We start from the raw sequence: 144,179 nt of genomic DNA, 5'->3' as shown, positions 1-144,179 counted from the left end.
TCATTTGGGGGCGTGGCTTGTGGGAGGGGCGTGGCCTAAATAGTACGCAAATCGTAGGGTATACACACAAATATATATAAATGTTATATATTTGTGTGCGTACCTTACTATGGTTTGTGTACTATGCAAGCCATCTTTTCTAAACATATAACATATTTCTACGTTTATAAAAGATGGCTTGCAAAGTACACAAACCATAGTAAGGTACACACACAAATATATAACATTAAAATATATTTGTGTGCATACCCTACGGTTTGCCTAGTTTTCAGGCCATCTTTTTTTTTAAAGATTTCGGGTTTATAAAAGATGGCTTTGAAAGTACACAATTCAAGCCATCTTTTATAAAGCTTTGACTACGGACAAAATTGTCCGTCGACAAAGCTTTATAAAAGATGGCTTGAAATGTGTACTTTCAAAGCCATCTTTTATAAACGTCGAGGAATCCCCAGGTTCGCCGAGGGTTAAAGACGCCTCTGTGACCTGGGGAAACAAAGGGACAGTAACTGCCTCTGGTGACCTCTCGCGCGAGGGGTCACCAAATGCAGTTACTATGACTGACAGAAGTGGCAGCCAGTCACAGCGTCGCTGTGGCTGGCTGCCACTTCTGTCGGCTCACCTGACTTCATGGCAGGCTCATCTCCCGTCGTGGCTGCGGCCGCGACGGGATAATGCATTCCGCCAATGTTGCGGTTGGACGGGGGCCCCGGCAGGGCCCCGGCTCAGTCCCACTTTTTGGAGACCGCCGGGGCTCGGCCCCGGCAGGCCCCGGCCCACTTTAAGCACTGGCGTTCCCTGCACTCCTTTCATCCGCGCTGCTTTTTGTGAATCTGGCCCAATGTTTCTGCATGATTAGATGCACCTGCAGCATTTTGCTAAAGATTCACTGCACAGAGTGGAAACCGCTGTGGGATATCCACACAGTGCGTTTTGCCGCACACCGCACATATTCCCGCTTTGTGCAGGACTCTAAATGCGTCTCTAGTTGCACCACTATTCTGAGACTGGCAGACTTTGGTGCAAAGGGATTCGATGTAAAGGAAGCTGCCATGTTTTTCCCAGCTAGGTTCGGGTTCCTGTGCCTAACACTTTACCAGGCAGTGAAATAACAGTTCTCTTCTCACCAGATTTTATGGCACTATTAAAATTAGGCTTTTAATAAGGATGTTGTTAGATTAGGCAGAGTACAGTCATTGGGCCCAATTCATGGAATATTTGCCCAGTTCAAAGTGAATTTGCACTGATGAAAGGTGACTTTGCACTGCCGACACAAACCCTGATTCATGGAATTGTGCAAAGTGTATTTTTGATGTGCAAAGTCCGCACAAAGTCATTCTGTACTGCAAAAATGACTATGCGCTGACTTTTCACGTACTTTGCACGGCAGAAATACACTTTGCATGGTTCCATGAATTCACTTTGTACCAGGCAAATATTTCATGAATTGGGCCCACTGACTGTACTCTGGCTAATACACAAAACCATTTGTTTTTTGCTCATGTAATACCTATGGCTCTGCCTTCATTGACTATTTTAGCACGATTTTTCTATTATGATTAAACTTTGTTTTATTTTGAACACACTTCTCTGTGATCTATTTGTTAGTATATGTTAACCTAGCCTCCTGTAGTCGGCCTGCACCTCCTGTGCGTCTATGAAAGGGGTAACCTTTAGACTCTGCACTTTGCTCTTCCACTATCTGTTCACCCTCTAGCGTCAGGCCCCCCTACAACAAAAGAGGGTCCATTGCCCCCTATACATTTCGGGGCCCTACACATGACAGGGGAGGCTGTAGAAGTGTCATTGCTGGCCCTGACTGAAGAAAGTCTATAATTAAGGAAGAATGCGATCCAGTCTAGCGCTGGTGCCTATGAAAGATGTTAGTCTCCAATGAACGGATGACATTGGCTGGGAAGTTGTTCAATGTTTCTAGGCGTTCCTTTTTGGTGAACAAAGTGCCATCGCAGTATCCCTGCAGAATTTGAAGCTCGGGTTATGCTCATGAAGAGAGTTTTTGCACTGAGTGTATTTCTGTAGCTGTGTGATGACTGTCTTTTCAATGATTTTGCCAATCATGGGATTTCTGGTGATAAGACAGAAGTTTGCCATGTCATTGGGATTAGCTGTAGGTTTCCTCAGAAATGGTGTCATGGTGGTTTGTTTTTGGCATTCTGGGATATTGCCCTGAGAGATGTAGCAGTCAATGAAGGTAGCCAAAGCTAGAGCGAGAGGGGAGTGTTACGTTTGATGCTAATAGCTGCGTAAGGGAATACTTGTTATGATAAATCATTCAACCCTGACACAGATTTCATGATCTCAGGTTACCCTTTGGGTCAAAATCAGGGAAAGGAAGCTTTGAGAGAGGGTGAAAGGAGGAGAGGAAACAGGTGAACTTTGATCCTGATGTTGGGCTGAATGTCAAGGATCTTATGGGAGAAAAACATGGAGAGGTCTTTGACAATCGTTGTCGAAGAAACAAACCCAACGGCACAATCTGGCACATTCTTGAATTCCTGTCAAATGTGCTTTAATTCAGCAGAGCTATTATGGGAATTGGAGATGCAGTCATGTAGGAAGGGATTTTTGTTATGGTGGTGGTGGCAGCAGAGCTTCTAAAGTGCCCTAGGCAAGATTTCTCATCAATGGAATTCTGTATCTTTCCTTTCAAGATTCCTCTTAGTACGTTTTATCACAGATAGATTCAGGTCGAACCATTTGTTAGATAACTTTTTGGCCTATTTCATTTTTGTCTTGATGAATGGTGCAAGGATATCCAAGGTTCTTATGAGTTCAGGCAGATATCGAGGAGCAGGGACCTAGGCGAGCCAGTGGAAGGAGAGAGAGGCGAAGGTCTCCTTGAAGTCAGAGGTGGTGACTCTCTTCATTGGCCCATGGGTAAAATTAATTCTTTAGAGGGGGGCCAAAGGCAGAGGTTTTCCAGATATGGCCAAGCGAGAGAGAATAAGGAAGTCATTAGTATAAGAAAGAGGCATTTTGGAAAGGTTGGAAAGGTGAAGTTTACAGGTCAGAGTGCAGTCATCGGAGTTCAAGCTCTCAACATACATCAGCATTTGCAAGGTAGAGTGATTGGTGGGTCACTCAAGCCAGATTTGTGACTTTGTGACTTTGGATGATGACGTTTGATCTTCTGAGGTAAGTCCAGCCCACTCCAGAAGCGACCCGAGATTTCTCCAGGTGGTCCATGCATGATGACGACCACGATTCAGAGGAGTGTTGAAGAGGATATTGAACCTAATAGACGTTTTTCAAGGTTGGGTGTTGTAGGTCAAGATAAGGATGTCTGTCACAGACTCTTTGGACGACCTACTAACATATTCATCTACAATTAGAGTGCCAAGTTAGTGGTACGTGTCTTTACTTTGTCCCTACTATTTTCATATGCCCAGGGGGTGGGCAAAGCAGAGATAATTCTCAAAGATGGGAAAGGTGGAGATATCCATGAGAGTAGCACTGGGTAAAGTAAGCCGGGCCGGAATCCTCTGGCACAACAGAGAATTTGGAGGGCACATATACATTGAGAAGAGAAGTGGCACAAGCAGGATAAGAATACTGTCGTCGGATTGACACAGCACACTAGAGCTAAGGCATAGCCATAGAGGAGGAGTAGGGTGAAAGGCTATCGATTAAGGATATTGCCATGGGCAGGAGAAAAGTGTAGAGTAGCGCATATTTTACTCAGGGGGAGAAGAGGTGGGCAGAAGGCTACACAATGGAGCATGTACCGGATGACCAGCTTAGATGTATGCCAAAGACAGGGAGGAGAAGCAGGAGGTGCATAAAGCAGGCATGCCACCCTTGAAAACACATGCAGCAAGAACAGCATAAGTACACAGTGCACAGCCTAAAACCCCAGCGCCAGATATAAGCACACTACCAGACTTTCATTGCCACTTTAAGATCCCACATCTCTTTCTCTTGCTTTCCCTTGATCTCGATGGGGCGAGTGGTGCGGTTCCCGATGGAAACAACGCAAGAGAAGACACTAAAGGAATTAACGGTTGAGTGGAGACTTCATAAAGAATATGGATTCTCAAATCAAACAATGTAATGTCATGTACGAAAATGCTGCACAACCACCCCCTATGCCCCAAACCTGCACATGGCTCTGTGTGTGGTATTTCTACATTTTGCAATTGTGTGCCTCACTTGGGTGGGGAGTTTGAGGTATGCATAGAACGAATGCTCTGTTTTTAAGTGTGAAATAACTATCAGGCAAGCACTGAGCAGGGCAGTTGCCTCAGTTGTCCCAGAGGTAAACGAGAAGTCATGAATACTGCAGAAATGTTTTTCACCCAGAAATTGGGATATGGCGTTCACTCTATCGGATCTTCTTCACATCAGTTATAATTAGTAAAGGTACATGAATGTGCTTTTGTGTCTTTGTGTGTGTGTGTATGCTTCCCAATATTTATAGGTAGTGTTTTAGAATTTTGTATGTCATAAGTTCGAATTTTTACCTATAACAAAGAAGCCACAATTGGCATTTTTCAATGACCGGCTTTGTCTTGAATTGCTTGTTTACGCTTTTATTTATTTATGTGAGTGGGTGTTCCTCATATCATGTCCCCTCCTCCTCTCGCTTTTCCCTTTTTTTTCCATTTCTCCCCACCAATCCCCCGTTTCAATGTTTCCTTTTGATTTCCTCACTTAACTGACCTTTCTTTCCCTGACCTCATTCTCGTAGGTAACGTCTCATGAGTACTTCGCCACCACCTGTGCAATGATGCACTACTTGATGTGTGTCTTCCCCATTCTATGTTTTCAGGTAGCCCAAAAGCAATTCAATTATAGCTGATGGAATGGTGCACTATGGTACATTAATTGAGAACACAACCGATTATCGTGAGATGGAATGGTGCACTATGGTACATTAATTGAAAACACAACCGATTATCGTGAGATGGAATGGTGCACTATGGTACATTAATTGAGAACACAACCGATTATCGTGAGATGGAATGGTGCACTATGGTACATTAATTGAGAACACAACCGATTATCGTGAGTTGGAATGGTGCACTATGGTACATTAATTGAAAACACAACCGATTATCGTGAGATGGAATGGTGCACTATGGTACATTAATTGAGAACACAACCGATTATCGTGAGATGGAATGGTGCACTATGGTACATTAATTGAAAACACAACCGATTATCGTGAGATGGAATGGTGCACTATGGTACATTAATTGAGAACACAACCGATTCTTCAAATGGTTGACGTAGTAGTGCACTTCCCCTTAAACAATGAAAGCGGTTCAGGGACACTGCTTTCACATGTGATGGCATACACCAGACAACACATGCCCTTTGGCCCCAGATAACATAACAGGAAGTGACATATCATGATGATTCAACCAGACTACTTCAGAAGAGGGCTGAGAACATAAACAGCACGAACAAAGTCATCCTCCTAGTGGCAGATGGTGCACATGACATCCTGGACAATGGAGGCCCCTGTCTCTTGGTACTCCTCTGGCTCTCAGCCGCATTCAACACAATAGAAGAAGTGCATCCACAACTGCATGGGAATCTGCAAGAGTGCCCTCTGCTGGTTCACCTTCTATCTAGAAGGACACCCTCAGTTTCCCAAGATGGATATCTGCAGCTCACCATCTGCACCCATCTTCTCTGGATTCCAACAGGATCTCTCCACTCACCTGTGATCTTTAACCTCTCCAAGGAGCCCCCAGGGACACTCACCATCAGACACAACATCCACATCCAGCAATATGCACACACAGACTATCCAATGCATTGAAGACATCCACTGTCTCAAGGCCTGCCTGCCCTCTTCTGGCTCCATATACGGAATCCCCCCCAAGTCACAATTCTGCCTTATCACCAGCAACAAAAGACCTGGCTTCCCACCATGAACTCACTTGTACAATCAAAAGATTGAGGGGAATTGTTTACCGGCCCCTATACTGGACCTTAGAGGACAACTGAAGAACACCACTGGGATCAAACCCACACAGGCATTAGCAAAAAATCACTGTCTCTTACAACCAATTACTTCTGTATTACAATTTTTTTTACTTTAATAAGACCATAAATGTTAAAAATGTATAAAATCATTTGCAATAAAACAACATACAAGCAGACTACTATTTGCCTGCCATTAACAATTCAATAAAACATACAAAGTGCAAAAAGTGCTTTCTTCCATACCACGCATCACGCATTCGCTACCTCACTCGTATTCCAATCACCATTCACTGGAATAAATAACCCTGTCGAATATAACCAAACAGAGTGCCCTCCACAGTTCGAGGTACTCTCTCACAACCCTAAGTGTCCTAGTTAGGCGAATCCTTCTCACTCAAGGTTCGTTTTAATTTATTAAACTACTCAACACGGTTGCCTAGATGAATGACAACAGTTTAGCCCTCCACCATGAACTGCAAGAGTTTCAAGGTGCAGCTGACACACTCCGCCAAGTCTCTGGGATTCCACTTAGACAGCCACCGATCCCTCAAAACACACATAGTGAAATATTCCCAAACAGCATGATACTGGCAGTCTCTCCTGTAAAAAATGAAGCACTTGCTTAGCAGGCTTCCTTGAGATGCAGATCCACTACACAAGTTCTAGTCGTATCTCACCTGGGCGAGGACACACTCTGCTTGTTGATCTCCCTACAACCACTCTAGCATCTTTATTTATTGATGTATTTATTTATTTTTGTATTTGTATAGCGCGCTAAGCTCAGTGGCATCAAGGTGCTGTACATGACCAACTCAAATGACAATATAAACATTTAGTTTTACATACAAAGTTGATCAGATATCAAAGTTTGTTTGAGTTAACATTGCACTTGGAAGATCGGTTTAAGTGAACATCCGTGTTTTTAGCGCTCTTCAGAAAATCCAATAGGAATGCTCGGCTCCCAAGGTAGATGGGAGAAGGTTCCAATGCTTGGCTGCAATGGCCGGGAAGCTGAAGCCTCCAGCTTTTGCCAGTTTAAATTTGGGCTGGATGATTCAGTGGGCAGTGGCTGCTCTGGTTTGGTAGGTTTTTGAGACAGGTAAGGAGGGGCATCCTTGTACAAACACCCATGGGTGATGGACAGTGTTTTGAAGAAAATCCGCTCACAAATAGGGAGCCAGCGGGACTTTTTTCGAGCTGCAGTGTTATGAGAAGTGTCCTCGACACCTCTGCAAGCCACAACAAAGGTATTCACAAATAAAACCACTTAACACCTTCACTCATCCATCTTCACTCACCGGCTGCATCACATAGAACACGTTCACTATGCATGCTCCCTTTGGTCTGACATGCAAAGGCATATCTCTGGCAGGTAGTGCATCCCCTGTAGTTAGTACCCAGCTAGACTATTGATATTTTATTTCTTTCACGCTCGTACACAAGTGTTTCAGGCAAGGGAGGGGAACAGAGGAGAACAAAACAGCGATCCTACTAGGCACAGTGACATTGAGAACGCGCAAGTGCATGGGAGAGGGGGAGGGGAAACGTGCATGGAAAGGGGGAGAAATGGAAAGTGTAGAGCAAAGGAGAAACAGATACATAATAACACATACATAATAAAGGCAACAAACAGTGGTAGTGCAGCCAAAAATTGTCAAGTGCTGGGTTTAAGGCAGCATACAGGTAGGTCTCATAAGTGGAGAAAGAAAAAGGGGGGGCTGTATGGGTACGGATACAGACCCCAGTGCAAGGGGTGGGCCGGAGGCAGTGCGGGAGTGTGGCAGGATGAGCAGGTACCTGGGCCCGGAGGACAGAGGGTGGCCAGGTGCACGGTGCCAAGAGAGAACAGATCAGCAGGGGAGAGGGGAAGCGAAGGCAGAAGAAAAGAGGTAGGTCTTGAGGTGCTTCCGGAACCGGAGATGGTTCTCCTCAAGTTTAGTCTAGAGCAAGAGAAATGCAAAAAAGAAAGGTCCAGGAACCAAGCATTCTCAGTCTACTCCCCAAAAACTGTGGAACTTCATACTCATCAACATCAGACTTGCCCCCACCCTGTAAATCAGAAAAAAAACAAGGTGCTCCTCCTCGTCAAGAAGCAGATTGTGTACACCCGTAAGATGCACCACCAATCTCACTCAGGCCAGAAACCCTCCTGATGCGCACCCTCTGCAGCCCAATACCCGCCTGCTTCCATGGCTGCTACCCGTTCACCATAAACTATAAATGTTACCTATACCCTGCAACACTACATGGCATGTTGTATACACTGGTGTATGCCTGCAACGCCAACTGATGTACAGCACTGCATTGCTTTCAAAGGCTTAGTTTGTGCTAATAAAATGCCCAATAGATGCGCAGTAACAGACCTGACCCTGATGAAATCAAATGGAATAGCTAAAAGTCTCACAATAAGTGTACAACTAAAATTATTAACAGAAGGGTATTGCAGGCAACACCATAAATGATACTCATAGCCTGCATCATGGATTTCTTTGCACGATCAAAGTGACTTTGCACTGCTGAAAAGTGACGTTGCACTGCCAACACAAACCCTGATTCATGGAACTGTGCAAAGTGTCTTTTTGCAGTCCAAAATTCGTACAATCATTTTGTACAGCAAACATGACTATGCGCTGACTTTGCACAGACTTTGCACTGCAAAAATACACTTTGCACAGTTGCATGAATCAGGGTTTGTGTCAGCAGTGCAAAGTCACTTTGGGCTGTGCAAAAAGTTCCATGAATCGGGCTTTTAGTGGTCTGTTACAGTGCAAGCAAATGCTTGACCATCTTTCCAAGCTGCTTCCTGCCACAGCACAGCAGAGTTGGCACGCAAAACCAGCTATACCAACTACCTAGACAGTTCTGTCAGGTAACCACTCGCCACAGACATATGTGTTCATCCGGCAAAGTTCAAATCACAGTACAACTTAATCAGCTTTTCACCTTTCTGAGGATGATCCATTGTGCACCATTTTTTTTTTTTCCGACCAGATCCGACGGCAATACTGAGCAATCACGCACGCCAAGAACCAGCAGCATGGAAGACTAGCTGCAAGCTTCATTAAAAAAGCTTGACACTAGAACCCACACAGCTGAATCTAACCAGTAGCTGACACTCCATAGAAAACGGCGATAGAGACTTGCAGGAAAACCTGATCAAGAAGGGACTTCTCCCTCACGCCCTGTCAGGGAATCAGCGCCCTACTTAAAAGCAGCGCCCCTTACACCTCTTATTTTAGCATAAGTTTGCAGTGTGGTTATAACTAAGTATTACAAGAAGAAAACCCTCGAGGGTTGCAATTCCTGGCCAAATCAAGTTTCTCTATAAGGAACCAACATTATACAACTGTATTTAATGTTATACTGTTCGTCTTTCTGAAGCAATACCCCTGAAGAATTTCCCTGCACAAGATCCACATATTTAGGGAAAGAAACATGTTGGGATGAAGATACTGTGTGATTAAGACACGGCTGTAATAGAGCATTAACAGTTTGTATTTATTCAAAATTTACTGAGCAATCCGAATTTACCTAAGGATAAAGTACTAGGCAGCTAAATGTTATATGTATATAGCTTTACTAGTAGCGTTGTTTGCTTTTTCTCAGAATTGTTTGTAGGTTCTTAATGTGATTTTATGTAAATGCACTTTTTTACCCATAGTGTATGTGTTGATGAATTGTGTTAGTGACAACATTTAGGTGGAGGTCGTTTGTGTTGAACCCAGTGTTACTAGTTAATTACTTAATTTGCCACTTGCTTTTCTCCTCTTTTTTCCTTTTTTCTGATCTGTGTCAAACTTGATGTGTTTTTTCACGTAGGTAATGCATGTTAGACAATATTTTTCTACAACATTTTTTTAAAAAAAGGTTTACATTGCAACCCCATTCAGGTTGTATATGTTTTTTTAAAAAAAAATAGACTGAAATATGGTATAAATAAAATAAATATACATATTCTTCTTAATTTACAATGGTCCAGAATTGTCTTTTGGTTTGAACTGTGGAGTTGCACACCCTCTAAGGGCTATTATGAGCATTTATCTCACTAGAAAAGGAGTATAAGTGAGGTGCAGGATCCCTTTAGTAAATATTTTTCTAGTGTGTTAGGGGCACGGTCCTGACCTCAATCCAAAAAAAAGGCCAGTCCTCATCTAGTTGTTAGGCCATTGTGCACCATAACATCGGGCAGTAATAGCACCTATTATTACGCCGCTTAGAAGTGTTAGCAATCTGGCATGACATGATGCATATTATTGTGGATGCAAGAGGCTTAGGAGATAATTGATTTGAAAGCTGTGGATCTCGGGAGAATTTCATTGCAAGGGAAACCAGGGGAGGGGTCCTTGGATGACGTCATCAATGCAGTCTTCTGTTGACTGAGGAGCTGAGCACAGTCAGGTTGTCTACTGTGGTCTCCCTTTTCCCCCATTGACTCTTTAATTCCAGGTGGCACTCTCCAGATTTGTGTACAAGTCGTGTCCCAGGATGGTGACCTGTTGAGGTTCCGACTCTCCATATTTGACCCAATTGCTAGTACACACCAGGGGTGGACTGGCCTACAGGGAACTTTTGGAGATTTGCTGGCAGGCCTCTGCACCCTGGGCCTCTTTTATGTAGTATTTGCAAATGTTCCCACAGGAATCAGGGTTTGGCTTGATGAAAATATGTAATATGGGGCCACAATTATTTCCAGGGCCTCTTTTGGTTTCCAGTCCACCCCTGGTACACACATATTGCAGATTGCATGTTGGGTGTTGCATTCTTGACAGACAGTGGGCTGACCCTCGTGTTGTGCAATGACCTTTCTCCTGTACATTTCAACAACAACTGAATTGTTACATCTTTTCAATGCACGCCAGCAGATCTCAACGTTCTGCATAATGGCAGAGGTTGCAATACAATGGCAAAGGGGGCAGCCAATCTTCTCTCTACTTATGTATGCGCTTGCTAAGCATGCATAATGGGAGCGTGCCACCTAAGGTCCACATCTCTGCACTGCAAGTCACTTTGCTCATAGTTGGTTGACAAACCCACCTCAGGACGGATGGAGGGTAAGGGTGATGTGACTCTGTCACCCACGCATTATTTCCCACTAGATTGGATCTAGTTTGGATTCCTCTGTGGCCAATGGAGCTGCACCTCGCCCTCCCAGAAGTTCTTCTTCTCAATAAGCAAAACCCTGGTCCCCCCAGGGTCCATCTTGCTCTGTAGTAATGTGTAGAAGTGAGAACTGCTTCTCGCACTCCATCTGTGTCCGGCGCTCAAGTCGCAATCAGGAGAAATACGGACCTGCCGAAGGCTTGTAAGCAGTAAACGCGAGCAATTAGCCTCAACCGTGATCCTACATGAGCCAAACAGCAGATGGCAGACCTATTAAAGCACCGCAAGCGCGGCGCCCATCAGGGACGGTCTTGGTTCGTATTCTCTGCACACTGCAGAACTTCAGGAGGTGTGCCTTGAAAACCAAACCCTGCCTAGGGATCAATATTGCACATTATTTTGGAGATTATCGACCTGTTTATTAGTCGCTGGTCCAAATCTATGATTTTCAAAGGTCCTATAATTCTGTAAGCTTCTTTCCTTGTATCCAATAACTGCAGACATGATTTAGGTTCATGTTATACAACCGCAAATGCAATAAATTGTGAGTTTAAAGATTTTTTAGAGAATCACTTTGACAACTGAGCCTGTTTATTTGCGTTTAGTTGTTTCTATGATGTTTTTCATTAATTTGTATATTTTTTTTATAATGCTGCACATGAATACAGGATACTTCAGAATGCATAGAAAAAGTGGGGGAGGAGGAGTATGAGGATGGCGGGGGTGGGAGGAGGATGGATATAGAGAAACAGGCCAAAGTGAACGAACGCATAGGTTTGAAAAAGAGTAACACGTCACAAGGTTCAAGGAAGTCAAAGTTTTGCATTTGCCGCTCATTCCCGTCTTGATCTTTACAACAGCATGTAAGAAACTTCAACAATGAATACCAAGGATAATCTAAGGTTTGGGGCATTAAAGGGAAGGCCAAAAGAAGTTCATCCTACTGTCCAGGCCTTGGCTAAAAGCTGGGTTTTAAGAGCTCTCATGACATGTTATCAATTGCATTCATTTTAGGAAAATTGGAGCTTGACAACATGCATGGGAGCACTTTTACAGAAAAGAGACAATGAGAGAAAGAGAGTATTGTTAAAAAACAGAGACATTAATGACGCTCAGGAGTGAAACATCAAAATAATAAATATTCACAGAATTGGAACCCGCTCTAGGGAAATAAATGTTAGCCAATTTATACTGTGCAACATTATTTTAGTAGGCCACAACTGGAGTGTGAGGCTCATCCCATGCTCACTTGCATGGAAAAGGTATTGGGGTGCATTACGGGGTTGTTACAGTACAATGTGTTGCTGAAGTGGCTCTAATTCCTTTTCCAGCACTTTTCTGCACCACCAATTGATGAGGCTTGGGTTAAAGTGCTAAAGTGCCCTGGAGGTAAGTCCTTCACTTTACCTACCGGCAGAAACAGGAGTAATTACTGTTGACGGGATTTTCACCAACTGCAATTCCTTCAAATCTTCCATTCAGTCCTTTGAAAAGCAGGAATGGGAGTTACCTCTGCAGCTACCCCTTTAGAAATTTGGTGGTAAATTTGCCAGACCGAGTGACGGTCATGGTAAAAGAGTTTGGCAGTATTTCTGTGGGAAATGCCTCCATGCTCGTAATGAGGCCCATTGTGTCTTGAATTGGCCTTGCATGAGTATTCCTGTATGATTGTGAAGCGGTCTGGAATGATGCGTGTTGATGATTCAAGGTGGACATGTTCTTGCCTCACTGCGAGGCCTGTGGTCAATGTTCATTCACAGCTGCTATGCAACAGGATGAAGACACTCTGCTTTTTGTGAAAGCATCAATTGTAAGCATTTCAGGATTGCCCTACATCCCTCCCAACTTGAGCAACAACAAAGAGCACTGTCGTCTCTCTGGTGTCCTGAAGAAACGCAAAATGAGTCGGTAGTGCCGTCACTTTGATTCCCTTCATGACAAATAAAGTCAGGCTCCTTGCAGGAAAAGGAAGTAGTGCGTGGTCCTCCTTGGGTATGGTATTCCTGCACTGTGAGCCACGAGCTTTACTCAAATCCTGCAACAATTCCCTGCCAATATAAAGCTAGTAATTCACAGTTTTCCTCCAAAGAATGGAATGAGGGTTGGCATTTGTAGAATTTTGATTAAAAGTTCCATGATGCAAACAGGATGCCTTTCCTCCCAAAATAACAATACAAAAACCAAAAACCCTGAAATCCTTTCATTTACAGTAAAAAGTCTGAAATGTCTCAAAATGTGAAATAAAAAAGAGGTTACAAATATGCTTTTACTGCACTGCTGAAATAGCAGTATAGTCGAAACACCGAAATTCAGGCCATTTTGCAAACCAATGGAAATTCTGGCGCACTCCCAACCAAAAGCTGTTGGTTTTCTCAAAGCATGCTATTTATTTTACTTATCTGACTGACATTTGCCAATCTTGCACCATCTCCCTCTCGCCTTTCCTCTGTCTTTTTCTCTCCCACTTTGCACTCTCTCTCTCACTGCGTGCTCTCTCTGTCCGTCTCTTTACGTCTCTCGTTTTCTTACTCTATGTCCCTGTCTCTCTGTTTGTGAGGAAGAGTAGCATTGGCAGGTGCGCATTTGGTAGCGCCACCGAGGTTGCTGCTGAGAGGAGTACCACCAAAGGTAAAGCATATATATAAGGGTTGGAAGGAGTGTTTGCATTTCGTTATGGTTGAAAGTAGAACGAGAGCAGCAGCGACAGAGGCATCCCTTAAGGTAGGGACCAGCCTAGTTTGGGAAGATCGTCTGCATCCTGCAGCAATTAAATCATCAGTCTGCTGGGGGCTCTTTGTCTGCAGGAGGAAGTCTTGGGGGATGCAGATGGACTATGCGGGAGGTGCTGGACTTCTGAAATACCTCATAAGTGATCAAAGGAGTACAACTGCATTTTCTTCTTATTTTTTGTCAATTATTATTGTTTGTGCAATCAGTGAGCAGCACACACATTTAAACATTGACTTAGTGCTCACAAAAGAAACATCATTGGTTTTAATTTGAATGTGAACCTATCCAAGAAAGAAGGACATTTTGAGAGACAAAAAAGTGAGCATTTTCCGCAAAACAAGCTATTATAAAAGGCAAATTATTCAGTTCAACTGACAATGTAAATTGGCTTTTTTAAGTTTGGCAATGTTAATTTCTAATGATCAGTTCCATTATATACTATAGTTGTAATAAGAACATTCCAATTAGCATACTGATCGCAGCACATTATCAAGACCTAGAATAACCATATAGATAATGGAGGATAGCATTCCAAAACCCTTGAAATTCACTGAAAAAGCTTTAGTAAAGGGAAAGTTAAGGTGCTGACTTGTTCAGTGAAATGGGAGTCGAAATTTCGCAAGCAGCCGAATGCGCAGTAAATGCGCATTCAGCATTTTTTTTCAACATTTTTAGACGATACCAAGAAGGTGAGGATAGTCACAGAAGTGTAAAAATTAGTGACAAAGATGGAGATAGTTACTTAAGAACCCAAAGGTTAAAGAAGTGGGGAATGAAAGAAAAAGAGGAGTATACTGATCACAGGTGGCTACAGAAGGAGAGAGTCCTGAAAAGAAAAGATAGGACAAAATATTTATAAAGAGAGTAAAAAATGTCACAGTAGAAAAGGAGAGAGAAGAGGCAAGAGAGAGCAGAGAGGGGTTTGATGAATGCTTGGAGAGGAAAGGACTGACAAAAGCCGGCAAGACTGAAGATAAAGGCGGGCAACAGGATGGCTGAAGGAGAATGAGCAGAGTAATACAGAGGTTAGGCCACTGGGGGTAAAGCACAGCATTATGAACTACAGAGGGGACTACCCGTAGTTGACTGCCGCCTTTCCTAGACCGGCTTCCCTTATCCAAATCCAGGACTCTGGGAGTTGCCACGGGCTCAATCAAGGCTGAGCGTCCAGAGGCATGGAAACTGCTCTTCTAAACATTGGTGAAGAATTGCTCGCATCTCTTGACACTAACTCTCCCGCTGTCCTCATTCTACTTGATCTTTCGTCTGCATTTTATTAAAAAACGGCTTCATGATACCATTGGTATCATGGAACGGGCACTGGACCGGCTGACCTCCTTCCTCACTCACTGACCCTCCCAGGTCAACCTGGGCTCTTTCTCCTTTCCTACCTTTATCGCCACCGATGGCGTCCCCCAGGGCTCCAACCTTTCACCCTGGCTCATCAACCTCTAGCTCGCTCGGCTTGCACACCGTATCTCCACCTAATCCCCTCACTTCCAGTGTTATTCAGATGACACCCAACTCTTCTTTAAACTTCCCTCTGATGTTCTCACCACTTCCTCTACATTCCCAACTGCCTATCTGCAATCCAATCCTGGTGTGCCTCCAATGATCTCTGTCTCAATCCCCGCAAGACAGAGATCCTTCCTATTGGGATACCCTCACCCTCTTTCCTCGCTTCACTCTGGCCACCCTCTATGGGATGTCCCCCTTCTCCTGCATCTGAAGCCAGAAACCTTGGAGTCATCTTCGACTCCTCTCTTTCCTCCCTCACTTCTTGGACCTTGCGAAGAAGGCCCACTTTCAACTCAACCTCCTCAGAGGTATCCTTCCTGTCCTCACCTTCCCTCAGAAGCTCAATGCTCTAGAGCTCTGGTACTCTCTATGATGGACTATTGTAACTCTACCCTCTCCCTCTCCTCGCCCCCTCCAGCTTGTCCAGAAAAGGGATGCAAGACTTATCCTTGGCCTCAAACCCAGGAACTGCATCTCTCCAGCCCTAAAATCCCTCCACTGGCTCCTGGTTGATGCCATGATCAAATTCAAATCCCTCTGCATCATCCATAAGGGTATCTGGGGCCAAGGACCAATCTAGCTACAACTTGCTCTCACCAAATACTTTCCCTCCAGACCTTTATGCTCCTCAGGCTTAAACTCTCTGCGTCTCAGGTGCTTTTCTAATCAGGGATCTGGTGGCAGATCTCTCCCCTCAGCTGGCTCCCTCCTATGGATCAGCCTCCCTCTTCCTCTCCTTCTTGAGCTGGTTCTCCTCAAATTCTGGAAGCTCCTCAAGACTTTCCTCTTCACCTTCTCCTTCCCCCTCTCACTCCCATGCTAATACCCCACAGTCAATGTGATTGTTTGCCTTGGACCTTATGTGACCTTCTGGGGCCAGGCCTTCCTCCCAATCGGCCTCAGCCTTCCACCCAACCCAGCACTTGCTTTCAGTCACCCACTGCCCTGTGTTCACACGGGCATGCACTTATTATTGGCAGGTGATCACGCTGAACCAAGTGATCTCTGCCAGGCACTTAGTACTGCACTCAACTGACCCCCTGGGCACTTCCATCTGTGGAACTCCTAGCACTTCCCCCTTCCCTGTCCCTGGTCTCTCTCCATGCAGAAATTCCCACACAAGAGCAAAGCGAGGGACACCTGCCCAGTTCCACGTCATAACAACACATTTTAGGTCCTTTTTGTAGCAGGACTTGGAAAACAGACATTGGGGCTCATGTTCAATACAGCATAGTGTGAAATCTGAAATGCATTTGTAAAATCTTATTGAACGCATTTCATGCCACCCTATATTTTCTTTCATTTGTATAGTGGAGCATGGGCACAGATCATGATTCACAATTCTGCCTGCCATTATTCTCTTTGTCATACAAATGCAACAGCATTTGGCCTTTTCATGTTGATGTAAATGCTGTGGATTCCTAGGGAATCTGTTTTTTTTTACACCAGCAAAAACTATGCGGTTTCCATAGGAATCCATTTTAAATGCTGCTTGTCAATGTATAAATAGCAGGCAGCGTTTTCTGGAATTTGAAGCGCAGAGTGCAAAATGCTGGCGTAAAAATGCTTCTGCCACCATTTTACACTCCTCTTTTGCACACTGACATGCAAATGTTGAAATTAAGCAGAGAGCGCCCGTTTGCACCTAAGTGCAAACGTAACATGTCCCTTCCACGTAATTTACAGGGAATTTCAAAATGAGCCCCATAGTATTTGCAGGGAGGTCTAAATGGAAAACATCTCAGCAAATGTCTCCTATCCTGCTGAGCTGTCTTTGCAGCATTCTGTATTAGGACACCCTACTCCCCCCGCGCCCACCAAGCAGCTTTGTCAAGTCCCCCTCATCAATACCCCCCGCTACCGACCTCCCCCCCCCGCAATTAAGGCTCAGGTGATCTATTGATGAGGTGGATTTCCCACTTTAAAGTGAGCAGCACTTCATCATTTTGCAAGATGAAGGCTAACACTTCACATAGCCTGTTGCCCAGCAGGAGAAGAGCCATCAGCTGTGCCATGCCCAGTAATTTAGAATGGCACATATACCAGATTTGTTTGTTTTGTGTTTTTGGCTGCAGAATCTCCAGAGGGCAAACAATTACACTCCTGAAGTTCAAGGAGAATGGGGCAACTGACCCCACTGCCCCAATGTACTCGGCGTCTATGGCTTCAGTAATTAATGGGATGCCAGTGCCATGTACTGGAGGTAAAGTAAAAGTATGTAATGACGATTGCAGGAGCAGTCTGTATCGTGTATTTATTGAATCCCAGTTGGTTTTCCAGGGTTAGGGAGACTAGAGAGCAGATGCTGGTTGGTGCAGGAAAAGAGCTACAGGGCAAATGGAAGACTTAATGCCCAACACATAAGATGAAGGAGAAAAAACTAAAGTGACCAAACGTGAGCGTGCTGTGCGCTTGCTAGTCACAGAGCAACAAGATAACCAGCCACCATTTTCAGCTAACATGTCAGGTCTTACACATTCTCCACACCCATGCTCTGAGCCCCGAAGAAGCACCTTGGGTGTGAAACACGTGTCGGCTGATTGAAAACTCACCAAAAAGAACAATATCAATAAAAAATCACGTTGAAAACGTTACCATCTTCCATGTCTTAATTACACCTGGATCACAGAAGCTGGAATCTTCTTGAAATACCAATAAAGTAGTTGGAATGATGTAAGTGTGTGAGTGAGATTCGTAGACCATTCTGGAAATTAGGTGGCTGACAGTGGTGGGCCAGAAGAGTCCCTCCCATGAAGTGGGCAGAGCCCGTGGAGCTGGAGAAAGAGGAAGCGCCTAAAGGTTGCTCTTGTATAGTGTCATGTTGGTTATTTGTACAGTGCCTATGCCACCCAAAGGCAGCCCAAACATGACCAGAAGTATCTCACAAACTGACTGAGAGCCCTCCACCAGCAGCCTGCCCAGAGAGACACTTTCAAGACTGTGGCTTGCCTCCAAAGGTCTCCAAGGCGCAGAATCAAGATGCTTACAGGCAGAATAGAATATATCTCTCGCCACAACATATATGATCAGTCTATGCTTGCAAGCTGCTCACTGTGCCCATGTAAACCTGAATCTAATTTGAGTGTTCCCAAGTAATGGGTAGTTCTTGCATGGCTCAGTGCTGGGGTATACTATGGCAGGGTGCCGAGTACGGGGGAGCTACAGGGCCCGAGCCCCCCCGCCCCCGGCCGGAGAGAAGTGATGCAGCATCGATGGCCCTTTCCATCGATACTGCATCACTTCTGTCCGGCCGGGTAAAAGTGAGAACATGTCCGATTAAGCCCTCCCCTCTAGGTCTCATATTGGTGTATGGTCCTGGATGGGAGGGCTTAGGGCAGCGGTATTCAAACTGTGGGGCGCGCCCCTCTGGTGGGCCGCAGCCTCATGCCCAGGGGGGGCGCGCATCCACAGTTTGAAAAAAAAAAAAAAAAAGAGGGTAAATTACCAAAGGATCGGGCTGTTGCTTCATCAACAAGCCCGATCCACGGCCCCTGCCACACATGCATAGTGCGACAGGGCCGGGCCTTTGTGAGGCCTCAGGCTCCATTAACAGCCTATTTATGAAGACAAAAGAAGGTGTGTGCTTTTTATTTTCTTCATGAATAGGCTCCTAATGGAGCCTGAGGCCCCACAAAGGCCTGGCCTCTGTCGCACTATGGGTGGTGGTAGCAGGGTAGTTTCTAGCCCATTTGGTGCCCAGGGTGAAACACTAGAAATGCGCCCCCCCAACTCGCGCCCCACTCCCACCGCACCCCACTCCCACCGCACCCCTCATGCCACTCCCAAATTCAATATAACACTGCACAACATCGGGACACGGGGACCAGTGGGGGCACACATTGGGAAACAGGGACCAGTGGGGGTACAACAGAGGAACACAGGGACCAGTGGGGGCACAACAGTGGGACACAGGGACCAGTGGGGGCACACATTGGGACACGGGACCAGTGGGGGCAGGGGACCAGTGGGGGCACACATTGAGACATGGGGGCACAACATTGGGACACAGGGAATAGTGGGGGCACAACATTGGGACACAGGGACCAGTGGGGGCACAACAGGGGGACAGAGGTACCAGTGGGGGCACAACAGTGGGACACGGGGACCAGTGGGGGCACAACATTGAGACACGGGGACCAGTGGGGACACACATAGACACGGGGACCAGTGGGGGCACACATTGGGACACGGGGACCAGTGGAGGCACACATTGGGACACAGTGGGACATGGGGACCAGTGGGGGCACACATTGTGGCATGGGGACCAGTGGGGGCACACATTGTGACACAAGGACCAGTGGGGGCACACATTGAGACACAGGGACCAGTGGGGGCACACACTATGAAAAGGGGACCAGTGGGGGCACACACTGGGACACGGGGACCAGTGGGGGCACACATTGGGACACAGTGAGGGCACACATTGGGACACGGGACCAATGGGGGCACAACAGGGGGACAGAGGTACCAGTGGGGGCACAACAGTGGGACATAGGGACCAGTGGGGGCACAACATTGGGACACGGGGACCAGCGGGGGCACACATTGAGACACGGGGACCAGTGGGGGCACACATTGGGAGACGGGGACCAGTGGAGGCACATATTGGGACATAGTGGGACACAGGGACCAGTGGGGGCACACATTGTGACACAGGGACCAGTGGGGCCACACATTGAGACACAGGGACCAGTGGGGGCACACAGTGTGAAAAGGGGACCAGTGGGGCAGGGGTCCAGTGGGGGCACACACTGGGACACGGGGACAAGTGGGGGCACACATTGGGACACAGTGAGGGCACACATTGGGACACGGGGACCAGTGGGGGCACACATTGGGACATAGTGGGACACGGGGACCAGTGGGGGCACACATTGTTACACAGGGACCAGTGGGGCCACACATTGAGACACAAGGACCAGTGGGGGCACACAGTGTGAAAAGGGGACCAGTGGGGCAGGGGACCAGTGGGGGCACTCACATCTTCAAACATGGTGCATTCGGATTGTGGAAGTGCACAGACAGTTCCAGGGGGGGTCCAAGTGCACCCAGTCGGTGGATACTAGGGTAAGTGCCGAGAGAGCCACTCTCTTGGGTCCTTTCTCAAGTACATTGAGGGTGGGGTGAGTGCTGGGCGCTGAGGCAAGTGCAAGAGAGGACTGGTGGTGTGCCAGGGACCTGTGAGACTTTGAGGTACACCAGGCGGCCAATCAGCAAGCTGTAGAGAAAAGGAGGGAAAGAGAGAGAGAGAAGGAAGAGGAGAAAAGGAAGGTCTTAAGGTGTTTCCGGAACTTAAGGAGATCAGGCTCAAGACAGAGGGTGGCAGGGGGGCTATTCCAGAGGGAGGCCCCTACTGAGGATAAGTATCTCCATCCAAATTTCTGCTTGGAGAACAGGCTCATTCACAGAAGGTTGGAGGTAGATGAGTGGAGGGCTCTGGAGGGACAGTATTTAGGTAGGCAATGTTTCAGATAGGTAGGTTCAAGGCTCCAGAAAGCCTTGTGGACAATGCAGAGGGTCTTCGACTTGATCCTTGCAGCCACAGGGAGCCAGTGAAGGGATTTCAGTGCCGGAGAGATGCAGCCGCTGGTCTTGAGGCCAAGGATAAGTCTTGCGCTTCTGTTCTGGATGAGTTGCAGAGGGCGCAGGGCAGAAGCAGGGAGGTTGAGGAAGAGGATGTTGCAGTAGTCCAACCTAGAGAGAACCAGGGCTCTGGAGACAGAGAGCCACTGGGGGAAAGTGAGAAAAGGTAGAGTACCTCTGAGGAGGTCTAGTTGATAGTTAGACTGTTTAGCGATGTCAGAAATGTGAGAGGAGATGGACAGAGTGGAGTTGAAGATCACTCCAAGGTTTTTAGCCTTGCAGGTGGGTGCAGGCGCAGGGCCAAGGGAGGCCGGGCAGAGTGAAAGTAGGAAGGTGGGAGCAGGGGTGACTGAGTAGCGGACAGACAGTCGAATATGAGCGAGGAGGAGGCGACTGAGGGTAGCCTGAAAGATAGTTGTGTGTCACACGCGTAGCACTGGAAGTTAGAGGTGAAAGTGGCAATCACACGTGCCAAGGCAGCCATATCGACGTTGAAGAACCAGGGGGATAAGTTAGATCCCTGGGGTATGCCACAGGTTGAGAGAGCGATAGTTGAGAGAAAGGCTCCGAGTTCCACCTGAGATGGGCGTCGGAGAGAAAGGAGGTTAACCACACCAGAGCCTGAACTGTGATTCCCAGGGTGTCACAGAGCCGTGCAATCAGGATGTTGTGGTTAACTGTGTCAAAGGCAGAGGAGAGGTCAAGGAAAATGAGGACAGAGGGAGTGTTAGTGTCAAGTTTGAGAGGAGTTCTTCACAGGTGTTCAAAGGAGCAGTTTCCGTGCCTCTGGATACTCTAAAACAGACTGATGGTCGTGGAAGCACCCAAAAGATTCAGTGTGGAGGGTAAGCTGAGAGATAGCCAACTTCTCCAGGAGTTTGCGCAGGAAAGGAGTGATAGAGATCGGGCGGTAGTTTTCCAGAATGGACGGGTTGACAGAGGGTTTCCTGAGCAGAGGGTGCACAAGGGAGTGCTTAAGAGCCGTTGGGAAATCTCCAGTGGAAAAGGAGAGATTGCAGAGATCAGCCAAGGCTTGGGCAAGGGAGTCAATGTTGTCTTTAATGGTTTTGGAGGGCCAGAGGTCCACCTATTTGGATGAGGCCTTCATGGACCGGACTTTTCTGGCGACCTCAGCGGGTGAGACAGGTGAGAGGGAAGAGAGGGAAAGTGGTGGGGGGGCGGCAAAAGAGGCTCCAGTGTAGGCGTATGTTGTGGTGTGGAAGGGAGGGAGGAAAGGCATGTGTTCGGTTTTTGTGATGAAGTGTGCAGCCAGGGCCGAGCAACGGTCCTGGGTGGGTGTGACAGAAGAAGAGGCTGCTTCAGAATTGGTCAGTTCCTTACAGACTGAAAAGGTTGGCGGTGTTGCTTGATTCCACGGAGATGCAGGCTTGAATAAAGGCTCTTTTCTTGGTGCGGATGCAGAGTTGATATCACCTTTGAAGGAAGCGGCAGGCCAGTTTGTCAGCGGGTTCGCCCGACAAATTCCATTTGCGCTCAGCTGCCCTACACTTGCGTTTTAGGGCTGCCAGATCGGAGTCGTACCAAGAGTTGCAAATTTTGGGAGACTTCAGACGGACCCTCATGACATGACATGACATTTTGTAAAGCTCAGGCAATATTATGTTACCACAGGATGACAGAGCCTTTGAGCCACATATGGAAGTACTGTGGTTTAGGCAGACCTGGAGCGCTCGCTCCTGGGAAGCAAGCGGTAGAGCCACCCACACTGAGTGAGGACTGCAGTCTGCAGGGGGGGGCATAGGCTCCATGCTGGCCACTGCCCCACACAGTAGTTCCGCTCTCAGCCCCTGACGCCCTGCGCCCCCAGCCATGGAGCCCCGGGGACGGGTGAGGGTGCTGAGCCTGGCACTGGGCCTCGTCTCGCTGCCGGCGGCGCTGCTCGTCACCTTCACACTGCCATCTTCAGCAACCACACCCCAGTCCCCCACCCCCAATCTTGCTGAGATATCTCGCAGGCACTGACTCTGGCTTTGTTGATTTGAGTCTGCTTGGGGCTTGATGTGGAACCCATATTTGAGCCGCCACATAGCCCTTCAATGTAGTTTTTCAGCTTGTGTGTTCTGCAGGTAAGTAAGCACGTTTAACGTGGGTTTGCGCACTTGTAAATCTACTTACATGGTTGGCAGTGTAGTCGGCACGGCACCTTGGTCCAGGGGTCCTCCTCACCTGCCCTGACTCCTGCGTCGTGGTTGTCGCTCTGCACTGCAGCATTCATACCATTGAGTTGACAATCGGATCGGTCAAGGGGGCACTTGTGGTGCTTGGTGGCGTGCTAATGCACATTGCACAGGTGCCAGCGCTGCCACCACGCCCATTCACCCATCGTAACCCTGACCTGGCCCCAAGTCCCAACCTTCAATGTGCCACCTGGTCTGCTGCTGCAGCCAGCCTTACTGCAGACAGTAACTAACAACAGGAACGGTGCTATCACCAGGCAAGGCAGTAGTGTGGGGGTGTTAAAAAAACATTTTGCAGCTCTAACATTTCCAACATATAGGCAAGCGCCTAACCTTGCCTAGTGATAGCACCGGCCCTGCCAGGGCCTCTAAAAGCAGTCCCTGACAAATGAGGTGTATGCTTGTTTCTTGGAAGGTAAGACGTTATTAAGCATAAGTGAGGTGTACTTTTTTTACTGACTCCTTCATTTTTTGAATAAGGAGTGTTTCAAATGAATGTTGAAAACCAGGAAAGTGGGAGTTTTTAAAACATGGAGACAACCATGGCTACAACATTTAGACACAAGTGCTTCCATCAGTCCCAAACATCACTTGGATGCAGGGTGAGCCTGGCTAACTGCTTTTTAACATTGTACACTACTTTAGCAGAATTTCTGCTAAACTACAATGTTAAAAGCAGTTGACACTCTTCCCCCCAAGTCTGAAACCACACTTAATTGCATTATACTTCAGCAGAACATCTGATGTGTCCACTGAAAGGTTTAAGATTAAGCTACATCCCTAACTCTATCTGGTTAGCCAGAGGTAACATTTTAGCAAATGTCACTTGTGGCTGGCCAATCTACAGCAGCACTGTAGTAAGTTTGAATTGTTGATGTTTTACTGAACTATGGCACCACACACGTCTTGCCTGGTAGTTTTTAATCGGGAAAACTTCTTTACTTCTAGTTTCCCTTGAATTGGGAACTTTCTTTTGGTGGTGGTGGTACTCCACCTTGCAGCTGTACCTTCTGTTTAGCAAGCATTTCATTCTCCCATCCTAGTTGTGTTGCTCTGCCTTTTGAGGGAGGGCTACTACAACCTGGACGATTATAGAACGGTGGAGTAGGGGCAGTGATGTCTTGCTGGAATGCAACTCGATGGCTTAAATCTCCTTCTTACTTGACTTTAGTATATGCAGTGCATGCTAGCCAATGTTTCCACTGTTCTGCGCTGCATTGCGCGCCCCCCGTCCCCCGCGCCGTTGCACCAGGTGGGCGACTACATGCAAATGTGGGGTCATATAACTGCCAGTGATGTCACTTCCTGTATTTGGGCCCCCCCCCCGGGAAATTCATAAGTCGGCTCCCCTGTACTATGGGCCAGGTCCCCTAGATTAGGCATTTCCATGGTGTGAGTGTCCTTTCGTGTGGTTTCTCCCTTTCACGCATATGGGCCCTTTCATTTATATTTATATATATAAAGTCTTGCATGTTTGTTTTGGCGGGATTTGTCACGTTTTGTTGTGCTTCAAGTGCGATGGGTTGCACTAGGGAGACATGGTACGCTCTGCCAGCAGGGGGAGCAGGCTTGTCTGTGAGGTGTTTCCACCTCAAGACTGACGAGACCTCCCCTGCCGTTTAATGCAGGTGGAGGTTCCCGTAGGGGATACAACCGCCATGGGAATCTTTGTGAAGAGGGAGCCTGGGAAGAAGAGAGGGAACGTGGAAGGCGGTCATCGCCGTGAGGGAAGTCCCCTGAGGCTGCTCGGTTTCCGGGCCCATGAGAAGAAAGTTGGCGAGGGCTTGTGTCATGTTCCGGAGAAGCTCTGTGAGGGGCAGCTCGTAGCCACTTTCATCAAGTGTCATATAGCTGCTGTAAGGTGGTGGTGGGAAAAAGCAGAGGTTGCTGAAATTTGAGAGCATATTGTGTTTCACAGACAGGCTTGAAGGTGGAAAACACCTCACAAACACTGGGAGTGAGCAGATCCTGTCAGAGGGCACACAGAGCAGCCCTACTGCACTGTACACCTCATAGATTGGGTTGCTGTGGTATTTCACCTCAGGCAAGCATCATATGCCCCTCTGGGATTTTTTTCTTTCCTCCATTTTTCTGTTGTTTTGTTGTGGGGTTGTCACTTTCCCCTTCTTTGCCCCTCAGGGGTAGTTTTGGCGGTTAGCGCGCCTGGAGGGATGTGCAGAGAGAGGAAAGCTGACAGCTGGGCCACTGTGATCACTGTGTAGTTTTTTCCCTTGTTTTTTTTTCTTTCTCACCCTGGGTGGTAAAGTGCGCACCATCCCTAGGGTGGATCACCAAGAGGTTGGAGGGAAGCAACACCTGAGGGAAGAGCACTGCCTGGCCCGAGGCAGCCTGGATTCAGGATTACAGAGAACCCTGCGGGAACATATCGGGCGGCGTCAGGCAGGGTTTTATTTTTTGCTTACCATTATGTCTTGCTCAGGGATAGAGATGGAGCTGCTAGGGCATGTGAGACTCCCGCTAGGTTACCTTCCGTCCCCCCATTAGGAGTAGGGGTGGTCAATTTACCTTTGAGGTTGTCTGTGTTTGTGGGTCTTTTTCCTACGTGTTGTATGTCTTGTGGTAGGCTGCAGCTACCTTTCATTCAGGGCTCCTGGTGTTGCCTCCTGTGGTTACCAGGGGAAGGGAGCCCAGTGCTCCTAAAGTGGCAATATTGACCCTACAAAATATATGGTGATAATAAAGGCTAACTAGGAGGCCCGCTATTTAATTATTTATTATCAGATGTCAATGAACTCAGGTTATGTATGAAATCAACCCATTCAAACACCTCTCTGTCCAGGTTACTAAATTGATGCTATTTAATTATTTATTATCAGATGTCAATGAACTCAGGCTACATAGCTACTGATTTTATGTATGAAATCTACCCATTTAAACACCCCTCTGCCCAGGTTACTAAATTGATGCTATTTAACTATTCATTATCAAATGTCAATGAGCTCATGCTACAGAGTAACTTATGTTATGTATGAAAACTACCCATTCAAACACCCCTCTGCCCAGGTTACTAAATTGATGATATATAATTATTTATTATCATATTGTCAATGAACTCATGCTACATAGCTACTTATTTTATATATGAAATCTACCCATTCATACACCCCTCTGCCCAGGTTACCAAAATGCATGCTATTTAATTATTTGTTAGCTAAATTAATGGAATAATGTCATTTAAGCATTATTTATTCCATATATTAACTGAAAGTGCCCCACTCTAGGGGCACAGATGTGTAAAGTTACTCATGTGATAAAAAGAATCCGTTATAGAGATTCTGTTAAATTAAAAAGGCTGTTCAGCTGTGCAAATGAAATTAGGCTATGTTTGTTTATTTAACCAGGTACTAAGGCACAATCAAGAGGAGAAACACCTAACACGCAGAACAAGAGAAAAGAAAAACACGCCTAGATCAGAATGGAAGCAAAGTTATTGCTGGTGAGGAATTGACATATCTACGCTTCAATAGGCGTAAGCCTGAACTTTAGGCAGAGGTCGAAGTGGGTGGGAGCGGTCGGGAGCGGTGTTCCCATACTTTTTATTTTTAAGTTTCACTGTTCCTATACTTTTGTATTAAAAAGAAATCGTTCTGGAATGGTTTAGTTTTAAAATAAAAGTGTAGGAAGAAGTTGAAGATTGCACTTCAGTGCAGTGCACTGCACATTCTCATAAATAGAAGGTGTGTTTGTTTGGGGGTTTGGATTGTGTGTGGAAGCGGGCCAGGGATGAGGTTTGTGGGGAAAGGGGCAGAACAGCAAGGAACATAGTTTCACTACTTCTTTTCGTACACTTCGACCACTGACTTTAGGGTAAAGGGTGTATAACACATTGTTTTCCATGCCTCTGGACTGTGCAATCATACTCTGCTGTCTGGCATACTGGACGCTGCATTTGCCTGCCGTGCTTATTGTTGTAAATGCATTATTACCATTCAATGCATTTGTGTTTTTCAATAACCATCTCTTAAAACAAACAAAAATAAAGGAACAGTAGAGGTTTGGCACTCACCCCCAGTCAATAGAATCCACAGCCTCAGGGGTTGCAGCACATTAAAGGTCCTCCAGTTATTCAGGAAGAGGCTGAAGACATTCCTGGTCTTGTCCCGACCCCAGCAACGCTGCCCCAAATATTAGGCTATAGCTCTGTACCCATTGGAGTGCAACTAAGGCTATGCGGACACCAACAACATGTGCCCTCAGTAGTAGTATACCTCCTACTCTGGCTCCCAGAAAATGGGCCTCATTACGAGTTTGGTGGTAATTCGGCAATAAAGTAATCGAATTGCCGCTATTTTTACCCGCACCGCTGTACTTGTAATAAGGCCCAAAATAATGTAAGCAGCAGTGCATCTCCTTGTCAACCTTTCGACGCACCCCAGCATTTAGAAATGTGCAAGTCGGTCCGCGTAGAGATGCATAATTCTAGTTGTAATTTATGCCAGGGTTGGGGCACTGATGTCAGCTCAGCTGCGTGACCTGTTTTATGTGTGCCCTGTGTTGGTTGAAGCGCCAGCTTGTTTGTTTGCTGCTAGTTTTTTTCTTAGAATTGTTCAGGGAGTGCTACCCCTAAATACTTATGCTCAGGGGAGTTGCTAGGTCTGGAAAAGACCCGGGGCTAAGCTGTTGTTGGAACTGTTGGGACTGGTGGCTAGCTAGACTTTTGGCTGTAGCTCCTGAGATTCTATCCGGGGCTACAACCAAAAGATCAGGGGCTATAGCCCGCTTAGCTCCCCCCAGCCACTTCACCTCATTTCCCAACAACACCCACCCCAACCGAATCCACCCACCACCTCTCTGTACCTGTGACAAAACATAATGTTTCTCACGGCATGCCACTTGCATCTTTACTCCTTGCTGCTGGTGAATTGGTTTCATGGCATGTTCTCGTGCCGGCGTGCTTCTGCCGGCACGTTCCTACTACGGCATATTTGAATGAGCGTATTCATTCTGTATGGATTAAGTGTGTGCTACGATCAATATAAATCATCAAAGTTAAACATAATAAAGTCCACCCGAAAGTGCTCAGTACTGGTTGTAAAGGTATTGCAGCAATTGTGTTTTGTGGGGATTTTTATTAATATCTCTGGCACTGAGATGCATTCAGTTTTTTGTGCGTGTCAGAGAAATAAGTCTGGGCAAGAGAGGGTATGGGGCAGCCTATTTAGGAGACCATTTTAGACGGGTGATTTCCAACGTCGGATTGGTCCGTCGGCCATTTAGTCCATGGCCGGGCCGAAATCACGATGAGGCGGGCAAGGCCCTGGGGGTTGGTTCCTGAAGAACACTCCGGGGCCGGACTGTGGCCCATGAATGGGCTTCAGGAACAGGCCCCTAGGGCTTTGCCAGGCGCGTAAGTTACATGTAACTTACAGATCCTTTGCAGCTCCGCCGGCCTGCCGTGGATGCAGAGAAAGGTAACACCGAAGTATTACCTTTCTTTGAATGTGGCGGGCCGGTGGCCAATTGCCGCAACACATATGGCACCAGAAGCAGTCAGTGATACAAAACACTGGGAGCGGCAGGGCTGGGCGGGGCTGGGACTGCGTCAGCCTGGCCTGCTCCCTCCCACTGATTTGTATTGGATCATGGAGACAGATTCACTCTAAGTATGCTCTCCACTGCACGCCGCCACATCTGAGTCTACAAACGATGCCACAACCCGAGGTAAGCATGCATCGGAACAATCTGTCCATGCCGCTAGATCAATGCCTGTTACTGTCCTTGATACTGTATCCTGTCAGTGTTGCCATGTCCGCTTATTATTTATAAGCGACTTTGGGCTTATTATTTTTGCCCAAAGTCGCTTATAATATTTTCAGGTCGCTTGTTGAGGTTTTCATCTGCGTTTTCCCTTAATTGTGTGCTTACTGATCCGTTTGTTTTCCAGTTTCTGTCCGACTCGGCCCCATTTACAAAAAAAAAAGAAAAATACGTATAAAAGGCGATCGTACGGTCCTCCCATATCCAGTTGCCATTGAAGCCACACCCAGCCTCCTGGACGGGGCTGTCTGCAGCCCCTTAACGACCTGCAAGTACTCCTTTCTTTAATTAACAGCACTCCCATTGTAGGTTGTGTGGAGACATTTTGCATTGATGGGCTCTTTCAATATGAGAGACCCTTTGAAGATGCATTACCTAGCAAAGAGGTATGTACAGTAACACTTAGTTTAGTCATGATAACAGCCATTGGCAATGCCAATAGTTTGGCTTTTGTTTAGGCATGGGAAAGGCCCTTGGCACTGCTGTCTGTAGTGGTATGAACGGTAGCAGGTTGCAACATGGTGCAAGTACCTGGGCATCTAATAACAGTGTCTGGCAAAAGCCAAAAACTGTTAACAGGACCTCACTGAAAGACACACACAGTGCTTATAACTTGATTGGCTGAAGGCAGACCAGGTTAAGACATTGTTATTACACCAGTAGCATTTACAGCTCATATTAAGTCATTAACTCTCAGAAGAATGCTTTGAAAAAACAAAGACACACATGTTAAGTGCAAAGTTTGATGTTAAGGCTTGATTAAAGAGAGCTCAAACAGTTCCCATGAGAAGGTGTTTTGGGCAGGGAGGAGCAAGAACAGGGTTGGGGATTAGCATGGCAATGGGCAGTCATTCGCCTGCTGTCCTCTGCTCTCCCATCCACCACCCAAAGGACTCAGAATGTGCTTGTAGCACATACTGCTGCCATCGGACTCACCCACACTCCGAATGCCGCTGGACCCACCTCCGCCAAGCCCCCCAGCCACCCGTACATGCAGTCAACCACTCACCATCTTATCCCAAAATATCACTCGCCATCACATCACACGTGCAGGCTACTCCCCACATGCAACCAGAAGCTGTGCAGCAGCATGGCACACAGCACGAGACCAGGGCCCCCCATCTTGACCCCTAACTGTAAAGTTGTGAATTGATGCGATTCTGGGATGATGGCTTGAGGGCGAGGGGTGGGCCACTTGTTTTTGGGTGTGCGGGCCTATTTCTTTTCCCAGTCCGACCCCAGTGATTTCCTGTGTCTCGTCCATCCTCCTCATTGTACACCTGCATTTGTTTTTGAAGCAGGTGTAAAATTAATGGATGCCTATGGAATCTGCCACGGTTTTGCACCTGGTCAAGATCAGGAGAATTCCAAAGGAATCCATCAGTAAACACCTGCAAAGCTTATTTGTCGGTGGCGTTCACTTTCCCACGTTTTTATTCTTTCCTTGTCCACTCCAACTCGTGGACCACTGAATTGTACGGTGGTCACCCCACATCATGTAAGTGCTAACGTTGATGGTCCCCTGCATGCAATTTACGGTCTATGTGAAATTAACCTGTTTGTGTTCACTGGCATTTCAGGGACATTTTGCTCCAGAGGAGATTAATTACACCAGATAAATATTGCACAGTGTGGTGGTCATTGCACTGATTAAGAGCATCAATAAGATAGAGCTTGTGTGCCAGGTTACAGCAATAACAGTTGCTGCGTTACAAACGTTTGTAGCAATAAAACCTTTAATTTAATGCTACCAAAACAATGGTTAAAAACGTAATAAATCAGTAAACACGTGAATAGAAACATAAGTCCTAATCTTGATAAAAAAACAGATCTAAAGGAATGCATAACAAAACCCATAAATGATTGCTATTCAATAATCTTTTCAAACATGCAACTGGAATATCAATGCATTCAATAGTTCATAGATTGGTCAGTGCTAATAGTTTTTAACTCTGTTAAATTACAGAGAACAAAATCTCAACATGTTTCTGCTCATAGTGTTTTGAGTACAGAACATTCTTCTGGAGAATCATTTCAGATCAGATTCCTATTCAGCAAGATCAGCTGGGGTTCGTAGCAACTGTTATTACTGTAACCTGTCACACAAGCTCTATCTTATTCAGACTCTTAATCTATCCTACCCCGGAACTAGATAGAGTTTACACTTCAAACGCGTGTTTTGATTAGTGTTCACCGGGATTCCTCATACTGTTCTAGGCCATTGCACTGAGGAACATGTTGCATGTGCCCTTCTTTGTTTTTTAAATTTGTATACAATGTAAAGGTAACCCTATATTGTCTTTTTATGTGAAAGAATGACTGCACCTGCTTCTATACACAGGAGCATTGTTACAGGATTTGCCCTCCCAGGTTCTCTGAACAGCCTAATAAATCACTGTCTAAGACAGACCTGGCTGTTGTCGGGGGTATGACATCATGCCCTGATCTTCCTCCTTGAACAGAATATCCATTTCTGGTGTTATGATGTCATACCATGATCTTCCATGTGGAACAGACCAGGATGTAGCCTAGGTTATGACATCACACCTGGATCAGGGCTTTAAGAGGCACAGGGCTAGCCACGGCTCAGCCCCGGCAGCCTCCAGCTATTACCCTCAAGCCAGGGCTCATCCAGTGCTTTCTGAACTGACCACCCTTAACAAATGTCTATAAAATATTAATAAATACAAATACAACAGTTAAAGAAATTATGTATGTTTCAAACAGGAAAGAGAAATTATAAGCGAATACATTGTTTGATTTTTGCCACACATTCTATTAAAGTATCATCATTAGAATGTCTCTAATTGGTATGTACGAATAATGAATTTCTTTCAGAAGAACAGTGGGATTGCATGGTGTACATGTTCTGTTTCATATTTGAATATATTTATTTTGCTCACAAAGTATGCACATTAACCATATTTAAAAACATCTTTTAAACCATATGTGTTTGCCCTTCCATTGCACATATGTAAACTCGATTGGCTCTGTTAGGTCACTCCTTTAATTACACAGGCCACTCCTCTTATAAAGCTTTATTACCTACTTGGAATTTGAATCTGTGCAAGAACCTTTTTAGGCCCGCCCCTAAATATTGCATCACGGTGCATTGGAGCGCCCCCTCAATTTCTTATCCCACTTAAAGCACTGGCTCTGATCTTCCATCTATGACAGACCAGGCTGTTGCCGGGGATAGGACATTGTGCCCTGATCTTCCATCTAGAACAGACCAGGCTGTTGCCGGGGATATAACATCATGCCATGGTATTCCATCTAGAACATGCCAGGCTGTTGTCAGGTGGGCGTGGGGGGGGGGGTTTAGAGGGGGTGATGTTCTCATTCCCTGATCTTCCATATAGAACAGACCAAGCTGTTGCCGGGGATATGACATCATCCTCTGATCTTCCATCTAGAACAGACCAGGCTGTTGCCGGGGACATGACATCATGCCATGGTCTTCCATCTAGAACATGCCAGGCTGTTGCCGGGGATATTATATCATGCCATGGTCTTCCATCTAGAACATGCCAGGCTGTTGTCAGGTGGGCGTGGGGGGGGTTAGAGGAGGTGATGTTGTCATGCCCTGATCTTCCATATAGAACAGACCAAGCTGTTGCCGGGGATATGACATCATCCTCTAATCTTCCATCTAGAACAGACCAGGTTGTTGCGGGGGTATGACATCATCCTCTGATCTTCCATCTAGAACAGACCAGGCTGTTGCCGGGGATAGGAAATTGTGCCCTGATCTTCCATCTAGAACAGACCAGGCTGTTGCCGGGGATATAACATCATGCCATGGTATTCCCTCTAGAACATGCCAAGCTGTTGTCAGCTGGGCGTGGGGGGGGTTAGAGGGGGTGATGTTCTCATGCCCTGATCTTCCATATAGAACAGACCAAGCTGTTGCCGGGGATATGACATCATCCTCTGATCTTCCATCTAGAACAGATCAGGCTGTTGCTGGGGTATGACATCATCCTCTGATCTTCCATCTAGAACAGACCAGGCTGTTGCCTGGGATGGTCTTCGATCTATAACATGCCAGGCTTTTGCCGGGGATATTATATCATGCCATGGTCTTCCATCTAGAACATGCCAGGCTGTTGCAGGGGGGCAGAGCAAAGCGGGGAGGGAGCAAAGGGGGCGGGGGGGTGATGATCTCATGCCCTGATCTTCCATCTAGAACAGACCAGGCTGTTGCTGGGGTATGACATCATCCTCTGATCTTCCATCTAGAACAGACCAGGCTGTTGCTGGGGATATGACATCATCCTCTGATCTTCCATCTAGAACAGACCAGGCTGTTGCCGGGGATATGACATCATCCTCTGATCTTCCATCTAGAACAGACCAGGCTGTTGCCGGGGATAGGACATTGTGCCCTGATCTTCCATCTAGAACAGACCAGGCTGTTGCCGGGGATATAACATCATGCCATGGTATTCCATCTAAAACATGCCAGGCTGTTGTCAGGTGGGCGTGGGGGGGGTAGAGGGGGTGATGTTCTCATGCCCTGATCTTCCATATAGAACAGACCAAGCTGTTGCCGGGGATATGACATCATCCTCTGATCTTCCATCTAGAACAGACCAGGCTGTTGCTGGGGTATGACATCATCCTCTGATCTTCCATCTAGAACAGACCAGGCTGTTGCCTGGGATGGTCTTCGATCTATAACATGCCAGGCTTTTGCCGGGGATATTATATCATGCCATGGTCTTCCATCTAGAACATGCCAGGCTGTTGCAGGGGGCAGAGCAAAGTGGGGAGGGAGCAAAGGGGGTGGGAGGTGATGATCACATGCCCTGATCTTCCATCTAGAACAGACCAGGCTGTTGCTGGGGTATGACATCAACCTCTGATCTTCCATCTAGAACAGACCAGGCTGTTGCCGGGGATATTATATCATGCCATGGTCTTCAATCTAGAACATGCCAGGCTTTTGCCGGGGATATTATATCATGCCATGGTCTTCCATCTAGAACATGCCAACTGTTGCAGGGGGCAGAGCAAAGTGGGGAGGGAGCAAAGGGGGTGGGGGGAGATGATCACATGCCCTGATCTTCCATCTAGAACAGACCAGGCTGTTGCTGGGGTATGACATCATCCTCTGATCTTCCATCTAGAACAGACCAGGCTGTTGCCGGGGATATGACATCATCCTCTGATCTTCCATCGAGAACAGACTAGGCTGTTGCCAGGGACATGAGATCATCCTATGATCTTCCATCTAGAACAGATCAGGCTGTAGCCAGGGGGGTCGAGTGGAGTACCACATCATGTCCCGATATTCCATCTAAAAAAGACCAGTCTGTTGCCAGGGGTGTGATATCAGGTCCTGATTGTCTACAAAACCCAAATGGACTCGCTGGAACCCTCAGAGTTGTAAGCAGGGTCCTGCTGCAAGCAGTCCGAATGCAGACATAGCTGTGTCACATTAACTCCTTTAATAACTCACAAGGGGGTGGGGTTCACATGAGCACACCTCAACTTTGCATTACGAACAGTGGCATGTCACTATTACTGCCACCATGTGCAATATTCCCCTATCCAATGTCCCACCACGGAGGTACAATTAATGCTATTTAACACAGCAATAAGGGCTGTCTTTCCGAACAATTCCTGGGTTTCTAATGTCCAATTCCTGCTAGTTGGAAGCTGTCAGGTGGAAAGAGCCTGGCTGCAGCGGATGGCCTCTACCGGCAGGTGCGGCGCGCCGCTCCCCGCGGCAATGAGATGCGCAGGCATGCGCGCGCCAAGATGTCGGGTTAAAGATTTGCTCGAGGCCAGTCAATAGCACGCGCTGAGTATCTGCCTGAGAAATGTGCCTGCCTTCTCCGGCGCGCAAGTAGTGGCACTCGAGTCCCAGGCCCTACTTGAATCACTGCACTATCGCCACTTCATCACAACCCGGAGAGTTGAGTCTTTGATTATTGTTGTGACTCACGGTGTCACCGAACTACTTACCCTGTGATTTCGGCTCTAATCACTGATCCGCTATCTGCAGGGCTGGCGGAGGAGACGTTCAGATTGTAATTATAGGAAGCTCGCCGGCCGCCGACCACAAAGCAGGCTTTGCCATATGCCTTTAAAGGTGAAATAATAATGTCATGATTTAATAACTGTGTTTTCGGCAGATGGAGGCTTCTGGCCGAGGCTTTAAATGGCGGAGGAAAAAAGCTGGGGTAACTTTCACATCTTGCAAGCCAGGCTGTGCCCCCACATGTCATGTTAGCCTGACAATTTACACCCCCGCCCTTTAAGATTAACAGGCGTTCCTCTGTTCACAGGCTGCTCTGGAGGCTTTCGAGGCCAGAGATGGCGTCCCTGTATAATCCACCCCAGTTTCTGTGTATACAGTTACAGGCTGATTTGATTTGACCATTTATATGCCGTAGCCCACGAAATGATTGGTCTCTTGCCACTTTTAGCAATAAGCATTATTATGTCCCTGCTCACTGGCTGCCATTTTGTCAACATGAAAAGATAACATTTTGGGGCAGCCGTGCTGGTGTTTCGGCTAAGTGGCCTCTGCGGCGAGTGACAAAACCACTGATGGAGCAGAAATAATGGAGATTTGCTTGTATAGTGATAATCATCATGATAATTGAAGACTTACAGAACCAGGGAGGGGTCATTATTGGAGGATCACGTCTGCACTAAAGTTATTGTTCGAGGCAAAGCCGAGGGTAATATTTTGGGGAAAAACATTATAATCACCCCACAAGAGGAGTGTAAAGCTACTAGCACGTTGCAGTAAAATACAATAAAATAGTATACGCAATACCCGCTGTTAGGCTGCTCTAAAAGCCAGAACGTTTGGAACGAGGTCAATAACAGAGAATATTGCCTACTTTCCAAGCACTGTGATTGGTTTGCTGGAGGTCAATAATGACTTCATGAAGCATATCGCTCATCCGATTCCTCTACTCTGCAAGGCCAATCAGAATGAAAATAATCAATAAAACGTCAAGTATACCACAAAAATAATGAAACATGTTTATTTAGGAAACAATACGGTTTAAGTTCCTTGATAAACACTGTTAGTGAGGAGGGCAACCTTAAAGACAAAGGCAGATAATTCCAGAAGCGGGGAGATGCACTTGAAAAGACATGATGAGTGTGAGACATTTTTGTCCTTAAAATTCACAATGTTACCTAACCCAATCTCCGGGCGAGTACAAATGTCACCCAGAAGCTGTCCTTCGGAGCCAGTCATTCGGCTGGCATTGAATCCACAGCTTTGTCAGCACGCATCTCAATCTGAATACATTCTCATATCTCAAGTCAACCAATAGGGGAGTAGCCAGGAAAGGAGTAATATTTAGAGGTTTCCAAAACTAGACAAGTAGCTGATTGAAAGACCTATTTCAAAGGTTGAAGAGAACTTTTAGATAGTCCGACAAAAAGGGCCCTGCCTGCATCAATAGGTGACAGGACAATAATCTGTACTACGCATTGAAAAGGACCTCACAGCATTATACGATTTTAACCTTACAGCACCATCACACGTGATGTTGGTCCAGTTAGTCATTCTTGGAAACATGAACCTTCAGGAACGCTGGTTGCATTGCAGAGCTGGCCAGAGTGGGACTAGTGCCCTTTGTGGCAATAGTCAGAGCCAGGTTTAAGCCACAGACGGTTTGACCAGGTCCAAACAACAGAAACACTGTTTTTAGTGTATACGTTTTTCAAACTGGCCTGGGCCATCCAAGCCATCCAAGCACCTCTCCAGACAGGGACTGCGTCCTCAGATGATACAGATGACACAAGTAAATAAAACTGTATGCCATCGGCATAATGGTGGATGGAGAGAAAGCACTGTGCAAATAGATCCCACACTTGTTTATTTATTTATTTTATTTGTAGCACGCTTGGACATGGCCCTCGGACATACAGACAGGACATACAACAAATAACACAGAAAGGAATTGTCATCAGGAATTAATCTTCATAGGAGAGAATTATGGAGGAAACAGTTCATTCGAACAGAAGGGTCTTGAGTCTATGTTTGAAAGAAACTACTGAGGGGCAAGAACTTAGTTCTGGTGGTAATGCATTCCAAAGCAAGGGGCTGTCATTGGGAGGCAGCCTTCCAGTACAAATGAGAGTTTAGTCTTTGGAACCAGCAGGAGGCCAGAATTGTTGGTCATTAAAGTACGTCTCAACCTAGCAGAGAGGAGAGCTAAACAGGGCTCTTCCCAAACAGACAGTTGTGCGCGATACAAAGGGTACGAAACATGGTTTGTTTCCAACTGGGGAACCAATGCAGAGATTTCCTAGCCATGGATACGTGGTCAGATTTGTGCAGTCCACAAACCACACTGACTACGTTGTTTTGGACTTCCTGATGGTGATTAAGTTTTCCCTGCCCCAAGCCTTGCAATAGGTTTGAGCAGTAATCTAGACATGATCCGATAATGGCTCGAGCCACCCTGGCACAACTGATTGGGTTAAGAAACAGCCGAATTAGAGCTAGGAGTTTCACACAATATGAGGAGCATACACGAGCTTTCATGCTCAGCTCTTGATCTAAGATGACACCCAAGGTCTTAACTTTAGGTAGGGTTTTGAGTAAGCACTCAGCCTCTTTGAAAGATTGATATGCTGGGTATAAATTACAGTCATTGTGTTGTGCCCACTATCATGATTTCAGTTTTTAAGTTAGTAAGCGCTAGCCCATTTAGCAGCATCAATCTGTGTATATGGTTATACGTGGTGTTGTTGATTGTCCTATAATTGTTTGCATAGTTACCCGTAAGGGGGATAAGACACTGGGTGTCATCTGCATAGTTTGCGCAAATTACTCCTTTTGAGCCCAGCCTTTCAAACAGAGGCAAGGTGAATTTGTTGGACAGTGCAGGCGACTGTGGTATTCCACGGGGAAGCACAAAGTTTTCTGCAGTCGCCTCCTCACTGTAAACTATGACCGTTCGGTCAGACAGGAAGTAAGTAACCCAGCTCGAGGCTTTATGGCAGAAAGCGGCAGATTCTTGCAGCCTGGTGACTAGTGTGGCATGATCAACCAGATCAAATGCCGCTGTTAGGTCCAAAAGCATCAGAAGGGTGGTCTGACCTTCATCAAGATGTTGCAAGATGTTTGCTTTCAGGTCCAACAAGGTGGATTCCGTGCTGTGATGGCTTCTGAACTCTGACTGTTTAGGGCCCAAGATGTTACAGTGGCCCAAAAAATATTGGATTTGTTGGTGAGCAATTTTATCCAGGATTTTCAGAAGGAACGGCATGTTGGTTTTGGGGCGATAATTGGCAGCCGCTGTTGGATCCAAGGAGGGTTTTTTCAGCAAAGGGGATTTCCAGGCCTGTTAAATTAACGTAGGGACATAGCTTTCCTTGAAGGATAGATTGTCACATTTAGTGATCATGGGAGCAAGAAGACAAGCGCAGATTTGATAGTCTCCACAGGGCAAATGTCACCCTTGCAATTGGTCAGCTTCAGTTTTTCTAATATTTCTAATACAACAGCATCAGTCACTTCAGGAAAAGCAAGTAGAGGCGGATACACAGTTTGTTTTTCAGGTCTACATGCATGAGTATTATCCGGCAGGGAAATCCATTTTGATATTCTCGACCTTGAGAACCATGGAGTTTTGTATGCTCAGACACCACTGTGCTTCTTTCTTGAGCAAAGGGTAAGGTGGGCATGGGTCCTTTACATCTCTTAAGATCTTAAACAGCTCCTAAGAGTTGTAAGAGGCCCCCTTAATCCTTTTCTCATAGAACAGCTTCTTTGCTTCTTAAATAGCATTTTTATGAGTTCTAACTGATGCCGTATAACTATCCTTATATTCTAAAGTGAGATGTTTTTTCTATCTCTTAAACGCTGTATCTTTCTCAGCTTTTAGTTTACGGATGTCTGCAGAATACCATGGTTTAGACAGCTGAGTTTTTACCTGCCTTTGTTTCACTGCTGCTAAGCTGTTAACTGCCATTGATATCATATGTTCATAGGCTGTCGCAAGTTTATTCGCAGAGTCCAGACAGGAATGATTGCCAATTACAGGGGAGAAGAAAGGGTGCAATGTGCCTCGGGTCAGTTGGCACACATTGGGGCACTGAGTCTTCACCGGTGCACCTCTCTTTTTTTCAGAAGGCATTACCTTGGGCAGCTGAAAAAGAATGAAGGAGTTGTCAGACCATGGACAGGGATTAACTGCAATGTTGTCCACTATGAAACCATGGGATGCCACCCAGTCTAGGATTCTACCAACTATGTGTGATGGTTGCAGGATGCGTTGCAGGAAGTTCAAACCTTCCAGGGGTGCTTTTGCAGATCTTGCTGAGGGGTCATCAGGCTAATTAAACCCCATATTCAGGTCTTCAAGTACAATTACCTTTGATTGAGGTTTCAGCAATGCTGAAATTCAATCACTGTATTGGATAAAATAAATCCGGCATGCTGTGGGGGTCAGTTTATCAAGAAGATATTAAACGTAGTATTAGGATCAATCAGCATTTTTGCATGCAAGGTTTCGCAGTCTACAATACCCAAGGTGTTACTAAGGCGGATGTTAAGATACTTGTGGAAGATGAGCGTCATGCCTCCTCCCTTACCAGAGAGTTTTGTTTGCTCTTAAGATTGTATAGTCCTGGAGAAGGGCCAGTGTCAAGGCAGGGACTGCAGTATCATGTAACCACACAGTTATGGCACAGATGCCAACAGTGTACTCAATCAAGAAGTCAGCAAATTTAGTCTAGTGTTTTAGTAGTGATCTATGGTTTAGTAATAGGTATTAGAGCACTTTCGCATGTTTTCCTAACTCCTGATTTTCCACACCCCTCACTGTGGATGTGCCTGACTGACCAGGGACAGAGTGATCTAACACAAAAACTCAGGTGGGACTCTGCCCCGTCTTTTCCTTTTAGTAAGCAAGAGGATTATGGACCTATGTACTTAAAGTCAAAGTGTGTGGAGGCGCACAACACATAACAGCGCCTACTAGGGTTTAGAAATATATACAAAATTCTATTTTTTTAAAAAATAATATGATTCAAAATCCCATTCAATAAATACCTCTAGTGTGATCCCAATTCATTATGCACAATTCACAAAAACAACTCATTAATACACAGTATAAAACATCTTAAAAACATCCCAAAGTGACTTAATCTATTAGCTATCCACACTTGAAACTAGGTCACAAGATATGTTTAGGGGAAATATCAAATTAATAGGTTGTCCTCCCTCTCTTTATACTCAACATGTTTCAGTTCTTGAACCTTTGTGGTGAACTTTCTTCAGGAGCTCTTCATTCTGTCACTTCTAAACACACTATATTAACTTGCTGCGTTAATTTAAAGATCACTTCCTTCACAGTATCCTCCTCATTTACTACAAAAGAAAAAGTAAGTAAATTTGGGACATCCGGGTGTAGGTCAGATGCCACACACCTCCTTATTTGAGGTTGTGATCAAGAGTCTCTTGGTTGTTAATGAACAGATTGATCTAAAACTGCATTTCAAAAGATCTCGGTAGAATCATGCTTACTGAAGCCATTAACAATGGTACTAAAAGCTAGCTGGTCTGGGGAAGCCTTAAAGGGTAAACATACCGATTTTTCTTGCATATGGTTCCATGTACAGATTGAATGTTTCTGGTGAAAGGATATAACCTCTGGGGCCCTATGAAAGTACCTTTAAGGGTAGCCACTGTTTCAGTATGTTTGTCTACCCTATTCCGAAAAGCCATTGAATTCTCTAATTTTGACATGTTGGTGAAATATGGAATGTGGTTCCCAACAGGTTCTATGTTACATATGAGGCTTCTATGCCAGAGTGTGACCATTAGCTGAGATGTTGGAGATCATGCCGGTCCGGGGCTCTTAACTGTGCACTCAAACAAAATATGTTTTTGCATACCTTCCAGACGGTGTCCCTGTGTCCTAACACATTTGTGAAATGCACATTATATTTAGTACCATCCTAGAAAGCTGTCGGGGAATCAACCTCGACCTTCTACTTGACCTTCATGATAGCGGGGCACAGCACTTTAAACAACAATGATATCTTCAGGGATCATGTGGTGGTCTAACTACTCATGCTGGAGATCCCATGCTACCGGGTATGGAAAAGGTGTGCCCACCAAGGGACAGAGAAGAGAAGCCAGGAGACACCCTTGCTGCTACCGTTTGCCAGGCTTGTAACATTGTAAATAACAACTTATTTGCATCCCAACGTCATGGTCCTCAATCTAGCAACATCACAAGTATTACAATCACACCAAATGACCACCAATCAATGTGATTTCATTCTGTTTCCCAAGCATATAGCTGCATTTAAAAAGAAATTAATTATGCTGCAGGAAGAAAGGACCAAATAATTTAGATCGCTATACAAATGTGTCCTCTATATGAAAACTGTTTATGTTTACACAGATTTTTGTTTTGTAGGGCTTTAATAGGAAGCCATTAGCAATTGTTTCCTTTACTGAATGCTGCATCCTCCTATTCTGATGTAATGGTAAAGGATTATGGAATTCATAATCAACTGCGTGGCACCCGTCAGGCGTACACAGTATTTTCTCAGCAAGTACTTATTGTTTTTCATTTCCATTTTGGGATGTGGTTGGGTGACAGTGAATGGGAAGACATATTTCTGTGCAGAATAAAGTTCCCTTAAGCTTCAACTCTACATCTCCCACAGTGCTGATCCTTCAGGGACACACACAGGGTGAAAAATGGAGCAGGCAGGCCATAAAAACTACAACATATTAAATCGGTAGCTTTCAACTATGATGGGCATTTCACCTTGGGGTTCGATGTGGCATCCTAGACAACTCGAGCTGTGCTATTGTAGTCTATTAGATGGAACCCTTAATAAAGCAATAGAACTCAGGGAGGGGGGGCATTAACGGGCGAATAATGCCACCGGGGCGATAGTTACAAACTCAAGCAAAGCGAGGGCTTTAATGTAGCCCCAGGGAAAATACCCAACCATTAATGCCCCCTCTGAGGATTCTATTGCTATTAGTACCACGGCACATTGTTCCTGGGTACTAATGGTCTTTTTGGTCCAGTTGAGAAACAACATGTCAACCGTTTCTAATGGGGTCGCCAGAGGCCACGATTGCAGCCACAGCCACTGGCAACTCCTGTGCTACCACTTGGCTCTGCCTCTGTGACCCCTGGGGTTTTCAGAGGCAGAGAGAAACCAAAAGAAAAGAGAGCTCTCAGACAGAGCCATCTTTACATTCATTTATCTTTGAAGTCCTTCTGACTTCAAAAATAAATAACGGTTATAATTTATTTTTGAATTTAGACCGACTTCAAAAATAACCCTCTACCCCCTTCTTCCGACAGGACATGGAAGGCTTTGTCTCCCATGCTCTGCACATGGCAGGAACCAGAGTTGATTGCTTGCATGCGTGAAGCATGGGAGCTAGGCCTGCCTGCAGAGGAGTTCATCGAGCAGCAATAGATTTGCAAAAAGGTAACAAAATATTTTTTTGGGTAAATGTGTGTGTGTGTGTGTGTATGTGCATGCATGAAAGGGTGTGTGTATATGTATATGTATATTATATAATGTGTGAGTGGGTGCATGATGTATGTGTGGCTGGGAGTGTGAGTGAATGGTGGTTTGGTGCAGTATAAATGGGCATGTGAATGGTATACTTGTGTTCAATACCTAGATTACTTACCTGTACTCATCATTACTCGTAGACCTACTCTTCCTTGTCCCAGTACTTGCCTATGAAGCACCTTGCCTCATAGGTAAGTACTGGGATGAGGATGAGGGATGTGGAGGTAATGCTGCGGCAAGGGGCTGCCTTTGGGGTTGGAGGAGGAGGGTTGGAGGGATAGAGGATGTGTCAAGAGGGTGGGCCAGGTGGGGGTGGGCTATCGTAATGAGCATCTATGACAAAGCAGGCATGACACGTGTTATTAGTGTCTAGACTCGCATTTTAGTACAGCAAGTCTAGTTTTACTTAATGTGGCATGACATTTTTACAGGGTATCTATGAAAAAGTAAGCATGATAAGTGTTATTACCTGTCTAGTCTGGCATTTGGGTTCAGCCAGTATAGTCATTTCTTACTGTGTCATGGCATATTTTTCTGGGCATCTCTAATGAAGTAAGTAAGCATCATAAGTATTATTACATGTTTAGACTAGCATTTTCCTGCAGCTTGACTAGCCCCTTCCTACTGTGGCTTATCATTTTGTACTGGGCATCTCTGATAAAACAATCATAAGTATAATTACCCAGCTCAACTGGCATTTGGGTGCAGCAAGTCCTTACTTTGGCTTTTTCTGGGCAGCTATGATAAAGTAAGCCTGATAAGTGTTATTACGAAGTTAGATTGGCATTTTGACTCTGCCAGTCTAGGTATGTCTTACTGTGGCATGGAATGTTTTACTGTGCATCATCAAGGCTACAGCAAACATGATAAGTGTTGTTATATGTCTGGCCTACATTGTGCAGCCAGTTTTGACATGCTTTCTTATGGTGGAATTTCATTTTTACTGACAAAGCGGTAAGATAGCTCAGCGGGTTGAGCGCTCGCTGCTGTGATCTGTGTGTGATCTGAAGGCCGCAGGTTAAAATCCTGGGAAGGCCATCTCATCCTTTCATTCTTCCGAAATTGATAAATGAGTACCATCTTTGGTTGGGATGATTATTGTATGTAAATTTGAGCTACGTACAGCACTTTGGCAAAAGTGCTATATTAATAACAAATCATTATCATTAAAGCATTAAGGCTAGTGTGCACTGAAAGCAAATTGCATCTATTGCGGTTTTGGATAAACTCGCAGCGACAGGCAATGTAGGGGATCTACTTTTCATATAATAACAATACACACCATGCACCTGTAATTGTCATAATATGGAAGTAACTGGCCATCCAATGCTGAAGTGGCACATCTATGTCAGTGACTTGGCCTGTTAGTTTTTGTGTTTGTAGTTTATTAAGAACTTCACCACATTTATAATCATATACTTCACAACTCTTAGTTCATTAGAAATGGCAAAACATTACTTCATGCATAACATTCTAAAACAAACATTACCGACATTAATTCATTCAAAACAATACAATACAATATAATATTATGTTCTATATACATATGAGGGCCTCCCTTTCTAAGCCCAAGATTACATTTTCCACTTATCTGACAAATTACTCTCTTCCCTACTTCATTATGGTGGACTAATCGAGAAAAACATTTTCCCCCAACATTTTGTGTATCGCTATTAAAATATTCACTAAAGCAATGGTCATTGAGATAGAGTATCCATACAAGAGCCTAGCCCACATGACTTCACTGTTTAAATCCTCTAAACCCCTTATGAACCTTCCCAACCACATTTTCCTTGGCTCTAGTGTTGCGCTGCAGCCAATCAGCCAATGATTTAGTGTTTCTGCCTCTCACAGCTCTTTACAGAGCCGACAATTTCTTTCTTGCTAAGGTATCCCTCTTATGGGAACCCACCTTTGTAGTGAGTCTAGTAAGTTAAGACGAAAGAGCATAAAAAATGTATCAATATTTCACCCCTGTGAATCTCATCACAGAGGACTACATCTCCTTAAATGTCCCCATGTGTGGGGTTAGCTCGCTTTGTAGTTTATACAATGACATTCTCTGTATATTTTTCCCCATTTCACAATTTTCTTGTACATCATCACCAGGCTTTCCTTCAATGTAAGTTTGTCTGAGTCAATTTCAGCAATTCCCCATAATTGCTCAATACTTTGCCATAATTATTGCTTAAAGATACATACACATCTTCAAATAGCGAACCAATATTGCCTCAGCCTATGCTATACTATTGGGACTACTTTATTATTATCACAACAGACAGTTCTAGCACACTGAGAAATACAACCCACCCTGTAAAGGAATGCAGAGGACATGACATTTCAAAGAAGGAAAAGGAATGCCCTCTGGATACTGACAGGAAGTTGCTCGGTATAGTAAATAATCACAATAGTTCAAGGATACTTGGTTTCAACACAAAGGGAGCAATTGGTAGTACAATGTCACTAGGGGCCTTTGGAGAAGGACGAGGGGGACAGAACCACAATTTATCTTGTGCTGTAGGAGTTCTTAGTGCTCGACAGTGCATCAAGATGGTTTCAGGGTGCTTTGCAGCTTTTGCAGCAGAGTTCAAGTCGGACGACAGCTGTGGGTATCCGGCCGCGCGGCAGTTCGGCGAGCGAAGCTGAATAGATGGCTGCAGACTGGCCTACATAGCGGCTCACGGTGAGGAATCGTTGTCTCAGTGCTGGCCGGTGGTTCTGAAACACTGGTCAAGGCATCACGGATGGCTTTAGTGACTGCGGCGTAACCATGGTCACCGATGCAGTGGGTTGCAGCCCAAGGGTCTCGACTGGCTAGGCAATGTCCTTTAAGGCGGATATCAGTAGATGCTTGTCGATGCACTCCTGCTAGCTTCTTCATTGAGCTTGTGACATCCTTTAAGGCAGACAGCCCAAAGCTGGGGAGACTGTTTCCGGCAGCTGCATTGTCCTTGTTTTCGGGTTCAGAGACGTACCTAGGAACCTTGCTGCAGAGACTAGCAGGTCACGCTGTCTGCTGGCTGGGTACCTGTCCTGGAGGGGCTAGAGCGTCCTAGGTATTTGGTATCTCCCTCTGTCCCATGGGAAATGTTTAGGGGAGGGATCTTGCTTCCCTCTTTGGATGTCCTGGCCTTCCTTCACTGGCACAAGATGTAAGGCAGACTGTACCTTCAGCAAGGGTCCAATGATGAGTTCTTCCTTCTGCTTCTAGTGTAGCCTTCAGATGAGCTCCCAAAAGAGGGGCTCGGCCCTGTGTTAAAGCCAATTGGCCAGAGTGATTGGTGTATGCTAAGCCCACCTTAATAAACCAATCCAGGGTCCCCAACAACAATCTCATGTATGCATGAGGCCATAACCAGAATGCTTTGCAACACAAAAAGGTAAAGGGGTGAAAACATGTAATACTAAGACCCACCCATCTTCCTGTCTGTTGTGGATCAAAGAGTCCCTTTGATTAATCGAGCTCTCAGTGGTTCCTGATTAAAGTGCCAGGTCTCCCTTGAAGCTGCACTGAGAGCAGCCTTTCTGGCTCCACCAAACTACATACTTGTACCTTCTGAAAGGTGTCCCCCTCCAGGGATGACTACAGTAAACATGCAGTCCCAGACATGACATTTCACTGTCAATCGATACAGAGGGCGGGAGCTGGCATCAGGCTGACACAGTTGCATATGAAAGGGTGTGGGGTTTTCTGGTCTCCTTTGTTGGCCTCTGCAGCCAGGCCCAATGTGGGCCTGCTTGAATTAAACTCTGATTAGTACGTGAATGCTGCCATCAGCTACAGAGCTCAGCAAAAGGACAGGGAGGATCCATGGGCCCTTTGTTAGCTTATTAGGCTGACAATGGCATGGGGAGGCTTGGCCCTTCCCCTTCTGGAGATGCATTGTGTACTCCACCTGTCAGATTCCAACTAAATATGACAGGGTGGACTGCGCCTGTAGGCTGTGTCCACCCAATGTACACAGGTCTATGCGAATGTCGTGCAGTGGGCATAGGAAAATGTGTGCAGATTTGCCCCACACATTTTCCAGAGCTTGATCTACCATCATTCAATTTCATTTAAAATAAAAAAAAAACAGGAAAGCGCACACCCACCGTGCAGATTGCCGAATTCATCACACCTTCATGGACCTGAATCTGACAATTATTGGAGATGTGAAGCATCTGGAACACCCTATGCCACATGCTCCAGAGATATCCCTTCTGGCCACATCCTAGTAATATTTTGAAGCTGGATAATAACTACGATGGAAATAGACTTTGAAAAGAATACTAGGGCAGTTCTGTTTATTGTCATTAAAGAGTTTGCACCATCACTTCACCTCACCTTAGACAACATTGTTGATTAAGTGCTTGATGATGGCAGAAACAATTGCTCTAAGGAATGAGAAATCGGGACGCAAACCCAAAACAGAGGAATGGTTATAAAACACGATTTCCATACAAATGCTTGAAATAATATCCTGTAGTCTGAAAAAGAAGAGTGAGGGGTTCAAAGACATTTTGGGAAGCTTTCCTGAGCTCAGTGACTAAAATCAAAACTCACCTTTTTACCTTTAACTGCTGATAACTTGCCATAAGAGAGGACAATTTGATTTAATTGATTTAATTGTAGCATTGTTTAGGTTTTATCCGATCAACATTAAGACCATATATTGTATGGTATTGTCTAACATTGCATAAGGCACGGTAAGAAAGAAAGCAAGGAAACTAGTTCTATCTTACTTTGTTTGAATGACTGAAATGCTTTCAATAAAATGTAAGACATGAGAAAGAACAAAGTGATATCTTGATTTCAGAGTTGAGCTCATGCTCCTATAGTTTTCCTGAAAATATATGGATGCTTATTGCGATGAAGTCCCCTACCTGGATTTGGGGAATGACAGTGAGGTGGACTCAGAGGATGTATACAGGGATCCCAGAACATCCGAACTGAGTCTCCACACTCACAGGGTAATTCATAGAAAATCGCACAAAAGTGGCGCACGCGACTGGCGCACAGCATGCCCGTGCGAATGTCTGCGCCAGCCGCGTGCGCTAAAATCGATTTCCGCGCACAGCGTATTCATGGATTTTCGCATCCAAAACCAGCCGTGGCATAGCGTGGCGCAGCGACCCTGCAGCAGCGCCAGTTACGCCCCCAAGAACGCCCTCGCGCAAAGAAAAGCCCTCAAAATCCCCAAATAATCGCAAAGGGCTGCGCTAACCCTGGACCAGTTCACAGGGCTGGCAAACAGCAAACGCCAAGCGGGGACCGTGTATTTCAGGGGTGCGCGGGAAGTATCACACGCAAATTCAGCTGGGTACGTGTATTTCAGGGGTGCGCAGGAAGTTCCACACGCGATTGGCCCCGTGCGAGCAGGGTATGTGTATTCCAGGGGTGCGCGGGAAGTCCCACACGCGATTCCATCAGGGTACGTGTATTTCAGGGGTGCGCGGGAAGTTCCACACGCGATTGGCCCCGTGCGAGCAGGGTACGTGTATTCCAGGGGTGCGCGGGAAGTTCCACACGCGATTCCATCAGGGTACGTGTATTTCAGGGGTGCGCGGGAAGTTCCACACGCGATTGGCCCCGTGCGAGCAGGGTACGTGTATTCCAGGGGTGCGCGGGAAGTTCCACACGCGATTTCAACAGGGTACGTGTATTGCAGGGGTGCGCGGGAAGTTCCACACGCGATTTCAGCAGGGTACGTGTATTTCAGGGGTTCTGGGGAGTACTACATGTGAATTGGCCGTGTGGGTCCTCCCAGGTGTTCGCTCTACAACCTCCACGGCCCCTGCAGGCAGCCCACACCACGGGGGACTACCCTGCACCCCTGCCCATGTCCTGCAGGCAGCCCATCCACCATGGGCATGCCCCCCAGCCAACCCACATGTCACCTTGCACCACTGATCAACAATGCATATCTCCCACCACCCCACCCCCCAGCAGTGCATGAGCAGCCTCCACCAGGCCACCACTCATGTCTCCCACCACCCCCACCCCTCAGCCACCAGGGGCAGCCTCCACCAAGCCCCCACCCATGTCTACCACCACCCCCTACCCCCCAGCAGTCAGGGGCAGCCTCCACCAGGCCCCCACTCATGTCTCCCACCGCCCCAACCCCCCAGCCACCAGGGGCAGCCTCCACCAAGCCCCCACTCATGTCCCCTATTACCCCCACCCCCCGCAGTGCAGGGGCAGCCTCCACCAGGCCCCCACTCATGTCTCCCACCCCCCCCACCCCCCCCAGCAGTCAGGGGCACCCTCCACCAGGCCCCCACCCATGTCTACCACCACCCCCACCCCCCAGCCACCAGGGGCAGCCTCCACCAGGCCCCCACTCATGTCTCCCACCACCACCACCCCCCAGCAGTCAGGAGCACCCTCCACCAGGCCCCCACCCATGTCTCCCACCACCCGCACCCCCCAGCAGTCAGGGGCAGCCTCCACCAGGCCCCCACCCATGTCTCCCACCACCCCCACCCCCAGCAGTCAGGGGCAGCCTCCACCAGGCCCCCACTCATGTCCCCCTGCACCCCCACCCCCCCAGCAGTCAGGGGCACCCTCCACCAGGCCCCCACCCATGTCTCCCACCATCCCCACCCCCCAGCAGTCAGGTGCAGCCTCCACCAGGCCCCCACCCATGTCTACCACCACCCCCACCCCCACCCCCACCCCCCAGCCACCAGGGGCAGCCTCCACCAGGCCCCCACTCATGTCCCCTATTACCCCCACTCCCCCCGCAGGGCAGGGGCAGCCTCCACCAGGCCCCCACTCATGTCTCCCACCACCCCCACCCCCCAGCCAGCAGGGGCACCCACCACCAGGCCCCCACCCATGTCTCCCACCACCCCCTACCCCCCAGCAGTCAGGGGCAGCCTCCACCAGGCCCCCACTCATGTCTCCCACCACCCCCACCCCCCAGCCACCAGGGGCAGCCTCCACCAAGCCCCCACTCATGTCCCCTATTACCCCCACCCCCTGCAGTGCATGGGCAGCCTCCACCAGGCCCCCACTCATGTCCCCCTGCACCCCCACCCCCCAGCAGTGCAGGGGCACCCTCCACCAGGCCCTCACCCATGTCCCCATGCAGCCCCACCCCCAGCCACCAGGGGCAGCCTCCACCAGGCCCCCACTCATGTCTCCCACCACCCCCTACCCCCAAGCAGTCAGGGGCACCCTCCACCAGGCCCCCACCCATGTCCAACTCATGTACCCCTGCACCCCCACCCTCCAGCACTGTGGGGCATCTGCCAGCAGGCCCCCACTCATGTCCAACTCATGTACCCCTGCACCCCCACCCCCCAGCCACCAGGGGCAGCCTCCACCAAGCCCCCACTCATGTCCCCTATTACCCCCACCCCCCGCAGTGCAGGTGCAGCCTCCACCAGGCCCCCACTCATGTCTCCCACCACCCCCACCCCCCAGCAGTCAGGGGCACCCTCCACCAGGCCCCCACACATGTCTACCACCACCCCCACCCCCCAGCCACCAGGGGCAGCCTCCACCAGGCCCCCACTCATGTCTCCCACCACCCCCACCCCCCAGCAGTCAGGGGCAGCCTCCACCAGGCCCCCACTCATGTCTCCCACCACCCCCACCCCCCAGCCACCAGGGGCTGCCTCCACCAAGCCCCCACTCATGTCCCCTATTACCCCCACCCCCCGCAGTGCATGGGCAGCCTCCAACAGGCCCCCACTCATGTCTCCCACCACCCCCACCCCCCAGCCACCAGGGGCAGCCTCCACCAGGCCCCCACCCATGTCTCCCACCACCCCCTGCCCCCCAGCAGTCAGGGGCAGCCTCCACCAGGCCCCCAATCATGTCTCCCACCACCCCCACCCCCCAGCCACCAGGGGCAGCCTCCACCAAGCCCCACTCATGTCCCCTATTACCCCCACCCCCCGCAGTACAGGGGCAGCCTCCACCAGGCCCCCAGTCATGTCTCCCACCACCCCCACCCCCCAGCAGTCAGGGGCACCCTCCACCAGGCCCCCACCCATGTCTACCACCACCTCCACCCCCCAGCCACCAGGGGCAGCCTCCACCAGGCCCCCACTCATGTCTCCCACCACCCCCACCCCCCAGCAGTCAGGGGCACCCTCCACCAGGCCCCCACCCATGTCTCCCACCACCCCCACCCCCCAGCAGTCAGGGGCAGCCTCCACCAGGCCCCCACCCATGTCTCCCACCACCCCCACCCCCCAGCAGTCAGGGGCAGCCTCCACCAGGCCCCCACTCATGTCCCCCTGCACCCCACCCCCCAGCAGTGCAGGGGCACCCTCCACCAGGCCCCCACCCATGTCCCCCTGCACCCCCACCCCCCCAGCCACCAGGGGCAGCCTCCACCAGGCCCCCAATCATGTCTCCCACCACCCCCTACCCCCCAGCAGTCAGGGGCACCCTCCACCAGGCCCCCACCCATGTCTCCCACCACCCCCACCCCCCAGCAGTCAGGGGCAGCCTCCACCATGCCCCCACTCATGTCCCCCCTGCACCCCCACCCCCCAGCAGTGCAGGGGCAGCCTCCACCATGCCCCCACTCATGTCTCCCACCACCCCCATCCCACAGCCACCAGGGGCACCCTCCACCAGGCCCCCACTCATGTCTCCCACCACCCCCTACCCCCCAGCAGTCAGGGGCAGCCTCCACCAGGCCCCTACTCATGTCTCCCACCACCCACTACTCCCCAGCAGTCAGGGGCAGCCTCCACCAGGCCCCCACTCATGTCTCCCACCACCCCCACCCCCCAGCCACCAGGGGCAGCCTCCACCAAGCCCCCACTCATGTCCCCTATTACCCCCACCCCCAGCCACCAGGGGCAGCCTCCACCAGGCCCCCACCCATGTCTCCCACCACCCCCACCCCCCAGCAGTGCAGGGGCAGCCTCCACCAGGCCCCCACCCATGTCTACCACCACCCCCACCCCCCAGCCACCAGAGGCAGCCTCCACCAGGCCCCCACTCATGTCCCCTATTACCCCCCCCCCGCAGTGCAGGGGCAGCCTCCACCAGGCCCCCACTCATGTCTCCCACCACCCCCACCCCCCAGCCACCAGGGGCACCCTCCACCAGGCCCCCACCCATGTCTCCCACCACCCCCATCCCACAGCCACCAGGGGCAGCCTCCACCAGGCCCCCACTCATGTCTCCCACCACCCCCTACCCCCCAGCAGTCAGTGGCAGCCTCCACCAGGCCCCCACTCATGTCTCCCACCACCCCCACCCACCAGCCACCATGGGCAGCCTCCACCAAGCCCCCATTCATGTCCCCTATTACCCCCAGCCACCAGGGGCAGCCTCCAACAGGCCCCCACCCATGTCGTCCCACCACCTCCACCCACCAGCCACCAGGGGCAGCCTCCACCAAGCCCCCACTCATGTCCCCTATTACCCCCACCCCCCAGCCACCAGGGGCAGTCTCCACCAGGCCCCCACCCATGTCTCCCACCACCCCCACCCCCCAGCCACCAGGGGCACCCACCACCAGGCCCCCACCCATGTCTCCCACCACCCCCTACCCCCCAGCAGTCAGGGGCAGTCTCCACCAGGCCCCCACCCATGTCTACCACCACCCCCACCCCCCAGCCACCAGGGGCAGCCTCCACCAGGCCCCCACTCATGTCCCCTATTACCCCCACCCCCCGCAGTGCAGGGGCAGCCTCCACCAGGCCCCCACTCATGTCTACCACCACCCCCAGCCACCAGGGGCACCCTCCACCAGGCCCCCACCCATGTCTCCCAACACCCCCTACCCCCCAGCAGTCAGGGGCAGCCTCCACCAGGCCCCCACTCATGTCCCCCTGCACCCCCACCCCCCAGCAGTGCAGGAGCACCCTCCACCAGGCCCCCACCCATGTCCCCCTGCACCCCCACCCCCCAGCCACCAGGGGCAGCCTCCACCAGGCCCCCACTCATGTCTCCCACCACCCCCTACCCCCCAGCAGTCAGGGGCACCCTCCACCAGGCCCCCACCCATGTCCAACTCATGTACCCCTGCACCCCCACCCCCCAGCACTGTGGGGCACCTGCCAGCAGGCCCCCACTCATGTCCAACTCATGTACCCCTGCACCCCACCCCCCAGCACTGTGGGGCACCTGCTAGCAGCCCCCCACTCATGTCCAACTCATGTACCCCTGCACCCCCAACCCCCCAGCACTGTGGGGCACCTGCCAGCAGCCCCCCACTCATGTCCAACTCATGTACCGCTGCACCCCCACCCCCCAGCACTGTGGGGCACCTGCCAGCAGGCCCCCACTCATGTCCAACTCATGTACCCCTGCACCCCCACCCCCCAGCACTGTGGGGCACCTGCCAGCAGCCCCCACTCATGTCCAACTCATGTACCCCTGCACCCCCACCCCCCAGCACTGTGGGGCACCTGCCAGCAGGCCCCCACCCATGTCCAACTCATGTTCCCCAGCCAACATGTCATCACAATCTAGATCCCTGGTCCCTATGGTCAGCCTCCAAATGCAAAACACCCATCCGAGTATTGCACCCACCCACTCATAATTGGCAATTACATGACAGAACACCAATTGCAAGTTCCGAAACAAACACATTTCCCTCACATACACCCAATGGGTGTCAGTGAATCTCAAAAGCCATATCATGATATGCATTAAACCAATGAGATGATACTACACATTGAAGTGTGATAAAAAAATATGTATTGAAGGAAACATAAATAGAATCAAAAATAAAGAAACAGAAATGGGAATGTACAAAAATGAAAAGAAGCATGTCCGTGAAAAAAAGCAAAACCAAAAATAAAAATCCAAAGTAATGGTGTCCAAAGTCACTGTCCAGAAAACAAAATCCAATGGGAAATAAAATAGAAAGCCATTGCTCCATGGTGAAAATGCGAAAGAAAAATACAATCCAACAGTGAACTATGTACATACGAACAAGCCAGGGTCCATTATCCCAACAAAAGAAAGGAAACCTATCTAACTACACTGACTAATAAAATAAACTATATACAAAAATGTGGCCAATGTCCGAAAGGTCCAAAATAAATTTAAAAAAAATGAAACCTAACACTACCTACAGGGCAGCGGGCTAGTTTGACGGCTCACTTGTGGATGTCCCGGGCCATGGCATCATCGAACTCCTGCTCAATGTCCCGGAGGTGGTCCTCCTCCATGGCCCCGAGGGTCCGCAGGGCCGTCGACGTGTCCACCTCCAAACCCCTGCGGATTGCCTCGAGGCACTCGGCCCGTCTCAGGGCCCTCTGCATGGAGTTCTCCGCCCTGACCATTGTGAGCCGTGCCTCTTCCGCCCGCTGCCACTCCGCATCTATGGCGTGGCCCAACCGCTGCCACACGGAAGACACTCTCTGTCCTGGGTCCTCCTGCCCTCCGGCCGATGCCTGCCCCTCCGATGTTGAAGGCCCCGAGCCTTCATGGCTCCCACCACGTTGCTGCTGTGCCTCTGCCCGTGCACTGCCTCCTGCTGCCTGCACATCCTCCGCCGGCTGGGGTGCAGTCGTTGACGTGGCCACCCCTGCTGGACGTCCGACTCCCGACTGTGGCAGGGATGCCTCCTCCACCAGCCTGGCCGCATCGTCAGAGGCAGCTCCACAGGGCACCCAGGTGACTGATGGGTGGGAAGATGGCACGGAGGACGACTGGCGCGTAGGGGGTACAGTTGAGGAGGGGGTCGTAGCAAGCCCCATCATACGGAGGAATCCGGCCTGGGTGACCTGTCCCAGCAGGCTGACGTGGTCAACGAGCCATTCGAGATGACGTGCAGTCTCCTCATGAAAAGACTGCACGTCACCTCGCATGGCCCGTTGACGCAACGCCACACCACTCAGAACAGGCTCAACCCGGACCCGGATAGCCACGTCCGCAGGCAGAGGAAGGCCAGTTGTCGTGAGCTCATCCCCTGCCTGAAAACGGGTCTTGCTGGTGCAAGATGATGCAGGGGCAGGATCAGGGACCGGATTGCACACAGGCACCTCCGCGGCAGCCTGTGCTGCCTCCTGTCCCTGGTCCTGCACTGCACCACTAGCACCAGTGGGATCCCCACCTCCAGACCCCGTCTCTGTTGCTTGCACGGCCTCCTCCTCCACCAAACCCCCCACCAACCTGGATGACTCCGTGCCATCTTCCCCCGTTGGGCCCTGTGGGGTCCCAGCTGCCCCTTCTGCTGCCGAGGAGTCCAACTCCAACCTCCGCCTCTTGGACCTCCCCCCGGCAGCTGCGGCCTGGGACGCGGCACCGGACTCCTCACTCCCCGACGAGATGACAACATGGGAGGGGAGCTGGGCCTTGCGTCTCCGGCTGGCGGTGGGATCCCCGCCTCTGTGCTCCACAGCACCTTCTCCGCCCTCTTCATCAGTTGACGCTGCAGACAGGGAGAAATAAAACACAGGCATCAGGGCACTGTACAATGGACACATACACACATGACAGTTGTACATGAGTGGCATTGGCAAACCTCAGACATGTCATCACAATCCCCAACACACATGTCATTTCAACTCGCACACATGAGCCATACCACAGCCATATCGCAACTGCCAGCACCATCCATACACATACAACAGCATGAGCAGGCAAAGGTGAGCCAGACATCACATGCAACACAGGAAGTGCACCACACATGTACACACACCACCACACTTGCATGCATGTGTACACCTCTGCCAAGTGTCGCAGTGTTCAGATGGGCATCCATGTGACATCTGCCCATCAGGCTTCCACATACCGCTGTCACATGCATCCATGTTGCATCACTCTTGCACCCTTGTCAAATACACACACATGTACACAGTGCTGATACATGCAACTGAAAACAACAAACATGCGTGACATCACAGACATGTCTACTTACATACACATTCATCCAAACATGTGTGCCCACACAACTGCATTTGGCATGCAAGCCTACACACACAAGCACCATCCATGTCTCACACATTCCAGCCCTCGCATGTGTTAGCCCCACGGCCCTGTACACCCCCACCCATACTCGACCCCATACAAACAGATGTGCAACCTGCACACTACTGAAAAATCACCACATGCACAGCTCACAATCAGGATGCATGTACACTTACCGCTCGACTCCAGACGGGTCAGCCTCTCAAGTACCTGGACGTGGAGCGCTGGGGATAAGCGTTCCTCATCTGTTCTTCCGACAAGTGGCCCCGGCGCCCCTTGGCATCCGCTGCCTTCAAGAGGCGCCGGGCTTTGTTCAGGGTCCTGGACCTGAAGTCCTCCCAGCGCTTCTTGACATGTTGGAAGTTGCGGACTGCCACCCCCTCCGCGTTGATGGCAGTCACGATGTCAGTCCAGATCCGAGTCTGTCCTTCCTTGTCGGCGCGGGAACTTCCAAAGAGGGCATCACACTGCCCCAGGACTTGCTCCACCAGGACACCAACTTCGGTGGCACTGAAGCTGGTGCCCCTCTGCCTCTCTGGCCGGGGGTTGTCAGTGGTCTCAGATGGTGTTTGCCCCGACATGACAACCCCAGAGGCAGGAGTGGGTGGGCAACTGGGTCCTGGGGCTGGGCTGTGGAGCGATGGAATCCCAGTCGGGAGTCTTCGTTTCCAGCAGGGGTGGTCACAGCAACAGCACCCCTGGCTGATGTGCAGGCAGCAAATGGCAGGGCACGTGGGCAGCAGGCAGTCAGGCAGCAGCAGATGGCAGGTGGGAGCGTGCTTGGGGCTCTGGGGGGCAGTAGTTCGGCCTTCTGGGCAGGAGCGTGGTCTTCCGTGTGCTTACGCGTGGCCAGCTTGATACGGAGTGATTTGGCACGTGAAAATCCTGCACGTCTGAGTGTAAATCGAGGAAAGACCCTAAGCGCATATGCACGTCAGCACGCATATGCGATTTCATTGGACCAAAGACCCTTAGCGCGTGAGCGCGTCTGTGACGTGAGGCACGCAGGTGTTTCCCTCATTACACGTGATGACAGAGCACACGTGGATTTCCACCAATCGTGTGTGGAACTTCCTGCGCACCCCCAGTAATACACGTACCCAGGCCAATCGCGTCTATGCTCACTTCCCTCCGATTACACGCGATGACACTCGGACGTGCAGTTTTACCACGTGTGCTCGCATATGCGATTTCATTGGCCCAAAGGCCACCATGCGCAGCTGTGACGTCACGCGCATGGCCGTAGAGAATGGCGCGTGTAAAAATGAAGAGATACACGTCCGAGTGTCAAAGCGCGTAATTGGTGGAAATGGCCTCATTGCGTATGCGCGTCTGTGACGTGTGTATAAAAGGTGCGTATAGAACGCCATTTCCTTGTACGTGCTTTTCGTGGAGAGCGAGTGGGTGAAATCTGTACTTCTTGTCGGTTCACACGCCATTTACTTCACAGCGTTTCCAGTTCGTACTCCCTGTTTCCTCTGACAGTTTTTTCTCTTTTCCTCTTTTTCCTGGGCCTGTTTCCTCAGACAGCTTCCCTACTTCTGTTGTCCTGTCTCCTCAGACAGCGTACAATTCTTCTTTTGGCGGGGGTGTTGCCAACGCGCACACATGCATATTTTTCACGCTTTTGTTCCTGGCAGACAGTGAGTCGCGCACGTATCTAACATCTGTGCTTGCCCCGTGTGTCGCGTACCCCTTCAGAGGTCATTCTAGGCTGCGTGTGACACGCATACGTTCATTCTTGTGTTCCTGGGTGCCACAGCGTAGTGCAGGTTTATTTTTCCATGCATGTGGTCTAGGAGGGGTTGCGTGCACCTTACTTCCCTTTTTTGGGGTGCCTGTGCGTTGCGTGACCCGTCATCTTTCCCCAGGGGTGACATACAGCCTTGCTAGAGCACTAGGGTACGATTACCATCTGGTACCCAAGCCCTTTGACCCCCAATTGCCCAGGACAATAGTTCACATCAACTCCCATACGCACAATAACATCAGTGCCATGGCTGGGAGGCGAACAAGCCGTAAGGGTGGCAAAGGTGGCCGAGCCCCAAGTGGTGGCCGTGGTGGATCCAGTAGGGGACGTGGCCATGACTTGCAGGGTGCCCCTAGCCCCCCATGTGTGGAGGAGCAGTCAGGGACACCCATGCCCCCCCACCCTGGTTGAGGTTACCGTGGCTGACACCATCCATGCTCAGCCCTTGTTGGACCAGCCCACTGTGGAACCAGACCTGGCACCGGGTGACTCCATGGCTGACTTCCAGGTCAGCAGGTCTAGGCCACGTGCGCCGGTGAACGTTGGTGTCATCAGGCCACGTGGATCAGGGGCAGCTAGATCATCTGCTGCCCCGCGTAGGCAGGCTGGGGAGGCTGCAGGGGCAGCTGCGGCTCCATCCACCCCACCTCTCACACACCCAGCCAGGACAGTGTCGGTCCAAGTCCATCATGCTGACATTCCCCGACACCATCACACTTGAGATAATGCCTGCACCAACTCCCATGCTGAGTGTGCAATCCCACGCTCCTGCCCCTAGTGTCCAGAGCGGTGCAGGACACTCCGGATCCCCACCACCTTCCAAGCGGAAGAGGAAGAGTGCTCGTCCAGTAGAGGCTGATGCCCCAGACACGGCTACACAGTCCGGCCCGTCAAGGAAGCCCAGCTTCAATGAGGCCGAACTGAATGCACTTGTAGAGTATGTGTCCGCACATGACCGCGAAATGGTGATTGTTGCAGGATCCAAGACCACACCTGCACAATGTCAGGCACACTGGCAGACCATTGCGGACATCATAAGTGCCCTTGGAATCGTGAGGCGCACAACTACTGAATGCTACAAGCGCTTTAATGACCTGAAGCGCAGGGCAAAGAATAAGCTGGCCTCAAGTCATGCCGCAACTCTAGTGACTGGAGGTGGGTCTCCAGCAGATGACATAGAACTCACTCCACATGAGCAGGTTGCTGGGACCTACGTCACGGAGGAACAGATCCAAGGCGTGGGAGTAGTGGCAGATTACAAGGCATTGTCCGGTGAGTGCACATGCATGTGTGTGTCATCCATGTGCATGTTGTGTGTGGGAGGGCTTCTGTTTGGGTGCCAGGGGAGGGTGTGTGTGCCTGAGTGGTTCGGCTCACCCATGTGCCTCTTCCTAAACATTCTTGGCACCAGCATTTGGGTATAGCAGCATCCCTTCGGCCGACATTAGACATCCAGCCCAACACCACGCCAGTTGCCCTTGGAGTGTCATCTTGCCACTACACTGTTGCTTATTTACCTCTGTTTATTCAGGCAGATTGTTTGCATACCACCACATTTACTCTGGATTTCTCAGTCCTATTGTCACATGTCTGACATGGCTATGGTACAGTGGACTGGCTCAGTTTCGTGGACATGATTAGTTTGGACATGTCCCTGTGCTATAGGACCATTTTTGACTGGCAGCTGCATGTTAAACATTAGAACCATTACAATGAAAATAATCAATCATATGAACAAACTGGACTGAATGAACACTTGGTGACCTCCTCTCCCTCTTCACTTCATGGCTAGGGTACATGCCATCTGTGTGATGGCATGTGTATTTGACCTGCCAATCACTGGCCAATGTGTGATGGCACTGCTAGGCAGCATGCAGCAAATGTGTTCATCTTCCATCTTGGTGTCATCAATGTGTGGCATCTGCCTCCCCATCGCACGCAGTGACGGTGCATGCATGGGAGTGTTTTAGTCATGTGGGACATGTGTCAATCAAGTACTGTTTCTGTAGCCTCTCAGCCCTCATTGTGTGCCATAGTGCTAATGCCTGTTTCCATTTGTTTTCTTTTATGTCTTTGCAGGGGAAGACACACCTGATACTGCTGGGGTTGTGGAGATGGTGCAGACCCAGGAGGGGTCTGAGGGCCGACCGACCACCAGTGAGCGACGTGGTGTGGTGGTGGGTGAGAACCCACAACTGCTGCAGGTCGTGCTCTCAAGGGGTGTCTCTGGCTGCACCTCCCCCAAGCTGTACTCAGGTGTTGATTCAGATGATGAGACCTACGTGCCGTCGCAGGTGAGTGTTCCTGGGAGGGATTCTGTTCTGTCCGACCCAACTGCACCAGGGTTAGAACCCTCAATGGGGATGTCAGTGTTGGCAGGTACGCCTTTGGTGGTTACAGATGCAGGGTCACACTCTGCGACATCTGATCCTGTTCCTGGGCCAGCAGATCAGAGGGGGAATGCAGTCCTGCAGCCTCAGGCAGTGCCGGCACAGCAAGGCGCAGTTCGCCTTGCCCCAGACAGGTGTGGTGCCCGCCGACGAGGTGGCCGTACGCCACCTGGCAATACCGCATGGGAGCAATCCATTTACGGTATGGCAACCCAACAGGCAGCATCATCAGAGATGATGGCTCAGGCCATGGATAGGGTGGCCATTTCCATTGTCCCCCCCCAAAGGCTGATGGAGCGACTACAGCAGGCAACCGATTCCATCTGCCAGTCACACAGGGAGGACATGTTGGCGTCCGACAGGGACAGGCGGACGGCACTGACGACTCTGCAGGAAGCCATCTCCATAGAGTCCCAGGGCCACAGGGAAGCCCTGAGGCTGGAACTCCTTCACCTCAGGACGACTCTTGTTGAGCTTGAGGCTTCAACAAACCGAAGGACAGAACAGCAGCTGGAGTGTCTCACCCGTACGCTCTCAGCTGAGATGCAGGCAACTAGGGCAGAGGTCCGGCATCCCGTGAGTTGTTGCATGGGGACCTCCGCACACTCATCCTCCAGAACGAGACCTACCACACCCGCATGCTTGCAGCCATGGAGGAACAGACTAGGGCTTTGCGTTGGCTGCCTCCCATAGTGCCACCACCTCCGGATGCAGCTGCAGAGGGTGAGAATAGCGACAGCAGTGATACTCCCACAATAGGGTAGCCGTGTAGGCCATGAGCCCATGGAGGTGTTTTTTTTTCGTAAGATCCACACAGGTGGGTTTTGGTGTGCACCCTGTCCTTGGGCCTCCTGGGTGGCCTCCCCAACCCCCCCCGGGCCCATTAATGGCCATTTTTGATTTATTTATTTATTTTTTTTAAATATATTTTTTTTGGGACAGTGTGTTGCCTTGTGTGGCTCCCGTGGGCATACGCTGCATTGTGGCTGGGCACATGCAGGCTTGTCATGGGTTTGGTTCAGATGCTTGGGTTTTTGTCACACACACCCCTCCTGCTTCCCGTTTCTATGGGCTTGCAAAGGGTGTGCCCAAGTGACATTGACGTACATGGTGACATTGGACTCCCATGAGCTGTGTGGGCAGTCTGTAGTCAATACTGTGTATACATTCATAGTGCATATTGTTGTTGTATTGTACACTGCGTGGTGTATTGATATGTGCCTCTGCATCCATCTCATCCTCCATATTTGCAGGTCCATTCCTCATGTCTTCACAATGCGGTCCACCTTGGAACTGGAGTCCATGTTGTAAGCAGTACACCTACACTCTTGCGTGGCGCTAACACTGTATACTTGCAAGTGTTCGGAGGGCTGTCATCATCAGGTGGTGAGGCTAGCTAATTTTTAAGTCTGTAATGTCATGTTTAAGGTAGGTTGGAGGTTGTGTAGGTGATTGGTATTCTTGGTAAGTATTTGGTAATGTGGGCTTTAGGTCCTGCATTACTGTGAGCATTTCATGTGTGGACAGGTTTCCATTAGGGACACTGTAGCTGCTGACACTTGGGGCATGTTGTGGGGATTCATTTCTTTCCTCTCACATTGCATGACATGACATGGTGTGTTGTGTGGCCGTGCCGTGGAGGGGGTGGGTGACATGGCACTGTTTTCATGTAGTATTTTGCAAGTGGGTATTCATTTCTGCAGCATGGAAGTGTCTTTTCATGACACTGCATTGCTGGTGTTTGTGTAGGTAGGGATGCACACATTGTGACACTTCCACATGAACAATCTCAGGCTGCTATGGTGCTGACAGTTGACAGTCCTTTTGTTCGTCTTAATTGTCAGGTCGAGTCATCATTGCTTATCAGATGCTATGTGCCAGGCCTGTGTGCACTCCACTGGGGTGTGATTTCTATGTGAAGTAATTAGCCACCAGCTGCGTACGGGCTGCCTCACCCCGTGCCCTCTCCCCTCCCATGCGCAGCGGGCGTGCATGTGGTTGGAGATGTGGGGGCACCACCATGTCCACGGCCAGGCCCCGGCGTGTTGCAACATTGTGCAGGACACATGCTGTCACTATGATCCTGCACACTACTGGGGGCGCATATAACAGCTGCCCGCCAGACCGGTCAAGGGAGCGAAAGCGTGACTTGAGCACTCCGAATGTGCACTCCACTATGCCCCGGGTTGCAATATGGGCTGTGTTGTATCTTACCTCTGGAGGCGTGATGGGGTTCCGAATTGGCGTCATCATGTGGGTGCTCAGAGGGTAGGCACTGTCCCCTGATGAGGAGGTGATGGGTATCATTAGTGGGGTAGTGACATAACTCTGCATCTGACATGCATGCATGTGCAGTGGCATTCATACTCACCAAGCAGCCATGTATCACCATGCCAGCCAGCTTCTAGGTCCCGGTTTAGGGTAGACATTCGGTAAATGAAGCTGTCGTGGGTGGACCCTGGATAGTTGGCATATACTGAGGTGATGATTCCCTTAGCATTACATACTACCTGCACGTTGATGGAATGCCAGTGCTTGCGGTTCCTATAGATGTGCTCAGATGCCCTGGGGGGACGTGGTGCCACATGGGTGCAGTCAATGGCACCTAGCACTTTTGGAAATTGTGCCACACCGTAGAAATCGAGGGTGGCAGCCTGCCTTTCTGCAGGTGTCCTGGGCAGGTATATGTGCCTACGGACTGATGGGCGTGCAGTGATGATGTTCAAGACCTGGTGGCCTGTGACACCCCACCCACTATGGCACTTGTCCGCTGAAATGATCCTGTGGCCAAGAAGTGCAGTACATTGAGGACCTTCTCCAGGGGCCTGAGTGCTTGGGAGCACAGGGTGGGTGATGTGAGGTCATCCTCCCACTCACTGACCAGGTCCAGTATTATGTGTGGGGGAAACCTGTACCTCCCATACACCTGGTCATCAGGCATCCCAAAAAGGCTGGTTCTGGGAGTGAAAATTTGGGCCCTCACTATCCTCCTCCTCCTCCTTTGGTAACCCACGGCCACTGCTGCTAGGAATGGTATATTCATCCTGGCGTATGAGCTTGTTTGTTGTTTGCGCGCACTTTTATGCTGCACGGGTCGACGTACGCCTGCTTCATGCTGGCGTACGTGTGTCAGGATTGGACCCTTTTTCGGCACGTCGTAGGCGAACGTGTGAATCTTCCCGCCCACACCAGGAATACACGTAGCACGCTCTCACAGGCACAGTCGCAGGTAAATATTCCCGCCCACCCCTGGAATACATGTAACCCACTCTCACAGGCCCAATCGCGTGTGGAAGTTCACGCGCACCCCGAAGTACACGTACCCAGGCAAATCGCGTGTGGAAGTTCACGCGCATCCCGAAGTACACGTACAATCGCGTGTGGAACTTCACGCGCACCCCATAGTACACGTACCCAGGAAAATCGCGTGTGGAAATTCACGCGCACCCTGAAGTACACGTACAATCGCGTGTGTAACTTCACGCGCACCCCGTAGTACATGTACCCAGGCAAATCACGTGTGGAAGTTCACGCGCACCCCGAAGTACACGTACCCAGGCAAATAGCACGGCTGGGGGGTGGGGGTGGTGGGAGACATGAGTGGGGGCCTGGTGGAGGCTGCCCCTGCACTGTGGGGGGGTGGGGGTAATAGGGGACATGAGTGGGGGCCTGGTGGAGGCTGCCCCTGGTGGCTGGGGGGTGGGGATGGTGGTAGACATGGGTGGGGGCCTGGTGGAGGCTGCCCCTGCACTGCTGGGGGGTGGGGGTGGTGGGAGACATGAGTGGGGGCCTGGTGGAGGCTGCCCCTGGTGGCTGGGGGTGGTGGTAGACATGGGTGGGGGCCTGGTGGAGGCTGCCCCTGCACTGCTGGGGGGTGGGGGTGGTGGGTGACATGAGTGGGGGGCTGGCGGAGGCTGCCCCTGCACTGCTGGGGGGTGGGGTTGGTGGGTGACATGAGTGGGGGCCTGGTGGAGGCTGCCCCTGGTGGCTGGGGTGTGGGGGTGGTGGGAGACATGAGTGGGGGCCTGGTGGAGGCTACCCCTGGTGGCTGGGGGGTGGGGGTGGTGGTAGACATGGGTGGGGGCCTGGTGGAGGCTGTCCCTGCACTGCTGGGGGTGGTGGGAGACATGAGTGGGGGCCTGGTGGAGGCTGCCCCTGGTGGCTGGGGGCAGGGGGTGGTGGTAGACATGGGTGGGGGCCTGGTGGAGGCTGCCCCTGCACTGCTGGGGGGTGGGGGTGGTGGGTGCATGAGTGGGGGCCTGGTGGAGGATGCCCCTGGTGGCTGGGGGGTGGGGGTGGTGGGAGACATGAGTGGGGGCCTGGTGGAGGCTGCCCCTGGTGGGTGGGGGGCGGGGGTGGTGGTAGACATGGGTGGGGGCCTGGTGGAGGCTGTCCCTGCACTGCTGGGGGGTGGGGGTGGTGGGAGACATGAGTGAGGGCCTGGTGGAGGCTGCCCCTGGTGGCTGGGGGTGGGGGTGCAGGGGGACATGAGTTGGACATGAGTGGGGGCCTGCTGGCAGGTGCACCACAGTGCTGGGGGGTGGGGGTGGTGGGAGACATGAGTGGGGGCCTGGTGGAGGCTGCCCCTGGTGGCTGGGGGGTGGGGGTGGTGGTAGACATGGGTGGGGGCCTGGTGGAGGCTGCCCCTGGTGGCTGGGGGGTGGGGGTGGTGGGAGACAGGAGTGGGGGCCTGGTGGAGGCTGCCCCTGGTGGCTGAGGGGTGGGAGTTCAGGGGGACATGAGTTGGACATGAGTGGGGGCCTGCTGGCAGGTGCCCCACAGTGCTGGGGGGTGGTGGGAGACATGAGTGGGGGCCTGGTGGAGGCTGCGCCTGGTGGCTGGGGGTGGGGGTGGTGGGAGACATGAGTGGGGGCCTGGTGGAGGCTGCCCCTTGTGGCTGGGGGGTGGGGGTGGTGGTAGACATGGGTGGGGGCCTGGTAGAGGCTGTCCCTGCACTGCTGGGGGGTGGGGGTGGTGGGAGACATGAGTGGGGGCCTGGTGGAGGCTGCCCCTGGTGGCTGGGGGGTGGGGGTGGTGGTAGACATGGGTGGGGGCCTGGTGGAGGCTGCCTCTGGTGGCTGGGGGGTGGGGGTGGTGGGAGACATGAGTGGGGGCCTGGTGGAGGCTGCCCCTGGTGGCTGGGGGGTGGGGGTGGTGGGAGACATGAGTGGGGGCCTGGTGGAGGCTGCCCCTGGTGGCTGGGGGGTGGGGGTGGTGGTAGACATGGGTGGGGGCCTGGTGGAGGCTGCCCCTGGTGGCTGGGGGGTGGGGGTGGTGGGAGACATGAGTGGGGGCCTGGTGGAGGTTGCCCCTGGTGGCTGGGGGGTGGGGGTGCAGGGGGACATGAGTTGGACATGAGTGGGGGCCTGCTGGCAGGTGCCCCACAGTGCTGGGGGGTGGAGGTAATAGGGGACATGTGTGGGGGCCTGGTGGAGGCTGCCCCTGGTGGCTGGGGGGAGGGGGTGGTGGTAGACATGTGTGGGGGCCTGGTGGAGGCTGCCCCTGCACTGCGGGGGGGGGGTAATAGGGGACATGAGTGGGGGCCTGATGGAGGCTGCCCCTGCACTGCTGGGGGGTGGGGGTGGTGGGAGACATGAGTGGGGGCCTGGTGGAGGCTGCCCCTGGGGGGTGGGGGTGGTGGGAGACATGAGTGGAGGCCTGGTGGAGGCTGCCCCTGGTGGCTGGGGGGTGGGGTGGTGATAGACATGTGTGGGGGCCTGGTGGAGGCTGTCCCTGCCCTGCTGGGGGTGGGAGTGGTGGGAGACATGAGTGGGGGCCTGGTGGAGGCTGCCCCTGGTGGCTGGGGGGTGGGGTGGTGGTATACATGGGTGGGGGCCTGGTGGAGGCTGCCCCTGCACTGCTGGGGGGTGGGGGTGGTGGGAATCATGAGTGGGGGCCTGGTGGAGGCTGCCCCTGGTGGCTGGGGGGTGGGGGTGGTGGGAGACATGAGTGGGGGCCTGGTGGAGGCTGCCCCTGGTGGCTGGGGGTGGGGGTGCAGGGGGACATGAGTTGGACAGGAGTGGGGGCCTGCTGGCAGGTGCACCACAGTGCTGAGGGGTGGGGGTGGTGGCAGACATGAGTGGGGGCCTGGTGGAGGCTGCCCCTGGTGGCTGGTGGGTGGGGGTGGTGGTAGACATGGGTGGGGGCCTGGTGGAGGCTGCCCCTGGTGGCTGGGGGGTGGGGGTGGTGGGAGACATGAGTGGGGGCCTGGTGGAGGCTGCCCCTGCACTGCGGGGGGGTGGGGGTAATAGGGGACATAAGTGGGGGCCTGGTGGAGGCTGCCCCTGGTGGCTGGGGGGTGGGGGTGGTGGTAGACATGGGTGGGGGCCTGGTGGAAGCTGCCCCTGCACTGCTGGGGGGTGGGGGTGGTGGGAGACATGAGTGCGGGCCTGGAGGAGGTGGCCCCTGGTGGCTGGGGGGTGTGGGTGGTGGGAGACATGAGTGGGGGCCTGGTGGAGGCTGCCCCTGCACTGCTGGGGGGTGGGGGGGGGTGGGAGACATGTGTTGGTGATCAGTGGTGCAAGGTGACATGTGGGTTGGCTGGTGGGCATGGCCATGGTGGATGGGTTGCCTGTGGGACATAAGCAGGGGTGCAGGGTAGTACCCTGTGGTGTGGGTTGCCTGCAGGGGCCGTGGAGGTTGTAGAGGGAACACCTGGGGGGACCCACATGGCCAAATCATGTGTAGCATTCCCCCGCACCACCGAAATACACGTACCCTGCAGAAATCGCGTGTGAATCTTCCGCGCACATCGGAATACACGTACCCAGGCAAATCGCGTGTGGTACTTCCCGCGCACCCCCACCTAGCCAGGCCAATCGCGTGTGGAACTTCCCGCGCACCCCGTAGTACACATACCCAGGCCAATCGCGTGTGGAACTTGCCACGCACCCCTGAAATCCACGTACCCAGCCAAATCGCGTGTGAAACTTCCCGCGCACCCCTGAAATCCATGTACCCAGCCAAATCGCGTGTTGAACTTCCCGCGCACCCCTGAAATCCACGTACCTGGCCAAATCGCGTGTGGAACTTCCCGCGCACCCCTGAAATCCACGTACCCAGCCAAATCGCGTGTTGAACTTCCCGCGCACCCCTGAAATCCACTTACCCGGACAAATCGCGTGTGGAATTTCCCGCGCACCCCTGAAATCCACGTACCCAGCCAAATCGCGTGTGAAACTTCCCGCGCACCCCTGGAATCCACATACCCAGCCAATTTGCGTGTGAAACTTCCCGCGCACCCCGAAATACACGCACACGTTATTTTTCAGTCAGCGGGTGTCCGTGTTTGTGGGTACCCCATTGCACGTCATTTGTCTTGGAGGGCCACAGTATAGGACATTCATCATAGCTGTATATAGGTGCTATTTGTTGGCGCATCTTTTGGCGCACATTTTTTACAGGCGCAGGGACGCTACCGCCTGCTTTCTTGTGGCGGTCGTGTTTGTGCCTGTGCGCTGGTTTGACTGTGCGCTGTTTTGCCCTATTCAATTCCATGAATATGTGTTGTAGGCGAGCGTGTGGGCGTTCCGCGCACTTGCACCCTGTACTTCCCCCGTGACGCCCACATTTTGGCAAGTTGTTCCCCATTCCGAGTGTTACGCCCCATGTTCCGCCTACTTTTGTTGTGTGCGCCGCGCTATGTGCGATTTTCGCTGTGGCCTGTGCGATTTTCGCTGTGACCTGGCGCACGCCGTTAGATGGCCTGTGCGCCAACGTGCGCCGTGCACTTTTTTAGCGCACATCAGATGGTTTTTTTGCGCACGCCCTTCCATGAAACTTTTGGTGCGATTTTCGCACTTGCACTGCGATTTTCGCAATTCCACTGCGAATCGCACGTTTTTGCCCACTTGCGCTGCGCTAATTATTCCATGAATCGGCCTGTCAGGCAGAATGAACTTCTGTCACAGGAGTATCTTTACAGTCCATACAGACAGCCATAACTGCCTATGAGGTAGTCTTAGAAGGAATCAAAAGCCCACCACCCCTTGTAAGGAAGGCATGGTATCCAACAGTAAGACAGACACAAGTGATCACAGTTCAAGGGTGTTTATTGGACTTCAGTTGAGTTTGAAAAATGCCTATCTAATCCTAAATCTAAAGATGGGAGCAAGCTACAACCATCACATAATAATAATGCAGTCCTAGACGAGTCTGTCAAAATAAAAGGGCCTACACTAATAAACCTATTGCCAATCCTTGCTTCTCAATCAAATAGTGTGGGAAACAATGTTATGCAAAACATAGGTGTTCAAGAAATGATATGCCAGGATATTCCAGCCATTGGCTTCCCTTTTCCATGTTTTCAACACGGGACAAGTTGGCACACCTGAGTTTAGCACACTCTCTGGCTTCTCTAGCATGATGATGCAGTTCAAAACTTCAACATCAGGGACTTCTGTGCCAAAGTCTCTTTCCCATTCAAAGTCTCTTATTTCAGAGGGCCTGATGCTACATGACAAACTTTAAAGTTCCTTTCTTCATAGGATTTTACATACAACTTCTTGGGTGATTTATTGTTCACCCCGGGTACCCCTCTGCCGGGCTTAGAACCACTTTAACACAAGACCTCTAATTGGGCTCCCTCTGCTGTGCTTGGGCCACATTGTTCTACTTCATCAAAATCAAAGACTTTCGAGTGTGCACAGGATTTAGCTTGACCCGTCGCAGGACCACCTCGATTCACAATTACTCGTTCTCTACTTGATATAACCTTTTTTTTAAAACTTTCACTTTTGCCACTTCTCAGCTGGATACCTTACAGAGACCTTCAATTGAGCTCCCACGTGGTGCTGGACCACTCTGTAAAAAGTATTGTGTTTTTCTTTTTTCAAGTTCAGTCACTCATCAGCAGTTCCACTTTACTTCAGTCTCTTATCACACGCATTTTAACAATGTTTGTTCCAGCACTCGCCATACAGTGTTGCTGCTTGCAACCTTGGCTTCAACACAGACCGGTCTTGTATTCGTCTCCCCAAATCACTGGCTGTGTTGATTCACTGACGCTGCTTTGTTCTTGGAGCCAGGGACGGTACCACGACGGCTGGCGCTTCTCCCCATCTTGATTATTGACGTGGGAGGGCACTGGGTATCTCCAACACACATTGCAGGATTCTTCAGCCTGGTTTCCTCGTCTTACACTTTCTAGTCTCGAGGTCTCTCAAAAGTAACAGTTCCTTGTCAAAGAGGTCAAGGGTACTTCCCTCCTTGTGATCCCCTTCTGTTTTGCTGTCTTTCCTCTCTCATTCAGTTGCCATCTCGAAACTGCTGTTTCCTCGTGTGCTTTGCCTCGCTCTGAGTGTGCTCTCGTGCTCCACCTTTTATCCGCGTGGGGAAGTTTAATGGAAGTCAGGTGTGTGTGTGATGGTCAGTAATTGCCTGACCTCGCCTGACCATTGTAATGGGACACGTCAGGTATACTGCTCGGGTGTTAGTCTGTTTTCTCTCATAGCAGGCTGTCAGTGTGAAAGTGTTTGTGTTGTAAAAGGTGGGGGGAATAGAGTTCCTAAATGTCCTACCTGGTAGGATGGGGTAAAGGTGTTACAGGGAAGGGGATAGCGCGTCTCATCATCTGGTGTCCCACTGCCCAAAAGACCCCTCACCCAGGTGATTCTCCCGCACTTGTCCGCCCCCCGGAACTGGATCCAAAAGTGATGGCTGTGTACTGGCCACCTGGATGACAGATCCCCGGGGAATAGTGGGTGAGACACCTTCTCGTTTCTCAAACCCTACAGTTGCAAAGGAGGACTTAGGTGGTTGCCAGAGGGTCACTTACACCCAACCACCTGACCTGTACTAGTGACTGCCATAAGGAGAGGTGGATGCTCAAGCTGCTTAAAGGGACTCATTCTCATAAAGTTAACACTATCGGAGTGCTATACCAGCTCTTTAGCCAGACCCAAAATATTCCAATGTAGGAAATGAACAAACTCTATTTAAGGGATTAAGATTTCAACATGTCAAAGCTACTTATGGGGGTAGACAAAATGTCTTCCTTTGGCACCAATGCAGAAGGAAACATGTATTATTATGAATCATCCACGATCAACCCATGAAAGTGCCACTGATTCAAGATCATGCTTGAACAATAATGAATGGTCTCATGAAGGCTGTGCAAAGAAGAAAACAAACACGCAATATTCTCCCAGACTTCTTAGCATTGCAAGGTTTAACAAAGTTGTTAATTCCCCATGTTGAAAGCATTGTTAACGTAACAAAGAGCCTCCCATGCTTACCACGGATTTTCTGACTCCGGATTCACATGCTTATTGATCAGAGGTACCCAGACTAAGACAGACAATGCCATCAGGAGTTCAAGAGGGTTGAAAATCCCCAAACATATCAATCGCCTTCCTGAAAGCCAAGATGGTGGCAGGCCTTCATGTAATCATAGGGCAACCACCTTCCAAACCACATGACTACCAACACATGGCACAATCACATAGCACCCCAAATCCTTTGTGCACAGATGCCCCTGTCCTTAGCTACCACCCAAAACTTCTTGTAACAAGAATATAGTGCATCCCTGTCTTTAGGTGAATCAAAGTCTTCTTACATTTAATTGAATGTTTAATGTCTTTAACATTTCAAGAAACATCTGCCCAAGCAATTGCAGAGGTAGTTTTTAAACTGGGCACATTGGAATATGAAACATTGCACGTAGACCATCAACAATTGGCCCTTATCATTACAGCCAAGTGCAGTGGAATGATTGGCAGTATGAGTGAAGATCTAGAGATGTTTATGGGCAAAGGAAGGATTACTCAGCCCATTTCTGCCCTGCCATACTGACAGCCATGGCTTAGCTGCACGCCTCTGACCCATATGCCATCACATTGATGTTTCAGCCAGACACCTAGTATACATGAGAGAACAATACAGAGGCAAACAAATGGAGGATCAAAAACAATAACAGAAGCATAGTATGTTGAACACCAATTTGCTACAAAATAAACAAAATTGCAAAAAGGCAAAAGACAAGTAGTGGGTAAAAACTTTAGGAAAGAGAGAAGTAATCCTAAAAGAGGAGTAGTACTTTCTCATTTAGTAGAAGTAAAATGCAATAAATAATCCCAACAATTAGAACACAGTTCTTCTGTGCCCATTTTAGAATTAAATATAACAAGGAATTAATCAAGCGAATCAGGTGCTGTGATGTTGTAAGGCTGAGATACAATCAATACTGAAACCTCCATTACTGTAATATCAAGGGTACATTTTAAGAAGTACATTTCATACTACCTGTGTCTGTGCCTTGGAAGTATCTACAATGATTGTAATCTAGGTTAATTCAAACTGGTAGAGGACTAACCATGTATAGTGGTTTATTTTGTCAAGCTCTGAGGCGTTCTGGGTAGTAGAAGGACTGTGACTCAATGTATGTACTCTTTGGCTATGCTATATATTTTTAGGAGATCCGTAGGGCCTCATTACACGGATGGCGGTAAGGATTTACCGGTACCGGTAAAATACCGGTACCGGTAAATCCTTACCGCCTTACTACGAGGTCCCTTTGCGGGTTGGGGGATTTAACGCCTGCTTTTTGCAGGCGTTAAAAACCAACCCGCAAAGGGACCCAGGGAGCTAATTGCGGTACCGCAATTTGCGGTACTGTAATTAGCGCCTTCCCCATTCCCATTATGCCCTATGGGGCAAAAATGGGAATGGGGAAGGGCAATGGTGGAAGGGGGAATTACCGCCCCGCCAACCTTGGAATGGGGCGGTAATTCCCCTTTCCGCCAAGGCTGTGCTGGTATTTTACCATTTTACCGGCATGAACCATGGCGCTAATAGCGCCATGGTTCTCCGCCATCCGTGTAATGAGGCCCATAGAGTTATTGGCACAAAGTCAAATAAGGACTTTGCAATGTCATCTCCCTCAGCGTCTTCTGCTGCCACGGTTTTCTAATGTTAGTTCTAAGTTTTTTATTTGTCTAAATCCTCCACCACCCCATCAAGGCAATCTCCATCTCAAGCTGCTGCTGGCATTTGCCACCAGGCATTATTCCCTGCACCGTTCCTTCCATCTTGGCCCTCAAATTCACCATCAAATCCAACTTCTTCTTAAAGGCATTATTTTTCATCAAAGATGTTTTTTGTTCCTAACCACCTGAATGATGGTGTCTGTAACAAGACCCTGCTTGGACTTATCAGGATAAGGTAGATAGTATTAAGCCTATTTAACTCTTATTGCCCCTTTGATGCACAGGCATCTTTCTTCACTGTTTAGCAACAGGATATTTCTACATATCAATATTATAAAGAAACCAATAATTCCCTACAACTAAATAACAACCTTGTTTAACCATCAGTGTATAAGGCAATTGTTGGAAGACCTCTGTGTGGGTTCGCCTGGGAAAATAAGAAGGTTTCTTTTGGCCCTCACGTGTGCACAGTGAATGGTCACCTACAGGCAAGATTGAAGACTTTCCAAATTAAATGGTCATATGTCCAGGGAGAGGTGCTTTAATGTGACAGACAATTGTCTGTATACAGAAAGAGGTCAAGTCACAGGGACAGGTAGGCAAGGGCCAACACAGGCGGAAATGGCAGCACATGGTCAGCTGTTGAAGCACAAAGGTTATACCGTTAACTTCCATGGGTATGAGCAGTCACAAAGTATGTCAGGTAGAATGTCACAGTGGGGACTATTGCACATAGGCTGGGCTCAGCATGTGTGTAAAATGAATAGGGAATCCAAAAGAAAGCAACTCTGAGGATATTATGTCACTCTGCATTTGTTACTTTAAAAAGTACTGTCGCTTGGGGGGGATGACAAAGGGTATCCTCAAACCTTGATTAGAAATATCACAAAGTAGGTCACCCCTTATCATGCGCCTGTCCTCTTATTACTGTATTGATTTGAAAGCCCCTATGTGGACATGTGTTTCGACCACATATGGTCTTTATCAAGACAGGGCTATTACATTAGAACCAGTCATTCCAAAATACGTACACAACATATGCTATATACGTTATTTACATAATCATAAATGAATGGTATATATTAGAAGTCAGTCATTCAACTATCATAGTATATTCCAAATTATACAGAAAGTTCCCATATTTCAACAATTGTTATTACATTGAAATTATGTCATAACATATATCACAGAAGCCAGTTAGGACAGACAAAATTGGATGGGCATGGGGAAGATCAAAAAGGGCAGAGAGATAAGAAATACACAGATTCCATTAGTTGAATACACTCACAATACATTTTGACATATTCCATATCTCCCTTGCTCTATTAATGCTGCTGTCAAGAAGGGGCACACCCGTATCATTGTGACATCATTCCTCCATGTCTTTTTAATGTTCACTCTCCACCCAGGTGTTACTACATTCTTGCATTATATACTTGTTAAAGGATAGTCCCATCAACCTCTTCTCTTATCTACTGTACTAAAAGATACACAACGTGTACACCACAAGTGAGCTCACTTCAATATCAGTTTGCCTCTATTGAACTTCCACAGTGTTCACCTAGTATGCTATATGAGGGATATGCATCCCTGCTGATCCTGCAAGTATCACAAGATATGATCTGCTTATTGGAAATTCCATATGTCAACCCAGTTGTTACAATGATTTGTTTAAATGTACTGCCGGGCAATGCCCCATCTTTGTTAAATGTCAAGCTTTACATTCCTCTCACGTTCCATCTTTATAATCTGATGATGATGACCAGCACTAGTCATCAGAAATTGAAGTATGGTAATACCATTGTCCTCAACTAATTAGTCTTTGTTCCATTTCTATTCCTAGCGGCGTTCTGTGTGCATTATTTGCTGTGGCCGCCATTTTGGATGCAGCATTCGTTTGTGTTGCCATTGAGATGCGACTACTAATATATATCATTCATTTATGCTTATGTAAACAACGTTTATAGCCTATGTTTTGTATATAATATAAGATGACTGGTTCTAATGTAATAGCCCTTTCTTGATAAGGACCATATGTGGCCGAAACACGTGTCCAAATAGGGGCTTTCAAATCAATGAAACATTCTTTGAAACTTAATTAACAGTATAAAACTGAATACTTTGAAGTAATAAGTGCAAAGGAGCATGATAAGGGGTGACATACTTTATAAAATATAATAGGGCTTGTCCTCTGCATCCATTGCAGGTGGCACACATGACATAGGCAGTTCTGTAGTGCAAGTTACTTTGGTCTAACATCCAATTCTAGGCATTTTGCGAAAGATCCTGTTTTATCAAATGGTTCCGTACAAGTCATTTCTAAAACTACATTGTCTTTACCTTATTGGGGAGTTCTGACTTTTTGGAAATTATTTATCAAATTTGTTTTGTTGAAATGGAATAAGATGCTCGAAGACTACTTCAGTTAAATGCCTCAAGCGCAAGGAATGGGATCAAGGCATAACATACCATTGCTTAGGGCGTTCAATTAGAAATGGCACATCTAACATAAGGTTTTCTACATCACCAATTTACAATTAGCAAGATACTATTAGTCAATGATCAGAGACTTGTACACGTGTTTGTCATGCACTTGCCTTACCCGATACCCACAATTATCATCTTCATAATGTTTATTTGGGTTAATTAATAATTTTACAGATTATACAGTTTATGCAGACCTACCTGATAATACGAACATTGATATTAGAATAAATGTACAAATGAGTGCAATAGAAAATATTGACCAGTCTGTTCGCAGCAATATTAATTTGCACCATTGTTGGTCAGCCCAGTAGTGCCGCTGAATGATCTGAGCAGTGTATTATACTATCTATGCATTGACTGTGTTTCTGAAAAATTTCTCTTGTGTCTGTTTGGACAAGCTCAGCTGCTGATAGACTGCAAGGACTTGGGGTTTTTCTTAATCCTGTATTCTGTATGTGTTCAATAACTGTTTCACCACTCCTGAATACAGAGCGTGAAGAACGGAGCTACAGCACCAACACTCACCCTGCCACGGCGACCATTTCCTCTTGCCGGACCATCTGTCCAGTGGTAACCAGCCCTCAGCCCTCATGCAATGGCATGACACTGGAAGCCAGTACAGTTTGGACTTAGTAACCCTGACTTGCACTAAACAAACCCCTGATCCTCTCCCTTCACTCTCCCCCCCCTCTTCCCACGCAGCCAGCAAGAACTGCACCCTGCAACGCACAAGGTCCCCTGGCCTCCCAAGTCTACAGGAGCATCCACACCATTGTGCGATCCCTCCAAGCATAAGGGCATCTATCCACCCAGATCCTTCAAGGTATATAGCTGCTATAGCCCTATTCCAACAGTGCTAACTAGTTCAGAGCAGCATTAATATAACCCACATTTCCTCTTACACCCAGCTCCACCACCTAACCTGGACAAACAAGAGGATGGAAACAACTGATGTTCCTGGAACTGACATTACCATGCCCTTGAGCATCACGACCAAAGGGCACCATAGCCTCAGCCCTTCAGGTCAGTCCCTGTCAAACTCCAGATTCGCAAACCAGATATAGTATGATTTGCCACAAATTTTAAAGAGTACCCATTCACCCTGCATCGGCTCACAAACTATGCAAACAGGGTTTTTACAATGCACATTGCAATTCCTAGAGACACAGCTTGAGTCTCACTTTCCTTCTTTTCTCTCCCTTCCCCATCTGCTTTGTTTTCCTCCAGAGAGACAAACCCAGAGGCCCAGATGAAGGCTTTTCACCAAGGAGCCAAAACGCCTGTGGTTCTAGCATAACATTTTGCTAATCCATCCACCAGAACTTCTTAGGGGGCGCCTCCCCCTGGCGTAGACCAACGGTTTGGTCCTCTGTGGGAATAGCTATACCACCCCAGAACAGGCCCCTTTATCTAGCCCCAGCTCCTCAGCTAGCCTAGAACCACTAGACTAGCCCCTATTCTTCTCTAAACAAAGTGTATGAACACATCCCTGCATTGAATCAATATAAGGGAAAATGTATAGTACCAATGTGTGCACTTCTCACACTTCTGCATTTCTATGTGTCAACACTGTTTATTCTGCCTCTTGCTTTATACATAAAGGTCTAAATATTATGTCATATTTACCTCACAAACAGTACTAACACACCACTGGTTTAAACATTGCACTGTGATTAAATACTGTAATAGGCGTTACAATATCTATACTCTACCCATTAGTTGGAATTTGAATATGATATGTGTAAGCCCAGCCAAAGGACTGGATATGCTAAATAAAAGCAGCTTTGTTTTGATCATAAAACTGATGTCTCAAATTGTGTGTATGGACTAGAATCCAGAGTAAAACAACCCTACTATGGGTTACTTAGCTTACTTTGGAAGCACTAATACATAATGTTAACTGACACAGCACAGTAGACACTCAAAAACAGATAATAGTGTCAACGAATTGATATGTGGTTGGAGCCCCCCCTTTTGTTTTCCAATAAAACGTAACAACAGCATGAAAAAGCACTACAAGGACAGTGCTGAAGCTCTATCGGAGAAGTTGCTAGCCAGAGGTTATCCTAGCCGTCGGGTAAAAGATTCAGCAAAGCGGGCTTATAACAACAACAAGAGGCCCTATTGGAGGATGTACCATCCAGAGCAAAAAGGGAAACAGGATTGGTCTTTGTTACAGACCTTTCATATAAAATAAAATGTATGATTATGAAGAAATGGAAAAAGATATTCACTAAAAAGGAAAATCTGCCAGTTGTGCTGTTTAAGAAAAGTCAGACTATTAGGTACATAATTATCCGGAATCATATGACTGTCAAGCCGTTGAAGATGGCCAAACAATCTACACTGTGGGCTATGACAGCTGTGATGGGGAATTTCTCATGTGGCCAATGTATCATGTGCCATTTCACTATAAGAACTAATGAAGTATCCATTGGAATGAAGGACAAATGGATCATCAAAGATCATACTAATTGCAATAGCGAAAATGTGGTTTATATGATTATTTGCACTTGTGGGTTACGGTATATTGGAAAAACCATCAGTAAATGTAAAACTAGACCGAGAGCACCGTAGTTCTATGAAAAATAACATCATCCAGGCCCCACTGGTAAACATTTTATAGAAAAGGGACATACCCATCATAACATTCAGTGGGTTATTCTTAAACTGTTCAAGGGTCCCAATAGGGAATCAGTTAATTAAAGGCTTCTTACCTTTGAACAGAGAATGGTTTTAAAACTAACAGTCATATCTCAGTACTTAATGAGGGATTGGAATGGCACAATGTTTTTTTGACACAATGATGCTTTGCATAAAGACAGATAAGCCCCCCTCTAAATAGTGTCTATCGTTTGGGGGTTTTCCATAGAGGTATTCTGGAGGCAGTGTTACCATGTAATGGTTAATATGATGTTTCAATGTACATTCTGTGAAGATGCGACAATGGTTGTATATGGCAATTTCCGATGGGAAATGAACCATACGCCTATATTAGACGGGTAGTCCGTCCCTAATATTAGAAATTTGGGCGCCAATGAGAAAAAGGAACACTACATTTCGAAGAGAACAGATTTCATATATATCCTGACTTCTCCACGACCATACAAGCGCAGCGCAGGTCCTATGAAATGGTTAAGAAACAACTACGGCTCCGTGGTGTCCCTTATGCTTTCATTTTCCCGGCGAAAATGAGAATTCAACACAGAGGGAGAGCCCACGTCTTTGAAAACCCTTCCGAGGCCATGGCGTATGTGGAGGCCTCTATTCCGCTGCCCCCTAGAGACCGAATGAGGGATCAAAATGCGAGACCCAATCCTGGCAAGGACTGAACTGATTTGACGGGCAGATGAGTCTGCGCCTTCCCTGCAGTGACTCTATGTCTTCATAAGTCAGCACAACTGAAGTGGAGCAAGATCCGTTGTTGTCGGGCTGTGGAGCCTCCTCCGTGGGTGTCCAGATGGCAACATTAGCCAACCCTATGGAGAGGTCCACAAGCTCAGTTAAAAAGCCCATTGGGCAAGTTTTGAGTGTTAATGGGCAGCATCGTCAAGTTGGGGGGCCAAGATACCAGGTAACAGTTAGCTATGCTGAGCTATCGGCAAAGTGGGGAAAGGGGGAAAGTTGCATTGTTCTTAAGTTTGGTTTGAAGAGTATGTGGTCTCACGGTTGCGATTGCTGCTCCCGTAATGTGAAAATTGGGAATGGTGGATGACATGGCAGGAACTAATACATATGGAAATAACGGTACAGGGGGGCTGAAAATATCATTTCTGTCTTGGAATGTAACAACCCAATGAAGGCCAGGAAGGTTGGCAATTATGTTTCTAGACATCACCCTCAAGTCGTGATGCTGCAAGAAACTCATGCAATAGGTGCAGTGAACGAAAATGTGATGCCCAAATGGGGAAAGACACGGTATTATACAAGTTACTCGTCTCAGTCCAGGGGGGTTATCACTCTCATACATCCCTCCCTGGGGTTCCGGGTAGCGGGGCACAAGGTGGATGTGCAGGGCAGATATGTTCTGGTATGGGGGGAAATGGCTGGGAAACATGTTACATTGGTGAACACATATGGCCCTAACATAGACGACCCAGACTTCTACTTAAATATATATGAAACCCTTAACAAACTTGACACTTCTTCCATAATATGGGGGGGGACTTTAACATGGCCCTGGACCCTACAACAGATAGATCTAGTGTGAACATGAGGACACCAACTAGAATGGCGCTGACGCTGGGGCAGCTTCTTTCACAAATGGCACTAATAGATGTATGGCGCACATTACACCCAGACGTTAGACGGTACACCTACTACTCATCCGTCCACGACAGTGAGTCGCGAATAGACTATTTCTTTACATCACAGGGCCTTTCCGAGATGCTGCACAGCTGTGAGATCTTACCTCGTACACTGTCTGACCACTCCCCAGTCACACTGGAGCTTTGGTTGAGGGATGTTCCAAGAGCAGCTAGGAGATGGAGAATGCCGGGTGGGATGCTTGGGGACCCTGGGGTAGTAGAATCCCTACGCGAGGAAATAACAAAATTCTTTACTAATAACCTTGGGTCGGTGACCCGGGGCTCCACTGTCTGGGAGACTTTCAAGGTCTGGGCTAGAGGGGCACTCCTGTCGAAATCTACTGGCCTCCTGAGGGGAGTGAGGAGGGAGCTGGATTAGGTGGAAAACACCCTAAATAACCTTGAGGAAACCCATAGTCGCACACACAATAGGAACACCCTAGCCGAAATCCATGAACACATCCGTGATTTCAATGACCTGGCCACCAGAGAAATACAGTATATGGCAGCCCTGTCCAGAGCACGCAGGTATGGCTAGGGCAATAAGGCAGGTAGAACACTGGCTAATCTGATTAAGCAGGAGCGACAGCCACAACCTATTACTAGTATTCAAGATGTGAATGGCGAGGTCAAAACAAGCGAGGTGGATATAAATGGTGAATTTGCCCAATTTTATCAAACACTGTATTCCAACAGGGATAGCAAAACGACCACTGAGATAATGGCATACTTAACAGCGTTAGGGCTCCCACAACTCCCAAGTGAAAACAAATTGGCCCTAGATCAACCAATCACTGTGGAGGAAATGGAAGAGGCAATCATGGGGCTGGCATCAGCCAAGCACCGGGTTCTGATGGGCTGGGGGCTGAATTGTATAAGGAGTTCTGCAAGTAGCTAACTCCTGTGCTACTGGGGACCTGGGAGGAAGCCCTAAAGGGAGGCATACTACTCCCGACAATAAGGGAAGCCATCATAACCGTATTACCTAAACACTGACGCCCACCTAGCGACATGTCATCATACAGGCCCTTATCACTTATCAATGTCGATGCCAAGATATTTGCCAAGGTTCTGGCGAACCGGATGGCATCATTGGTCTAGACATTGGTCCATCCTGATCAGAATGGGTTCATTCCCCTGCAATCTACTGCATTGAACCTCCGTAGATTATTTGGTATAATGGCCCAGATTGATCCCGGGAGGAGTGCAGCTGCCGTTGCCCTTGATGCCGAAAAAGCGTTCGACTCCGTGTCCTGGAAATATCTCTTTAGTGTATTGGAAACATATGCGTTGGGACCTACTTTCATTGGGTACGTGCGGCTGCTCTATGCCGCTTCAGGAGCCAGAGTATGTACCAACAAAACCATCTCCGAGATGTTTCAATTAGGGAGGGGCACAAGGCAGGGATGCCCCTTCTTGCCCATTTTGTTTGCCTTAACTATCGAGCCAATGGCAGCTGCTGTTAGACTAAGGCATAGGGACAGGGGAATAAACATGAAAGGTGCGATCCAACTGATTTCGCTCTATGCGGATGATACGCTCCTATACGTCCGCAAACCAGAAAAAAACATAGAGCCGATTATGACAGACATACATGAGTTTGCAGAGTATTCGGGGTATGTCATCAATTTAGCCAAGTCGGAAGTATTTCCGCTCATGCCCTCCACTGAATGCCCTACGAATATGTGTGGTCTGAAATGGTCAGAACAGCATATCAGATACCGTGGGGTCCTAGTGTCCAGAGATAGGCAAACCCTTTATGCGAATAACCACGAGAAAGCGCGGCAGACGTTGAGCACTAAGATACAGATCTGGGGGCGCCTCCCCATGTCCTTATATGGCGGAATCGCCTTGCTCAAAATGATAGTCCTCCCCAAACTATTATATATTTTTTTAAACATACCAATATGGCCGGGCAGAGACTTTTTTGCTAAGCTACGGTCGCTAATAGTAACCTTCATATGGAATGGTAAGGTGGCGAGAATTGGGTGGGAAAAAATGACAGAACCCTATGACACCGGAGGTATGGCTGCTCCTGACTTTGAGCTTTATTACCTGGTTGCCCAGGCGCAATTTGTGAAGTATTGGTATGAGGACTTTGGGGAAACACCACATACGTGGGTGGAGGCACACACTACATCCCCAGTGGACATTAGGTCAGTCATATTTAATACAAGACACAGGGACACTTGCGATTATGACCCGGTCAGCTGCACGGTCCGTGCTTGGGGCGCATTGTTCAAGAGGCAAAAGCTAGAGACACCATATAACTCAGAGGTCCCCCTGTGGAACTTTCCGGGTATTCCTTCATGTTTGATGTGGGTATTCAGGAGGTCTGGGACCCCCACATGGAAATGAGGGTGGGCGATATGTTTATAGATGGCAAATTTGCAACTAAGGAGGACTTTGTGAGAGCGATGGGGGGTGGGCCACTCAAAATATTGCAATACTATAGAGTAAGGGCCGCGTTCCAGAAGAGGTGGCCAATGTTCCAGGATGAACCTCCCCAACACCCCTGCACACAGCTCATCACCATGAATGCCGGGCTGGGTATCTCTAAATTGTATGCAGCAGTGCAAACCTACACCCCTACAATAAACCAGGTCAAAGACAAGTGGGAAACGGACCTTCAAATGCCCATCCCAGAAGATAAGTGGAGCAGATATTGTGCACTGACAAAAAAAGTTTCATTAAATGCGGGTCTACGCTTGATACAATTTAAGCTCTTAAACAGGTTGCATTACATGCCGGCTAAGCTGGCAAAATTTGGTGCAGAGCATGGGGGGGGAGTGCCCCAAATGCGGGGCTCAGTCTGCGGGCTCCTTTCACATGTACTGGGAGTGCCCTGCCCTTCTGAAATTCTGGGGGCAGGTGGCTGAGCTATTGGCTGAAATCACGCAGATACCCCCGCAATTACCCCCCACAAATACTTGTTTGGAGACATTGGCAAGTGCTCGGAGAAAACCAGGAGACTATTTAATGTGGCATGCGCAGTGGCGAAGAAATGTATCCTACAAACCTGGAAAATGTCCACACCGCCAAGCATGACCACTTTCCTTCGTGAACTGACATTTGTCAACGAGTGTGAGGAACAATATGTTTTGACTCTCCCGGGGGCAAGCCGGCCTAAGGACATATGGGGTCCCTTCCATATGTATCTATGTGATTTGCTCTCAGATGATGATGAATCCGTATAATGTCAATTGTAAATGTCTTTTTCTTTTTCTGCTTGTCGATTTGTGTGAATTGGTGGGAGAGAGTTGCTGTAGCTGTCGAGACCACTGTTGTTGAACAATAAAAAGAGTTTTAAAAAAAAAAGAAATTTGGGTGCCAATGAGTTTAAGGAAACCACGAACACACAGTGGGCTGTTGGTTTTTCTGTGATATATGCCACTGTTTACTATCATCTGTGTAGCCCGTGTTTGACATGTGTTAAAAAATATGTGGTGTACAGAAAAAACTGCAATGTGGAATTGTACCTTAAATTATCCCTCCTTGTGTGTGAGAAGACACACTGTTAACTTATTCAATTTCTCTTGTCTATGATACATTTAGCATGCAAGGGACTGTTTATCTTCATGTACTTCTATTTTGATGTATATTGTATTTTGTATCTAATAATGCATTGGAGGTGAATCAATCTTTTTCTTGCACCGACACTAGATCGTTCATGGTATCCCTTCTAGTTTTGGGAGTGATTAAAACCTTATCCTTGATTACCCTGTTTAGGAATGGTGGGTTGCTGGTCTACTAGGCTGTGGATGGCATGTTGGATTCGGCTTTTCAAAAATGGCCCTCCTATTTGGCTAAGAGGCTGGTGCCACGGTATAGATCTATTGGAAAAAGGAGTCAGTCTTCTATGTTGTGTGATGGACGACAATCTTGCCGGCTATCAAAAAGTTGCCTAATAGCATTTCGTGAGCCTTAGTTGGTCTCTATACTGTTGTAGTCAACTGTGTGAATGTCTGGTTTTAAAGTAGGGAAATGGAAAGTTGGGGAAGCCTTTTTGTTGTGGTATCCCTAGGTGGATTGCACAGAGGTGTTGTAGTTTTGATTCAGTCTGCCCTACACTATAGTGAACTTTGGGCACACGTTGAGGTGAGGGTGGTGAAAAATGTTACACTGGGCTCAGGGCGCTATGTGTTTTGGGACGTTGTGTGGCTGATTCTGCACGTTGGGATTTGTACCCATATTGCTATAAACACTGACATTGGGATTGGAGAATACATGTTTTTTTCTGGTGTTCACTGGTACATTTAATGACATAGAACAGTGGTCTTTAAAATGTTTTGGTCTGGGCCATCCTGAGCAAAATTTGGGCAGGCCGGTCAGGCCCGGCCATTTGGCAGGCCGGGCCCTGCCAAATGGACAGTGTGTAGGAATGGCTATGAACTATTGCGTGCCGTCCCTGCACCCTGTTCCTAGTATAGTCCCTGGGCTTCCCCACCTGGTTCCATCACAGTCACTGGGCTCCCTCATCCCACTCCTATCCAGTCCCTGGGCTCTCCCCACCCCATCACAGATCCTGGGCTCTCCCCACCCTGCTCCCACCACTATAGCAGTGCTCTCGCCCATCCTGCTCCCATCACAGTCCCTTGACTCCACCACCCCCTTCCCAACACAGTCCAAGGGCCAGTGGGAGCTGGTGAATTTTGTAAGTGCAGGGGCATAAATATTCCCCCAAAAATGCCATAGCGACCGAGCGCAGCGAGGGACTCCGAACCAATCAATGGGTGTTCGTGGAGGGTGTTCCACCCGTGAATATTTTTTAACTAATAGGTTGAAGTGTTGCATTTTAGAGCATACTTTAAAAATGAAAATGGGTAAAAATCCAAACAGTTTGCAATTGCCTCTGGGGGCCAATGGGGAAAGCATTGTATTTTTGACTGGACATCTATGATAGATATCCAGTAAAAAAAAATACCATGCATGTACTCTGGGCTCCAAAGCGCCTCAGACGGAGAGCTGATTTTGGCAGCAACAAAGGCATTTTTAAAAAGCCTTTGTTGTACAACCCTCCTTTCCCCCTTCTCCCCCACTTGCCAAAATCAGCTGAACGGACCAAAACACACACACACACACACACACACACACACACACACACACACACATACATTCACACAGCAATCACTCTATCATTCATACGAGCATCACCATACACTCACTCATGACACAAGCATACACGCATCCATACACATATTTAAATAAAAAATAAATGTACATAAACATCTTCTGCAGGGGCCTGCGCGTGGGTGCTGAAATGCCCCACTCCCAGTTGCTCTGTCCGTATGTGTGAGGAGGAGCATGAGCTCCCACTCGAAGATACAGACATGCAGTTCCCCAGCCACCATTTCCAATGAGCTATGCAAGGCTGGTGAAGCAAAACGCCCCCAGCGCTGCATGGCTCGGTGAGCATGTGTGGGTGAGGAACTGAATTGTCAACGGGAAACAGTGTTTAACTTTGATAGTTCAGCCAACCCAGGAGCTCTCCCTCTGCTGGAAAAAGCAGCTGAGGGAGTGCTCAGTGTTTCACTGGGCTGGCTCCTTGGTTCCTCCATAATGGGTAAGGGGGCCACTGGGTAGACACCCTCTTGCCCATTATGGATGAGCTGCCAATAGGGTGATGCCCGTACCATAAATGCAAAATGTTAGTGTAGAGCAGTCAAAATGGCCCACTTCTGTTGCTAGTAGCTGCATAAATATTCTTTAAATATTACAATTTGCTTACATTTGAACAGAAAACACCCCCTTGGGTACTATTCAAACAGTCTGTGACCACAGGAATGAATATCCATTTGCAACTGCAGGCCACTTTTTCATTGGTGCTTGAGACAGTTTTATTGTCCAGCCTGACTATGTGAGCCGTCCCTGCCCCTTTCCTCCAATCTAAAAAAAAAACAAAAAAGAAAATGTGTTTTTTTTAACATTTCATGATGGGCTCTCGCGCACCGCACCCACTGATATGCGGCACAGTTTGAAGACCTCTGACATAGAGGATAGTAGGGTTTGGTTTTTTGCTGCCCACAATGTGTGTGAAATGTGGTCCTCTAATTAGTGTGTTAAACAACCTGAGCCCTTGAAGTGTGGATGAAGCAAGTAGGAATCATATCTCTACCATAGAGATTGGTAGTGGTTAAGGTTTTGGCAGTGTTGATTGATAGTGTGGGGGAAATACATTAAGAAAGTGCAGTCTTTTGATTGATACAGGTTGCACTCTTTTATATTGTTGCAGTGTTGTGGTGTGGGCAATCTTTGGATGCCCTTTTGTAACTGACATCAGTCCCAATCTAGAGGAGCATGACTGCATTCACACATTAAAGAAAATACTGAGTACAGGAACCAGGTATTGATGATCAAACTGTTTGATGGTGCATTAATATACACCCACGTAGATTGTTTTCCCATATATGGTGCAATCTGTGACAATTGTTATCAATGTGCATGGTGTTTTTTAAAGAAATATTTGGTGACTTTTTTCCTTTCCCTTTTCCTTAGTTTATGTAGTGGTTGCTACGTTGTGGAGACTGGTTTACCCACCCGTCAATCATTTTAGAATTTGTGGCTGTTCAGCCCCTGAAGAATGTCCCAGTACCTATGTTTGGGGACTGAAACATGTCAGGCAGTTTATATAACCACACTGTCTGGTCTATTATAGATTTGTACCTAGGCCTACGTGTGGTTTTGATTTGTTTTCATTAATGCAAATGTATTCCCGTTTGTATGGATTTGTGCAATATATATCTATATGTGTAGTGGGTTTTATGTGATGTTAAATTTTATATAACCTCTGTTTTAATATATGAATTTTACAATAAAAATATGTTTAATGATGCATTTTTCTAATTATATGAACCAATGGGGGATTGGATGGGAGTCGCTAGCATTTATTGCTCGTAATTGATGTTACTTCTGTCTTTTTTTATAAACTCATTGTATTACTATCCAGATAGTAGAGAGGAAGGTTCTGTGGCGTGTGCCACGTGAAAACCCGGATTGTTAACCTGTCTATACATGATGGCTAATGGATCTAGGTCATGTGGCCTAAATCCCAGCCACCTGCTTAGCCCTACCTCTTTCTTTCTGCTCTTAACTCTTAGATCAAGGGAGTCTCTCGCCCAGGCGTCCGAAGTGAAGGGGAGACGAAGAAAAGAGCAATTCCTATTTGGACCTGTTTGGAACAGAAGGACCCAGGGCCTGAACCCCTGCTCAGACAACAGGCAACGTGACAACATGTATTTTCTCTCTCCGGCCCCACAGGCCATCACCAGGCAATGCCAATGTCAATGACATCACCCCTCCTCTAGGGCAATGCTCCCCAATGCAGCAATTTCACCCACATCAGCCTCAAGCCCACAAGCACCCCTCGCCATCAACAACCCGGGGGTTGTCCGCTCAGCTATCCGCTCAGCTATCACCCATGCAGCAGACATTGCTGACCCCATCACTACACACAACCTTGACACCATCTTCATCACTGGGACCTAGCTGACACCCACCTCCACCCATATCCTAGATGTCCTTGTCTCCAATGAGTACAACACCCAACACAGAGACTGGCCGAACAAGACAGGCAGAGGCCTCACCGTCATCCAGAAGACCTTGTGGCTCTGCACCAGACTTGACGTTGAAAACATTGGCTCCTTCGAAGTCCTTTCCTGCCACTTCCCGCTCTCCTGGACAGACACAGTCACCTTTCATCTCATCTACAGACCATCCAAACCCAACACCACCTTCATCAGAGACTTCACCTACCTGATCATCATCATGTACCTCACGCATGGCAACAAAATCTTCCTAGGCGACTTCAACCTCCCAGGCAACAAGGTCACCAAACAGATGAAGGAAGCTCTCCTTGGCCTTCGCAACACCCTCATTTTCACACAGCACACGAAAGGCCCAACGCACGAGAAAGGTAACATCCCCAACCTAATCATCACGGCGCTGCCTTCTCTCCACTACAGCTCTCCTCTCCCACTTGACTGGTCTGACCACCTGGCCATGCCTTTCAACATGCTGCACACCACCACAGCCAAGCACTCCCAGCAGAAACCCATCAGACAAACAATCAGGTCCTTCAAGAACTTCCCAGTGGAAACCCTCATGGAAGACCTTGCCAACCTCCACCTCACATGGCCCGAACACCCCCAACTGAACTGCAACTCTCTACTGAAAGTGCTCTCAGCCTCCATTGACCGACATGCATCTCTGAAAGAATGCACCTGCAAACCGAAACCGTCAGCACCCAGGAACACGCAAGAACTCAACCTCATCAAAAGAGTCATCAGGAAACAAGAGAAAACCTGCCACCGCTCCAGGACTGCAACTGAAGTGGCGCTCCTCAAGGAACTCTGAGCAACCCGCTGACAACTAATAGACACAGCCAAGGCCTCCTACTAACAGAAAACCATAGCATAAGCCGACAACAAAAGCATAGCCATCTTCAAAGTGGTCAAGTACTGCATCAACCCGCTAGCCGATCCTGCCATACCACACTCCATCGAAAACTCCACCACTATCAACAAAAAAATCCCCACACCCCAGACAATAATCAAGCAACTACATACAGAGGACCAGCTAGAAACCCTGTCTGCCCTCAAAACCACTTCATATGCAGATGGCATCCTCCCAGCATCCATCCACAAGACCCTCCCCACAGAAGCTCTCCTTCCATACCTGGAGATCATCAACAGCTCCCTAACTCAAGGCACCTTCCTATTGGCCCAAAAGATAGTACAAATCCTCCCTCTTCTAAAGAAACCCACTCTGGATCCCGACAGCCTAGGTAACTATCACCCCATCATAAATCTTCCCGTTCTAGCCAAGATCATTGAGAAAGCAGTAGCCACGCAACTGCAGCAACACATCGACAACAATCTCCTCCAAACCTACCCACCAGGGTATTTGGAATGCATAAATTATGTGTAAAACCCTGATTTAAAGTATGTTGCACAAACTATACATGGTTTTTACACCTTACACGCATGGTTTTGACGCTTGTCTTTGCTGACGTACAGTCAGAGGGCAAACGCATTTGGGACCAGCATGTGGTAGTGAGTACCATTAAGTTGGGTAACAATAAACATCTGTTGTCTGTCAATAGCGCCAAGATGTCCCTGTGGCAGTGATTGTATGCTCTACAAATGCACCCGTTATGTTATGTTATTTTAAGTCATAACCAGTTCACAGCTTGAATTTTCACCACAGTTTTATACTCGGGGCACTTCGAAAATGACCTACATGATATTATTTTCTCGTGTCTACAGAGATCGAGAATGGCATTCAGCAAACGGATTGTTTTTGAAACTCCCAATTGTTTCGGTGAGTCTGCTTATTTTGTAACACCCATAATGTATTTCTGTGAAATATCCCGATGGCCTAATCGTAAATTGTATCTTTGTTTGATAGATTATTCTAAAGACTTTGGGCCTCATTACACGGTAGGCGGTAAGGGTTTAATGGTACCGATATTTTCCCGGTACCGGTAAACCCTTACCGCCTTACTACGAGGTCCCTTTGCGGGTTGGGGAATTTAACGCCTGCTTTTTGCAGGCGGTAAAAACCAACCCGCAAAGGGACCAGGGAGCTAATTACGGTACTGCAATTTGCGGTACCGTAATTAGTGCCTTCCCCATTCCCATAGAGCCCTATGGGGCAAAAATGGGAATGGGGAAGGGCAATGGTGGAAGGGGGAATTACCGCCCTGCCAAACTTGGAATAGGGCGGTAATTCCCCTTTCCACCAAGGCGGTGCCGGTATTTTACCGGCATGAACCATGGCGCTAATAGCGCCATGGTTCACCGCCATCCGTGTAATGAGGCCCTTTGACTGTGTCTCTAGGACCATCCTTTGGAGGAAGATGGGAAGGTTGGCCTGGACTTCCAGTTGCTCCATCTTCTCAAGTTACTCCAAACTGAGACAACAGTCACAGTTAGGATGAGCCAGGACAGAGACATCGCCCGAGCCGTTAAAACAAATGAAGGACTCAAGCAGGAGGGTGTATTGGCACCCCTGTTATTTAACATCTATGACTTTGATATGGAGGAGGCACTGTGTGGTTGTCGAAACAATCCTTCCAAACTCGGCAAGGAGTGCCTCACGTGGCTGGGTTATGCCGATGATACTGTGGTCCTTGACCTTAGTCTAATTGGGCTACCACATTCTATGAATGCCCTCAATGACTTTGCAATTGCAAATAATATGTAAATGCATGCTGCTAAGTCCAAAATTCTGATATTGGGGGATAGGTCAAGGAGCAAGTCTCCATTCCGTTGGAAATTGGCAAATACCACACTGGCCATCATCGATAGTTACATGTACCTCAGCTATCCTATTAAATCTCATCCAACTTTGCCATATTATAGTGAGTACATTATGCCACAGGTCTTGAGGAAATGGTTCCTGATCAAAAAATGTATTGCCAGTAAGGGAGGTTTTAACACACAAAGTCTCCTCACCATCTATGGCAAAAGCATTATACCGGGTTTATTACATGGACTCAAGGCTTTATCTACCTCTCATGCTGCCTGGATGGACAAAGTTGAGGGCATGTTGTTACACTCCATACTTGGCGTGTCTAAAGCTGTCCCTGTAGCAACACTTCAACTTGAGCTTGCGTTACAATCCATCAGCTCCCTATGGTTCCTCCAGCGCACTAAATTCTACATGACACTCTGCCAAGCGGGAATCGAGAGTGACACTCTGCTAGGTTTGACAGACATGCACGTTGTTGATGGTGTCAAGAATCGTTTTGTTAGTGATTGGCATAATTCTGCACTTGGCAAAAAAATGGAAGAGGGGAGGCACTACCATGTACACAACTTCAATGATAACATAGAGTAATGTCGGTATCAATAGTTAGATCTAATTCCAATATATTTAAGGTGCAAAGGGGCAAATGCCACAAGGCCGTTCAGAGTTGGTTAGAGACTAAGAATATTAAACACGTACGTTTAGCAATGTACTAATGTCCCGCAATGCGCGGGATTCGCCATGGTAACCGGCACACAATTTAGGATTTCCAGCCCGGCGCCTAGGCGTTGACGAGCTGCTGTCCATACCATCACACTGGGTAAGTGTAGTTACAATCGAGTGGAGACGTTAGCGTACATTCACATGTCTCTTAATATTAAACATGTACGTTTAGCAATGTACTAATGTCCCGCAATCGTTGTCGGCGAGGCTGCATTTACTTACCTTGTGCCCCTAGACAAGGACCATGTAAATATCCGTACAGGATTAGGGATGCTAGCGTTTTTTGCGCTGGGCGTCATGGTTGAGTAGGCTTACAAGCACACACTAAATGACTGTTTGGTGGGGGGGGTGTCAAAGATCCCTCTAACACCCATTATTGTACAGACGGTAATTTTCACTCCATGGGAAATACCACTATGGATACTTTGTCCCTTATATACAATGTGACTCTTATCATAGTACGTTTACATCTAACTAGACAGCCCTCCCTAAAGCTACATTTCTCCTCCCTCGAGGGACCCTGCTGTTCACTACTCCACCTGTTTTTGATTCCGGACGCAGTGATCGACTGTAGTCCAGTGCCATTCTACACTCTATAATCGATTGATTATGGATCACAAGGTTCGTGTTTCTTTCTTATATTCCAGCAAATTAGTAGCACTTTAAACTTTAAATTTAAAGCCCACAATGATTATGATTTCTGCCGTTTATAGGTATCCTCTTTATGGCAAATTGAGAAGTTGATGTTGAACCAAAAAGTCACCAAAGCCCTGAAGATGGATTATTGAATAATCCGAAACGTGTTGGCCATTGGATAGATACATTGGTGCTATTTGGGATTGTTTTGAATGTACCTAAAAGTGTTATACATACTAGTGTGAATGTTGTAAACACTAGCCAATGTACAGTTGTTTTTCTTTGAAAATAGTCAATCTTGGCCGACTGGCGAATGAGAACTTTTGTGTTTTTGCAGATAGATTCTGGGTTTACACATGATTTATGTGCTCCAGTATTAAAAATATTTTTTTGATATTCAATTCTACCGTTTTTTGAAAAAAGATACAGATTTGTTACGAACAGAGTATATGTACTAGTCCTCCACCTGAGGTTATTTACTGTCTGGAATGCATGTTACTTTAATTGATATATGAAATCCTGCCTTTACCCCTGTTCATACCCCCACTTTGTGAGCGTCTAGTGGGTAGACTTTGAAGAGGATAATTTGGGACTCTGTCCCGCTAGGAGTGCATATGGGGATACCGTGTGGCAACGCACGGTTTCGTTTTCATAATTCTGCACTTGCTCATTTAAATAAGATTGGTTTACCCCTCCATTATGCACCTTTTCTCCCTAATTTGCATGTTGCAATAAAAAACATGGCATTGCTAGTGTTTCAGATTCATTCAAAACCTTCCACCCATCACTTTTTTGGTTTCAGTTTGTCTCACTATGTGAGAGAGGGTATGCCTAGACGTGGGTCCGTTGCTCGATGTGCCATAGTGACCCAGGTTGCACCTCACTGAGGAAGCCCAACAAGGCCGACACATGTCTGGGGTTGCTTGTGTTTCTGTGCAGAGGGGACCTGGCCTAGCAGTGTGGGCTGGGCTCCTACCATTGGTGGCAGTACCAGACTGATTTGCATATGGCTGGACCCTTTTGCAATGGCACAGACCGTCTAAAAACAGTGGTGTGGAAGGTTGCCCAGAGCATGCTAGTGGTTCAAATTAATTCAAAACCTTTCACCCATCACTTTTTTCATTGCAGTTTGTCTCACTATGTGTGAGAGGGTATGCTCAGACGTGGGTCCCTTGCTCACGGTGCCTTAGGGAACCAAGCTGCACCTCACTGAGGAGGTCCAGCAAGGCCGAAACATGTCTGGGGTCGGTTGTGTTTCTGTGCAGAGGGGACCTGGTCTAGCAGTGTGGGCTGGGCTGCTACCATTGGTGGCAGTACCTGACTGATTTGCATATGAATGGACCGCTTTTGCAATGGCACAAACGGGCTAAAAACAGTGCTGTGGAAGGTTGCCCAGAACAATGCCAGTGGTTCAGATTAATTCAAAACCTTCCACCTATCACTTTTTTGGCTGCAGTAATTGAAAACAAAACAGGAGATTGTGATCGTTGTTCCAATCTGACCATGCTCTAAAGCAGTAAGAGATACGCAGATTATCACATTCAGGCTTTCCCAAGAGGTGTTCCTTGTTCCTAGCTGACAAAACTGTGCTCTCCTAAGTTGCAGAGATTTATTATCTATCTTCATTTCAATATTCTCCCACCAATGAGTATCTTGGGGCCTGCAACAGCACAACATCTAATGTAATATCATGCCAATTGTGCCATCTGGAAATTGAAACTAGTCGCCATATTTTGACCCTGTGCCCACCGTTGAGATCCAGGTATCTGGAGGGGTATATGCAATTCTTAACTAATGAGGAAGGTATAGAATCCAACCAATTCTTTTGCTGCATAATGTTTGGAGCAGAACCACTGCTGATAATGGCCGCAGCTTGTTATGTATTGCGAGAAGCTCAGTTATTATTTGCTGTAGTGTCCTGGGATATGATGATGATTAGCATGTCTCTGTTTTTTTGTTTTTGTGTTAAATTAATCTATGTGTTGCTCAATTATTTTAGATAATTATTAATGTACATATTTAGTATGAAATGTCTAACATCTCTTATTATTTGTTTTTTGACGTTGATATACTTTTACATTTTTCTCTTCGCTAATTGTTTGATGATAAATTGTTTTTCTTTTTACTATGTAGTGCAACAGATTTTTTCTTTTAACCAAAATCACTACATTAAAAAAAAAATTGTTAACACTCAAAATGTAATGATTCGGACATTAGCCGATGAAGTATCCTCAGGACTACTGACTTAACTTTCTGACCGACATTTCTAAATTAACTCAGGCCCAGCCACGTAAGTGCTCTTTCTTGACAAGAATTACACCTTTTCAATTCCATGCAAACTTCAGCCTAAGCTTTGGTCATTCTTGGACTGGACAGAGAAAATGTTTGTTGGAAAGAGGGGTCTGTGAGGTTGTGGAATTCTGCCTACGAACACTTTCTGGAGTCTTCACGAAGTTGCAAGGTTTTCGCAAGTACCATAAAATGCCTGCAAATTGGGCATTGTATTTTCTTAAGTGCCTATATCCTGTATATGTCTGATGTATGGTTCTGTAGAGGTGCTGCATTTTGTCCCCTTCTTCATCCAGGTTTGTTTCAAGGTGAGGCAGGCCTTGAGCTGGTGGATATCTATGTTGGAAGACATTTTGAGGTAGAGGTGATTATCATCGGTATTTTGGTGAGCAAGGATGTTGTGACTGGCAAGGAGGAATCCTAGGGGCTTCATGTAGAGGTTGAAGGTCAAGGATGAGAGGATGGATCTTTGTCGAACTCCACAGGTTACAGTAGTGGTGGGGGCAGATGTGCAGGCATCCATCTGGATGAACGGATGCCTGTCTTCTACGTATGAGGTGAGGAACCAATGGAGAATGGTCTCATCACTTCCCATGTGGTTGTGTAGTATGTCAAAGAGGGCTTGCTGATCTACTATGTTGAACGCTGTGAAGAGAGCAAGGAGTACCAGGAGTCAAGAGTCTCCATCATTGAGGATGTGGAGAGCATCATCGAATCTACTACTTTTATGGTGGGAGCCTCTGTGCTGCACTGGGTCTGAAGAAAGCTTGGAAGGGTTCGAAGAAATTGCTGGTGTTGATGTGTTCTTGACATTGAGCGGCTACAGCTGTTTTGAGTATCTTGACTTGAAACAAAAGGTGGGTAAGTAGCAACAGTTGGTGAGGTCATTGGGTTCAAGGGTTGGTTTTTGGTAGTGGGAGTATTTGTCCAGTCTGGAGGGTTATTAATGTTCATTGGGTGAGGAATCCATTGACTGTAGCTAGGAAAGGATGGAGTTCTCCTTTGGGGAGATGGTTAAGGATGGAGTTTGACACGATTTCATTACAATAGAAGGTAACATTGAGGGTGACTAAGGCTCACCTCCTCAATGGATAGACTTTTTTAGGTGATCCGTGGCATTCTTTTGTGCAGCAGGATGAGTGGGGCAGTGTTGTCAATGTGTTTGGCTTCAATGTTTTTGCGGATCTTGATTTGCTTGTCAAAGAAGAATCTGTTGATGGTGGTAGATTTCTTGGTGTAATGAGGTATTGTAGGTTTGGGGAGAGTGTTGATGCACTGTATGGCTGCCTTAAAGAGAGCTTTACATTGGCTTTGGCTAGGACCGTCTAATAGTTTGTGAGTTTCGCTGTGGTGATCCATTGCCTGGTGGCAGTCTGAAGTTCTTTAAGCCTATCGGCTGTGCTTTTGGACTTGCACCAGGTTTTCTCTTGTTTTCGCCTTCATTGCCAATTGTGCTTTTTTAGTTATTTTATTTTGATTATTACATTTTTATCTGTTTCACTTTATTTGTCCTTTTAATTTAATTTGTATTTTTGCATCAGCGTTTAAAATGTCATATTTTGTAAAGCGCGTTGCTTCCCTTTGAGGTGAGAGCAATACTTTATAAGTGTAAAAATAAATAATTGCCCACACTCAATTGACACGTTTTCCATCGTTCAACCACCTTCACTCATCCATACTGACCATCACACACCCTTTCCATCTTATTTACTGTCTTGATATCACTCATCCACTCTGTCACCAACACATATCGTCTCACTCGCCCACTCACTCGCTCACTCACTTATAGACACACACACACCATCACACACTACTCTCACCATCTTTTCCCTCTCACTCATGCATAGTCACTATAATTTATCAACTTTCATCATCACTCATCCACATTCACATTCATGAGCTCACAACAACTTTCACTAATTCATATTCACCTTGACGGACTGATTGATTTTTACTAATATAGTGCACATTACCCGAAGGGGGTCCCATGGTGCTGTAATTCATCACCATCACTCATCCACACTCACCTTCACTAACTCACCTTCACTAACCCACATTAATTTCCACTAATCAACAGCATCTGTGATTAATTGATTGATTTATAAAGTGCATTTATATAGCAAACACCACCGCATGGCGTCTGTTAGCATTGTAATTCATCAGCTTTCAGCATCACTCCTCCACACACACACACCTTCATTAGCTCACAATCACTTTCACAAATCTATAGTCACCTTGATTGACTGACTGATTGATTGATTGCACTTAGTAACTCTACCTCATGAAGTCACCTAGCGCTGTAATTCAACACTCACCGTCACTAACTCACTATCATTCCACACATTCTATGATGTCTTGATTGATGGATGGATTGAAATGATATGGCATGCGGTGCACCAGGGGATGGGTCCTTGCTGCAATGCATTAACATTCACCATCACTCATCCACGCGCACCTTCTGCTCGTCACAGTCACTTTCGATGTGTCACAGCCTGTCGGGGGAGACCCACTGCAGCCATCCTACCCCATACACCTCCACATTTTGTATTAACTTCACCCACCCCCCACATATATTTATGCGGTGAAATGGGGCATCCGAAATTCTGTATTTTGGGATTCTGCATTTTTTCCTGCGAAAGGAAGTGGGGATACCCACATCAGCCAATCACCATCGCACCTGCCTTTGCAGATCAATACTCTCCGGCGCTCCCAATCATCACAGTACTATGGCAATCATCCATAGCCACCATGACTCCTCCACATGCAGCTGATCCTTCAACACTCGGCATCAAGCTTCAATACTTCCCATCACTCAGGGAGTCCCAGCCGCTCATGCACACTGACCGTCAGCCACGCAGCCCCAGCCTCTACCCACCCTCACTTATCGACACGCACAATCTGTCTCAAGATCTCAATACATAGTGGGAGAAAATAGTTTCAAAATCCAGTAGTGAATGTTTCCTCTTCTACGTAGTTACCCCTCCCTGTGGATGGGCACATGCTTCTGCAGTGGAAGAATCGTTGCCAGTGTCCCCCGTGGCAGGTGCACTGCTGTCCCCTTGAACCGGATGCTCTCCATTGCACCTGTGGCTGCTCAACCCTAGTCTCTGTGCCCTGTCATGTCATTGCTTTCTCTGAGGTACAACTGGGTGACAAAATCACTGCAATTCGAGATGTTCATGAGCTACCTTGGAAGCCTGTAATTGCACTGCTGCCCGTGAAAAGGGTCCCCCGCCTCTCTCGGGCCCTTAACATGGGCAGCGGGCCTTTATTGGCACAGTCGGCCCGCTGGCTCAGTAAATAGCATCTCAATACTTTTTATCTAAGTGTCCAAGTACAGTCTATCAATATTAGGAAGCCATTATTTTATTTCCTGAGTGACTGTCATAGCCTAGTTGTCATGAGGGTCTTGTTTATAATTTACTGCAGAACCTTCTAGCACCCATTAAGAGGAAATCGAACAAAACATGTCACACCCAGCCTATACATTCTAAATACAAGACATGTAACAACATGGCAATACAAATTGCAGCTGTCAACTTTTTTGCACAGCCTAAATTTGGAGGAAGAGGAAAAAAGATCAGAGTGACATTGTATGCTAATAATTTTTCTGATTGCTTAATTGATTTGGTCTGCTTAAAACATGTAAACAAGCGTGATTGTTTTTGCTTTTCTGTTTCATTAACTAACTTCTGCTAAATCTGTTATATTAGTTTGATGACAACGATTGAGATGACTAGAAACGAAGATGTGTTATAATTAGTTTTTAACATATTTCATGAATGTTTTGTATCATGATCTGTTTTAAATGAATCTTTGAAAGGTTGATTAAATTCAGCCAAATCAAATAAAAAATAAAAAAAAATAAAAAAAATACAAGACATTGAAGTCATTTGAAGCTGGCCTGCCTCGAATCGGAATCTGTGACTAGCAGGCTCCACCAGAATCCCTGCGGTGGTCTCTCACTAGTCCCAAAGCCAGTGCCACCATAGGGCAGTTTTAGGCCATTGCCTTGAGGGCCACCAGCAGGAGGGCACGAAGGGGCATAGCGTATGCCATACAGTCATGCAGATCTAATGCATGGGATTGGGTTCCACAGCGACACTTTAACTGGGATATGATACGACAGGTTATTTATTACGTGCTTAATACCGAGAGGTTTCTAAGCGCAGACCCGGGGATCGAACCTGTGTTGCTCCGTGTTAACTTGTTTCCAAGGAGAGCACGTTGCCGCTAAGCTATCCTCCCGAGACATCTTCTTCCGTGGAAGATTTTCTGGGCATGCTTGGATTTTGTGCTGAATACCACTACCGTCATCTCGCGCCCCCGACCCCCACACCTCAGTGACCATCTACACAAAAATCAGAAATGGCTTTATAGCCAGCGGCTGAGATATATCACCGGACAAGGCTCCCATAAATGAGCCGAAGCTCTGCATTTTCACCCCGATCCACCGGCACATCCACCAGGCAAAAGAGGCCATCAGTCCCCCAGATGCGCTGTTTGCGCGCAGCCTCTTCCCGTGCTGATGATGTATAGACTGCCAAAAGGCCTAATGCTTTGAATATATAAGGCACAAGGCCTGTGCAATGGAGGGTGACAGCTGCCCTTTTATGTTCTGCTTTTTAAAGATCAGGGCAGGGTTCAGGAAGCGCAAGTCATGAGCTTTAATGATTTAATGGGGGCGACTGGGGAGCAAAAACAGTTACTGCACCCTGGGGAGAAGTGACTCCTCATACATATTACTTTAGCCTAATGGCCTATGAATGCTCCCCATGTGACTTAGGGGGGAGTCATGCTACATCGACTTTATAATACTGAATGGGTTGATTAAATGCATATTAAACAATGCTAAATTGTGGAGAGACGAGGAGAAAAAAAGCTGCCTGGCTGAATGTATGTATGCGCACAGGAAATCTTGTTACCCATGCAATTTTATTTATGAAATTACTTAAATCCCCTCCCACGCTGCGCGCCCTGCTTGTAGCGGGATGGCGCGGCCTCGTGTAAACACTGATGATGGATCAACCACTGTGGAATTATAATGTAAAGATTGATCTGGTTGCGCGGCTGGTGTCAGTGAGTCATTATTTACGAGATCAGTTAGGAGGGTTTTTCTGCTGCCTATTCACCGAAATGCCAAAGTTTGTCCTTTTTTCATTTTGTTTGATTGGAAGTGAAAAATGGGCACTGTGAGCACACAGGCGTGATTCAGAAATATTTTAATCGGAGCAAATCAGGAGGTTACAGTGAGCACCTCAGATTTGCATTTGCTCCTTTAAACCTGAGCATCTTAGATTTGCACCTGCTCCTTTATACCTAAACATCTCACATTTGCACCTGCACTTTTATACTTATCTCAGATTTACTCCTGCTCCTTTATACCGGAGCATCCCAGATTTCCAAGCGCTCCTTTATACCCGAGCCTCTTAGATTTGAACCTGCTCCTTTATACCTAAGCATCCCAGATTTGCACCTGCACTTTAATACATGGGCATCTCGATTTACTCACGCTCCTTTATACCTGAGAATCTCAGATTTGCACCTGCTCCTTTATACCCAAGCATCTCAGATTTGAACCTGCCCCTTTATACCTAAGCATCTCAAATGTGCACCTGCTCCTTTATACCTAAGCATCTCAGATTTGAACCTGCTCCTTTATACCTAAGCATCTCGGATTTGCACCTGCTCCTTTATACCTGAGCATCTCAGATACGCACCTGCTCCTTTATACCTGACCATTTTAGATTTGTAACTGCTCCTTTATACCTAAGCATCTCAGATTTGCACCTGCTAAATCTCCTACATAGCTGAGCATCTCAGATTTCCACCTGCTCCTATATCTGAGCAGGTGAGATTTGAACTTGCTCCTTTATACCTAAACATCTTAGATTTACACCTGCTCTTGTATGCCTAAGCATCTCAGATTTGAACCTGCTCCTTTATATCTGAGCATCTCAGATTTGCACCTGCCCTTTTGTACCTGAGCATTTTAGATGTGTAATTGCTCCTTTATACCTAAGCATCTCAGATTTCAACCCGCTCCTTTATACCCGAGCATTTTGAATGTGCACCTGCTCCTTAGATGTGTACCTGCCCATTTATACCTGACCATCTCAGATTTGAATATGCTCCTTTATATCTGAGCAGCTTAAATATGAACCTGCTCCTTTACATCTCAGCATCATATATATGTACCTGCTCCTTTATACCTAAGCATCTCAGATTTGCACCTGCTAAATCTCCTACATAGCTGAGGATCTTAGATTTCCACCTGCTCCTTTATACCTGAGCATTTTAGATGTACATCTGCTCCATTATACCTGAGCAAAATGTATTTCAACCTGCCCCTTCATACCTGAGCATCTTAGATTTGCACCTGCTCCTTTATACTTGAGCACTTTAGATTCATACCTGCTCCTTCATACCTGAGCATCTCAGATTTCTACCATCCCCTTTATACCTGAGCATCTCAGATTTGCACATTCTCATTTATACCTGAGCATCTCAGATTTGCACCTGTTCCTTTATCCCTAAGCATTTTAGATTTGTACCTGCTCCTTTATACCTGAGCATCTCAGATTTCAACCCGCTCATTTATACCCGAGCATGTTAGATGTGCACCTGCTCCTTTATACACGAGCATCTTAGATGTGCACCTTCTCCTTTATACCTGAGCATTTTAGATTTGCACCTTCTCCTTTATACCTGAGCATTTTAGATGTGCACCTTCTCCTTTATACCTGAGCATTTTAGATTTGCACCTTCTCCTTTATACCTGAGCATTTTATTTTTTTGATAAAACATTTTATTGATTTGAGACAAACAAACAAACAACATAAGCACACAGTCGATACAGGTCATTGATTGTTTCCCACCGTTATTACAGACAACATTTCAAAAATTGAGTTCACTGCCCCTTCACAGGAGCTACATTCGATTTCCCCGCTTTATTGGTACCCTGGATGTCGAGGGGCGCCACATTCTCTTTTCTTATTCGCTCATACAGAGTCACCTTTCAGTGGGCGTCTTCCCATTTTTGCCATACCTTTTGCGCCTTGGCCGGACATCCTCTGGCCATGTATGCCCTGTGCTCCATTGCAACACAGATGTCTACGTCTGTCGTCCATTGTCCATAACTCAGTCACCTCCGACCCCCATTTCTGAGCAATGTTTCTTTTGATAACTGCGGCAGTGGTGAACCCAAACAGTTTTTCATATTTTGACAGGTCGACTTCATCGTCTATTCCCAACAGTAGCAGATTAGGATCTCTTGGGATCTCTTTACCTAGGACTCTAGATAGCTTGTTGCAACATGCGTCCCAGAACTGCTGAATGTGTGTGTATGTCCAGAGTATGTGAAAGAAGGTACCATCCTCTGTCTTGCATCGCAGACAGGTTGGGTCATTTATCCTTCCCCATTTGTAGAGAGCCACTCTAGGATAGTATACTCTATGTAGTATCTTTAACTGTGTAAGCCTGAGCCTTGACGATATGGCTACCTCCCTAGGAAACATCAGAGCTATGACCCATTCTTCCGGAAGTATTGTACCTACATCAGTCTCCCATTTGCTCTGTAGAGCTCGCAATTCTGTCCTGCCAAAGGAGGTTATGGCACTATACAGGACTGACGTCACTTTCTGAGTGATTCGCTCTGGAAAGAGGTTCCTTTCTATTAGGGTGAATTCCGGCAATGCGGTCATATCAGGGAGATTGCCTTGTAGTGCGTGTTGCAACTGAGTATAAGGATATTGTTCAGTTTGGGGAAGTGTGAGGTTGAGCGCCAGCTCCGAGAATGGAATTACGATGCCCTCTCTCACGACATCACCTATTGTTAGTGTTCCATGTTGGCACCAGAGCGGCCATTTGGGGAGATTGTATACACCCGGGAGATTTCTGTTGTACCACAGTGGTTGGGCTAGCGACAGTTTGTTGCCCCATCCCACAAATTTGTGTGCGTCTGTCCAGATTTTGGTTAGGTGTGTCTGCATATTGGAGATATTTGGACGGGCCCTTTTCCTATAAAGATATTGCATGACAGGGTTTTCAGGAGTGTCTATTTCTAATGCGCGGTTATGCAGCGCGGATTTGTCCCCATGTAATTGGTCATTTACGATTGTCAGTTGGCTGGCCCAATAGTATGTCTGTATCCGGGGAAGCCATATTCCGCCCTCCCAAATGGATCTTTGGAGTGTGGCAAGTGCTATGCGGGGGGGGGGCATCATTCCACAGCAGCTTTCGGATTGATTGATCTATTTTTCCGAATACGTTCGGGGGGACGTGAAGTGGGGCATTTTGTAATATGTATAGGAGTCGGGGCAGGGACATCATTTTAAAGAGCGCTGCTCTGCCTAGTAGCGTCAGGGGGAGGGATGCCCAGTGTTGGGAATCTTCCGCGAGTCATCACTGGGTGTAAGTTCCTGGGGACATAGTCATTGAGATTATTTGTGACGAGTATACCCAGGTACTTGAATTGCTCCCTTTCAACCTGATAGGGGCATTGTGGGGGTATCGCTTGTTCTACCTGCCCCAGCGGGAGCAGGATGGATTTAGCCCATATACCTGAGCATTTTAGATGTGCACCTTCTCCTTTATACCTGAGCATCTCAGATTTGCACCTTCTCCTTTATACCTGAGCATTTTAGATTTGCACCTTCTCCTTTATACCTGGGCATTTTAGATGTGCACCTTCTCCTTCATACCTGAGCATTTTAGATGTGCACCTTCTCCTTTATACCTGAGCATTTTAGATTTGTACCTGCTCCTTTATACCTGAGCATCTCAGATTTCAATCCGCTCGTTTATACCCGAGCATGTTAGATGTGCACCTTCACTTTTATATCTGAGCATTTTAGATTTGCACCTTCTCCTTTATACATGAGCATTTTAGATTTGTACCTGCTCCTTTATACCTGAGCATCTCAGATTTCAATCCGCTCGTTTATACCCGAGCATCTTAGATGTGCACCTTCTCTTTTATACCTGAGCATTTTAGATTTGCACCTTCTCCTTTATACATGAGCATTTTAGATGTGCACTTTCTCCTTTATACCTGAGCATTTTAGATGTGCACCTTCTCCTTTATACCTTAGCATTTTAGATTTGCACCTTCTCCTTTATACCTGAGCATTTTAGATTTGCACCTTCTCCTTTATACCTGAGCATTTTAGATGTGCCCCTTCACCTTCATACCTGAGCATTTTAGATGTGCACCTTCTCCTTTATACCTGAGCATTTTAGATTTGCACCTGTTCCTTTACCCCTGAGCATTTTAGATTTGTACCTGCTCCTTTATACCTGAGCATCTCAGATTTCAACCCGATCGTTTATACCCGAGCATGTTAGATGTGCACCTGCTCCTTTATACCCGAGCATCTTAGTTGTGTGCCTGCCCTTTTATACCCAAGCATGTTAGATCATCACCTGCTCCTTTATACCTGATTCAAAAAGCCTAAATCTGGAGCAAGTCTGGAGCTGCCTGGAGCATCTTCTGAGGTCTCACAGTCATTGGGCGTTATGAGTCAGACATCAGGTTGCAGGTACACATCTGAAATGCTCGTGCAGATCTTTGTGAGTCAGACGCAAAGTTGTTTCTTTATCAATTTCATTCAGATTCTCACACTTTTTTTTTATTCAGAACAATTAGTTGTATGCATGTATGTGACATTATTTCTTGTCTGGAGTACTCTGTTAATCGAAATTCCGTTAGGTGATTCGACCTCCTAGAGGCACTAGAAGGTAGGAGTAAGCAAACTCCCCCAAAAGTGACCAGTGAAATTTCACAGATCACCAATCAGAAGCCTTGGTGACCCCCTAAAATGTCAGAGGTCACTTTTGAGAAGATGCAGGCTAGCACCTCTCACCTCCACACTGCTCTCCGTAGCCTCCTCGCCTCGCCCAAGCAACTCCAAAATGGTTTGCACCCTCCTCTATTTCGAGCTTGAGAGCGCTGGAAATAAACAAAGGTTTAGCATACCCCGATGCCATGCGCATGTCTGCCGCACCGTAGTAGGGCAGTGGGCAAGTAGCAGTGTCCTGTGAATGTTGCAGTAATCTGCCTTGCCTCTCAGGATCCTGATGTATTACCTATGGGTGACCTCAAACCTCCAGAAAAGTTCTAAGGGTTTGTGGGACCCAAATCACTCAACATTAGAGTGGTTTTAGCTATGCCCAAACTAGTTCACCCACACCTTCTAGAAAGGCCAGGTGGGCAGATAACAATACAGAGAAAATGTCTACTACCAGAATAGCGAGACAAACCCATAGTGTTAAGAAACACATGTTCCTGGCATCTTTCTGATTGGGAAATGGTTTTCAGAGGATGGCAGTCAGAGGCCTAGTCAATAGTAATATCCTGTCTTCTGTACTGCTTCATGCCAGATTCCTCCTACTTCTAGAAGCTCCAATGATGGGTGCTATTATTTCCATTTTAAAGGTATTCTATCTATTGACCTGAGAAGGGTGAATGGCTAAGTCACTGCAGCCTAGACTGAACCTGGGTCCTCCGGGAGGAGCGCAGATGTCTGGGGTAAGTGATTAACTTAATAAACGGTCTTGCCAGCTGTATCTGAATATAGAAGCCCTCCCACAGAGGATCTGGGACCACCTTTCGATGTGAGGCACACTGTAGGATGTTGCGCTGTAAGATCTGTCCTCTACTGGGAAGAGCAATACGCAATACAGAGCAGGGATGATATGGTTGTGGGCTACACAGTATGCCATTCAAGACTTGTGTGACACCAGCATGGCTAAGATATACTGTTTAGATCAATATTATTTGAGAACAAAATACGCAGTTTAGTAATACATACTCAAGGTATTTGTTGAAAGGCAGCAACACTTTTTAAAGCATTATGGCAAATAATAAGATATGTACAAAGTCACTTTATGGCAAATTCATCCTCCCCATACACCCTTCATCTCTGCCTGTCACAACATTTGGAGGATGCAAGACTGGACCACATCTATGCCCACAGAAGACTGTGTGAGGTAGTTTTCCTAATCAACATGGGCAAGGTTACTCTCTCCGAAACCGAGTTGGTGGGTGTGTGTGTATGAAAAGGATTAAAGTGGGAATTCTCCTATAAAACCTTTCACTCAGGACCACATGATTTCAAAGGACTATGCAGGCCCAGGCACAATGCGGCACTGGTATTCAGGGTGACCACTACAATGGGGATACACCTCAATCTTGCAGAGTCTGTTGAGCAGCACCCACTGGCAGGCAAGGCAGGCTACCCATCAGTCTGTGTAGGACAGGGGCCTGCAACCTGTGGCTCTCTAGATGTTTTGGACTTTGACTCCCATGATTCCCCACCATTGACGATTCTGGTTAGGGATGATGGGAGTTGTAGTCCAAAACATCTGGCGAGAAAAACGTTGCAGACCCATGGTGTAGGCGGAACAGAGTGGTCACAATACTTTGATGAATATCAGTTACAGTATATTTACAGAGCACACAGCCAGATCTTTTCACTGTAGAGTCTGCAATCTTGATGTGGAAGAAAGCTACCTTTCCCAGCATACTTGATGTGGGGATCTGGTTCCCTCTGAGGAGCTGGCCTTTGTTAAGGACCATGGCATAATCATAGGTCCCATCGTCGGATAATAGTGATCACAGCACCAGTGCAGGGTCTTCTCTTTCACCATCAACCAAACATGTGTGAAGACCTGGGAACATCCCCCAGTGGTAGATCTGCCAGATTGTTACGAATGGTTGTGCTTTGACGGTGCCACTGGCTGACAGATATGCTTTCTATCATGAAATCTGTGTGGGTCTGGGGTATCCTCTTGATCCCTCCAAGGTTTTATATTGGTGCACTGTTGGTGAATTGGTCCTCTCTTGAGAATACCCTTGAAAGAGCTGTGAGTAAGTGAGATTTTCATAGGATTTCTTGACCATGGAGTCAAGCTCTTCTGAATAGTCTTGAGCCCGAAAAGGGGCATGTGTACGTACAAGAACCCTCTTTTGAGTAGCATCTGACTTCCAACTGTGTCGCCTGGCAGCTGTGATAACAGATCTGAATATGGCTGATGCTGAAATAGTGTCCATTGCATAGTCAGACATACATTCAATAAGCGGCTCGACTTGAAGCAGCAAGTCTCTCGAGCCTTTTTCTCTCTCCATCGCCTTGTACATGTTTTGCATAGCTTTAAGCAAGGCTTGTGCAGTGCACACTTGGTGGATGATCTACGTGTAATGGGAGGGTGGGAAATCCAAGCCCTTAGCATACCAGGTAGGCCGGGTAATCCCTCACCCAATTAACAGAAGAGTCAAAGTAAATGACAAAGGGCCTGTTTTATTTGTCAATTATATAAAACAGGGACAGCCATAAGTATCAATCCTCACAGTTCTCACTATGGTTGAGCATGACAATGGTTTTAAAACAGACAATACGGCATCATTGACATCACAATCTTGGTTACAAAAACCTACGAGGTGCAGGGATTGTTTAAGGGAATTATATACATATGGAAGCTATAGGGGTCATTATTTTCATTAGCTATACTTTACCTAATGACTCCACTGGAGACCACCTCTAAATTGATAAGAGAAAATACATGTCATTTCTTTACCTCTGGATTGGCCAGTGCACTTATCCATGGGATACCTTCAATTGAGGCTAAGGATTGGTTTGTTGTGGATTTTCCCGTTTTGACTACTTGGCAGGTCATCAACACATGAGTAACTGTACTGGTAGGGCGGGAGACATCGAGAGGCCACTTTCCCTCTAATTCTCTGGGCCACGAGCCAGGAATTCCAGCTTTGAACGTAACCTTGTCCCGTTTCGTAGTTCCAAGAACTTTTAAGGAGTTGCTGACAGGTGCATTCCTGTATCTCGCCTTAAGGAATAGACACTGCCTTCAACTTTAGGTCACGTGTGGTGAGACCACGTTTTGGCTCATTCTGCCTTTCACTGCGATTTTCGTCTATTTGGTTATATGGGTCTTTGCCCACTCTGTCTTCTAGAGACTTGGTTGAGCTACTATTCGTCAATATTGTCTCCTAATTAATAAACATCTGCTCTTTGTGAGTTGTTTTTCGTGGACTTAATCTAAGAGAAATGTTTTTGCCCTTAGGCATTTTCTTCTGTTTTCCTCTGTGCCAGCACAAGACTCCCCTTTCAACTGTAAGCATGGCAGTGGTTGAGCAGCTGTCTTCTGTGTTGCTTGGCCCAGTGATTTTAACTAGTCCAGCAGGTCTGTTCTGCTTGCGGGCTCTGTGTCTCCCCTAGCGCCTTCCATTCACTTGACTGTGGCCTCACCGTGCATCTTGTGTTTCTAATTCTTCTTGCTCCTCTTAAGCAGGCTTTTATGTGTATGCCTCATGCATCTTGCGTTTCAGCATATGGAGTGTATATGTTTTTCTAAGCTATTGGGTGCAAGTTTGTCCTTCATGTCTAAGTGCAGTTTGACCTATTGTTTGCATAGCTTAATGGTGGATTTATATCTGTTTTGTGTCTGAACCGTCTACGTCTGTCAGCTCCAACAGGCACATCATTTGCGTTGAAATCCTGGTCATACCAGATTCAGCAATTCTTGATTCTGCATGTCCTACTCTTCTCCAATTACTTCAGGGTAAGTTTGTCTGAGTGAATACCACCTTTTACTTCCATGATATGGTGTTGGGAGGGGGAACTGCTCCATCAATGATGCTCTTCCGTTGTTCCTTCGATATAGAGGTTGGTGAGGGGCCGACACAATAGATGACGCATTAATCTGCCTCTTGACATTCCCCCTCTGGTTGAGGTCTCAAAAACATTTCTGAGAGGTCCTTCTCCCCATTGGGATCCCTTGGGGGCTCATATCTTTGTCACCCCCCCCTTCAGGTCACCAGACTTTTTTTGTGTTCGTCCACACTCCAGATCATATAGCAGCACTCCCTGTCTGGTTTACAGAGTACACAATGTCCCACGTAATTACGGAGTGTCCCACGGATAACCAAATGTAGACCCTGGAGGGACAGCAGGACTTCACTTCAAATACAACTGAGGTAGATGATTGGTTGTTTGTGTGCACTGGTGTAATCTGGTTTCCATATTTATCACAATCTTCTTTCCTACTGCCTTTTTAGCCATCTTCTTGCATTGGCTAACAATAATTCTCCTGGTGCAAAATCCTAATAGTATCAGCACTAATAACGATATTAGTACCTTGAATGCATTTGCCAACCAGGAGGGGATCCAGGAGAACAAATATGTCAACCAATAATTGTTCCCTATTTTTTCTTCCTCCTAGATCATTTTCGTGTGAATGTCCATCACCAGTGTTGTGGCTTCTGTGGGGGGGGGGTTCAATTTTCCTCATTGTTACCAGGTATGTAGGAAGGTACAGCAAGATTGGCAAATGTTTGCGCAAACTTTGCCGTCCATGGCTGTTATTGTTCAAGGACATACTTGTTTTGTAGGGTCCTCAGTCCTATTGCCCTTAGCCCCTCCTTTGTTGCATTTACACCCTTAACCACATAATTAATTGTTTGTAGAAGCTCCCATCTGATGGTTTGCAACCATTTAGCGTTGGTGTGTGTCTGCACCCCATGGGCCAGGGAGGGGAAGAACATTTCTTCCTAGCTAAACAATCTGTGCTCCCATGGAATTTCATCGAGCACGCTTTCCATCTTTTTGGAGATATAGTTGCTCCCTTGTTTGGTTTGTTTCAGGGCCTTCTCTTTCTCAAATGTGTATCTATTTTAGAGAAGTCTGTAATGCGTAAGTTTCTTTGGGGTACTACCAACGTGGACATGCTAATTAGTACCATCGAACATAATCCTCCCCAATTTGGGGGAGGTTTCATGTGTGCTCTCGAACCACGGGCCCAATAGTGATCCATTAACACTGCAGTGCTGATCTTCATGCCGGGCACATAAAACATGCATTTACAGCCTTTGTTTTCCTCTACCTTTATGGAGCCAGCATTCCTGAAGCACTGCGTGGCATTTATCCCAGGTAATATTGATACAGTGGGCCTGCTTCATTTTCTACTCATGTGATTAGTTTGGCGTATCTTGTCCATTCCTCAAGACATGTGTTGTTTGCATTCTGTACCCCTTCCACCTGTACTGTCAGGCGTGCCTGTGCTTCACATCCCATCATTCCCTCAAACCACCCCACTGAGGTGTTTAACTGCCCATATATTAGTAGTTGGGGCCTCTCCTAGTACCCAGGCACCCCTGGTGTCTCCTTCCATATAACATTTGGGCATTGCAACAACTTTTTATCTACTATCGTGGAGTCTCCTTTGTTTGAGCCCTCCAATACATGTGATAACATTTTATTCTTCCTCTTTGGGTCATCCATCATTGTTTTTGTTTCTATGTAACTCTCCTCATAGGGAAACAAGCTTTTTGACATCCATCGTAAAGAGGCAGATCTTCCTTCAAACTGTCCTTTAGGTGTGCATAGTGCTAAATGGTTTAAACAATGGGCATCTTGCATAGACACTTCAGTTGCCACAAATGTCCTGGAAGTGCTCATGGAATACGGAAAGAGAGAAAACACACAACAGCTCTCATCAGATGTCTACCTCCCCACTTGAGTCATGTGTTGATACCACATATTATTAGTTATTCATGTAGAGTCAGCCATATAGGCCCTTACATGCTGAAAACCTTCCAGTGCACTTATTTTTAGTCTTTTACTCTGTCTGGTGACAGCAGGGACAGGTTGGAGATTTACTTTGTCCCATATAGGAATGGAGGTCATATTAGTATGCTATGGTTGGTGTTCTTAATAAAGAACCAATTCTCGAAAGGCAAAAAGGACAAAGAAATAAAAGAAACAGAATGTAAAGAATGTAGCTAAGAGCATAATTGCTACAGTGTCCACGTTTTGAAAAGGGGTACGCTTGTTTAATTACCTTTGGGCTAGATGCGTATATCACATGAAGTTAAAGATTCCTTTTTTTTTCGATTACAACACTGTTTCTTTTTTAGTTCAGCCTTGTTCATCAGTTGCAAAGCCCTGTCCTCGTAAGAAAATGAGACACATATGACAGTAGACAATCTTATTACAAAAGGAATTGTATAAAAATTGCAAAAAAATATTCTCACGACAATGATAGGTCATTTATAATGCACTCAATACCCAGCGGTTTCTAAGTGCGGACCCGGGGATCGAACCTGTGTTGCTGCGTGTCATCTTGCTTCCACGGTGAGCACGTTGCCACTGAGCTATCCTCCCGAGACTTTGGATTTTCACAGAGTGTCACCAGCATGATGTTCCGGGAGCAGAGATCGAGGTAGGAGTTTACTATGTAGGAAAGGATTTCCTGCAGTAGTCCCTGTAGGGTGGCATTGGATGTTGGTAGGATTACGTGCAAGCCATCTGCTTGTGCAGCTATAGTTCCTTGGGAGGGGTTGGGGTTGCTGTTTTCTTTGGTGAAAAAGAATTGTCCTCCTATGACCTGCTGTCTGTTCCTTGTGCTGATCGAGTCTGCACTCTAGTCACTTCCTTGTTTTCCTCCACTAAGTGGGTTGCTGGCAGTGGGTCTCCCCTTTGTAGGGGTTGACATCACTGCAGTGAAGCCAGCTTCACCTTCCTTGAACCTTGACAGCTGTAGGGGTAGTGTTCTCTACAAGAACAGAGGCCAAAGGACAAACTTTGACATTTCGGTGAATAGGCAGCAGAAAAACCCTCCTAACTGATCTCGTAAATAACGACTCACTGACACCAGCCGCGCAACCAGATCAATCTTTACATTATAATTCCACAGTGGTTGATCCATCATCAGTGTTTACACGAGGCCACGCCATCCCGCTACAAGCAGGGCACGCAGCGTGGGAAGGGATTTAAGTAATTTCATAAATAAAATTGCATGGGTAACAAGATTTCCTGTGCTCATACATACATTCAGCCAGGCAGCTTTTTTTCTCCTTGTCTCTCCACAATTTAGCATTGTTTAATATGCATTTAATCAACCCATTCAGTATTATAAAGTCGATGTAGCATGACTCCCCCCTAAGTCACATGGGGAGCATTCATAGGCCATTAGGCTAAAGTAATATGTATGAGGAGTCACTTCTCCCCAGGGTGCAGTAACTGTTTTTGCTGTTCTAGAAAAACTCCTTACAAGAACTAAATCTCCAGGGTATAATGCAGGGGGCTTGAGAAGAGTTTGTGGGTAGAGTAGTTGGTTGTCTTCATCATTCTTCTTTGACCCTTACTGTCGGGCTTGTAGCTGTTGAAACATAAAAGAGACGTTTGCCGTCATAGCAGCCAAATGTTCATGCATTTCTGATCCAAGAACAGCAGATGTACTTTGGGCATCCATTAGCGCTCTAGTGCGAGGAGCAATGGGTGTGTGCATGCAGCATCCCGTCACCAGCTCATGAGGGGTTAGGTGATGGTCAGAGCCTGGCTGATTGCATAATGCAAATAGGGCAAAGGCTAAGGATTGGAGCCATCCCTTCTTGAGGGTCAATTTGATTTGTGCTATTCTTTCTTTGAGAAGAAAGTTGTGTCACTCACAAATTCCATTTGCCTCTGGGTGATAATCGGTTGAGAATTTATGCTTAATTCCGAGTAGAACTGTAATGTATCTGAATAACTCATTTACAAAATGTGGTCTGTTATCAGACCGGAGAACCTAACACACTCCCCATCTTGGAAAGACCTAGCATATGAGACATTTGGCAGTGCAAATAGCATTGGCGTGTGTACATAGACCAGCCTCGATCCACCTGGGAAATGGGCATGCAACTATCAGGAGGAACCATAGCCGTTACAATTCTGGTTCATATCAACATAGTCTATATGTAGGTATTGGAAGGGTCCAGTAGGACGGGGTATTGCTCCTCTCACTACTCGTAGGGTATATCCCACCATGACGTATCATGCAATTGACAATAAACACAGAAACATGCTCAATCAGATTAATTATAAACCAGTCTTCAGAAAATCTGGGCTGCAAGACTTTCTCGCATAGCATGTGTAGGGTAATGGAGCTGTTCTAACGCTACTTTAAGCAATGTGAGGGGCATCACCGGCTTGCCAGTGTATAGTTCTTGTTCTTCCTCTGGTGCCCATCTCTGTAGTTCTGCGATCTGAGCTATGGGAAATTCATTAAAGCCTTCATTTATTATCATTCTATGCATTTGGGTATACTGATTGGGTTGTGTGTTGAATTTGGATATCTTGGGGAGATATGCTTCTTCTATGTCAGCGGCTTCGTTACTGCCGAAAATTAGGTCTCTTACTATGGGCTGTGAATTTCACCACGGCAATGGCCAATGGTAGTTGTAGTGCGTCTTTGAGTCTGGCAAGTAACGGCGCATGCTAATTGCTCGTTGGAAACCCCACCTTTTCCAACATGACAAACCTGCATGTACTATTGATGTCACATAGGCGGAGTCGGAATACGGTGTTATTTTGTCATCCCTGTGCATTTTGAGGGCTGCAATGAGCGCTACAAATTCTGCTGCTTCTGCTGAAAAATGTAAAGGCAATCCTGCACTTGCCATTGCTTCGAAGGTTCCATTTTTTGTTTCAGTTTTATCATTTCAGTCCCTGTATGTCTTTCTCCTGAACTTTGACCAATTGTTGAAGACCTGTCAATGAAGAGTACCCCCTCCTCTGAGGGCATTTTCTCTAACATGGAGTATGTAATCATAATGTTCTGTATATTTGATGCAGTTGTGCATGTAATTTCCTTCTTCCACTGGCTCGGCTATGAATGTTGCAGGGTTTACTACCCTGCACCTGACAATCTTAATTGCCGATTTTGATATAATCACCTCATACCTGGATGCTCTTTGCGTCGTTAGTGTGCTCTCTGCTTTTTCAAAAATGGTGAACTTCCATGTACAATATCACTCCAAAGCCCATTTTGATATTCGTTGATTTATCAATATTAAAAGCTGCAGCAGCCAGCAATTGTTTGCAGGGGTAATGTCCTTTCATTACTGGCTCTGGAGGGCCACTGTAATAGGCCAGTGTCCTAAGGTAGTTTTCTGTGCAAGTACTGCCACGTTTACCACCCCATTTGAGTATGGAAACAGGAACATTTTCTGCACAGTAATCTGGGATCCTCAGGACTGGTGCTGAATATATTGCGCTCTTAATTTTATCAAATGCTCCTGTCATCCCTTCTGTCCATCCAATGTGTCTATTGTTTTTCTGGGCTTCCTTGAGTCTCTTCAATAGAGGCCTGACATACGTGCAGTAGTCAAAGACCCATGCCCTGCAATAGTTACATAGGTCCAAAAATGGTTGCATATCCCTTATCGTCTTTGGATGTGGCATTTTCAAAATTGCCTCTGCTCTCTCATGGGTCACTTTCTGCCTGTCTTGGGATATTAATTGTTCAATATATAAGACCGCCACCTGGCAATATTGTAACTTTTCCTTGTCCACCTTGTACTCCTTGTCTGCCAAGACTGTCATCAATTGTACTGAGTCGTTGCTACACTGTTCTTCAGTTTCACTACACACAAAATGTCATCTACATACTGAATTAGTGCGCTTTTGAGGTGTACATTCCCTAAGTTCATCTGGAGGACTCGGTTGAATATCGAGGGGCGACTCACAATAGCCCTGTGGGAAATGAGTATGTTTCCACTCTTATTTTGGTACGAAAATGAGGTGAGGTTGTGTGACTCCTTATGCAGGGGGATCACAAAGAATGAATTCTTCAAGTCTATTACTGTGAAACACTTGGCTTGTGATGGGATGTTACACAATATTGTGGCTGGATTCTGGACCAATGGAAACTCAGCTTCAACAATATTGTTTATGGGGCATAAATCCTGGATAAATCTCCATGATCCCCCAGTCAATTGTTTCACTGGGTACACTGTGTTACGTGGGGATTTGCATGGTACCAGTATTCCCTGTCTTACTAGGGCTGAAATTGTTTCATATATGCCCTTGTCTGCTTCTTTTGACATGGGATACTGTCTTACTCTTGGAAAGACCATTCCTGGCTTTAATTTAATCTTAACTGCCCCATCTCCTTTAAGTAGGCCAACGTCATAAGGGCTACTGGTCCACAGTATATTTGGTACTTGTGTCAAGTCTTTGTGGAAAAAGGAAGGTGTCTTTTTCATTAATGCCATCTTCTGTAGCAACTCCCTCTTTTCGCTTCTCACCAAGTACATGAGAGTTATGCTAAATGGTACGTCATTGTCTGAATCCTCATCCCTGAACAGTTCCTCACCTGTTAAGTCAGTCAACCTGTGCCCTTCGTCCAAGGTGACCAGTGCTCACCATGTTACCCCCTTTTCATCCGTCCCATGAAGGATAATCCCCTTGTCTCTCACTATGACTGTTTCTAGTTCTAGTGGGAACAAATGTCCTACCTCCTCATTCATGGGGATCTCTGATCTGAATAAGAATTCTGCAGGTAAGTGTAACATCTTGCCCCTTATGCCCGGAAGCCGTGCTAGCAAAAGGTTCACTCATAATGGAATATTTTGAGATCTGTGGGTACGCCCAATTGTACTTGTTGTCCTGAGAATGCAAATATAAATTCTCACATAATGAATCACTAGAGTAGAACACATTGGGCCTCATTACGACCCTGGCGCTAATGGTTTAACGGCGCCGTAAAGAGCATTGGTGCCGTTAAACCATTAGCGCCTGATTACAAGGTCCCTTCGCGGGTTGGAGGCTTTAACGCCTGCTTTTTGCAGGTGTTAAAATCCAACCCGCTAAGGGATCTTGGAGCTAATTACGGCAACCGTAATTTACGGTGCCGTAATTAGCGCCTTCCCCATCCGCATTATGCCCTATGGGGCAAAATGGGAATGGGGAAGGGCAAATGGTGAATGGGGAATTGCCATCCCCGCCAACCTTTTGATGGGGCGGTAATTCCGCCATCCACCATGCCGGAGACCGACATGGACCATGGTGCTAATAGCACCATGGTCCAGCGCCTGGGTCGTAATGAGGCCCATTATTTCCTGGTCTCTGAATGAGATGGTCATGTTAATGCATCTCATCATGTCTCTCACCATGATGTTAAAGGGTGCCTGGCGGGAGTATAACAATGGCATGGAAAGGTTGTGTTCCCTAATAGTGATAGGTAAGTTGTCAGTAAAGGGAACCAATTTTGGAGCCCAGGAAACCCTTGTGCATTCATGGCATTGCCTGACATGGGAAATGTCCCCTCCTTAGCACGGCACTAGGTTGCCCCTGTAACTACAAGGAAGGAAAATGTTTTGCCACCTATCGTTTCTCCGACTAGTGGTTCTTCTTGTGGGTCAGGTGTAACAGATAGGATTGAACACATCAAGTCAGTCTGCAGGCTGTCCTTTTGTAGGTATAGGCTCATGCCTGTCCTCTTAAAAGGATTCTTCCCAGCTAATGTCCCACTCCCTATTCTAGGGATGGGTGCCTGTACTTCTACATTGGTGTTCCAGGTTGCCATGCTAGTAGTCTATTTGGGCTGGCTGTGTTCTTAAGGGTACTTGCTGGGCCTGTGGCAATGGTGGTTGTGTTGGCATTGGTGGGTGTTGTATGTCTTGCATTTGCAGTGCGTGTGTCTGATATTGTGTATGATCTTGGGAATAGTGGCTCTGCACTGTATGGTGGTGGGCATGCCATCCCCCCTCTTGGGTACTGCCAATTTTGTTGCATCCTTCCTCACACTCGGGCAACATGTCCCATTTTTCCACACGCCGAACATTGCTGGTGTGCTTCCCCAAATCTAGGCGGTCTCTCATTGAATTCCCGTCTTTGTGATGCCTGAACTCCAACCCCTCATCCTCATTGTGCAACCCCTCTACCTCGTGGCCAATAATTATAGTCTCCCCTTTCTGCAAAATTACCGCCAACCAATATCTGTTCTTGCTGTGCGTCTTGCACGACCCATCCCTCTCCACTTGTCAACACTGCACCTTCCACAGAAAACTGTGATAGATTTTTCTGAACTTGCTTGACTTCTTTTCTTCTCTCCTCCAGCTTCTTTCTCACATTTTTTGCAATAGTCGAAAATGGTGAACTATTGTCTGCTCAATCTCTGGCCACAGTTTTTCCCCCATACCCACTAGTTTCTTCAATTGTCTCTGCACTACCTAAGGCAACCCTTGACACAGTATGTGAGGTTTTGTCCCATGGCTCTCGAGTTTTGAGACGCCAATGCTCTTGAATCTCCTGAATGTACACAGCGGGGTCCTCGTTGTCACGCATTTTGTGCATCATGATCGCACTCATGTCTGATGTGTCAGGGTATTATACTCTGAGTGCTTTCCATAAGGCCACCCTACAATTCTTAAATGGTGCTCCATCATGGGCCGTGTTTTGCACAGTCACATCCTGGGTACCCGGCTCATCCCCAAATATTGTCAGCCGTTTCCCCAATGGTGGCTGCAAGGAGACTTTTAATGTTGCCCACTGCCAGTGTCATCCCAGATGTCATTCTTTCTTGTTTGTAAATCCACTTTACTGCCCCCTATGTCATCATCAGCAACTTACATCTTAAGATATCTTTATCCATTTCTGGCCACGGTATGTACTGTGGCTGCCCTCCTCCCTTCTCTAATAATGGGAACTGTGTCACTCCTACGTTATCTCTGGGTTCACTAACAATCTTTGTTTTGGTAAATGTGACTGTCATGCTCACTTTCCTGCATTCTGGCAGTGCCCTTAATCTATTTGAGCAAGAGGTTATTTCTCCTACACTATGTGATAGTTCCTTCGGCCGCTTGCGGTGTGCCATGGATCCGCTGTCTCTCCTTCTGGTTCTTCGAAATCTAACCACTCTATTTATTCTTCTTTCTGGATTGCCCTGCTCCCTCTCCTTATTAGTGATCACTTCCATACCGCTCTTCATCTGAACATATTCAATTGTCATCACTTTCTTCGTCTTCTCTATTTTCAAAGTCTAGTCGCTCCAAAGGCTTTGTACCATGTATTGCTCTCAGCAACTGTTCCAGTAGAACAAGCTCTTTTTGTTGAGATCCTACTACACTCCTTTTCACCCTACAGTTGTCCACACTGTTACTTCTGCTCCTATGTAGGTCGCCAATCCTGCTGTATATTACCATTCCTTCATCTTCATCTGGAAGAGTATTATTCCTCATTATGTCTTCCACCTCTCGAGTGTGGCTCTCTAAACTTCTCTCTTCCTCCCGTTCCTGTCCCGCACATTTCTCCAGCATTGGATCTTTCATGGATTCACATGCTTAGAATATTCCCCGTCGTCAGACTGGGACCCCTCGGTACACATATATAGCCTTTTCCTATAGGAAAACTTCCGACACTTTTGTGTCCTATCTACGTCCTTTTAGGACCCGCCTACGCATGCTCCGCAGGCCGTCCCAGTATAAGAGGCCCGCCCCCGCGGTTCCCCTTCAGATTTCAACCGTCTCCAAAGTAGTGGGATCTCCTCGTGTTGTCTTACTATTTTGTACTAGGTTGCCTTATTGGATTTCGAGTACGATATGTCCTCTGTATCAGGAAAAGCGCTGTTCCGTCCATGCGCGACGTGCGGCTTGAAAAAGGTTTACGAGGGGGACGGACATATGGATTGTATATATTGCCTCCACCCTCACCATTCAGCGGATGCCTGCGACATATGCAAGGGTTTTTCTCAAAAAACCCTCAAAGACCGGAACCGACGCCTGGTGGCATGGCTGAATGAGGGTGCAGGGGCATACCCCCCCTCGGAGGTAGGCTCCACACAGTTGGCGAAAACAACACGCCGCGCGGCCTCGTCGGAACCACCGGCGAAGAAATCTAGATCGTCGGAAAAAGAGTCGTCTGGAACTCACTCCACTACAGACACCTCGTCAAAGAAATCATCCTCATCAAAAAAGCATGAGAAGGAAAGGAAATCCTCCTCTGGCGATCATCACAGATCGACCACGAGTCGAGAGTCGAGTAAAAGCGGGCACAGTGTGGAGAAGGCGGGACCGCAAAAACCACCTGCGAAGCCTGTGTCGTCGACGGCGATCCAGTCACCGGCCGCCTTACCGCCACTAGCGCAAGGGGCATCCTCTGTCCCGTCGACAATGGCGTCGACGAGAGCCTCGTCGACGGGGGTCCTACAGGAGGCCTGGAGGCCTGAAGTCCTCGACCCTACCCCCCCAGAGGCTTTGCTACAAGAGCAAGCTATGTTGCTGTCCTCAGAGGACGAGAGCGAGAGAGTGGCTGGCCCAGCAGACCTAGGGCTACGAGCGGCTGCCAAGTCGTCGACGAGGGCATCCGTTACACCGGTATCTGCCCCTCTCCTCAATCCTCAATCGGTTTTGTCGTTGGATATTCTGTCCTCGCTTCAGTCCTTGCTACGGTCGTTGGACCAGCGACTTCCCCAGGTCAGCCTGCCACAGTCACCCGTCGACGAGCCGGGCCCGTCCCGTCAACCGCCGCACCCACGCACGCCACTCTCAACACTGGCGCAGGAGGAAGGTGAGCTGCCAGATTCGGAGTCGGACAGGGGAGCCATGTCAGAGGTCTCTTTATCCCCCTCCAGGGATCCTACCTGGGAGTCAGAGGCGGAGTTAGAAAACCCCAGAAGCCCAGCTCACCCGTCCCCTCTGGACGACATTGCGTCATTCCATTCGATGATGGAGAAGGCATGCAAAGAATTTGGTCTGTCCCAGGAAGAACAGAAAAAGGACTGTTTTTTGTTCGACCACATGGGCAAGAGAAGGAGGTCGGTGTTCTCGATACCGATACTTGACCATGTATGGAAAGAGGGGTTGCAGACAATGAGACACCCATTCTCAGAACCAGCAGTGAAAGGACGCCTAGAAAAAAAGTTTAAGGCTCCAGAGTCTACACCCAAGTGTTTATCCTCTCAATCAACACCAGACTCGGTGGTGTCGGCGGCGGCAGCGAGGAAGGCAAAGGCACAGCACAAGTGCACGACTCCACCCGAGAATGAAGCCAGACGCCAAGATGCCTTTGGCAAGAAAGTGCTCTCTGTGGGAGCGACCACAGTAAAGGCCGCAAACTCTTTGGCAATTGTGGCCAGATACGATAGGGAGATGTGGCACTGGCTGGCTCCGCTGCCTGATCATCTTCCAGAAGAACAGAGGAAGGCGGCGATGCTACTGGTCCGAGAAGGTGAGGAAGCCTCAAATCACGCAATAAACATTGCGGTGGATCTTGCTGAGTCTGGCTTCAAGCAAGTCAATAATGGGGTTGTATTACGTCGACAGTCATGGCTGAAGTGTACCTACTTCAGGCCAGAGGTACAATACAAGGTCTTAGATATGCCCTTTGAGGGAGACCTTCTCTTCGGTGAGAAGGTGGACGAGGCCCTAAAAGGGATGAAAGAAGATTCGGACACCGCACGTTCATTGGGTGCCTTCCAGAGTGGCAGGAGCTACAAGTCCTTTCGCCCCTTTAGAGGGGCTTCAGGAAATTCAAGATTCTCTTCTGGAGACAGATCCTTTGCCAGATCGGCTTACCCCTCCCAGGGGTACCGACGTGCCTCACAATCGGCTAACCGTCGACGAAACTTCCAGTCTTCCAGAAAACGACCATCATACCCATCGTCGGCGAGAGACAAGCAAACTAAAGATCAGCAGTGACGTTCCACAACCCGTTCTGGGGGGAAGAGTTTCAGCGTATGTCAACGAATGGGAAAGGATAACGACGGACCAATGGGTGTTAGACACTATAAGACGCGGACACTCTCTTCAATTCAAACACAGCCCTCCGCAAATTCCACCTGCGTTCACCGCTCAGTCCCATATGAAGGCACTGCAACAAGATGTTACACTCATGTTAGCGAAGGGAGTGATAGAATTAGTTCCAACATCACAGAGAGGCCAAGGAGTCTACTCAAGATACTTTGTCGTAAAAAAGCCGAACGGCAAATGGCGTCCCATTCTAGACTTACGCGATCTCAACAAGTCCTTAAAGAGCCTGAAATTCAAGATGCTCACTCTGCAGGAAGTGATCCGCGCATTTCAAAAGGGAGATTTCCTGGCGTCCCTGGATTTACAGGACGCGTATTTCCATATTCCAATGTGTCGGAAACACAGGAAATTCCTACGTTTTGTAATAGGGCGAACCCACTACCAATTCACGGTTCTTCCTTTCGGGCTCAAAACCTCCCCCAGAACGTTCACAAAATGCCTGGCTCCAGTGGCTGCCTGCCTAAGGAAGCAAAGCCACCATGTATACCCATACCTCGACGACTGGCTGGTAAGGGGATCCTCCCCAGCGTCGACCAACACAAGTCTACAAGCCACCATGCAGCTTCTACAACGGCTAGGATTCGCCATAAACTTCGAGAAATCCTCTCTGCGCCCATCGAGAACGCTGGTATTCTTGGGGGCACAGTTCGAGACTCAGCTAGGGCTGGTGAAACCTTCTCTCGACAGGGCCTTGAGACTCATTCAACAGGCGGCCCAGCTACGGCGAAACACCAGGATCTCAGTGAGAAAGTATGTTTCGGTCCTAGGGGCCATGGCATCCTGCATCCATCTGGTGAGAAACTGTCGACTTTTCATGAGGCCAGTCCAAGAATTCCTCGCAGACCGATGGACACAGGCTTAGGGATCGTGGTCGGAAAGGATAACCGTCAACGACGACATGCTACTGCGGACCCTTCAGTGGTGGCAGAGTTCCCACAATCTGAACAAAGGTGTGCCCCTAAAGGAGCCGGAGTTCCAGAGCACCATAGTTACGGATGCGTCCCTAACCGGATGGGGAGCGCACATCGGTGCTCTCCAAACGCAAGATCGCTGGTCTCCAACGGAGTCACTCCTACACATAAACGTACTGGAACTCAGAGCGGTACGATGGGCCTTGAAGGCGTTCCTACCACACATCAAGAGGTCGCAAGTGCGAATACTGACCGACAATACAACAGCCATGTTTTATCTGAGGAAACAAGGTGGGACACGATCAAGGACTCTCTCCATAGAAGCCCAGAAAACATGGCATTGGGCATCGAAGCACGAAATCTCCCTCGTGGCTCATCACCTTCCAGGAGTGAGGAACTGCCAAGCCGACTCCCTGAGCAGAAACATGGCCCAGATACACGAGTGGGAAATGGACACGGGTCACTTGAAGAAAGTGTTCGAGAAATGGGGCCACCCCCCTCTGGACGCCTTCGCGACCAAAGAAAACAAGAAATGCGAGAAATTTGCAAGCAGGTGGCCCCAAGAGGGTTCGGTGGTGGAGGAGTTCTCCTTCCCATGGACAGACATGTTCCTCTATGCTTTTCCCCCGTTTCCCCTCATACGGAAAACAATACAGTGGATACGCAGATACAATTGCCGGGTGATTCTAGTGACACCATACTGGCCGAGGCAACCGTGGTTCTCAGACCTCCTCCATCTATCGCTGGAACATTCCATAGCGTTTTCGAAAGTCCCGTACCTTCTATTCGGGGACAAAGGCACGTTGTGGCATCACGACCCGGACAGTCTCAACCTTACGTCCTGGCTCCTGACTTCTCGGAATTCGGGGCTTTCGACATTTCAGAGGAGTGCCAAGAAATTCTGCAGGCGGCTAGAGCCCCTTCCACTAACAAATCCTACTCCTATAAGTGGCGGAGATTCTGTGAATGGTGTAGAAAACAGCGGGACCTACAACCATTGTTGGTGACGCTGGAACAAGTTCTACCTTACCTGCTCCTCTTAGCAAAAAAGGGATTGTCCCCCTCATAGATAAAGGTACACCTGGCAGCCATCTCGAGGTTCACAAGGAAGAGGCAGTCGTCTCCTCTATTCAGTGACAGACTGGTGAAACACTTCATGCGGGGTTTATTTCGAGCTTTTCCCCCGGTGAAACGTTTTCCCTCGGCATGGAGCCTCAACACAGTGTTGGCAGGTTTGATGAAACCGCCTTTCGAGCCAATGGCCACGTCCGACATGAAATTCATTTCGTGGAAGTTGGCATTCCTGATAGCTATCACATCAGCCAGACGTATCTCGGAACTACAAGCGCTGGTCGTGGACCCGCCCTACCTAAGATTCTTTAAGGACAAGGTAGTCCTGGCGACTAACCCTACGTTCGTCCGTGGTTCTGCCTACTTTCTTCGCTACTCCATCGTCGGCAGCAGAAAAAACTCTTCATACCCTGGACGTTAAGAGGGCTCTGCAATTCTACCTACATTGCACACAAGACATCAGGGCAATGCGGCAACTGTTTGTCGCATATGGTCCGTCGACGAGAGGTAAAGCAATCTCGAAACAGGGATTGGCCAGATGGGTCTCGTCGACGATTGCTTTTTGTCACTCTAAGGCCGGAAGGCCACTGCAAAGACATTCTAGAGCCCATTCTACAAGGTCGATGTCATCCTCAACAGCGTTATGGGCTGGAATTCCGCTGACGGACATATGCCAAGCTGCGGCATGGTCAGTGCCCCACACGTTTACCCGCCACTACTGCCTTGCCAGGCAGCATGCGGATGAGGCGCAGATGGGAAGAGCTGTCCTGCGCCATCTGTTTCAGTAAGGTAAGCTCCACATTGTGGAGAGTGTGTTTTCTACCTTTGATGACAGTATACTTTCGGTGGGAAAGGTTATATGAGTAAACTTATTACTGCTGCGCATATGTGTTGAGTAGTAGGGTGAGGGTACGTTACATTGCATTGTCACCACCGTCTCAAGTGTTACTGCTATACAATCTATTCTAAGCATGTGAATCCATGAAAGATCCAATGCTGGAGAAGGGAATAGTTTCTTACCTGTAACTCCATTTCTCCAGCATTGGTATCTTGTAACGCTCACCTAGTTCCCTCGGGGGCGCGGGTCTTGGCTGGGCGGTGAAACCGTCTTCAATGTTAGGCGTAGGGTTCGTTTGGCTCCCTGGTTTGGCCCCCTTCTCACCGAAAGCTTGACTTGTAGGGTGAGATGTCTACAAGTGGAAAAATCAGGGGATTAGTAGCTGGAAGGTTGGATGAAGTCTCTACCCCCACACTCTCTCCTCCCGTCGTACTCGGTTGCTAACTGTGCTCACCTTAAATAGGTGAATGCCGGGCTCTCCATCCTGCGTCTTGTGCAGGGGCTCTGGGTCCAGTTACTTCACTGGATTTGGGATCAGCCTCTTGATTGCAGAGGGTAAGTAGAGAGCGATGCCGCCGTTAATTGCACAAGCGTATTTTGCATATATCAAAGTCCTTAATGTTCTCTTTTAACGTCCCTTTTCTGCAGGGTTCACTGAGAAGAAATGATGGCGAAAGAATGCCAAAGTTCGTGGAGGCACGTAAGTAGAATGAATGCCACAGTACTTTAATGCGCACCTTAATGTCTTTTCCTTTCAGATGGAGAATGATGAGGGCGCCGGAGATGATGCCCAGGTTTGTGCCGAAGAGTGAACAAGATGATGGAGCATATGAAGGCACGCAAGTAGAAAGTCTGTTCTAGGCCTTTAAACGCACCTTAATGTCTATCTTTTGCCTTGCAGGTGGCGGAGTGCGGTGCGAGCTGACTTTGGAGCGTACGTCGCACAGGTAAGCCGTTCAGAAACAGAACGTTACTAACCAATGTTCTTTTGTCTTTGCAGGGCTCGATGGCGGAGAAAGAATGCGGCAAATACCTTAAACACTCCGGTGGATCGGGTAAGTTGAAGCGCTGACCTTGACTTTGCTAATCTGTGTTTTTGTTGTTTTTCAGATGCTGCTGAAGACTGAAGATTGGATTCTCATCAGGTAAATCCGGAGATTTCGCGTTCACAGGAGCCGGAATGGAAGATTCCCTGGAGCTGACACGGTGAGCGTCCTGCTGCTGATGCAGAATAACGCGAAGCACGTTGCACCAATCGGGTGTGGTTTAAATAGTGCACAGGAGTGCTTAGACGTCTTCTTCCACAGCCTCGCCCAGGTGAGAAAAAGAGTTCCAGTTTCCAGAAGAGTTCCAGTCCTAGGGAGTGGTGCCAGCCCCACCCAGAGGAAAAGTAGTTCCTGCCAGAAGAGGATGAAGACATCATCTTGTCGGTAAGGAAGCAGCATGGTCTGCTGCGGGTAGGTCCACCCAAGCACTTCTGTATTTGCTATGAGCCCGGCGCTTCTTGTGCCGGGACCAGTCCCCACAATGAGCCTGGCACCACTGGTACCAGGACAAGGCCCAAAAGGTCCCTAAAGGGACTTGCTGGCGTCTGCAATGAATGTTGTGAGCCTGCTTCCAAGGGCGTTGGGCTGCTCCTGACTCCTTGGAAGCAGTGGTCATGACAGCACCCCTCCTCAAGGCCCAAGTTCGTCTTCTCCGGGGGTCTTGGTTTGTCGGGAAAAGTTCGATGAAACTTCTTGACCAGACGGGGTGCATGCACATGTTCCGATGGTTCCCAAGACCGTTCCTGGGGGCCATAACCTTTCCAGTCAATCAGATAGTATAGCTTTGATTTGGAAATCTTGGAGTCTAGGATTTTCTGAATTTCGAACTCCAGTTCTCCATCCACTAGGATAGGGTCTGGAGATTTTGTCAAACGGGTTCCAGGTTGCATGGGTTTTAGTAAGGAAACGTGGAAGACGGGATGAACTTTCATATGAGTAGGTAGGCCCAATTTAACTGCCACTGGATTTATTATGGCAGTGATTGGGTAAGGTCCCAGGTATCGTGGATTGAAAGTACGTGGTCCTTTTAAGGGTAAATGTTTGGTGGACAGCCAGACTTGATCTCCCACTTGATATTGGGGAGCTTCCTTTCGATGTTGGTCTGCACCCTTCTTGTAATGTTCCTTGGCTTGCTGAAGATGAGAAGTGGCTTCCTTAAAGGCTTGAGTGATTGTAGAGTGCAGGTGATCTACAGCAGGTGTTCCAAGAGTCTGAGGTGGATCGAGATTTGAGGTGCGAGGGTGGATTCCATACAGGAGGAAAAAAGGGGTTTTTCCAGTTCCAGAATGGACTGAATTATTATAAGCGTACTCCGCAATCCAGAGGATTTCTTTCCAAGTGCCTTCTGCTTGCTGCAACATGCAGCATAGATATTGTTCCAGAGTTTGGTTGGTCCTCTCGGTTTGCCCGTCGGTCTGGGAATGATGGCTGGTTGAAAGCCTTATGTCAATTTGGGCTAAGCGACAGCAACTCCGCCAGAAGTGGGAAATAAACTGACTTCCTCTATCCGAGATTAGAACTGAAGGAAAGCCGTGCAACCGAACGATGTTCTCGAGGAATTCCCGGGCTAGAATTGAAACCCCTTCAATGGAATAAAATGAGCCCTTTTAGAAAATAGGTCCACAATTACTAAGATCGTATTATATCCGGAGCATGGTGGTAAATCCGTGATGAAATCCATGGAGAGAGTATGCCACGGGTGAGGAGGAATGTCTATTGGATGTAAGAGGCCTGATGGTTTCTCCTTCTGACTTTTGTTTTGAGCGCACACACCACAGGAGATTACAAAATCTTTAATGTCCTTCCTCCAAGATGGCCACCAGAAATGTCTTTTTACTTTTTCAGACGTTTTAGCAATGCCGGGATGCCCTTCCATTAAGGAGTCATGGTAACATGAGATAACCTGTGATTGTAAATCCGTACATGGCAGATATAATCTACCTTGAAAGTATGGTAAGTCTTTTTCCGTTGTAAAATCTTTCCCCTTGAGTTTCCAATCTTTTATTTCTGCTGGAGTTATAAGTTTTTTAACTTTCGCTTCAATATCTTCAAGGGATTGTGTGTTAATTAAACCCAGGATTCTTTGTTCCGGAATTATTGGTACGGGTTCAGGACTAGTCGTGAGTTCATCTACTCCCACTCGGGAGAGGGCATCTGCTTTTCCATTCTTGTTGCCTGGTCGGTAAGTAATTACAAAGTCGAATTCGGCGAAAAATAAAGCCCAACAGAGTTGTCTAGAGGATTGAGCTTTGGCTTATTTCAAGTATTGTAAATTGCGATGATCCGTAATGACGGTGACTGTGTGTCGGGCTCCTAGGAGATAGTTCCGCCAGGCCTTAAAGGCGGACTTAATAGCTAAAAGTTCTTTATCGGTAATGGTATAGTTGATTTCGGGAGCCGAAAATTTGCGGGACCAAAAGGCCACAGGGTGCAACTGGTTTGTTTCTGGGTCCCTCTGCGAAAGCACTGCTCCCATCGCAAGACTGGAGGCATCAGTCTCAACAATATAGGGAAGTTCCGGGCGGGGATGTTTTAAAACCGGAGCTGAGATGAATTTAGTTTTCAGTTCTTGAGAGGCTTGTTCGGCCTCCGTCGACCATTCGAAACGTTTGTTTTTTCTGAGAAGGGCTGTAATGGGTTGAACTATTCGAGAGAAGTCTGGAATAAACCTACGATAAAAGTTGGCGAAGCCCAACATGCTTTGGACTCCTTTTACTGAGGTTGGTGAGGGCCACTTAAGAATAGCGTCCACTTTTCTTGAGTCCATGTGAACTCCGTTAGGTGACAAAATGAATCCCAAAAATTCGACCTCAGTAACGTGAAAAACGCATTTCTCCAGCTTGGCAAAAAGTCTGTGTTGACGGAGCCTCTCCAGTACCGCTGTGACGTGTTTTCGATGATCAGCCTCAGAGGCCGAGTAGACCAGAATATCATCAATATAGACAACTACACACACATCAATGAGTTCTCTGAGGACGTCATTCATAAAGTACTGAAAAGCGGCCGTTGCATTGCATAATCCAAAGGGCATTACTTGATACTCGAATAATCCATACTTAGTACGAAAGGCCGTCTTCCATTCATCGCCCTCTTTTATTCGTACCAAATGGTAAGCTCCTCTGAGGTCCAACTTAGTATAAATACAGGCACTTTTAACTTGGTCTAGTAGTTCTGGGATCAATGGTAACGGATATCTGTTCTTGATTGTTATCTGATTCAGGGCACAGTAATCTATACATGTTCTCAGGTCTCCCTCCTTTTTTGGAACGAAGAACAGAGCTGAAGAGGCTGGGGACTTTGAAGGACGGATAAATCCATTAGCCAGGTATTGGTCCAAATATTGCCTTAGGTGAAGATTTTCTGGTTCGGTAAGGGCATAAATTCGACTGCACGGAGGAGTGGATCCCGGAATCAGGTCTATCTGACAGTCGTATGACCTGTGAGGAGGCAGGGTGTTAGCTTGATCTTTCCGAAAGACATCATGATATTCCCGGTATTCAGGAGGCAATTGTGGAGTCTCAGAGGAGGTTGCTGCCAGCTTGTTGGGAGGCTGAGGATAACGGGTGGGAGCGCATTCTGGAAACCGAATTGTCTTTGCTCGCCAGTCGATTTGAGGATTGTGCTTCTCCAACCAAGGGATTCCCAGAATAACTTGAAACTGCGGGGCCTTGATCACGTCAAACACGATCTTCTCTTGATGTCCATCTCGGCCTACCAACGTCACTTCCAAGGTGGTGTGAGTTACTGGTCCGGAAGCTATTTCCGTACCGTCCACGGTGGTAATGATGTCTCTCACCGTCTTAGGACAAAGAGGTAGATTCATCCTGGCGGCCATTTCACAATCCACGTAATTGCCGATCGCGCCACTATCAATGTATGCTTTTATGGCATGCATACGATTAGGCTGCTCTGGACTCACGAGGACCATAGGCATGATGAAATGCGAGGTCAAAGAACTGGTTTTAACGCTCGGCAAGCGGACCTCTACACTTGTCGGGCGAGGTCGTTTTCCAACTCAGAACCTTCGGCACCTTTATCGGATGCTCCTACCATCTTCTTCTTTGGTTTCACCGGGCAATCTCGAAGAAAGTGTCCTGAATTTCCGCAATAGAGGCATAATTGCAATTGTCTTCTCCTTTCCCGTTCCTTTTGGGTTAGGGGCCCTTTCACGACCCCAATTTGCATGGGTTCCACGGAATCATTTCCTTTAGCGGAGCTCTGTGGTCTTGAAAAAACACGAGATTCAAATCTGGAACGATCAGCCTTCCGATTCTGTAGCCTGTGATCTAATTGAACCACCAGATCGATATATTCAGAACAGTCTTGTGGCGGATTTACCACCTGGGCCAGAACGTCTTTAAGTTCCCCTCGCAGGCCTCTGTAGAAAAGCGTGATTCTCTTATCTTCCGGCCATCCGGTTTCCACCACTAGTCTGTTAAATGACGCAATGTAAGCCAGGAGGTCTTGATTACCCTGTCGTAGTGAAAGAAGTTCATTATCCAAGGCCTGACCCTGGGAGTGTCGTGCGAACAATCTCTCCATACTAGCTTGAAAGTCTTGGAAGTTATGAAGAACAGGGTCATCCTGAGTCACTAAAGGTATAGACCAATCTGCGGCACTGCCACTAAGATATGAGAGCACGAAGGCCACCTTGGCCTGGTCCGTTGGGAATGCGGCGGGTCTACACAAAAAGTGCAAGCGACACTGATTGAAGAATACAGCGAATCTCTTCGGATCACCAGAAAAACGCTCGGGCGGGGCCAAAGGTACATTTCCTGGTAGATTAATCTGCACCGGATTAGTGGAAGTCGTTGGAGCATGGCTCCCTCCCGAGGCGGGCAGAGGAGTTTGTCCCGCTTGGGCTTGTAACAACTGTCTGGCAAGATCATCAGTTCGCACCTTAGAAACTACTAACTCTCTCCTTAAGGCATTTGTTTCCTGGCGTGCTGCGTGTACTTCTGCCCTCAACTCCCCAAGCAACTGGGCCAATTGGTCTGTGTCTGAGGTTTCCATTGCGCCTGGGCGGGAAATATGCGGTAAGGCTTCGCGTTCTGTAACGCTCACCTGGTTCCCTCGGAGGCGCTGGTCTTGGCTGGGCGGTGAAACCGTCTTCAATGTTAGGCGTAGGGTTCGTTTGGCTCCCTGGTTTGGCCCCCTTCTCACCGAAAGCTTGACTGGGAGGGTGAGATGTCTACAAGTGGAAAAATCAGGGGATTAGTAGCTGGAAGGTTGGATGAAGTCTCTACCCCCACACTCTCTCCTCCCGTGGTACTCGGTTGCTAACTGTGCTCACCTTAAATAGGTGAATGCCGGGCTCTCCATCCTGCGTCTTGTGCAGGGGCTCTGGGTCCAGTTACTTCACTGGATTTGGGATCAGCCTCTTGATTGCAGAGGGTAAGTAGAGAGCGATGCTGCCGTTAATTGCACGAGCGTATTTTGCATATATCAAAGTCCTTAATGTTCTCTTTTAACGTCCCTTTTCTGCAGGGTTCACTGAGAAGAAATGATGGGGAAAGAATGCCAAAGTTCGTGGAGGCACGTAAGTAGAATGAATGCCACAGTACTTTAATGCGCACCTTAATGTCTTTTCCTTTCAGATGGAGAATGATGAGGGCGCCGGAGATGATGCCCAGGTTTGTGCCGAAGAGTGAACAAGATGATGGAGCATATGAAGGCACGTAAGTAGAAAGTCTGTTCTAGGCCTTTAAACGCACCTTAATGTCTCTCTTTTGCCTTGCAGGTGTCGGAGTGCGGTGCAAGCTGACTTTGGAGCGTAAGTCGCACAGGTAAGCCGTTCAGAAACAGAACGTTACTAACCAATGTTCTTTTGTCTTTGCAGGGCTCGATGGAGGAGAAAGAATGCGGCAAATACCTTAAACACTCCGGTGGATCGGGTAAGTTGAAGCGCTGACCTTGACTTTGCTAATCTGTGTTTTTGTTGTTTTGCAGATGCTGCTGAAGACTGAAGATTGGATTCTCATCAGGTAAATCCGGAGATTTCGCGTTCACAGGAGCCGGAATGGAAGATTCCCTGGAGCTGACACGGTGAGCGTCCTGCTGCTGATGCAGAATAACGCGAAGCACGTTGCACCAATCGGGTGTGGTTTAAATAGTGCACAGGAGTGCTTAGGCATCTTCTTCCACAGCCTCGCCCAGGTAAGAAAAAGAGTTCCAGTTTCCAGAAGAGTTCCAGTCCTAGGGAGTGGTGCCAGCCCCACCCAGAGGAAAAGTAGTTCCTGCCAGAAGAGGATGCAGACATCATCTTGTCGGTAAGGAAGCAGCATGGTCTGCTGCAGGTAGGTCCACCCAAGCACTTCTGTATTTGCTATGAGCCCGGCGCTTCTTGTGCAGGGACCAGTCCAACAATGAGCCTGGCACCACCGGTGCCAGGACAAGGCCCAAAAGGTCCCTAAAGGGACTTGCTGGCGTCTGCAATGAATGTTGTGAGCCTGCTTCCAAGGGCGTTGGGCTGCTCCTGACTCCTTGGAAGCAGTGGTCATGACATATCTTTCATGGATTCACATGCGCCCGCCAAGCCTCCCCGGGACTGCAATGTATGTGATGGATAAGTTTAACCCTTCCTACTTTGGAGGGGCCGAAATCTGAAGGGGAACCGCGGGGGCGGGCCTCTTATACTGGGACGGCCTGCGGAACATGCGTAGGCGGGTCCTAAAAGGACGTAGATAGGACACAAAAGTGTCGGAAGTTTTCCTATAGGAAAAGGCTATATATGTGTACCGAGGGGTCCCAGTCTGACGACGGGGAATATTCTAAGCATGTGAATCCATGAAAGATACCAATGCTGGAGAAATGGAGTTACAGGTAAGAAACTATTCCCTTCTCTTTCCCTTGCAGTATACGCACCTCAACGAGCCTTTGCGCCTCTTTTCGACATCTTTCTCGGCTCTGCTCTGTCTTTCTCTTTCTTCTTCTATCTCATTTGCTTTCTCTTCTACTTCCCTTTCTCTTCTCATTCTCTCCCTATCTTCCTTCTCCCTCTCCTTTTTCCTTCCTTCTACTTCCTCCCTGTCGTTTCTTTGCTCTTTCTTGGTTCACTTAAGCTGTCTACCCTTTCTTCCACTTCTTCCATTATTCTGCCCCATTACCTTTCTTCCTATTCCAACTTCCTTCTCTGCTGTCCCTCTGAGTCTTCCTTTTCCCTTAGTCTCATAGCTTCCCCATCTTCATCCTTCAGGTCTTCCACATGTGTTCTGTCCAGTTTAAGTAACATTTGCCCTCCCACCCACGCATCTGTTGTTATCGTTGTTTTCCCCTTGTCCTTCAGCTGGCTATTTTGTCTCTGGATTTCTCACTCTGCCTCGGTTAACCCCACTTGCAACTCACAGCGCTCGCTGTATTCATCGCGCATGGGCAAGTTCTTTTAGGTGCTTAATTTAGCTCTACTAATGACATCTTCATTACTATAAGCAGGTGGCGTGCATGTGGGGTTAGTATACCCTGCCACTTCATTTAACTCTTGGAGTGGGTAGAATCCCTGCCCTTCATTTGGCAGATCAATGCTCTGGGGAGGAGGAAGAGCTGAGGGTGCCGTGCAGTCCATGTTGGTTAAGCATCCCTTCCTTTTAGGGTGGCTCTTCCACCTCACCCCTGAACATTTTCCATAACTCAAAATTAGCCAATCTCTTCTGCAATTGTTTTCCCTAATTAGCAACATGTGAATATGTGGTCATGTGTTTCAGTACTGCTTTTGATAGACTGCTCTCTTGGGGCCAGGGCAAGAACATCTTATCTGCTGTCACCCTGCTCTACAGGGTTTGGTACTTTTGGATTTTGTCCTTGTACTTTGGCAGAGATTTGCACAAATGCACAAGAGGTGCATCTCCCATGATGGAACATCACGATCTTGACTGACTGCTGATGCCTACGATGAGGAACCCCTCTTAACTTTTCACTCCCCCTCTTCATGTTTTCTCTACTCTCTTTTATCACCACTATTATCCTCAATTGTGACCACTTTCTTCACCTTTTACTCAAGCCTTTCGGCTTCAACACCATCAATTAAGGTGTGACCTCCAAACACCGCCCCTGCTCAGAACTCCGCTCGTTGGGTCCAAACCAAAACTCCACACTTCACAATATAACATACACAGCCACAAAGTCTCGTTATTCCAACTGAACCCACTTATTCACCTTCTCCTCTGGTGCCAGCAATCTTTACACATATGGGTACACCCCACATAACAACACAACAATATGCAATCCGCCAAGTTCACGGCCGTCTTCCCGCTCTCCTAGCAAGGTAGCCTCCTGTATTTTTTCCACACCACCCCCGGGGTTTATCAAGTAGTCTTCCCTAGTTGTTACCAAAGGATAACCAAGAATCAGTACCATGCACTGAGGTTTACTACAAGATCTTCCAGAACCCTTGTCCTAGGCTATTCACATCTTCAATCTTATATATATATATATGTAAAAAAAGGACTGGAAACCAATCCGGGTTACATCGGCACTCCGGCTATGATGAAAGCGAAAGGCTGGATGTCTTCAATCAATCCACACACAGGCTTGTGTACCGTGCAGTCAAAGTGTCCTTTATTGTTTAAAATACATGGACAAAGGAGGCAGCAACGGCTTTAGGTGCAAGAAAGGAACGACGCGTTTCACCCTACTCAGGCTTCGTCTGGTGTAAATATATATATATATATATATGTCAGCAAGACTCCCCCTTCATTTAACAGGTCAATGCTCTATACTTACTTTCCGTGGATTGCCCTAGGCCTCTGGTATCATTCTTCCCCCAATTGGCCACTCGCCTTCTGCCCTGCGGGGCGCGCCTGCGGGGATCGGGCAGGATTTTCTTTTCTCCAAGGGGCCTCCTGATGACCGTCTTTTATTCACACATTATTTTCCTGGTCTCCAGGGATCACATCCACAGTCTTCAGACTCAGGAAAATACGACAATTCCGGGGATCCTGCCAAACCATCTAGCTCTGCTACCATATGTAATGGGAGGCCGGGAAATCCAAGCCCTTAAGCAGACCAGGTAGGCCGGGAAATCCCAGACCCAATAAACGGAAGAGTTGTGCTTGACTGAATGCAGGCTAGCACTGAGAGCGCATTCAGTTGCAGGAAGAAGACTGCTCCCGCTAGGTGACAGTGCATTGCCTGCATTCCACTACAGAGTCCAATTCGAGTAGACTGGGACCAGATCATCTCATGTTCCATACAATGCCAATAGTCCCAATTCCATGTTCTGCATTCAGTCAAGCACAATCATCACCACAGGATGCTCTTGACAGAGCCTACACCACAATTCCCAGTCCTGATCAAGGCTGTTGCATTTACAGCCCCACACCATCGCTGAAAGGCCAACATACAGTTGTCTCGATTTTTTATCACCACATAGAGCTAATCTTGAATACTGTTCACTAAGTCTATGAGTTTGACAGATGTCAGTATAATAGCCTGTGCAACGTGTAAGGGGTTGCATTGTTAGGATGTCTCCCTTGTATGTATATTAATTTGTACTGTTGTATATCAGTACATGTCTGTTTATTGGGAATGTCTGTTGTTCACTTACCTGTTCCAATTGTAACCTATGTTTAACATTATTTCTGTTGGTCAATTGAACATCTTCGGGTGTTCGGATGTGCTATGTTGCCTGAAGGTGCAGATGAAAGCTTTTTCTGCATGCAGTTTTGGAGAGTTAAATGTAAGCTGTTATGAAAATCCCCTCTTGTTATGTAATGTGCGTGGGTCATTTCAGTCGTGACATCATATGCTTTTCTTGTGCTGTCTTTGTGTAACATCAAGCACATGCAAATGTGATTTGGTTTTGGGGTGCGCTTAAGTGGGGTTTGAGTGATAGAGTGCCTTAGGTGCTTAAGGGTATTCCCTCTCATTAGCCAATAAAGTGTTACTCTTTGGGTCCTATGATTTGTTTGTGAGGCAGTGGGCGTGGTTTTGCGTGAATATTGTTAGTTCCAGGTGATTTTGTTCAATAACATATTGGCCAAAACACTGGCTACCCGATTGGCACCCATGATGTTCAGGGGTGGGAGGTCGGATCAAGCTGGATTTATTCTGGGAACATCGACTTCATACGGGCTCTGGCAAGTTTTCAGCCTGATGTCTGCTTTAGACCCAGACATTCCAGTTGTGGCAGCCCTACTCAATGTGGAGAAGGCCTTCAACGCCATTAAGTGGCCTTTCCTCTTTGCCATGCCCAGGAGACTGGGGTGAGGGGCTCTATTAGTCTCCCTGGTCTCACTAAGATATATCCGGCCCCCTGCTAGGCTCCTTGCCAATGGCCATCTATCCACTCCAATCCCAATGAGCAGAGGCATGAGGAAGGGGTGTCCCCTTTCTCCCTTGCTTTTCGCACTCGCTCTACAGCCCCTAGTGGAGCTACTCAGAGAACGGCAGCTGCATGGAGGGGTACAGCTATAAACGCACAAACTGGTCGTCTCGCTATATGCGGATGACATGATTCTTTATGTTACAGATCTGAAAGTTAACCTAGTGCCAGTCATGGGGGATCTGCTGGACAGGAATGAGGTGTTGGAGTTCCCTGATCGTCTGGGGTTCCAGTGGCACACAGTAACTATGCAGTATCTGGGAATAGCACTGGCCAGAAGCCTGCAAATAATATTGAAGGACAATGATGGTTAGGTGATGGAGCTTGCGGAAGGGGCAGTAACTTGGTGGATGAAGCTACCATTAGCGCTGTATGGTAGAACATCTCTGGTTAATATGGTTGTGCAGCCCCAGCTCATTTATATGTTCATCAATGTTCCTTTGACAGTTCCAGGGTCCTTTTTTAGGAAACTGAAAAGTACAATCACACGGTTAATCTGGGCAGGTAAGCGGGCAAGGATTTGTTAGGAGAAGCAGGTTGCCTCACTGGACAGAGGCAGGCTGGCACTTCCTGGCTTTAAGACTTATTTCCTGGTGCTGAGGCTCAATTTATATCTTACTGGTATTCCCCGAGCAGGAGTGTTGCTAGGTCTGGAAAAGATCCGGGGCTATGCTAGTGTCAAGAAGGTCTGGACCCGGGAGAAGTTAGTCTTTTTGATTGTGGCCCCTGAGCTTCTTTCCACAACCAAAAGAGCAGGGCTACAGCCCCCTCACCACCCCCCTAGCAGCACCTCTATCCCCGAGCTAGGGCAGCCCCATGTCCAGATAGGGAGAGCACTGGCGGCCCCAGCACTTCTCAGAGCAGCTGTCCTTGCGCCCCAGGCCAGGCTAATAGGACAAGGAATATTGTGGAAAGCGCTTGCATGGCATGGTCGAGAATAGCGCAAGAAATGGGAGACAGTCCCCTTTATTCCCCACTTTTGCCCATTGCCCACATACCACGGGTACAACTTACTAGTGAAAAAGTCTACGTGCAATGTATGGGCAGACTGGGTATATACATATATATTTCAGGATATATTTCCCAATGGACAGTTTCTAACCTTGAGAAATGTAAGGAATTGGGTAGTGTCCCTGCAATGGGCATCTTCCTTTACTATAGGACCTGCAATGTAACGAAAGGGTTCTTCGCCCGGGAAGCACACATCTCTTGAACTGCATCATAGAGGCAGGAGGTGAGGATAAGCTAATATATATATACCAAAATCATGGAGAAAACAGTAAGGGGTCAGAAGACGCACACTGCAGGTGCAGTGGCGTCACTAGGGGAGGGGCTGGGGGGGCCAGGCCCCCCTGTGAAAACCTGTGCCCCCCCTTGTGCACCCCTACCTAAGACGAGCAGTGACCATGTTCTCCCCCTACTTTTTTCTGTGCCCCCCTACTTTTGTCTTTGCCCCCCTTTGTGCCCCTCCTAAATTTGATTCCTGGCGACGCTACACCGCAGGTGGGAGGAATCACTGGGTCAGCCGATCATAGACGGGGTTTGGAAATACTGCTGTGCGCAGACTCGACCAATCTCCATCAATAGGGGGTGTGGGGGACTCGGGGTGATGCCAGAATGAATCTGGGCTGGAGTAGAGGCGTATGATCAATAACCTGTAATGCTTGTTGAACTGTCACGGAATTGCAGTGTTACGGATATGCTGTCTTTGTTCCTTTCTGAAGAAATGCAACAAAGATAATTTAAAAAAAAGCTCACTAAGTTTGTTTTCAACCCATTACAAGCCTCATTTTGTCAAATTTGTACCTACTGAATCCGTTCTACACATCAACAATTATAATATCCATTCCATCGGGGCACGTAAAGGGCCAAGGGACTCATTGTACATTTGGTGCATTTACCCCTGGCAAATCCGCCAAACTCCAATAACATTACCGCCATTGGCAATGGTATTAACACCTCGGAAATGAAGGTAAATCCTCCTGATTCGGATTTGGTGCTCTTTGCCATCATGCAGCGCCTTTGGATTTCATTGGGGTTTGGAGGATTTACCACAGGAGGTAATTCCAAAGAGTGCAAATCATCGATTTTGCTTGAGAAGAAAAACTCCCACCAAGTGCTGCGGCTTTCGACACCAATTTAACATCCATAGCCATAACTTAAAATCCATAGCCGTAATACGGAAGTGTGGTATATACAGGGTCAGATTCGCCCCTCTGCCATTCGGCCCATGGCCAGGCCGAAATCATGACAAAGCCCTGTGGGCCAGTCATGTGGCCCATGCCTGGGCCGGACTCCAGCCCAAGCGTGGGCTTGAGGAACCAGCCGTCAGGGCCATGCCGGATGCATAAATTGCAAAGGATCTGTAAGAAACGTACAGATCCTTTGCGGCCCCGCCTGCCGGGCGCGGATGTAGAGAAAGGTAACACCGAAGTGTTACCTTTCTTCAATGATTGTAGCGGGTTGGTGGCGGACAACTGCCGCAGCCCGCAACACCATGGCGCCAGCAGCAGTCAATGTTGCAAAACACTGGGAAGGAGCGGCAGGGCTGGGTGGGGCCAGGGCTGCGTCAGCCTGGCCTTCTCCCTCCCAGTGATATATACAGACTCTGCTTGACTCTCTCCACTGCACACCGCCAGTGCCGCCGGTGCTACAAATAGAACCTACTCATTGCCGTTTTCTGCAGTAGCTAGTGTGGTAGGAGCCATGCATACTACCCGCAAAACTCTGCCCTCCTTAAAACTGGCTTTCTTCCCCAGATTGAGAAAGGCGAGAATGCTGCCTGTTTTAACAGATGTTTGCATCCACTGACGGGCGTTGGTGTTCTCCAATGGGCAGATGTATTCTACAGTGAGCAGTGTGTGCATCAGTGCCTAGGTCTATTTCACCGTTGAATTTGCTAGTGAGCAGCAGTATTTTCGCGTGGACTCCAGTATTCAGCAGTAACTGGCTGGCCATGTTTTGCAGTGGGCTTTTGCATAGCTGCAACACCCCACACTGGCCTTCCCCGGGCCCTGTATTTGGTTTACCTGGTTTCCCATTCATTTTTTCAACTTGTGGCTCTCCACGCATTCTCTTTTCCTATAACATCCCCCACCCCCGTAAATAATACCCTGTCTTGGGTTGTGGATCTAAAGGTCGCAGTTGCTTTCTTTATTAAGCACGTGGTATCTTACAGGTGCTTTGTTACTTCTCACTTGGTAATACAGCATCAGGTTATTCTTCTCTGAGCCGCACCCGTTATACTCCCCACTCGGTGACGAGCAACATCCGTTGCGCGAAACTGAAGCCGTTACTTTCCACTTTAAATCAAACTCGAATGGCAAGCAGCATCCCTTGAGCAGAACTGATGCCGTTACTTTACACTTTACGTAGCAGGAAACCAAACTTGATGGCAAGCAGCATCTGGTAAGCTGAACCGACGCCGTTACTTTTCACTTTAACTTAGTATGAACTTGATGGTGAGTGAAGCTACCACCGAAAACTTTCCTTTTCCACTGTATCACTTGTAAACTTGTACTTTGAAAACTCCACCTTTCAGCACTGGTTTTATTTTGCAGCCGGCGCCACTTCCACTACTCTCCCAGGTGCAGGATCATTAAACCCCCTGTCGCCTGCCCCCCCCTCGCTCCCTGTAGTCCAGGTGTTCGTGCTCTAAACTTTCCCTTCGCCCAACCCCTTCCTAACCCTGGCCCCCTGCCTCCAGGTCCCTATCTTCTCCCTTACCCCTGGGGCCCTCTCTCACCTCCGCCCCCCCCCCTCTAAGTACCTGACCTCTGCCCCTTCCACCCGGTCTCCAGGCCTACTACTTGCTCCCCGTCGCTTGTGTGAGCCCCCCCTTTTTTGCTCCCCCATTAAGTTTCTGTCCTCCTTCATTCCCAATTCTACTAACTCCCTTCCCTTACCCTGTTGCCTATCCCTCGTTTCCCCTGGGGTTGTCACCCCCCACTCTCCTCCCCTTTTACTCCCCCCTGGTACCTGGCCACTAGTCCCCTAGCAATCCCCTGAGTAGCTGAGCCGCTTTCCATACCTGTGTCCTCCCCTTTCCCCGACTAACTAATCTCCCTGCACCCTGCGCCCTGTTCCCTTGTGCCTCCCAAGCTCCTACCACTCATTGCTTAGTCCACCGCCATAACTCTTGGGCGCAGGAGAATGAAGCCGTTTCACCCACCTCAACGTGCTTATAAACCTGAGGCAGGGGATGTGTCCATGCTGCTCCACCCACACTCCCTTTTCGATATCGTGACACCCTCCCTTCTTCTTATCTCCGAGCCCACCAGTTTGAAGAGGTCCTCCCCTCCTGTCCTACCTGCATCCATTTGTTGTAGGGGCATGGGGGAATTTTTGGGCCCTCTGAGTGTCCGGATGCGGGTAGCAGCTATGATGGGGTATGCTAAAGACCTCCTTACACTCTGCGCATCCCCCTGCTTTCTCCATCTGAAAGGCATACTCTGCGGTGGGCAGCTGTTTTCCAAAGTGGACACCCGCCTCCACCAGTGGTCAATCACACTCTCCAGTGGGCCGAGGATCTGCAGTAGGTAGCTTTATTCTCCGGTGGATAAACAGATTGCTTTCTTAAGTGGACCTTCCCTCGCATCCTTCAGGGGACAGCGGCGCTCTCGAGTGCCCAGTTGTATTTCTCCAGTTGTTCGACAGGTTCCATGCGGTCAGCGGTTTTCTAAAGCAGACACCTGTATCCTCCCAGGGGTAGCTGTACTCTCCAGGGAGCAAGTGCAGTCCCCGGATTGTGCTTCTAGAATACTCCACAGCGTGCCTGGGAGGAGACCTGGACGGTCCTTTGGGCGCACCCCTAGGCACACAAGTGTGCCACCCCCTCCCCGATGCTGGAGCTCTGGACCATGAATTCCAGCTTCCCACAGGTCCTGGACCGACCAGGCCCCGATCTCAGGGCACCTGATGAGCCCCATGATGGCCAGCCTGCAGGACACCCTGCCGGCCAAGAAGAACTTCTTGGTCAGTCACCTCCTGGACCTCGAGGATTGTGGGGACCTCCAGGTGTGCAGGTGGACGATGCATCGGTGCAGGCCAGCCGGGACCTGCTGAAGTCCTCGGGGCTGATCAGCAGCAGTGACACCCCCAAGCAGGATGTTAAGTGCAGAGCGAGAGGGGCAAGCAAGCATGGCGCAGCTCATGCCACTGGTGTGGTAAAATAGGGGATGCAGCAAGGGGTGATATATGTTGGATTTCAGTGGTGCACACACACCTGCCGATCTTGGTAGAAAAAAGCGTGTGGAAGGTTTGATTACATTAAAAGAAGATTTTAAATCTGCCCCTAGTGTCCCATCTGCTATAAACAGGCTGCCATGCAACCGAGTCACTGAGTAGAGCACAAGTAGAGTAGGGATACTCGAAACTCACCATCTTTCATAACCCTGTAAAATATTGAACTACACAAGATTACAGCAAAACATATGTCCTATTCACGTAAAGGCTTTACATCTCAAAGTATTGGGTAGTTCAGTAGGGTGCAACGGGTGTGGGATAGCACATCAAGTGTCTTACCATTGACTTCATTGTGCCACAATGAATGCTTTGTTGTAATGTGTCTATCTTTCCCATCTCCCTGGCATGCTGTTCAGGATGTTTGTTTGCATGTATGAGGTAACGAGTGCTCAGAATATTCGATGCCCTATGAGTGCGCTGCTTTCCCTATTTTGCAACCTCTGAAGCCTGAAAAGTAGATGCACGCAGGCTTGACATGCGGCCATATTTGCACCAGACATGCAGATGAACTTAAGCGGTTTGCTGTTTAATCTCAGTTACCAGTTTAATGGCATCCACACTATAGAATAATTGCTCATTTTACTATAGCTTATTTGATAGCTCAGTGAGTTCAGCACTCGCTGCTGCGATGTGAGTGTGATCTGCAGGTTGCAGGTTTGAACCATCTCAGCCTTTCATCCTCCTGAGGCCAATAAATGTGTAACAACACAGATTGGGTGATATTGTATGCATATTTGTTCTATAAAATAGAGCTTAAGAGTAAGTGCTATGCAATAACATATTATCAATTGGCCTTGGACGTTAAAAAAAACGGGGATCCACAAGTGTATCACTTTGCGCAGTGACCCTAAATAAGAAAGAATAGGAATAACACGTAATTTGTCTTTCTGGAATTCTATCCAACAATTGCTAGACTCGTAAAGGTTTATTTCCAGGCACACTTCAGGTGGTGAGTCTCTGATTTAGCCTGTTCTTAAACACCTCAACTCAGCTTTTCACCCTTCTAAGGTCGATAAATGAGTACCAACACAGGTTAGGTGATATTGTATGTATATTTGATCTATATAAAACGCTGAAGCGTAAGTGCTATATAATAACATATTATTATCAGTTGGCCTTGGATGTCTGCTTGCATTCACAGTAATTTGATAATATGGATCTATACACACAGATATTAATGGTACATATGGTGATCCATTCTTGTATGAAATGTATATCACAGTGAAATCATAACCATATTTTGTGTAGTGTACTTAGGAACAATGCTATTTGATGCCACTTCCTGTTTTGTCAAAGGGTGAAAGATCGTGTTCATGCCACTCCAGCGCCTCTGAGCTATGGACCCTTTCACAGAACTGTATGCAAATTTAAGTTATTTTATGAGTTGTGTTGTAATGTAACAGACACATGAACCCTCCATAAGTAATATTTTCTGTAATGTCATGAATTGATGCTATTCACGGATGATGGTTTGAGGGCCACTTTTCTTGAGGCGCGTGGTGTGCCACTTTTATGAGTTGATGGGTGGGCCACATTTCTGAGGCAAGGGGTGGCCCACTTTTTTTGGGTGTCTGGGCTATTTCTTGTCCCAGACCTAGGGTGACCAGAATTTCAAGAAAAAAACGGGCCGGGCCATGGAGATAGAAGTAAGACTAAATAAAATACACATACGACTTTACTCCTACTTCTGTTTCATTGGCCCGTTGCGGGAGGCAGGGAGGGGGTGTGCTAACAGGCACACTCCTCTCATTGGGGGAGAGCGCTGGGGAGGGGAAGGGGGAGGAAATGAGGGCATGAAAAGCATTTCACACCACCATTCGCAGAGGAAAAGTTGCACCGGGACCCAATTTCGGAATTTCGAAATCGGGTCCCGGCAAAAAAAAGGGGAAAAAAATGGCCCGTATGTAAACCCTGAACGGGGTTTATAAATGAAAAAAACTCCCGGGACCCCGGGAGGTCGGGTGATTTCCCCGGATTGTCCCGGAAAAACCCGGACGTCTGGTCACCCTACCCAGTCCGACCCTGGGTATATATGGTGGTAAACCAATTACCACCATTCTTTTACCGCACGGCCAAGCATGTAATGAGCTTTGAAGTATTCAAATGGATTGCTCTGTGAAGGTTACTGCAAGTGACCTGAGTTTCATGACGGTATAAACTAACTCCTCCTTCTGCCTCGTTCTTCGAGTCACTTTACAATCCCTTTACTCGCTTTTCTATTTCTTTCAATGGACGCCGCATTGATGAGCTCCTGCCAAACTGCACGGCTTCAGACCCAATGTACTGCTTCCCCTAGTAAAGAACCAGACCGAGCAGATGATCACCAGACAGGCAGTCCACATGATGGAGCCTTGCAATGGAGGCTTGGAAAGTGGGGACCGAGCACGTGTTCCCACATGAACAGAAGCGCGTCTTCTCAGCTCTCGCGGCTTCGATTGCACGTGGGACTGGTGGCTATTTCTCCATCATTCGGCCTTGCCAAGTTTCACGTGCTCCATCTGCTCGCAAGCCACACTCCCATTCTGCATAATAGCCAGGCCCGCTTCACCCCTGCTGATCAAACACATCCCCGCACACGTGCCCATTCTGCCAAGATGGATCCATTGTTTGCCAATCATCTGCCCCAAATCCCCCACCCTTGCCAAACGTTGCATCTAGAAAAAGCCAGGATGCTCTTACTATCTACGTATTTTTTTCTTTTCTTTTGATCTGTAATTAAGGTGACAGGTATGTGTTTAGGTTTCTTGTATAGTGCTTAGCACTACCCTCGGGCACCTTCAAAGTGCTTTAGCGGGAGAGGAGGGAAGGGCTGGGGAGGAGGGAAGGACAGGGAAGGTGGTAAGGTGTATTGGCCCTTCCCGTTCCTGATTTAACCATAGTCGGGTTCCCAGGCGCTTTCAATAACAGCAACCTTCATCTTTCGCCTAACTGCTCCTTTTAACCAATTTCGCTCTTATGCGGTATCCTGACTGACTCTGCCCCACACACATAACTCACAGATTCGCCAATACATAGATTTTCCGTGCAGGCCACCGTGCTTATTCCCATGCCTGGCCTGCTGTCAACCCCACTCGCTCCATGTTCCATCGCTCCCCTGCTGTGCGTTGCTGTAATGTTATAATGTTCTCCACTCATGACCTGGCCTCTCCTGTATGGACTCTGCCTCTAGCTCTAGGCATGCCCTGCAACCTCTTTCCTATGCCCCCATCACTCAGATCATTAGTTCTGTGCTTCAGAGCTGCATGTTTCACAATGCTCCCCCCTATAAGTGCGTGCTCACCTCCAGCCCAAAACCTCATCACCCCACATCACCCTCCACATTCGTCTCCTTTGCCTGCCCACATCCAGCAGACACTGTTTATTTAATCTTTCTCTTTATTTGCAGGTGTTGAAGGACGCTGACCCGTGTACCCACACTCTCACTGCAATTTATCACTTCTCCATTGTGTGGTAGAAGCACAAAGTCTTGTTTTTATCAGTGTTTGAGTAGAGTTAGTGACCTATCTGGCGACTTGATGTTGCCTACAGTTTGTTGCAAGGTAGCGACTGGAGTATAGGGTAAGAGGGCAGTGCCACGAGAGCTAGCCCAACTGGCCAGTGTGGAGCAGAAATTAAAATAGTTCTATCTCTTTTTGAGGGATAGAATACACGTTGGGCAGCAGTGGTTCACATTGTTGCTGTTCAAGTTTAAAATAAGTTCTTGTGTATCCCCTGTTCAACTGCAAATGCTATTAAGGTGTCCTCTGCTTAGACTTAGAGCTATGCAGAGAGTGGCTGTGGCACACTAAGGAATCATTTGGAATGTTAACATGGTGTCCTCCTTCCCAGGCCGCATCGTTTTCATACACAAGTTTGAGCTTATAGAAGTAGTAGTGCATCGTTTGTATAGCGCCTTTCACCATTGGTATGGTCCCAACGCTCAGTAGGTTGAAGACCCTCAGGGAACCGGAGTCCAGGTATGGGAAAGGATTTGAGGAGGTGCTAGTAGGCGTGTGTTTAGTTTAGTTTAGTTTATTATTTGTAGAACGCACCAAACCCGGAGGTATCTGGGCGCTTGAGCTTACATAAATTGTTACAGGAACTTCCGATAAAACAAACAGAGTACACGGCTTGTTGACAAGTCACAGATTGATCAAGAGGTCCAAGTAAAGGTTACATAATGATACAGGAATGTTACAGTGTCCTCTATTTTCTGTAGGACATGGACATGGATCCAACAGTCAGTGTATTTTATCAAGTAGGACGAAAGGTGAACCCTGCTTGGGTTAGGCCAGAAGTAATAGTGGTGGGATCGAGAAGTCACTTCAGAGGCTAAGAAGTGTTTGTAGTGTCTGGGGTGGTGGTGTTACAAGAGCTGGGAGAAGAGCCAAGCTTTCACTTTGGATTTAAACGTCCAGAAGGAGGGTTCGGCTCTGATGGCTGGGGGGGAGGCAGTTCCAACACTTGGCAGAGCTAACACAGGGACCCTCCTGCCGTTTTCAGTTTGTACTTCGGGATGTTGAGGCAGTTGAAGTAGTAGGATCTCGTGGCTCTGTCGGAATGGTACCTAGTGAATTTGTCAGACAGGTATTTTCGGGCTGTGTATGCGAGACATTTATGTGTGATGACTAACGTGCGTAGCGTGATTCTGTCACGCACTGGTAGCCAGTGCGCGTCCGTCTGATGGCTGAGATATGATTGGAGCGAGGGATATTCAGGGCCGATCTAAGGGCATTGTTCTGTAGAGCTTGTAATCTGTTTAGGTTCTGTGCTGAAGTGCCTAGCAATAGGGTGTTACAGTAGGCCAACTTCGAGAGAATCAGGTCCCTCGCTAGCGTGAGGCAACTGTTTGTTGATAAGTAGGGTTTGCAGGCATTTATCAGTTTGTTGGTATATGCTGTGGTTGAGGTTGTGGTGCTGACATGTTTTTGATGGAGAGAGTAGAGTCTAGGTAGACACCCAGCGTTTTGAGCTCATTGGCAACTTTGATGATGTTCCCATCAATGTTAAAGGTCTTGTAGCGTGTGTCCAGACTGTTTAGCCGGTTTGGTGAGCCGATGATAAAGAGGTGTGCGCATATTGGTCAATACTTAACATATGAGAGGTGGCCACATCCCTGTTATCCACCCATAGCAAAGAGGCATGTGGTGGATGGGTGTTAATGAGGGATCTAGCATGGGTAAGGGACAGCGGGATAGAAGATATGTGTGCACATTTTTGATGTGAATGGTAGCTGCATTCTTATGGCAGAGGTGTTGTGCAAAGTGTCTTCAAGTGGTGTATGAAGGCAGGTGCATGCAGGTTTTTCAGCCGTGCCTTTGGCTGATAACTTTGTGCATGGAGAGAAAGAGCTTAAATGCATGAATTTCTTTCTAAGCAGTGACCCAGAATAAGTATGCTGTCTATACTCCAATCTGCTAGCTGTAATGTAGTGCTAAATTCTACATGTTGCTAGGATCCGTGTTAATGGGGCCATCATCATTCATCTAGGTTAAACATCTAGCTATGTTCTGGATGCTTCAGGATTCCCCGCTTCGCTAACATTTTTTTATTTCACCTGGGTTCTGTATCCGTACTCGATTGTACGATTTGCTAAGATTCGAGAGAGATTATTCTGCATACCCTAATACAGTGCAACCGCTACATTCTGAGTTCACCTGGGAGAAATATTGTGGCTGCACTAAACAAGGTTCGGAATTAAGTGATGGCTACTTTACATGGGTATCTGGTAACAATGCATGGGCTGTGTTCATCATTCACCTAAATTCGGGCTTGGATAGACTCTGTAATCTGCAAAGACCTGGGAGTAACTGGCTGCATTCTGTATTCAAACAGTATAGATACATTGGTTCCACTATGACAGGCAGTTTCAGAATCCAGTGTCAGAATATTAGTGATTGCCTTGCCGCAGGTAACTTACTGACAGTGAGGTTAGGGCATTGCGTCTTACCTGACCACTGTTGTCTGGCTTCGGTGTCTGGATGGGGCCTTCCATGAGATAAGGGGCTGGCTGCTGGTGGGAGTTGTCCCAGATAGCTCTCCTCACCCCCTTGCTGGTCGTCTGGGCCGAAGCATCCTGCATGAGCCATCGAGTGTGAGTGTTTCTGGTCATGAAACTTGACTCGGGGAAGAAGGCAGGAAATCAGATTGCTTCAGGGAAGAGGCACTTTTTAAGGGCCTTCCTGAAGGCAAGGTGGTCCTCTTGGAGGAAGAGGTCGAAAGGAAGTGAGTTCCAGATTGTGGGTGCCTTGACCGAGAAAGATGTTTCTCCTAGTCTGGATGATTTGAAAGGGGGAATCACCAGGAGGTGAGCAGAGCCAGATCTGAGGGATCTGTTGGGATGGTAGTGAGAGAGTTTGTTTTGGAGGAATTCAGGGTCTTTCTTGTTGAGGGCATGGTGGGTGATACACATGTCTTTGAAAGTGGCCTTTCCTCTGATTGGGAGCAAGTGGAGCACCCTGAGTGCAGGAGAAATGTATTCTCCGTGGCCGAGGGCAAGAAGGAGTTTTACTGCAGAGTTTTGGATCCATTGGAGCTTTCTGAGCTGGGAGGCAGGGGCTCCTAGATAAAGGGAGTTTGCGTAATCCAGCCGGGAGAGGGTGATGGCCAGAATTGCAGAGATTCTGTGAGGGTAGGGAGAGATAGGGTAAGATCCCCCTGAGGATTTACGATTTAATATATCTTCCTAGTTCAATAAGTGCTGGTGCAGGGACTGTTAATTAACTCAATGTTCTAAAATTCAGTTAACTATTCTAGTCTTTCCTGTCCTCTCTCTCTTCTGCACTTCATTTTCAATGTACACTGCTTCAAAACAACAACACGGTGGTGTTTAGTATACAAAATGAAATAAAGTAGTCTTCTGGCTTTGATACAATATGATATGGCATTTATAACACGACTATACACATATGTTTCAAGGTGATTGAAATTATCATATCTCTTGTGCTCTTTGCAAAGCTGTAAAGAGCTCCCCCTTAGGGTGATTTTCAAATTGCGGCCCTCCAGATATTTAGGCCTACATCTGTCATGAGTGCAAGTCATCATAGTCAATGGAGAGGGATCATGGGAGTCAGAGGCCAAACCATCTTGAGATCCATAGGTTGCTCAATCCTATACTGTGCTCTTTCACCATTCGTCTAAGCTGTAGGCTCATTG

Source organism: Ambystoma mexicanum, chromosome 9 (genome assembly GCF_040938575.1).
Source record: "Ambystoma mexicanum isolate Mex_15411 chromosome 9, UKY_AmexF1_1, whole genome shotgun sequence".
Taxonomy (NCBI): domain Eukaryota; kingdom Metazoa; phylum Chordata; class Amphibia; order Caudata; family Ambystomatidae; genus Ambystoma; species Ambystoma mexicanum.
Note: the sequence above shows the minus strand (reverse complement) of the source record.